Below are 144179 nucleotides of genomic sequence, written 5' to 3'. Positions count from 1 at the left end.
TTGTACACAAAACCCTAGTAACATCCAATTTATTCTCCATACTAGCACTAATTTCGGGTAGAGTCTTTCTAGCAAGTGCCAAAAAGAAGACAAATGAATGGCCTACGACCAAAACTACATTGGTTGCATAAGAAGCATGCAAAAATGCACTCCACAAACCACCATAACTCTAGATAGGGGTTGACAACGCTTCATCATACTTAAAGGGGTAAAGAGAGCTACTCGGGCTAACCTAAAATGTCAACCAATTCCTAGTCCAAGCAAGCTAATCTAAGACAATTCATTTTGATAATTTTGATTATAATATTAAGAATACAAAGGTAGTTGTATATCATGCCCACTCACAATGACGAAATAGAATGTCAAGTCCCTCAATTGATTCAACAATCACCTCACCATCAAACTGATAAAGGTTGGCATAGGAAATTACTATTCCTTGATTGGCTCAAGGAGCCCAACAACAATGTCGAAATCTTTGGGACAACTCAATTGACAATGGCCGTGAAAATGAAGTCTTACGTACCAAGAGGTTTGAAGGTAAAATCTCCCCAATTCACTTGTGTCTGCAAAAGGGGCATACGTAGGCACCTAGGGGTTAAAGTGGTAGTGGTAAGAATTAATCCCATCTCACAAAAGTACGAAATTGATCCCATGTCATGCAAGTATGAAATTGATCCTGTATCGGGCGAGTACGAAATTGACCCAATTATCGATTCCTCTAATCACAAAAAAATGAAATGAAATACACACATCACAATGATAACTAAAATCCAATTACTACCTATTTATCTTACTCCTAAATTTCAAGCCCATAATAAGTGTCTAGTAATGTAGCAATTATATATGCAGAAGGGGCATATGTCTCTGGCGGATATATTACATTCACAACCATTACACTACTTAAGTGTATAGTGTTCATAAAGATTTTATGCATTAATGTATATTGTTTATCGAGAATTTATGCTCACAGTGAGGCATGTGGTCAATGAACATAATTGTTTCCAATGATAATGGAATTTGTCTTCATCTTTACAAATGGCATAGTCTACTTGTGATACTTTTTGGAGATTAATGTGACATTGCTATGGATGGTCATACATTGAAAATATTAACAAGCTTCGTGCATGGTATTGTCATCATATAAAAACTTATAATGGTCATCATGTACCATGTATTTTTTGGCATCCAACAACTCCACAACTCTCCCGATTTTATGGTGACTACACAACTCTGACTCCTAGATGTGAAAGTAACTGGTGAATTAAACAGTCCCGCCATACACATTCAATGCCACCGAGAATTTCAAACACTACCTCGTGCCCAAGATTTCAAACTAAAGTTGCATACCAAATTCATGAAATGAAACCAAACTATGATAGGACTATCCCACCTCATGTACAATCTAACTATGATCAAGCTATAAACGTTGCTCTGGATGACTGGTTAGTATATTTCTTATCTCTTCAATGGATATATCCAATTATGTATACATTTGTGTGTAAGATTTTATGCTCTCTCTTTCACTTGTTACCTACACTGCTTTGTTTGATTTCTATGAACAGAGCCATCAAACTTGCTAGACCGATATGATCTTGCCATTATCAATGTTGCAATTCAGAGCCATCAAACTTTCTAGACCACTATGATTTTGCCATTAGTAGTGTTGCAACTCCAATTTTGGTAGTTACAAGCCTAGATGATATTCAACACATAACATTTCAAGAAAATTTTGCAAGTTGGAGATTCATGCATGTGGTGTGGTTCTATCATGCAAAGCTTTAAGTCATATTCTTTCTCGTGATCTCCTTGATCCTTGGTTCTTTCTACAAGTAGAATACACCTGAAAGAATAGGTTTGTAGTATGCCCTAAAACTATTTTTGCTTGGTTAAGAGTTTGCCTTCCATGAACTTAAACATGTTAAGAACTCAAGACTCAGAGGCAGGAGCAAAAACCTACCCCCTTACAAACCACCAGCAAGATAATTCTTTGAATAAAGATGATAAATTAGCCTTATATAGCAGGCAGTGATAATTGTCCCCAGTACTAATTTGACAAATAAATTATGTTTTTTCACTTTGAAAAAAAATAAAAACACATAAGTGAAATTATTTTATATCATAAAAAAAACTATTTTATTAATAAAAAATAAAATAATTTCTAATTCAAAATTTTAATTATATGACAAAATTAACCGACCATAATATTTTCATTATACTTTCGTTGCATTTTTTGAGCATAATTTCTAATTCAAAATTTTAATTGTATGCCAAAATTAACAATGAACCTAATATTTCCATCTCACTTTTTGAGTTTTCATTTTGATACGAGAGGTGCTTATGATATCACGGGAAATTAAAAATTATAGTTTCTATAAATTAACTAAAATCTATTTAGGCTAATAACATATACTTAAAAAAAGGAAGAAAGACAAAGTGCAGGTGAATTGCTAACTTAGCTTGCAGGGTGAAGGTGCTCAGCCAAAAGTTAAACACCCAAAGTTAAATATTGATGACAGTGATCTGATCCAAATATATGGGCATTGCTACCAAAGGGGACGGTAGTAAGTAAGCAAAATACCAACAGAATGGCTTGGTAGTTGAAAAAAAACACTGCATTTTAATTTGAAGTGCACATATTCAATTCAAGTATATATTTTACAGTCACAAATATATTTTTCAGTCCTATTTATCTCAAGACCATTTGTTAGCCTTCCAACTGGTTTTTTTTCTGCTAGGTCAATGGCGTGCTAAGTAGGCTAAAAGAACGAGGCCAGATCAAATATCCACTGCACAACACTAAATATCCACTGCACTGCACACCACTAAATATCCACTGCAAAGTAGCTACATTGTACAGCCTACAGCACTGAGCCAGCGCTCTCAATATAATTGAATTTTGTTTACCTACTCATTTATTCATTTCTCATCAATTTGCGACTATGTACAGTGGGGAATTGGAACATTGTTTAAACTGTATATAGAAAGTTGTACCTTGAATTGTGTATTAAATTACTGAGTCATCGCTCTCAATTTAGTTGAATTTTGTTTACCTACTAATTTATTCATTTCTTATCAATTTGTGACTATGTACAGGGGGGAGTTGGAACAGTGTTTAAACTGTATATAGAATAGAAATTTGTACCTTGAATTGTGAATTAAATTATAGTTTAATGTATATATATAATGTGTTTTGGTCATTTTAATTAGGTTAATATTTTTTCAAAGTGATATTAGTAAGTTATGGTATTGGTTCATGGTATTGCAACAAAAGTTATTTAGAGGTTAAAAATTTTCATGGTAGAGGGGTGAATCTCTATGGTTAAATCTTGGTGGTAAAGTGAGAGTGAATCTCCATACTAACGTGAGGCATCCCTATGGGCATGGCGGTGTAAGGTAAGCCAGGGCTTTGGTCCCACGAGGTCCGGGTTCAAATCCTCCTTGGGTGAACTATGTAAACATATGATAATAAAAAAGAGAGTGAATCTCCATAATAAAGTGAGAGTGAATGATTAAGAATATTGGTATTGTAACAAAGCCTATTTATAGGCTAAGAATCTTCATGGTAAAGTGGAGGTGAACTTCCATGGTTAAATCTTCATGGTAATGTGTGAATGAATCTCGTAATAAAGTAGTGAATCTTGTTACACATTTTTTAAAATTTGATATATGTTTAACTCATACTATTTTTTTTTTTATAATTAATAATAATAATAATAATAATAATAAAGTTATAATCTAGTTAATTTTATGTTTTATGTTTTTTCTTTTTTAATTTTAGTAATATGAGATATATTAAGTGTTTCAATGTCTATGGACATTTACCAACCATTTAATTTATATGGTTTTTCTAGTTGTATCATATTTGAGTCAAGAAAATTACCATGACATATTTTTGGCATGGCGTGTTAAGATTGATCACTAGGAATACTAGTTTGCTAGGAATATGAGTTCATTGAATAAATGGGATGACGTGCCATGCTTAAGGAGATCTAGTCGTGAATATTAAAAGTGTAGCCTAAAGGCCAACAATTTCACCCTTTTCGGCTCAACATGATTCTGACCATCCATTTTTTGTGACTCTTCCCTCAAATGGACAACCTAGCTTCCATCTCCACCTATGTCGAACTATTAGAATGACTTGGACATTCCTAGAGCTACACGAACATTTACCTTTGTGTTGATTTCAACATTTAGCTTTATTTGTCATGATGAACATTAAATGTTTGGTTATAAAGTATTAAATGTTTTTCAAGTTGACTAACATTTACTTCGATAGAGATTAATGCTTTGTAGTCTCTCGTTTACGTTCACCTGTTATAGGACAAAATGACCTCCTCATCAACTCAGAGGTGAAAGACAGGATGATTGAAGCAAAGACCACAATTGCAGGCCCTGACTCCACACTAACGCTCTCTGCACACTACTAACCTGCTTTATAAATCTTGTTACCAAGCATAGAGGAGCGATAGTCACCCTGCTAGCTCAAGTTGTTAGACTAGGGGGATCGTTAGTGAACCTAAGGGAAGTTCATAAGGTTAAGCCAACGAATCTGCTCATAAATATCTAGATATTAATCCCTAAATTTGCTCAAGAAAAGCAAGGAAACTCCAAAAATCAAGATATTTGGAGAAATTCCAATTTGAGAATGAAGGAAAATGGGAAAAAGCTTAAAAACAGAGCAGGTTCATGGCTTTTGCCCTAATGAACTCTAGGAGGAGCTTGGCAGCCCTAATTCGATTGCTACATAAGCAGCGAGAGGGCCATTGTGAAAGGGGTCAGAGCATTTGGAAGGATAGCCCATGAAGTTGTTGGAAGGATAGCACTTGAAGAAGTGAGCTGAAGGAGAGAGAGAGAGAGGAAGAAGGGGCAAAGGAAGGCTGATACAATGAATGGTTGTAATCACTCTTCCATTATAAATATAGAAGTACAGTTGTGTTCCCTACTCCATAGTGTCGGTAATGTTGTTCATTTATTTGTTCATTCTGATGCTTGTCGAGATGAGTAGTTAAGTTATACACTAATATATGTTTGTGCATTCTTACATTAGTTTTTAAGAGCATATGTTGTGATTGGTTTGCCTTGTCCTTTGTGCAGGAATTGTCTTGGAGCCGGCCTTGAAGGAGTTCTTCTTATCGCATAGAGATCTCCAAACAAATCTAGAAGGAACTAAAGGTGATCCTCTTTCCATACCTTGTCAATTTATGTTTGATAGCTCCTGCAGATAATCTTACAGTCTGTCGAAGGTCCCGGGAAGGCCTTTGAAGGTAGTTTTCATCTTACATACACCGTGCATTTTACCCCATAGTAGAATTGGTGACTCTGCTGGGGACTATACATCTAGTTCCCGGTCTACCTAGACTCCTCTCAGTTCTTATCTTTCTTCTAAGAGCTTCCTACTTCTTGAAATCCTTTTCTGATCCACCAACTATCTTGTTACATCCTACTAGTTTGCATTCTCTTCAGAAATTGATCCTAAAGGCCCTTTGTTTGAGCTATTTCCCTCACTAACACAGGTTGCTATGCTAAACAGAGCTTTATAAAGCTCTGTCACTGTACAAGGAGCGTTAGTGGCCCAACTAACTCTCTGTTTACACTGAAACAAAGCGTTAGTCTCCCCTTTCCATGATTTCTAGAAGAGTTTGTGGACCAAAAGGGGGGGAAACTTGTCTCAGGGGCTAAAGTAAGATCTGCAACTATATTATGTTAACAAATTTGGTGTCCTAAAAATTCATTTTTAGGAAAATGTTTTAGTTTTTCTCTATTAAAATACATTTCTTTTGAAAGAAAGACTGATAAATTGTATTCATCCTTCTATTGAAATAGTTGTAAGCTACTTCATTTTGGTTTTCAGTAGTTGTTAGGAAATATTGGGAGAAGAATCTTTTGGTTATGCAAGTTTTGAATGACTTTAGATGCACAGAAGAATCCATGAATATGAGAAAAGATGAATATGTAGAATAAGACTTGTTTGCATAAGAAATTGAAATTTTATTTCAGAGCATTGTTCTGCATGGTTTATTGAGTTGAGAGTCTCACCATATTCATACATCAACACCCCTACCGAAGACAAATAATCAAGTACACTAAAATTTACATTAAAATCAATCAGATACTCTTTTGAGCAAACCAACATTAGCTAGATTAGGACCTTTGGAGAAGCATGTGAGTGAACTACCCAAGGTTGAAAACCAAAACTAGTGTCATTAATGATTGAAAAATCCTTCTGCACTCATATTACCAGGACCACTCCACTAACAACGGAGCGAAATACGAGAAAACATCGGACTGTAATTGAAGGTAGCCCACCTTCTCTTACAAATCCTTTGGGAATTCTGTGTATTGGGGGTCCCTTCGGGGATTTTGGAACTGAGTCGGGGACTCAGGTTTCCTGCCCACACAGTATGTTGTCTACGACTATGTCCCCCCTGGTAATGTCTGTGATTTGAGGTATCTCTAGTGGCCAAAAATTCTAGGTACTTACACAAGGTGACTGGGACGGGCTGTCCTGGTACTTAAAACGGACGGATCTACTTTGTCTTCAGTTTTTGGGAGGGTGCTCATCTTCATGAGAGTACTTGGCCCCTCAATCTGAGGTTCAGGTGAAGCTCTAAAGTAACTGTAACCGTACATTTGGCTATCCTTCTCTGTTATTCATTGAGAGACTGGGTTTCATCTCCAGTGATCAGTGCTTATCACACGAGGTACTTTCCCTCTGTTTGTTGATTGATATATTTAGTGTATTTTTTTATTTTTAGGTACCTGAGTGCTATCATTTTTTAGAATTTAAATAATATCACATTAAAATCTATTTGATAAAACTTAACAGTCATTGTGGCTACATAAGGCCCTCGTCGTCACTCCAGAAGATTGTTAGGACTTCCTCCACTCATTGTGGAAGATCCACCGAGTTCCACTGACTCGGATTCCTCATCTTCGAGGAATCAGTCTCCTAAATCTCACACGGGATCTGTGTGGATGACCGATGATTCTAGTTTGCCGGAGGATTTCTTCACGAAAGGATTCCTTCCTCACTTTAACACTCTGCTCACAAATCTGTCGGATCCTATCGTGGTTCTTGTGGTACCTGTACTTCCTTCTTCAGTAGGTGGAACTTTCCCATCTATCCAGTCGACGACTCAAGGGTTGTGGAATTTTAGAGACACTGTTGGTCCTCTACCACTTCCCTAGTCGACGGTCATCACAACACCAGTAATGTGGAATCCCGCTATCCCGTTTGTCCCAGGTACGGCAACTCACATAACACCCTCTATAAGTGGAACCCAGCAGATGCCAGGTTCCACTCCTATGGTGCCACAATGCATACCTTCGACTAGTGCCACATATAGTGCTCCATATAACACTCAATGCGGCACTATGGGCGCGGTTCCCGTTTACCAACAACAAGGTTGGTCGCCAATGTACAGTTCCAACCCCTAGATTCAGATATCTGGGGGGTTCCCAATATGCACATGCCGGTGGGGAATGTCACAGTTCCCCCTCCGTTCTCAGGCATGCATGGACAGTCGCTGATTGACATGAGTGTTCCCTCTGTCAATCAAAGCCATATGGTTAGTTCTGTGTTGGTTGGGAATCCACAAGGGATTCCCAACCAATCCATGGGGGCACCCTACTCACAGACTCAAATGAGTTAAAGGGGAACTGCTTATATGGGGGGAATTTCATACCCTAGTATCAAAATCCTCATGGAAATCCACTCTACAACACCGTACCGCAAAGCAACTGTTACACCACGCAACCCATGTACACTATGGGGAACCAAATGATGGGAGGAGCACATAGCTCCTCAGGTCATCTGTCATCACCATGGTCCGAGCCGAGGGCACCTAACACTCTGCCTTTTTTGGCAACATTGGATATACCTGACTTATACAGGCTAACGAATGACCCCATATACCACAACTTACAATGGCTGCTGATCCCGCATAAAATACCGATGGACATTCCAAAGTTCGATGGAAAACAAGGGGAGGATTCAGGCACCCATATCACCACCTACCATCTATGGTGTGTTTCAAACTCTATGGTGGATGATAGTGTTCGGTTACGTCTTTTTCCCCACACCCTCACTGGCAATGCCGCGAAATGGTATATTGAGTTACCACGCATGTTAGTAATTACCTTTGATGCTTTAGCAATGGAGTTCATAAAGAACTTTCAGTTACCCATCCGCTATGAGACTGGGACAGAGCTCCTTACTTCATTTCATTAGGATATCTCCACCCACATCTCCGATCATATTCATGAATGGAGACGTAGGCGGAGGTTGGTCGAAGCTCCCATCCCTGATTTTCTCTTAATGAACTGGTTATGTAAGTCCTTACTCCCACAAATCGCTAGAGATGTTGCTCTAGGTGGTGCGGTCACAGAAGACCAATCCATACGTCGTGCCCAACACTTAGATTTGATTTATTCATAGTCTGGCACTCTTTATGACATCATCCCCAATGCTCCTGGTAACCCCAATGCTTCCACCACTCAGCACCCTGGAGCACATGCCAACAGGATTTTCAGCGCAACCTCTGGAGTTGCTGTAAAACAACTCGGTGGTTCCATTACCAAGCTAGCAGTGGACCCCTCTACCAAAGCGACGACTCTTCCTGCCACTACGATAAACTTTGTGCAGTCTACACAAAAATCTGATGGCAAGAACAAGAAGAATAAGAACAAGATCGCTCCTTCTGAAGAGCAGTCATCCAAGCAGCCCAACCCGAAACAGAAGGTCGCTGCACCTACTGATGAGGAAAAGGATAAAGGCACTAGATATCCATGCAAACTCTGTCTTGAAGACCACATAACCTGGTGTTGTCCACGTCTTCAAGAATGCATAGATTACCTTGCCAAAAGGGATTCTGGTAAGGCACCTACCGTCCTTAGAAATCCTTTTCCTACTGAACAGCAACAAAATCTCGTTGCCAACCAACCGCAACCCACGCCAAGGGGCAGCGGCGGTTCGCAACATCCTTCAGCTGGTGAAGGAAATTCTACCGTTTACACAATTGAAACAGTAGAACTCGCCACAAGAGCCAAATCTTATGGAGCTCCTGTCACTCCAGCAGCAGAACCATCCTCGGGTCAAAACCCATCGCCGCCCAACGATCTGCATATCGAAAGGCCGGTTGAGGACTTTGTAATTTGACCCCCCAAGGGGGCACTTCGACACACAATGCATAATACATCTGCATGTGTTGCCCAACACTACAACATCATAGAGGATTTGGTGCAAGCGCCGTTGGCTATGTCGACGCTCGAAGTATTACAAACATGCCCCAACCAACGAAAAGCTTTGCTTTCAGCTATCGGAGGTATTGAACCTATGGATTCCATGCTTGTTATTTTCAACATGGACAAGTGTAAACCTTCCCTTTCCCACCAGCTTGCATTTCAAGTGCATATCACTTTGAAAGGTAAAGGTATACACCGAACTGTCATCGACGAAGGTGCTTCAACCTGTGTCATGCCAGCTTCATGTTGGCTCGCCCTGGGTTCCCCAACCCTATCCCTGATGTCAAAATCCCTTAAAGCTTTCGACGGCCACACCTTTATCCCAAAAGGATACCTAGCTAGTTTTCCCATCATGTTGTATTGGAAAACAGTAACGGTGTACGTAGAATTCGTGGACAAGAAACTCGACTATAATCTGTTGCTGGGTCACAGTTGGACATATGCCATGATGGTTGTTGTATCCACTGTATTTCATATCATCCTATTTCCATTGGATGGAAAGGTCATTACAGTGGATCAGTTGTCTTTCTGCACCCTCGATTATTCACCATTACCAAGTGGCTCCGTACCCCTAGTAGGAGGTGGAACTGATACTTATGTCAGTATTGGTACCGGTCTATTGAAGGCTTCTTCCCTTATCAGTTGTTTTCCTCTTTAGCCGCCCCAAGTTTCACAATCAGTCAATATGCTTTCATCAATTCCTCATGAACTGACCAATCCCTGGATCCTAACGGCGCCTTCAAACCTTGACACATTCAGAGACCAGATGCCGTTGTCACCATCTGAATTGGCCTACCAAGGCATTCAATCCGCATCCACATCTCTGGTCATGTTGTCGATCGCCGACGGTACCACCGCCCTTCCCATAACTGCTCCTCCTTTAGATCCGCTTGATCAACTCCCATCTACGGACGAAGCTATTCGAGAAATCATGAGTTTTGGAGAGCAACATTGGGAGGATTGGCATCTTTTGGTTCCAACATCTGATTCGAACAAGATGCCTCTTCAAGTCCTGTCCTCTGACATAAACGAAATAATTTCCCCACCCTATACAATCATCCAAACTTTTGGGGCGGAAGGAAATATGGGCGACACTTCCAGGTCATTGCCGATAGATATTTCAGTCACGACAGGCATCGTGGAAGACACTCAGATGTGAGTAGATTGCAGTCCTGAGGAAATTACAAGCTCCACCTGCCTACATGAGGAATTCCATGATGAATACGTTTGGTCTCACGAGGAAATTCTTGACTTTAATATGTCGTTTGTCGTGCATGAGATCTAACGTTACGACGAGGCAAAACAAAATGGGTGGCCAATCCCTTCCCTAGAATAGCCGTTGAACCCATGCCCGACCCTACTGTAGAAGAAGAATGCCTACTATACCTTAAACAATTGGATAAAACCTGTCGAGATGTTGATTTAGCACTCACAGCTCACAAGGAGCAGGTACAAACCCAATTTGCAAAAGAGCTTAGGTTTTGTTCTTTCCAAGCGGGCGACTTCGTATTGATCTATCATCCAAAAGATAACCTCTTGGAGGCATGCACGCTTCGACCCATTTGGCTAGGTCCCTATGTCATAACGAAAGTCCTCCCCACGGGGGCATATGAACTGCAGGACTGGGATGGAATCCCACTCAAGGAGCCCAAATATGGGCTCTATCTGAAAAAAGTATTGTGCCTAGTATTGCACTAGGTATGTGCTTTGTAATTTTATGTATTCATAAGTTTTACTTACCCTTTTTGATGTAATTGGATTGTTTTGTTATTTAGTGGAGTACTTGTCTCATGCATTCTTCTCGCAATGCAGATGTCGTCATTGCCCTTAGCATATGTAGGATATGCGGATGGTGCCAGTCGTCACACACGACACATTGCATCAGCTGCTTGGGTCATCTACACACCCGAGTCAGAACTATTTTTCTCTGGGGGGGTCTTTCTTGGTACCGCCACCAACAATATTGCCGAGTACATGTATGTCGTTTTTCTTCTCACGGAAGCGTCATCAAGGGGCATCTCCAATTTGGTGGTCAAGTTAGACTCCCAGCTAGTCGTTATGCAATTGACAAACCATTATCACGTCCGTAATCCAGCCTTGTTACGTAACTATCTAAGGGTGCGACTCTTGGAACGTCAATTTGAAATAATCACATATGAGCATGTTCCTCGAGAATTAAATACAGTCGCTGATTCGTTAGCTAACTATGTATTGGATTGGAATTTGTCTCATTTGTTATAGTAGCATGCATGAGAAGTAAAACATTTACTAAAGTTAAAAATTTGTTACAAAAAACATTTAAAAACACATTTACACCACCAAAATACCAAAAATATCTGTATATATATAGATCGAAATCCAATATTTTACATCAAAATATTCCAAAACTTGGATGATTTAAGTACAAAATGGCTCAAAGCCCAGCTACAAGCACTCATATGGATACACCAGAACACCTGCTAAAATGAGCCTATTGCTCCAGAAAATCTAAAACAACTCTAGCTACCCTTTGAAGAGGAACCAGAAACCACTTAGGTACGCCAACGGTGTGCCACTACATATGAGTGGGAATCTCCCTCATAGGAAGGGGGGGACACCCATAGTTAAACCCTCTAGGTTCCTCAGAACCTCGTGGAGACTGTTGGCATCGCCCCCTCCAGCAAGGCGTTGGTCGCCTCGTCGCACATAGCAAGGTTCGCCTACAGGTCGTACTAGCACCACATTTGTGTTAAGCATAAAAGATTCATGTCAGTGCTTATTTCACCTTTAAAAAACATTATATATACATTCAGAAGCGCAAAAATACTTAAGTACTATCAAAATTATTCTCACCTTGAGGACCCTAGTTGGTCCCGGGTGGTAACATCAAGTCTGGTTCACCGGTAAAGTCCATGCCTTCATAGGCATAGTCATCAACAATCATAATCTGGCTACGGAGCCACTGGAAGAAGTCTTCATCAAAGAAGTGTTGGAGTGGTCCTCCTCTTGTGCGAGAATCGAGTGATGACCAGTGACCCTACCTTGGCTCCCTCGGATCAAAGGGATCTAGGCTCATCTGTGGGTGCATGACAGGTACCCTCTCAAGGAAAAATGAGACTATGATAGTACTGTACCCAAAACTGCGTTGGATACGGGTCTTGCATGCTGTTAATTCTGCCTTCAACTGGCGAAGCATTGCTTCACACCAGTTGAACATCTGTGGCTGGACACAGTCAATCACAAGCAACAGTTGGGCCATTGTCACTACGTGGGGACTTTTTGACCCCGCCAACCATACAATCAACCATAAAACTGCCCTCATAGACCGAGATCGAATCCTCTCTATAGGGACTCTGTTGCTGACTAGTCCACTCTCAGGGATGCAGTAGATCTATACTAGCTCTAAAGTAGATCGTGGATCTGACCTGCCACCGGTGAGGTTTGCTTGTGCCCCACGACACGATAAACCAATCAAAAATTAAATGTCATCCCGGTCAATCGCCAGCACTTGATCTCCAATCCTGAACACTTGCTCGTGTTCATCCCAGTGCTGTATGATCCATCTCAGTAAATCCTCTTGTCCTTTCATCAGCTCTAGCTTTGCATACTTCAACAAACCGCAACGACGCAATGCAAGTATGCATGATGGATCATTTCGCATCAGCAATTCCTCATTATCATGGGCCCGTTCTCTCCATAGGTGAGTCATTTCAGCCTAAAACCTGCACAAAATAACCCTATAAATAGTTAAAATGGGGAAAAATCACTTAAGGAATCCATGCATGAGGGTTTTAAATGCACCCTACAGCCCTAACGCTACCCCCAGTGCTGCACAAGGAGGATTAACGTCCTACAGTGGATCGTACAGAGCGTTTAACGCTCCCTATTGGCCATTTGGAGGCTGTTAGTGTGCAAATAAAGCTCTAGGGAACCTCAGATCTACAAAATTCCACCCATAAAATTGTTAAGAAGGTTTAGTAAGGCATAGAGCAAGGTTTTAGCTCTCACCCAGGACTGACGGCATGTCGAATGGTTGCCCGGATCTCTTGCAATGGTCCGTGGAAAATTTGCTCCTCTTTAGCTCCAACAAGCTCTCACAAACTTCAAAATAATGAAAATCATGCACGTGAAAGCTCAAAGCATCTCCTTATATAAATTTGAGAGACATGATTTTTTGAAAATCATTAAAGAGGAAGTAGTCCATTCTCCATGATTTCTTATCGTGCATGAACCCAAATAATAGGAATTGCTGCTTTTTTATACTTTTTACCACTTTTTATGAAAGTACTTTCAGGAATGAAAAGCAGTAAAAGTTGCATGCAGTTCTCAATAGAGCACTTTTGGAGATATTTTATTGCTCTTTAAAAAATATAAACATCTCCAAGTTTTTTATCGTGGGGCTCATTAAACATATACCGTGATCAATAGAGCACTTTTAGGGATATTTTATTGCTCTTTAAAAAATATAAACATCTCCGAGTTTTCATCGTTAAGCTCGTTAAATCTTTGCGACGATGGTCAGAGCACTTTTTGTGATATTTTATTTCTCTTTCAAAAATAATAAACATCTCCAAGTTTTCATCATAACGCTCGTTAAATACATGTAACAATGCTCTGAGCAACTCTTTTCTGATCTTTTTCCAGCTCATAAACTGAAAAAAACTAAAGGAGCATTCTTTTTAGGCGCTTTTTTCTCGCTCTTTAAATTGAAAAAATCCTGAGCTATGTCTTGCTGTTCGTTAAACTTGCTAAATATGACCCTCGCATTCTTTTAGGTACTTTTCTCGCTTGTTAAAACTGAAAAATCCTGAGTTTTTGTTATTGGGCTCATTAAAAATTCATGACAAAACACGAGGTTAGTCTGTTGCCTCGTACTCGTAACAAAATGAGGTCGACATCTATTGGAAAAAGGTTTCTCTTTATCCGAGTTCAATAGATTAAAAAGATGGAAAAGTAATCGATCTGGGTATACTATTAACCTTTTGTCGCACCCGATTAACAACTATGACAAAGGGACCACCATGGAGTCTCTCTTTACGATCTTTTCAGACTCTCTAAACATGAAAAGACCACTGAGTTGTCTAGTTTGGACTCTTTAAAATACACAGACAAGATATAGAGTCATTCTTTTTACGATACTTTTCAGACTCTTAAAACATGAAAAAATCGACGAGTTTGCCTGTCTGGACTTATTAAACTAATCAGATAGGGCAAAGAGTCGTTCTTTTTGTGATCCTTTTCAGACTCTTTAAACATGAAAAGATCGATGACTTTACCCGTCTAGACTCATTAAAAAATCAGACGGGGAAAGTGGACAATACAACTGTATTCTGTATTTGAAAGCGTGGTTTGGCAGCAATCGTTCCCTTGAACATGGAATTCCCTCAGATAAACCTTCATTTTGATGGCCTCTCAGTATGAACCCTACCAACCTATGAGTTTTAGCCTATATACCATGATGTAATTACATCTCTGTATCTTAAACACTCTGTAGTGTTCATGAGTCTAGTGCTATCTAGTTAAAACCGTTGTCGTGCCTTCTATTGTTCAAGGGTCCCCATTTGTTTCCTCTATCAACCGATCATACATATCCTTTCATCATGCCCTCTATTGTTTAGACCCAAATGCTCAAAAGATTCCTCAAAAAACAAAATCATTCTTGTCCGGTTTCGTGTTGACTGATGTAGGACACGTCATTGCCTACCTTTTGATAGGTTTCTTCCTATCGACTTCAACACTCTATCTAGGAAGATAACCCAGAAACACATTTAGTGCCTTGGTACTTGCAGACATTAGTGGCAGGTTACCTTGTGTTTGATCACGGGTTTTCATTATTGGTTCCTGGTTAAGAGATTCTACGAGTGTTTGACGCCAAAGAAATCTTTCACACTCGCTAATTTGCACTGTGCATCTTGGAGACCATCACCATTATCGGTGGCCTTCCTCGCATATGTTAACGGTCTCCATTATTGATTGGTAATCAAATGATTTTGTGCATGTTCGACATCAACACATCTTATCAGATGTACTGATCTATGCTATTCGGTGAAGCAGAAATCAAGACCTTGGGTAGAGGCTCACATCATTCAGCCTTGTTTCCTCTCCCAAGCTGCAGATATTGTTCTTTGGAGACAGCTATTTCAGGATGATCTATTATGACACTGAATCCACTCTGTGCTTATTGGAGGCCAGCATTGTTATCTCTCAGAAGAGAAAATTGCTCTGACATAGCTACTGAGCATGGGAATGCCCGACTCAGGACATTATTTTAGCAGTTTATATATATGTATGTGTTGTATCAGGTTTTCCTTGCCGCCAAAAACTTCTCTCTCTCTCTACAAAAATTTTGACTAAAAATTATAGTTTTTTCTAAAGTATTTCGGCCATCGTCTCCGCCTATGATCTCATACTTTAGGGGGCATCTGTTATAGGAAAAAATGACCTCCTCATCAACTCAGAGGTGAAAGACACGATGACTGAAGCAAAGACCACAATTGCAGGCCTTGACTCCACACTAACGCTCTCTGCACATTACTAAACTACTTTATAAAGCTTGTTATCAAACATAGAGGAGCGTTAGTCACCCTGCTAACTCAAGTTCTTAGACCAGGGGGAGCATTAGTGAAACTAAAGGAAGTTCAGAAGGTCAAGCCAACGAATCTGCTCATACATATCTAGATATTAATCCCTAAATTTGCTCAAGAAAAGCAAGGAAACTCCAAAAATCAAGATATTTGGAGAAATTCTAATCTGAGAATGAAGGCAAATGGGAAAAAGCTTGAAAACAGGGTAGGTTCATGGCTTTTGCCCTAATGAACTCTAGGAGGAGCTTGGCAGCCCTAATTCCATTGCTACATAAGCAGCGAGAGGGCCATTGTGAAAGGGGTCAGAGCATTTGGAAGGATAGCCCATTAAGCTATTGTGAAATTGTCATACACTTGAAGAAGTGAGCTGAAGGAGAGAGAGAGAGAGAGGAAGAAGGGGCAAAGGAAGGCTGATACAATGGATGGTTGTAATCACTCTTCCATTATAAATATAGGATTGCAGTTGTGTTCCCTACTCCATAGTGTCAGTAATGTTGTTCATTTATTTGTTCATTCTAGTTCTTGTCGAGATGAGTAGTTAAGTTATACACTAATATATGTTTATTGTGCATTCTTACATTAGTTTTCAAGAGCATATGCTGTGTTTGGTTTGCCTTGTCCTTTGTGCATGAATTGTCTTAGAGCTGGCCTTGAAGGATTTCTTCTTGCCGCATAGAGATCTCCAAACAAATCTAGAAGGAACTAAAGGTGACCCTCTTTCCATACCTTGTCAATTTATGTTTGATAGATGAACACGTGCATAACTTGGTAGCTCCTGCATATAATCTTACAGTCTGTCGAAGGTCCCGGGAAGGCCTTTGATGGTGGTTTTCATCTTACATACACTGTGCATTTTACACCATAGCATCACCCATCAACGAGAATAAAAAAACATTAAATATTTTATAAGTGGAGAGAAGTTTCATTGAATTCAAAGTATTCAAGCACACTCTCTTCCATATAGAAATTATTTAATACTTTGTAGTCAAGTCTTTACTACTCACCTATTAATTAAAATGAAGGACTATTAAATGTTTTATAGATATAAATGGATATTGTTGAATTCAAAGTATTCAACAACATTAATATCAATATAGAAACTATTTAATGTTTTGCAAACATATGCTTAATGCTCACCCATCAACTAGAATAAAGAACCACATGGCAATCAATGTTCTAGGTGGATAAATGGACCATAAGCAACATAAACCCCTTGTCAAGAAATAGGAGGGATAATACTCATTTAATAAAAATATTTAAGAGGTAACTTAATATGGAGCAACCCATGCAGTGTAGATGAATTAATTTATGCAAGGTTTGGGTTCAAATCTCATGAGGATAAATTGAGAGAGGGGATGACATTGTCACAAAGGATGTCCAGGTTAAATGGATGCTCATGATGAGGATCACTTATAACATTTTGACTTTATGAGTTTTCCATATTAGGTAATGGTGGTGTATTGAGGTCTTCTTATATCCTTTTAGTCCCTGTCGCAGGCACGACTGGGACTATAGTAATCGAAAGGGCGGTGTTAACATTAGTTTAAGCTGCTTAAGCTGGTTATTATTCCGTGTTGTCTTTAAATGAGCATAGCTTGCCACTTCATAGTCTTATTTGGCCTCTTCCCGAGGTGGACCATATATTATATGCATTTTTTTGGTCGTATATGTTCACAAGTGTAGACTAATGCTAACATTAATTTACAGTATTAAATGCTATGTTATTTGGCCTTGCTTATTTATCTCTTAAGCATGATGTAAGCTTGTTGTGTTTTGGTTTTCTTGGTTTTGAAATTTATATTTCACTTGGTATGCCACCACATGGTTCTTGCATGTGCTCTGCATTGCTTGACACCTATCACTACCTCTATCTCTGCATCACTACCATTGGATTACAATACATGTGATTCACCTAATGCAAGATGAAAAGCGCCCGAGGCCTCTCTCTGTTCACTGAGCCGTAAGCACAGGCAGTTCCGCCATTTCTCCTCATAGGGGAAATTGTGTAGCCAATGCCATGTCTAGTAGTTAGGGCATGTAGCTAGGGCATGTTCAATAGAAACAATGGATCAAAGAAGCAGTAGGTCAAAGAAGCACTAGGGCATGGCTTCATGGCTAGGCATCTATCTCTTGTATATCTCTTGTTGTTTCCCACTTGCCCCTAAGAAGGAGTAGCTTGACAATTTGATGGGCTAGTGATATTCTTTGTCGCACCTAGAGACATCCACTTAACAGAGGCTACTGCAAGCATTGAAACCAAAGAAATTTTTTTGTTGTGTTCTAGAGGCAAGGGCGTTGCTTCCCCTACAGTCAAAATCCCCTGGGTAGTAGCATTACAATATTCATTTGTAGTTCCTACCAATGTATGTACATGTGTAGGAGTAAAAACTCCATTATCCCAACCAATTTGTGTTCCAGAGTGAAATCTCCATACCTTCCAATCAATCTATGTGCAGGTGTAGAAGCACAATTATTTTCAATAAATTTATGAGCAAGAGCAACATGAGAATAATCCTAATGTACCTTGTCTACAGAAGTTGCTTGGAATTTGTGGAATGTCGCAACCGTTCTTTCCCTGGGCGAACCAATTGCGATCAAATTAGCCTTCATCTCTTGAGCTCTTCTTTGGCAACTAGGATTTGAGGGACATCTTGAATTATAGAGGCTGTCACTCGCATGCTTTTGACGTCTCCAATTTTAAACCCCCTCTGAAATTTTCTCAACAAGCCCATATTCACCATGTTTTGGATGTGTTTTACCCAGATCTCAGCTTAGTACTTACTCAATTTGTCCACTACCTTAATTATTCACAAAATCTGTTCTAGTTAATGTAACATAATCAAATGCAGATTCTTTTGGTGAAATTTGAAATACGAATCGAACCTGGGGGTGTTGCTGAGGCTTTTTTCTCTGCCTTGACGTTTTGCCTTAGCTTCAGTTGGCACCTTATTGGGAGAATTTTTGTTATATTCTCTATATTTCCATTCTTCATAGGCAACATGGTGTTTTCATCCTTGATTTTGCATTAAGAAAACTATAGAAGCACAAATTGAAAGTACCTCTCCATGCTAAGGGAAGGAAAAGCCACAAGTGGTGACCATGTAATGTAAGTGTTATTGTGTCCTACTTCCTTTTTTCGATAGCAAGGAACAAACACATGTCAATCAATGTCATCATCTAGGAAATTTAGAAAATGTGTTAACTTTTATGAACTGTGCATGGAATATTTTATTAAAGCTCTAGAGCCTAACCCGTTCAGTTTATATACAACTTATAAGGTGTGTCAGCTACTTTGAAGCATCATGTGTTTACAAACATGTACCTATCTTTCCTAGGAACCGAACCTGTTAGATGTGTAATCAAACAAATGTAATTGAACTAGTGTGAAAAGAGTACTTTTCGAGAAATGTAAAGTAGTATGATTTTTCCTTATATAGTTGTCCAAAAAAAATGATCACTGGATTCAAGGTTCTAATTATTTTTTGTTCTTTTTTTTATGATTATTGGCATGGTTAATGTCCTTAGGCTTGCCCAATTGACTAGCTTTTATTTCACAAGTTTTTGGTAGCAGATTCACTTAAGATTTACTGCTTGACACAAATATATACTATCTGGATGTCAAACATTTTGCAATATATTTAATACAATACTATGAAACGTTACTTTATTCAAGGGATTTTTTAATTAACGATATTCACTGAACATATTTTGTGAAATGATTTGTTTTGAGGTTTTTCTAGTTTTTCATTTGAAGAGAAAATTCATGAAAATTTTGTTGTGCAATTTGTGTTACAGTGAACTTTGATTCATTAATAGAATATTTGATCATGTCTGAATGCTGCATATTATGTAGAAATTCCCACCTGTAGATCACCTGGTAATGCAATATACTAAAGCAAAACACTTGATCTACTTCTACAAACAATTTAGCGAAAGCTTAATCAAACATGAGCAACATCAATAAGAAAACATATAACTGATAATAAGGAATCAATCACACATAACACAGAAGATATAACCCAGGGAAAGCCTCAGCCTAAAACCCCAACACTGTATTATCATACAAGTGGAAATATAGCCAGTATTACAAAAAGAATCAGCTCAAAAGATATCTTGCTCTCTCTACAATACCTCTGCTGCTCATAGACAATCAAAGGCCTCTATCCAACCTCTGGTCTGCCCTCCAAGCCTCCTATTTCTTTGCGCAATTTTTATTGGGGTCCAGTGCCGCAACTTGTGTGAATTGGCCTCTTCACACACTCACTAACCTCTGATCCAACTACACAGTCCTGAAGGAGATAAATCCTCATCATGGATGAGCTTCCTTTATAGGAAAAATATTCATCCAACTAATTGTACATTGTCCCTTCTCTGATCTCAACTGGGTCTATGTCTGAACTGACATGCATGAGTTATTCATGAGAGAATCTTCAGTTATCTGAAGTGCAACAGTTATATGCAAGCATGCATTAACTAACTGAACTTACTTAATTTAAACAAACTATTTAAGTCAATTATAACTGGACTTGACTCAGTTAAATGAGTCAGCTAATTACTACTCAAATTAGAACTCATCCTTATCTCTTTAACTGATGGATAAATTCCTCAATTAATAGATAAATTGTTGCATATCCTCACATAGACTTCATGTTTGATTTTTCACAACTAATTAATTCGTGGTGAATTAATTAATTTATTTTCAAACAACTGTTAAGTTCAAATTCGAATTTTACTTCCTATTTTTAGTCCAGGGACTGACTAAAATAGGAATCCATCCTGAACTGCTAAAAATAGAATGCTATTTTTAGCACTTCCATTTTTCATTCCCTGTTGCTAAATCCATCACTGGTACCCAAACTGCTATTTATAGCATTGCTATTTTTAGCACTTCTATTTTTAGCATTTCTTGTTGCCATTTTCAACACCCCCTCTCAACAAGAAAGGCTTCCTCTCGATCCCGATCCTATACCTTTGGAATGTTCTGCATGCAACACTTCTACCAAGTGTGGTTGCTCCAACAACTCTAGAAACAAAAAAAACTCCCAACTAACCTCTCTGTTGGGCTAGAAACATACTCTGATGCTGAAGCTCTACTTGCTGATGACAAGTGCTCCCTATTTGACCTCTGCGCTATTGCAACACTCCATGCATCTCACACCGTTGCACACCTCTCTGTGCCATCTTGCACTGGTGCAACACTCCTGTGCCTCTCGCATCGTTGCAACCTACTAGCTCTACACAGTCCTGGGACTCCTGCACTGTAGCTCTACCTACCGCTCCATCCACATCTGTCTCTACCCAATCAGTCAGTCCTGCTACTCCTCATCGGGGCTCCTGTAACAAAGTCGAATCAAAGAGGTTGGGTACCTCAAGGATCCTACCCCTCCTCCTTAGGACGATCACTCCACATCACCCCACCTCCTACCTGGAGGTATGGCTGCATGTGATCCCTCTGCCCACCTAGCTCGAAGTTCCCCCCTACTGGAGGTCTCTGCATGAGTAGATGTCTCTACTTGATCTCCTCTCGGCTTCTCTAGTTGTGGCTGATCCACAACCTCTTGAAGCTGCTTCACCAATCGGGGCTCCTCCACAATCGTCTAAGACTTCTTCTGGCACTGCATGTTGAGAGTTAATGTACTCTCCCTCTTAACCACCAAGTCTCCATCAGTTGCCTTGCTCCTCAAGGCTTTGCATGCATCTTGAACCTCAAGAGCATACAGGTTCTTGACCCGTGAACTGATTTTCTTTACCTGTCTAGTGATGATGTGTCTAAGGAAAAAATTTCCCTCACTGAAGACTACATCATAGCCTCTGTCTTCCAGCATCGCGATCGACACCAAGTTTCTCTTCAGTCCTGGTACATACTTGACATCGGTCAAGATAAGGTGAGTTCCATGCTACCTCTAAAAAATAACCATGCCTACACCCAAGACACTATACTTTTCATCATTACCCATCGCTATGAGTATCTGGAGATCTTTCTCCTGCAAAGTACTGAACAAACTCTTGTCGCCGGTATGTGGAAAGAAGCTCCACTGTCAAGAAACCAACCACTTCCCACCATGGATGAAACCATGCATGCGAATAGTGTGAAATCCAACTCGAACTGTGAGGCCGGTGCCTCACCTTTTGATCCTTCCACGGATCCCTTCTTGGATTTCCTCAGTGGACAATTTGTAGAAAAATGGCCCACCTCATGACAATGAAAGCATCACACTTTCGATTTGTCAAACTTCTTCCCACCATGGGAAGAACTGGATTCGGAATGAGAAACCTTCTCCTTCCCCTTCTTCGCCTTACTCACTAAGGCACAGTTTTCTTCATCCTCCATGGATGAAGAACCATCTCTGGTGCTTCTTCTTATCTCCTCCTGCATCAAATCCGACCAAAGTCATTCCCAATCTGGAAGTTTCTCTCTTCCATTAACTAAGTCCTGGTAGCTATGCCAGTTCTTAGGAAGACCGAGGAGCGCAAGACTCACCATGTGATCATCAGTTGTCGTGATCCCTACACTTCCAAGATCATCCCTGGATGTGGTGAGCTTGTTCAGATACATAGAGATCGTGTCGCCATTTTCACACTTGATCTTCCGAAGCTTGTATTTCAGTTCCAACTTCCTCTGATCACTGCTATTCTAATATAAATCTTTCAATGTTTTCCACATTGAAAACAATGTCTCCTTCCCACGGAGACTCAAGACTATGTGATCTCGAACTCCCTCCAGAAGGATTCTCCTTGCTCTAGCCACACATTTATTCAATTCAACCAATTCAACAACGCCAGTTGGCTTGAGGACTTCTTAATCAATGAAGTCCTTGAGACCGTTATCCTCTAGTACTGTTATAGCTCTTATACCACTTGTTATAGCTTTGATACCACAGATCTAACCCGGAAATACTATAGATCTGATATGAAAATATGAGATCATGCAAATAAACCCAGAAAGTATATGAAATGATTCTTTATTGATATCAAACCCTTAAGGTAGGGCAACACCATACATTCACTTCTTAAGGAACGAGAGCACTCCACAAGCCATGTGCCTGTTCATACAATAATCCTTGACAATCTCCATGTGGAGTCTCTAGCCTCTATATAGGCCTCATACATACAATACCATGGGTCATTACCATGGTTCCCTCATACCATCAAACTAATACCATGGGCCCATTACTTTATTACTAACTACTTGTGGTCCCTTACATGATATGGGTTAACCACCTTATTTATTACTATGGCCCATCCCATTATTACATTATTACCTTGGGTACCTCCCTTGGTACCACATATTATCCCCCCTAGGTATATAAAATTCCACCCCCCTTAGCATGTTTCGTCCTCGAAACATGGGAAGAACACAAATAATAAGATCTACTTAAAAGAGTAGTCCACTGGTACCATGCACGTGCATCTAGCCATCCAAGAGAAAGGTGAACCCTCGATCTCGCTGGTGCCTCGCTTGCTTGAGATGGAAGTTGACCATGGCAGCTCTTTTGTGTTGATGTGTAGTAGGTGGATCTTTGCTCCTCGCTATCCGTCATACGGGGGTTGTTGTCCTTGTGGCTAATTGGTTGCCATCTTGTTGGTTGTTTTCTTGCGGGGTGATGTGGGTGATGATATGTTGAAGTTTTAACCCACGGTGTCTTTTTCTTTAATTCACCCTGCTGTGGTGTCTTCTTTTCCAATATGGCTTCAACCACTGAGCCCTCATCTGATGTACCTGTAACCTTTTCTACTTCAGCCTCTGTTTGTGTTTGATTGTCGATCATCAAAGGCTCATCATCTGATATGTCAGTCCCTGGAACATCTTATGCTTCAGCCTCCATGTACTCTACCTGTTTATTGATGGAAATATCCTGTAATGTAATTTTCTTCTTTTTATACCAGAGCTTCAGGAATTTCTTCTGCACATTAATATTGATAGTACCCGCTGTTAGCCTCCTATTGCAATAGGTTTCATATTTCATGATTGACTGTTTTACATGCCAAATATGTCATCTTTTCATGCTGCAAGGTTCCATATTTCTAAGAAGTTCCATTTTGAAGAATCATACCATTTTTGAAGAGTTTTATAGTTAAGGGAAAGCCAAACAGCTTAATCTTGGCTTCCCTAGGTTTAAATTGCTTGTTTTAGAAGATAGAGAATGAATATCTGTCCAAACAGCTTAAGCTTGGTAGATGAGTAGCTAGGTAGAGAAATGAAGGAGCCCAACTGCTTAATCTAGGCCCTTGGAAGAGATAAGGGTACACCTAGCTAGGAGGGCAGTCAAAAGAAAAGAAGATAATCAGGGTCTGCAAGTCTAAGTGCACCCATTCAGAAGGATGAAAAAATGTTAGGTGTATTAGGCTGGGTAGGTAGTTAAGGTTACAGAAACAAGGTTTTGATCACCTCATGTATTGTCAATCAGAGCTCCTCTCATCAATGACAGAAGTGGCAAAGCAGTTGTTTTGATGGCAGAACTTTGGAAGAATGTCTAATTCCCCTTCTATTCCCCCATAAATCACTCACTAACATCCCCTTGAGGACCTTGGGATCTGCCCAACCAGTCCTGTTATCACTTCATTTTTGTAAAATACTAAGTCAAGTTGTGACTCTCATCAATGAAAAGAAGCCACATTTCTTGTGTAAAGATCATTTCTCCATATTCCATTCAGTACTGTGCCTAAGTTCCATTTTGTAAACTTAGCTTCATGCCCCTACACTTTCACTTCACAAGGTCATATTAACTCCTAACTCTATTATCTAGCTCCCTAGATAATTTCCTTATCCCCTATTATACAAAAAATTATATAAAAACCCAAAAATAATACATATTCCCATCCCCTGGCACTATAGCCCTATAACATCAGTTTGGGGAAATACTAAGTTCATTTGGGGCTTGGCATTAGCCTTTCCGCGTTCAAACCTAGGATTGATTTAGCATTTGGTTAAATTAATAACCATCGGCACCCACTTACAAACCCATAAAACCCATATTACCCAAAGTCTAAACCCTCGCAGCATTGTATAAATATTCGAATATTCGGGCGGGTTTTGTATGTTAACAGCCCACCAGCTCGCAGTTTCGTCCACCGTCAGATCGGTCCCTCCCAATCCGATGGCCCTCGGCGATTTTGGAGCCACCTCGACGTTCTACAGTTAGCTTCCAATAGCGTAGCGGTTTCTCCGCCGTACAGAAGACAGGTGTCCCGTTTTGATTGTATCGGGCGGGCTCTGACAAATACCGCCCTCGTACAGAAGGCGGTTCGATAAAACCACAAACCACCTTCTGTCTCTCTGCCACTGACGTCAGCGCCATGTCGCCGCTCATGTCACCTCCGTGTCAACCCGCCACTGCTCCGTGTCACCGCCAGCTCATCTGTCAACGTCCCTCCACCGCCTTCTATCCTGCGCCACCTGTCCTCCGCTGATGTCACTGCCACATCACCTTGTCGTACCCGGGACCCGCCGATGATGTCATGCTGACGTCATCACAGAAAAGGCGCAAAGGGCGAGAATCACGTCAAAGGATGCCTGAATCAAGAAACAAAGGCAGTAATCGCGCATCGCTAAGAAAAATTGCTCAAAAAGGAGAGCTTCCTATTGCTCAGCTACCTGCAAAACCCAAAAATTCGCAAGAGGCAACGCTGGAAACAGAAATCTAAAGAAAAGACAGCAGGCAGAGGGAGTCAAGATATGACTACGGCAATTTTATAAGAAGGTCAAGTATGCATACCAAGAGTAGGATAACAAAGCAGTGACTCAGCAAAGCACCAGGGCAGCAGGCCCAAAAAACGCAAATTAAAAGCACAGCCTCAGCCGACTCAGTTGATCCCAAAAGTCTAAATTCTCTGACAGAACAGATAGCTAGTACCCTAAATATCTACTGCATCATTTACTCTTTCATCTACTATTCCTCAAGAGTTGGTGAAGAAGTTATGAGTTATTAACTCATCAACTAGATATTTAGTAACTCATTTTTTGTATATATACTTCCCCACAGAGCATATTTGTGGTGGGTCGTTGGTTGATAATCCTCATTCTAGACTTGCGTTGTATACTTTGAGAGCTCTATAATCAAAGACTGCTGGAATGCTTTGGATGAAGAACTGTTTGTTGTGTTATTTAATGGCCAAAGAGTGACTGTGGAATTCCTGTGTTACTACATGGCCCAATAAGTGTTTTCTTACCTCCGTTTACAGTTTATATATGTTTACGCCACCATTGTGTTACCATCTAAATAGCAAGAAAGAAGAATAGCTTAGGCTTTACTTGACTGCACTCTATGCTTAGTTCTTGTTATTTCTATATGTTTTCTTCAAAAATGGCTATGAATATGCATACTTAAATAATCACGTTTACCCTGTTTCTTTCACATATGACTGTTATTTAGGAATTCTTGACTGCTCCTAGACAAACTTTCATTCACCTTCCCTCTCTGTTAGCTAATGAAAGATTCTTAGTTGCCTTTCATCTCTGACCTTCATTCCATCTTTATTCCAGCTTGATATTGTTCTATGTGTAGCTATCCTGCTCTGTATTCCTCTTGTGACCAAGAAAACGCAACAAAAAGCCCTAATCCATGACTCCATGCCCAATGGTTTGAACTTCTCACTCTATGCATCCCAACTCTGCTTGAAAACATCATCCTTCCCACCAAAATCAAAACAAAACCCATGTACACCATAACTAGCCTAAAATCAACCCAAAACAAAGCTAAATTTTAAAGAGAGAGCCCTCTTTGACTGCAGGTAGGCTAGGACCTACAGCCCAAAGATTGGTTTGTGGTTACCTCGGCCATATCCCTTAAGGAGCCAAGGGACAACCTGAGTGATAACATCATTGGCGACTCCGCTGGGGAACTATTCAGAAAATTCCAAAAAACAAGTTAGAAGTTGGCTCCCAAGAAGAAAACATGTAATACTAGGTCAAATCCAGACCCAAATCCACCAGCTGTTTTTGAAAATCCCAATTTAATCTCTAGAAACCTTAGCAAACAAAAATAAGAAGAATTTGTTGATTCTAGTCCTGAAACAGTTCAGCCAAGCTGTTTTCCAACCCCTGCTAAAGTTTTGCTTCGTTCAACCCCTACTTCCCCTTGTTCGTCATCCACCTCTCCAAGCACCTTTTCCACACCTCCATTCACTACGCATACTACCACCACCACCACTGTTATTACAACTGTTCCAGCTATTCCAATCGTTCCACTTATCCCTGTAAAATATGGCTAACAGATATGCACCTTTATAGTTACCTGCAAATCTAGGGGCTATGCCTCAGGATTATCAAACCAAAATCACATATTTTGATGGTACTGGTTCTGGCACAACCCTACAACATACCAAGAAAATGCAGGACTATTTTGAGAGTTATGAAATAGATGATGATAGTGTAAGAATGAAGATTTTTGTCCAAAGTTTAACAGGAGATGTAAGGTCCTGGTTTAGAGCTTTTCCTGCAAATTCCATAGTTGAACCAGAGGCTCTTTACCAAACATTTCTTAACAGATGGGAGAAGAAGAAGGACCCTCTGCACATATTATCCGAGTATGACACTATCAAAAGAGGCCCTCAAGAAGCTGTCTTAGACTATTGTGCCAGGTTTAACAATGTTTACAACGCTATTCCACAAAACCTTAGACCTCCACCTGATCTTGCTTTATACAAATTCCCTGATGGATTTGATTCAGACATGGCTTATCAGTTAAGGGAAAGAGCCCCTCAAACCTTAGCAGACATGCAGAATGTAGCTGTTAGTGTGGAGGCAAATCTGATGGCCAAGCGAAATAGAGCAAGAGTTGAGAGAAGAACCACTTTTAAAGATGAACCTTCAACCTTTGAGCAAAAATTGGACACAATCATCAAAGGTATGGACAGCTTTGAAAATAGAATGGGAACTATTGAAAGAAAAGCCTCATGGGAAGGACAACAAAACAATCCTATCAGAAATCCAAACTTTAGAAAAAATCAAAACCCAAACGTTGGAAGGGCAAGTCTTGACCATGATATAAGACCTCCTTTTCATGAAAACTATGCTGAAGCATCCACATCTAGTGAGCAGATAGAGGACACTCACATAAACTTGATGGGTTTGAAGAGTAAACAACAAGTATTTCTAACCCAAGAAGACCAAGATGACGATGATATAAATCAATTTCAGACCAATTCTGGAGAGTCATTTGACTTCAAACAAGGCTATGATTCAGCTGTCTACGAAGTCCATAAACAATACAAATTGAGAACAAGAACCATTGATGTATCTGATCCCATCAAGCCAAAGGATGCCAAGTAGCCTAAGAAATTAAAAGACAAGGCCACTATCACAGAACCTGCTGATAAAACAGACCCAAAATTAAAAGAAGTGACCATAGAGGATGTATCTGACATGTAGCCCTCTAATAACCAGCCTTTTGTATCCTTTCCCTCAAAAGACAATGTAAATAGCACTCCTCAAAGCCTTCCCAAAACAGAACAATCTCAAGAAATCACTGATAACCAAGAGAAGATCACTGAAGATACAATTGAAAAGGGAAAATTTGCCAGTCACAATACTAAAACACAGTCAGAAAAACCTTTTGATTTAGAAGCAGAAATTGGTAAATTAAAGATATCTATTCCTCTCTCTGAGCTTGCCAAACATGATGTGTACAGACAGCAAATCAAAAGATCACTGCAAATGCCAGAGAACAGGGATGATGTTAATGTCTTAGATGATCAACCTGAATTGCTTTTTGGTCCTAAAGTCAATGGTAAATCAGGACATGGAGCTATTCTACCCTTTTATTTCAGTTTGCACATTCATGATAAAGTGTTGCACAATGCTATGTTTGATTCAGGTGCTTCACACAATCTAATGCCCAAATTTGTAATGGAGAAGCTAAACCTTGATGTCACTAGACCCTACAAAGACTTATTCTCATTTGATTCTAGTCAGGTCAAGTGTTTAGGCTTAATCAAAGACCTTTGTGTGTCTTTAGTCCAATTTCCCAACAAAACGATCATAATGTACGTGGTGGTTGCTGATGTTATAGACATTTTTGTGCCTTGCATCACTGAGCATGAAATGTCAATAATCAAGGGACCCAAAGTCCCTAAACATGTTGTTCCTACCCCTAGAGGAACAAGGCCAAGTAACCACAGCATTCACAAAAGTTCTCCACCTGAAAACATTCAAAAACAAGGCAATTCTGGATCATGTCAACTGCTCCACTGAGCATCTGCGCTGAATGTCAACTGCTCCACTATCTACCTGCGTTGAATGTCAACTGCAAAGAAGGCTACCTGCGCTGGGCGAGTTTGGACATGTGGTAGAGTCATTCCTCAAGGTGTCAATGCCCAGGAAGCTTCCAAAATGACACTTGGATCAGGGAATTCGACTGGTGATGAGTAAGAGGTTCCAAATCTCCAAGTGGAAGCAAGAACCTCCAAGTGGACTCAAGAACTCAAGTGGGAGAGGACACTAGTCAGCTTCATACCAGCCTCAAGCTGACTCATCCTTTCTCCAAAACTCCTATATATAGATCTCTCTCATGAGGTCTAGGGAGGCTGGAATTTAGTATTTGCAAAGAATTGTTGTTGGTTTGTGGCTAGAAATATTGGGTGTGTTATGCTTTGAAAGGAGCTGAAGAGGGAATTCCATTCTGCTGGGAAGGAGATGCTGGGTTGGAGCCCTATGGGTTGTATCTCTTCCTGAACCCTGTTACTTTCAATAAAGCTATCTTGATTCTTTCCTATATGCTGGTGTATTTTGTGTAATTGCATTAGTATATTTGATTTACTTCTAATCCTGAATCATTTATGAATATGTATATTTGCCTTTGTATTGTGTTCTTCTCTTGTTGCAAGTAGCTGTTCTCTTGTCACAGGTAGTTGTTCTCTTGTGATCTCGTGGGATTCAAGTAGCTGTTCTCTTGATCAAGCGAGGAGGCAAGTAGCTGTGGACACACAAAGAGAAGAGGATCTAGTTTGAGGGACAGCCGGAAGATAACGGTAAGTCTGTCGATCTCCTCTCTTTCATATTTCATAAAGGAAGAAATCATGATAGCTGTATTCGTTTGTTGCTAAGGCGCTGTCACACCTTAGGTGGATAGGATCGTCCTAAATAGGCATTTTTCCCCACAACAAATTGGCGACTCCACTGGGGAAGAACTTGTTTATTCATTTCATTTGTGTTTCCGTCATTTGTTTACTTCATAGACTTGACAGCAACTCTTGAACTGCATCTTTCCCGGATGCAAAGTAAAAGTTGTTGCTTTGATCCAGTATGTTGGACTTGTCTACGATTTAAACTAGATCCACAAATGATTTGATTGATCCTTGTGATAGTCTTTAGTACCCTATCAAAGCATCCCTCTATTTATACCTTGCTTGTGTTTCTGATTTGGCCTGGAACAGTTGATTTTTGAGCATCTTGTGACCCAGAAACCAAGAGAAACGAGAGTTTCTCTCTTCAGCGCAGGCACTGTGAAGGCAGTCTGCATTTCAACGCAGGTCCCGAAGGGGCTACCTGCGCTGAATGTCAAACTGACAGTGTTGGACCTGCGCTGAACTAGTGTGGCCTTGTGCAGCTGGGGTTCTTTGTTCTTTTTTGCCCTGTTTTGATCTCTGTTTTTGCAGCCTTTAACCAAGTATAGGTGCTAGTCTGATAAACCTTTTCTTTGCCTGAATTCCGCCCCAAATTTTTGTACAAAAAGATTGTGAATGTTTTTATGTGTTTGTGGCGTCATTTACAGTCTTCCTTTGCATGAGTAAAGTAGTCTTTCTGTAGCCTTTGATTCAGATCTGACTGAGAGTGATCTTAGAAGAGAGTTCATTGGCTGTTTGTTAAGATTGATTATAGTTTTACTTTTGCTTATTGGTTTGAATTTTTTCTTTTCAAAGTATCAAAACGAGTCTTTATTTCGAAAATCGCAAAGTGATTGTAATCTCTTCTACCCTTGTTGATTTCGAAGAAAGTGAACTTGTTGATTTTGGTCATTGTAAAAGTGAATTCAAAGTTGTGCAAAAAGCTTTCTTTGTAGGCATTTATACTAAGAAAGTGAAAACAAACACCTGCATTGTGCATTTTGCATTTGATAAGTTTGCATGTTGGATTTAGGGAAAGTGCATTAGAGTGTGCTGATTGCTCTTTGAGAAAAGACAGTCGCTCTCTTTTCCCTTAGTAGCTAGGATTTTCAAAGTTGAAAGATTGTAAAGCTTGCTTATCATCTTAGACTGCATTTAGGAAGTTGTATCATACATCTCGTGGTGAACCTTGAAAGGCAAACTTTAAAAAGATCAACCTAAAACAAACTGAATGAACCTAACAACGCTTTGTAACATAACGCACAACATAGAGGTCTAGGCTAGAGACGTGTTCCGGCGTCGTTAAACATAGTGACTGTCGATCTCGAAGAAGGTGGGTGATTCCTCCTGAGAGTCGGTGGCGCTAATACGGATTGTGCTCCCACGTATCGTCGCGTATATATTGGGAGACCCCTATATGCATATATCTTTTATCCTTAGGAAGCCGTGTCGGCCGCCCTACTGATCGCAATGCAGTGAACACAGCATTCACAAAGATCGACCACCCGTACCGTAAAACGTATTCTGTGGTTTTGCGAAAAGTTTGGCACACCCTCTACCTAGATCTCCAGAGTAGTTTCTTTTGGCCTTTTTCAGACTCTATAACAGAAAAAGTCCATCCGAGCATTTGTCACTTCGGGCTCGTTAAAACATCGAAGGAGACTAGAGTCATCTTTAGCTTTTTCTCGACTCTTTAAAACTGAAAAAGCAAGTTGTGTCTAAAAGCGTCTAATAAAATTCATTCAGTTCGGAAACACAAATTTCCCCTTTTAATATTTTGGTTGATCGAGTAATCCGCAATCGTGGAAGAAAGTCAATTGAAACCCCGTCGTTCGCGGAGGCTTACGAGTCAACCGTCTTTGTCTCCGGAATCGAAAACAGTACGGATAAAGCGAACTCGTATAACCGGTTCAAAATCTCCTATAAAAGTTAGAACAAGTGTTCCAACTACATCTGAGATTCCGGTTACTCCAAACATTTCTGGAAACCCTGCCTCTATAGAAGAAGTTCAACAGCCACAGAGGGACAGTAATACTGATCCTAGTCTGGGGGCAAAAACTTGTGTAACGGAACCAGTTCCATCTGTAACCGGTCCAGAGAGTTTTGTTCCTCAAACAACTGTTGCTATCGAAACAACCCCTTCTTCGGCACCAGAAATATTTTACGGACCTGACGGTCTTCCTCTTCCACCGGGTTTGATTGCGATAGAGGAAATTGCAGAGGATCCGCAAGCAAATACTCCAACCCATTTTGGAGTCGGGGTCACTCTATTTCCTTTATCAGAAGTTAATCCACCACAAGTGGAGGTTCCTGTGGAATCGCTAGGCAATCTATTGGATAGACTTAAAATGTCTGAACAACCGTCATCATCTAGGACTGTGTCAAACGACATAGCGATAGCAGAAGCTCCTGCCGTCACTCCAACAATGTTTGCCGGCATACCAGCTGTCCCAACTAGCTCTCAACCGCTAGAAGGAGTCCACTAAGGGACTATTTCGACAGTGTGGTCTGTTCCAGTTTGTTCATCCAGAGTAATATCCGGCAACTCTTATGTTGAGACTCGCCAAATTGATCCATTTGGAGGTCAATTTGGGCAATCCAGTCCCCAAGGACAATCAATCCCCTTGAGTTCTGGATTGCTACCGTATGGGGGGCAGTATGCCCTTTCATTACCCCCTCCGGGAGGGTACCCATACGGGAGTTCGCAACAGTATTCAGGTTATACTGGAATTACATCAAGTGGTTGGGTACCTATGCTACCTCAACAACCAAGGGTTGTATATTCTATGCAACAGTGTGTACCTATGACGAACATCCCAACCACACCGGCTATTGTAACAATGTCACAAGTTCAAGCGATGCCTGTTGCATGTCAACCTCAGATTTCTCAGGTTGTAATGCAACAGCCACTTGACCATGGGTCACAACCACAATCGCCAACTGGTGGGGTGACACAGGTCCAAACGGGTACAATTACCCCACACCTTGGTCCAACGGTTAGCATAGCACAACAGAACATGGCTTCACAACCGTGGTTAGTGCAATACCAACAACCACAATTCCAGCAGGTATACCAAGGTTCTGAGCAGCAGATCTTTGCGAACAGTGGACAACCATATATCCAAAACGGTCAAAACCAACCACTTTACAGTGGTCAAGTCCACCAACCGTATCAGTCATACCAACATCAATTACATTATGCTGGTATGCAAAGGCCCACTGCTCAAGCGATTCCATCGTACCCTGGTTATGCTTCACCTAACCTGAATCAACAGTTACCATTCGTGGCGACTTTAGAGTTACCCGATTTACACCGGTTAACCAACGATCCGATTGCTTATGCCCCTTGGTGGCCAGCGATTCCTCACAAACTTCCATCTGACATTCCTAAATTCAATGGAAATCCAGGTGAAGACCCATCGAATCACGTGATGACTTTTCATCTGTGGTGTTCATCCAACACCCTAAACGATGATTCGATAAGGCTTCGCCTTTTTCAGAGGACATTGACAGGTCCAGTGGCTAAATGGTATATTGAATTACCTAGAGCCTCGTTCGACAATTTTAGTTCCCTAGCCACGACTTTCTTAACCCATTTTCAATTACCGATAAGGTATGAAACGGGAACAGAAATATTAACCAACTTCAAGCAGACAACTGCCACTCATATATCTGATCATATACATGAATGGCGTCGTCGTCGTAGAATGGTTAAAACATACATTCCCGATCAGCTGTTAGCTGAATGGTTTATAAATTCGTTACTTCCTGCTATAACGGAAGATGTGGCAAAGGGGGGAGTCGTAACAGAGGAGAAAGTTATCGCTCGTGCACAGTATCTGGACTTAGTTTATACTCAGTCTGGCACACTCTACGACAAAATACCTGACGCCCCTAGACCGGAATTTTCAATTCCTCCTCCTCCAAAATCCAATAGTGACTCTCATGCCGGTGATGGCGTGATTGGCACGGCAAACGCGAAATCGATAAAGGCTTCGTCTAAGAAAGCCCGTAAGAATTCGGATCAAAATGCAAAACAAGAAATTCTTGCTTCGGAAGTAAATGCCGTATCAGCAGATAAAGGCAAAGAAACCAGTCAACCAGGAAGCAAGAAGAAGCAAAACAAAGGGAAGAAGAAGAAACAGGGTGAGTCATCCCCTGGAAAAAATTCTTCAAACTCTCCTGGTAAAGGGAAACCAAATTATCCATGTCAAATATGTGACGATGAGGATCATTACACAAGGAATTGTCCATTCAAAGCTGAATTAAAGAGGTTCTTTAAAAGTTCCCAAACCTCAGCTGTGTTAACTGATCCGTTTCCCAACCCAGGTCAAAATATGGTTGATAGTGGAAATGCTTCCCCGTCTCAAGTGCTTATGTTGTCAGTTTCAAAACAACAGAATGATGCTTTGATTTCGACAAGGAACAAAGATTACGGGAATCCTCAGCTGTCGAACGACAAAGGTAAGGATCAACCAAGTAGTTCGACAACAACTTCGACAGAAGTTGTACCGCCCATCATTCCTGAATTAACAATAAAACCGCCAAAGGGAGTAATACACAAGTCGACGTTTAATCCTCGCGCCAGGGCGGCGCAGCATTATAACATAGTGGAAGATTTGGCCCAATCGCCATCCGCTATGTCGACTCTTGAAGTATTACAAAATTGCCCATCCCAAAGGCAGGCTTTGTTATCAGCTATTGGTGGGGTTGATCCTAAGGATTCCAATCTTGTATCTTTTGATCACAAAGGATACGATCCTCAGTTACCAGCTCAACTAGCTTTCCTTATTCAAGTGAAAGCCCTCAACAAAACTGTTCATAGAACAATTATTGATGAGGGAGCATCTACATGTATTATGTCGATGAGTTGCTGGAAAACTTTAGGATCTCCAACCTTGTCACGATCTTCGACGACATTGAAAGCTTTTGACGGAAGGACTTATACCCCATATGGTATCCTTAACAACTTGAAGGTTGAACTGGGAGGAAAAACAGTAGAAATTGATGTTGAGGTCATCGATGGAAATCTTGACTACAACATCCTACTGGGTAGACCATGGATTTATGCCATGGCAGCTGTTGTGTCGACTTATTTTAGGAAGATCGCATTCCCGTTTGAAGGAGGGATTACGGTCGTCGACCAACAGAACTTCCTCCCTAATAGTTCACAAGTTACAGGAAGCATTCCCATGATCCATGAGAGCAACCATTCGCTTCAAGATATCGGAGTAGGATTATTGAAAGACCCCACATTGATGGGAACTTTCGCGCTACCACCTCCCATTTACATAGGAAATATACCGTTTGTAGCAACCTACAACATGCTATCTTCCTCGAAGGTCGCAAAAGACAATGTCGACATGGATCGTGCAATTGTTTTGCCCCCAAGCCCTTTAAAAATATTGTAGCAATCAATGTTTCAAGCATGGGAGGCGAACCCAAATCAATGCTCGTCAAGCGTTTGGGTAGATAGGTCTAGAGAATATGGTACCTCATTAGATCCTTGGTCGAAAGTACATGGGACTGACAAAGGAATCTTACAATCAATGTTGATTGATGGGGCACCATGGAATGATCACCACCATCGTTCCCTTCTTCCGGAATATGAAGAAGATACTCAACGTGACCTTTATCACCCTTCAGTTTTTGAATTCCTAACAAATACTGTAAATACGGTGGATTCCGAGCGAAACTTATCCAATATTGAAGAGACTATAGCCATAAATATCTCGACTAAAACAAATGTTGTAGAGAATATTTATGTCGGCAAAGGTTGTTCCCCTTCAGAACTGGAAATATATAACGCTCTTTTTCGCGAATTCAGAGATGTCTTTGCTTGGTCATATGATGAAATGCCAGGCATTGACTCGAGTATCGTTGAACATGAAATTAAAATGTATCCTAATGTCAAACCAGTAAGACAACGGCTTCGGCAGGTGCACCCCAAGAAAGCCGCTGCCATTAAGGCGGAAGTTGAAAAACTTCTCCATGCTGGATTCATCTACTCGGTTCCTCTAACCGATTGGGTATCAAATATTGTCCCTGTTATGAAGAAACAAGGGACGATTAGAGTGTGTGTCGATTATAGGGATGTAAACCAAGCTTGTCCGAAGGACAACTACCCTACACCCTTCATCGACCAGATAATTGATGAATGCGCCGGATGTGAAATCTTTTCATTTATGGATGGATTTTCCGGGTATAATCAAATAAATATCCGCCCACAGGACCAGTCAAAGACTGCATTTATTTGTCCGTGGGGCACATTCGCTTATCGAAAATTACCCTTTGGTTTAAAGAACGCAGGGGCGACGTTTCAGAGGGCAATGAATTATGCCTTCCATGATATCAAGAACATTGTTCAACCTTATCTCGACGACCTTCCGGCTCATTCGCGAAAGCGGACTGATCATCCACAGCATTTAAGAGCGATATTTCTACGTTGCCGACACTACAAGATAAGACTCAATCCGCACAAATGTGTGTTTTGCGTCGGTTCTGGTCGTTTACTTGGCTTTGTAGTCTCTAAGGATGGGATTCGTCTCGACCCCTGCAAGGTTCAGGCAATCATTAATTTGCCTCCACCTTCAAATTTGCTTCAGATTCAGAAACTCCAAGGGAAAGCGAACTTTCTGAGGAGGTTCATTCCAAATTACGTAGAACTTGCTAAAGGTTATACTCGTCTTTTGAAAAAGGATGTACCTTTCGTCTGGGACCAGGTGGCGCAAGCTTCCTTTGATGCTCTGAAGGATTGTCTAGTAAAAGCATCATTAATGTACGCCCCGGACTATCAAAGAGATTTTAACCTGTATCTGGCTGCAGCAGATATGACCATTGCGATGGTTTTAGTTCAAGAAGTCAATGGAATCGAACATCCTATATATTATTTAAGTAAAAACTTAAATGATACAGAAAGCAAATATTCTTATTTTGAAAAACTAGCGCTTGCAGCTGTTCAAGCGATTCAAAGATTTCGACATTATGTCCTCTTTCAGAAAACTACCATTTTGTCAGATTGCAACCCCATGACTTATATACTGTCGCGTCAGTTGCTGGGGGGCAAATATTCAAAATGGATAGCGATCCTTCAAGAGTTTGATCTGGAATTTGTAAAATCCAAATCAAAAAAAGCTCTAGTTTTCGCAGAATTATTGTGCGATCTCCCATCATCGTCCAACGATGAAACATCAGAAGAGTCAATCGTGGACGAAAGTTTGTTTCTGATATCTACAAGCGATGAATGGTACGGAGATATCATAGTTTATCTCCAAACCCAAAAATTCAGGCCTAACACCTCTCACTCTGAACAGAAACGTATACACTACCAAGCAAAAGACTACATGATCATCGGTGATACACTTTACCGTCGTGGTATTGATACAGTTCTGAGGAGGTGCCTTACCCATGAGGAGGCCGAAAAAGCCCTGAATGAATGTCATTCAGGCACGTGTGGGGGGCATCAATCTGGATATGCAACAGCACAAAAAAATCTTACGAGCAGGTTACTTCTGGCCAACTATGTTCAAAGATTGCATAATCGCAGTCAGAAGTTGCCATGCTTGTCAAATTTTTGATAGCAAAACCAAAAGACCACCCACACCTTTACAGCCAATAGTTGCTGTAGGGCCTTTCGCCAAATGGGGCATCGATTTCATGCAATGTAACACCACCTCGACCGGGGGGCATGGGTATATTATAGTCGCTGTTGACTATTTTACCAAATGGGCCGAGGCGATGCCTACATTGGATAACACTGGTGAAACAGCTGCCCTTTTCTTTTTCAATCATGTAGTCGCCAGGTTCGGCGTACCACAGGCTATAGTTATAGATCATGGATCGCATTTTCGCAATCACATGATGGTCGAATTAGCTGCCAAGCTAGGGCTATCTCACGACAGCTCTACCCTGTATTATCCGCAAGCCAACGGACAAGTTGAAGCAATCAACAAGGTCCTGAAGCGTATGTTGCAAAGGATGATCGGGGTTCATAAAAGAAGGTGGCACCTAATCCTGTACTCAGCCTTGTGGGCTTACCGAACGTCGGTAAAGAACGCAACCGGGTTCACACCTTTTCAACTGGTGTATGGCATGGAAGCAGTCTTGCCAATCCAGTGCGAAATTTCGTCGCTTAAACTCGCAATTGATCTCCTCCCCGGAACTTCAGAAGAAGAGGCTCGTTTCTTGGAATTAATCCAATTGGATGAAACCTGTCGTGATGCCGCTTTGGCTAACGAAGCCCATAAGAAACGAGTCAAAGCGCAGTTCGACAAAAGTGTCAAACCCCGTGTCTTCTCAGAAGGTGATTTGGTCTTGCTTTATGACCAAGAATCCGATAAATTGGGAGCAGGTAAATTAAAATCCTTATGGATGGGCCCCTATATTGTTAAAAGGGTGTTAGCAAAAGGAGCCTACGAGTTAATGGATTATGACGGAATTTCACTGGCGCAGCCCCGCAACGGGTTGTACCTCAAGCGTTACTATGCTTAATAGTAACCTGCATGCTTTTGTTGTATTTTTTTTTCGCTAAAGTATTTGTTCTGGTCGAGTGATCCATTTTTCATTTGTTGCAGATGTCGAACCTTCTGGAGACATGTGTTGGATATGCCGACGGAGCGAGTCGTAGTTCGCGGAACCTATCCTCCGCAGCCTGGGCCATTTTTGATCCAAGCGGCAAGTTAGTAAGTTTCAGAGGAGTGTGTATTGGGCAATCAACGAATAACATCGCTGAGTATAGCACGTTGATAGAACTACTCTCTGATGCCATCACACGTGGCATATGCTGACTAATTGTCAGGCTAGACTCACAGCTCGTAATACTATAGCTCAACGGTATATATTCCGTTCGCAATCCAGCTATTTATCGCATGTTCCTAAGGGTTAAGATTTTGGAAAGACAGTTTGATTCAATTCAATACCAGCATATTTCTAGAAACTTAAACACATTAACCGATGCATTAGCAAATTATGTGTTAGATAGACATTTGCGACATTTGTAAAAAGGGATACATCATCAATGATTGTACATATGGATCATATAACTCAACCAGAATAAAACTCGAAAATCAAAATATATATAAGTTGTTTATCGTTCATACATAATGTTCTGTAACCAAGACAAAATCGGTCATATGACCCAAAAAATCAAAAGCGCTAGGGGGCACCCTAGCCTAGTGGTGCTCATGATAGCACGTCACGGCCTGTGCAATCATGCGCAAGAGACGAGTCCATCGTCTAGGCACACCAGTAGTATGTCGCTGCAACTGTAAAGGTAACTCATCGATCCGTACATCCGGAATACCGAGAGTAAGGCTCTCAACCTGCTCCTGCACAGCTGTAAGGGTCTCAGTGTCGTCAAGGTCGCGAAGAATAACTCTCCCAGTAGGCTCCACTGCCGGAGCAGCAACTAGCGGTCTCAGATGAACTGCTGGACGAACAGGACCAACACCTGCATGCACCCAAGAGTTTGATTAAAAGTCTTGATAGAATAAAGCACAGCAACATTATGAATAAAAACAGTAAACAGTGATATGGTCAAAGATTTTACCAATAGCGCCCCACTGTTCGCCATCCGGTAACACCAAATCCGGATCACCTCGGAAATCCATACCCACATATGGATACTTGGAAAAGACCATCTCCTGGCGCTCGAACCACCTGAAGAAGGCATCAGTGAAAGTAATCTGAGGTTGACCAGCATGCCTAGACATGTGATCGACCCACCTCTGCATGCGTGGCTCGGTCGGAGAAGACAAGTCGAGTATAATATACTGAGGCTGCATCAGTGGGATTTTCTCCAAGGCGAAGGCAGTGAGAATAGAACCAAATCCAAAGTTCTTCAGCTTCCCGTCCTTTACCTTGGTCAACTGACTTTTCATCTGAACAAGTACTGCATCACACCAGTTGAATACTTTCGGTTGGAGACACTCCAAGGCGTGCTGCACATAGGATCTGTTGGCAACATGTAGAGCTGCGCTACCGGCCATCCTACCAATGGTATACAGAATAGACCTGAGAGACCTGTCAGTAATCTCACGGATAACAACCTTGCCGTCTCTGCTCGGCTAGGAACCTTCCCTGCAATACTGGCGGACATAATCTCTCACGGAGTCAGTCCCCTGGGTCGAACCTGACAAAGAAATGGGGGCACCCCGCCTTGACAATCCGGTCAAGAAGTAAATGTCCTCTATGGTCAAGGGGATGGATTTTCCCCTAATCTGGAATACTTGGTTAATGGGATCCCAAGCATCAAGCATATACTGCAGTAGAGAGATCTGTGCTCTCATGCTAGAGATACGGAAAAACTTCAGCAGGCCACAGTTCCGCAACGCATTCACTGTGACAGGGTCATGGAGGAAAATCATGTCCTCCTCTTCATGTTCTCGTTCTCGCCATGTAAGGGACATCTTGTTCAAAGATCCCTGCAAAACAAACAAGAGAAGGAGTAAGTTCCTGAGTTTGATGAGAAACTGGCGAAAATTCATCAAAAAATGTGCTAAAAACTCAGTTTTCTGAGCCCAACGCAGGCAGAGAGTGTCCTACCTGCGTTGAAGGTCAGGCTGCCTTAAGGCAGCTTGACATTCAACGCAGGTTTCGAATGGGCAACCTGCGCTGAAGTTAGGGCGCCCTGGCAAAACCCCTGAGGCTCAGAAAGACTGGGAAACAGGCACAAAATGAAGAAAGGAAACCATGAAAAGAAAGAGCTAAGGTTTAGCTCCTACCTGGTCCAGACGGCGCCGAGAATCGTCCACAGAATCTCTCGAAATCAGCTGGTGAAAATCAAGGGGGAAGAGGCACCTCCAGAGCTCCAACAAACAAATTCAAATGAAATGGTAAAATGAGAGGTAAAAACACCTTTTAATGGCTTTTTACGTAGTTCAAAGCGAAATATTAGGGTTATAATCTCATTTTCATGCAAATATTATTCATTTCTAACAAAGTTTGTTGCAGCAATTGATAATGCAGTACTATCCTTGAAAAAAAGAAAAGCTATTTATTGTAAAAATCAAAATTTGACTATAGATTCGAGCAGTTTTAGCATAAAGTTCATGCTCGTTAAAACATAAACGCGAGATCCGAGCAGTTTTAACGCGGTCTTCATGCTCGTTAAAAAATAAATAAAAGCAGTGAGTAATGTTTCCTCCAGAGTTTAAGCTCATTTTTATCTAAAAAATGAACCTATCCCGGTAAATAACCATTGTGATCGTAAATTTATCAGCCATAAAAGCCTTGGTTGTGTTTGCACCTGCCACCTCCACTTTCATTTGGCCGATCGTTCACCTCCATATGATTGTTTACCCATTTTGAGGAACAGCTGCGAAGAGTGATTTCACCTAGCCATCCTTGTGACACTGCCGTGATTGGAAAATTCCAACCTGTACCTGGAATCAGTTGCTATCCCTGTTTATCACTCGTTCCTCAAAAGACGAGTCTTCTTTAAGCTCTTTTCAACTGACTCGTAAAATATGAAAAGATTGCCGAGTTTTGGCCTTCCAGCTCGTTAAAAGGACAGGAAGAGCTATCCCTCCTCTAGATTTTAATCTTTTTGGACCTGAGGGATTATTGCACAAAAAGATCGAGTGCTTGTTTTGTTCGGCTCGTTAAAGATATCGAAAACTCATCCCTTTTGTATTGTTTTATACTTTTTCGGACTTAAGGGATTAGATGACGAAAAAGGAATTTTGGAGTTAACTTTACGTACCTTTTCAGACTCTCTAAAAATGAAAAGGACCGAGTTATCCTTGTCGTTAGACTCGTTAAAATGATTAAATAGCGACAAATTTGTCTTTAGACGAGAACGAGTTTCACTATCGCTAAGCTCGTTAAAACATAGCGATGGGCTTGCCCGAAAGGCAGGTTATAGAACAAGCATATGTTATCCTCCTCAAGCTTGACAAAAATAAAGAGGTACTGGCCAGCAATGACTGGGGAAAAATTGGGAAAAATCAAGAAAACTTTGATGGTAGCAAGTCGCTCTTGAACATGACACTTTTCCTCCGTATCACATTCGAGTTGGGTTGTTTCATTCACCGGTCACATCACCATGGTCTTGCCATACCATCCATATTTGGGGTAATGCTACTGATCCATCGTATCAGTGTCGCCATATGTTCAAGAGAAGTTGTTCAGAAAGAGTCAACCGGGTCCCATCCACTGCCATACATTATCCTTCATCCATTCATGACCGCCACCCTGAATCATATGTCACAGATTGTTTTCACCTCCATTAAAATCATTAGCTCCGTTCCGTGTCACTGATGTGGGATTCATTAAGGCCCTCCTTTGACAGATCGCTCCTTGTCGACATCAGCTCATTATCCAAGGAGTTGATCTAGGAACAACCCCTTCAGTACTTTGAAGCTTGCATGCCTCAATGGCAAGTTTCTCACTTCCGGCGACAGGTATACATCAATGACCTTCGACCAGAATATTTTGCGTGGTGTTCGACGCCAAGTCCTTTATTCACACCACGTGAATTGTACTGCAGTACCTTGAGGGTCATTATCATTATCGGTGATTCCTCTCGCGCTTGTTAACGGTTTACATCATTGACCGGTAATCAAGCGATGTCTTTCCATGTTCGACTTCAGCGCAATTCTCACATGGATCGACTTGTACTTAGAGTGAATATCGAACGAGTTTGAAGACCCCGGATCTAGTTTCATCCATCCGGGCTGCGATATATATTCAGGAAAAATAAAGACATTTGACATGTACATCATTGCAGCAGATGATCATCCTACTCAAAGGATGATAATTTCACAAAAATTATCAGTCTACCATCAGACGATCGTCTGTTCTATGTACAAAAATGAATTTATAAAGCTGAGCATGGGAATGCCCGCCTCAGCTAGATCATGAAAGCAGTATGAATCATAATGTATTGTATTGTATTTTATTACAGGTCTCCTCCCAGCAGATGGATGAACTTCGGACCCTCCTGGATAAAGCATTTCACCCGATAAACGGCCTCATACTTTAGGGGGCAACTGTTATAGACATTTTTGTGCCTTGCATCACTGAGCATGAAATGTCAATAATCAAGGGACCCAAAGTCCCTAAACATGTTGTTCCTACCCCTAGAGGAACAAGGCCAAGTAACCACAGCATTCACAAAAGTTCTCCACCTGAAAACACTCAAAAACAAGGAAATTCTGGATCATGTCAACTGATCCACTGAGCATCTGCGCTGAATGTCAACTGCTCCACTGTCTACCTGCGTTGAATGTCAACTGCAAAGAAGGCTACCTGCGCTGGGCGAGTTTGGACATGTGGCAGAGTCATTCCTCAAGGTGTCAATGCCCAGGAAGCTTCCAAAATGACACTTGGATCAGGGAATTCGACTGGTGATGAGTAAGAGGTTCCAAATCTCCAAGTGGAAGCAAGAACCTCCAAGTGGACTCAAGAACTCAAGTGGGAGAGGACACTAGTCAGCTTCATACCAGCCTCAAGCTGACTCATCCTTTCTCCAAAACTCCTATATATAGATCTCTCTCATGAGGTCTAGGAAGGCTGGAATTTAGTATTTTCAAAGAATTGCTGTTGGTTTGTGGCTAGAAATATTGGGTGTGTTATGCTTTGAAAGGAGCTGAAGAGGGAATTCCATTCTGCTAGGAAGGAGATGATGGGTTGGAGCCCTATGGGTTGTATCTCTTCCTGAACCCTGTTACTTTCAATAAAGCTATCTTGATTCTTTCCTATATGCTGGTGTATTTTGTGTAATTGCATCAATATATTTGATTTACTTCTAATCCTGAATCATTTATGAATATGTATATTTGCCTTTGTATTGTGTTCTTCTCTTGTTGCAAGTAGCTGTTCTCTTGTCATAGGTAGCTGTTCTCTTGTGATCTCGTGGGATTCAAGTAGCTGTTCTCTTGATCAAGCGAGGAGGCAAGTAGCTGTGGACACACAAAGAGAAGAGGATCTAGTTCGAGGGACAACCGGAAGATAACGGTAAGTCTGCCGATCTCCTCTCTTTCATATTTCATAAAGGAAGAAATCATGATAGTTGTATTCGTTTGTTGCTAAGGCGCTGTCACACCTTAGGTGGATAGGATCGTCCTAAATAGGCATTTTTCCCCACAACAGCTGACATTCCACCAAAGTATGGCATGCTCTTATCAAGATCTTGGGGAGCAAAACTCCAAGGATCTCTCCAACTAGACCTCTCCTATGCCACTATTTCAGTCTTTGGGCAACCAAAGAGACTGTATAGAGAAACACTATGAAGTATGTGGTAAGTAGTGAGGAAAAACCCCAAAACTTTCCATTTACTCAATCCATTCTGATATGGATTCCTTTATATTGTTCAATGATGATAGCTGCCCTCCCACTGATGAGAAGCCTTTGCCTTTAGAACAAGAAACATGCATCAATCAAGAGTCAGTTGCCCATACCCGTGAAACTGTTAAAACAATTAGTGCAACCAGCATACAAAAAGAACCACGGGAAGCACAAAACCTAGGTCCGCCCAATCCTAAAATGACTGAAACTCTTAATACTAACCACAAGCAAGAAATCACATGGTATTTAGAGTTTGATGGTTCTGTTAATAAGCTAGGAGCAGGGGCAGGAATATGGATTCACAATACACATAACAGCCATGCAGAGGGTCATGCTTACAGGCTAAACTTCAAATGCACCAACAACATGGCGGAGTATGAGGCCTCCTTTTAGGCCTTAAACTACTCAAAGCTCTAGGAGCTGCAAAAGTGTCCATTCTAGGTGACTCCGATTTGATCATTCAACAGATGAAAGGTAACTTTGTTACTAATGACAATAGGCTAAGAGCTTATAGGTCTGCTGCCATAGAAATACTCAATTCCTTCACCGAATCCAAACTTGCTAAGATTTCTAGAAGCCATAACATGCATGCTCATATTCTAGCTACTTTTGTTAGCACTTGCAAGCTGCCCTTTGAGCCCAATCACCACTTTACTGCTGAGATAAAGCACAGGCCTGTTGTCCCTAACAATATCAAAGATTGGCAAGTGTTTGAGGATGATGCTCAAATCAACAATTTTCTTACCTTACAGCAAGAATTCTCAAGCTTAAACATTGATGAAGATGCCATGGATGACCCACAACAGCAAATGAGCCAAAATGAGCAAACTATAACAGCTGAAGCAGCAAATCAAATGCTGCACCCAACCATTTTTGATGAGAAAAACATGCAAGAGCTAAAGCAAATGCATTTAGATGAAATAGCTGAAGCAGAGGCCGAAGTGATTGATTTAAAAGAAAATTTTCTACTTGCTAGCCTCACTCCATTAGAAGACATATTTGATTCAAACGATGTCCCCAAAAAGCCAAAGATGCAGCCCTTAAACGCTGCTGTGGAAGACTGTAATATTGGGACAGCAGAGAAGCCCAAAATGATTAAACTGTCCAAGTCTTTGCCTCCCGATCAAAAACCAAAATATGTTGATTTATTTAAAGAGTTTCAAGATGTATTTGCCTGGAGTTATGAGGACCTTAAGTCCTATGACACCTCTGTTATTCAACATACCATTCCCTTAAAGCCAAATCAAAAACCCTTCAAACAGAAACTAAGGAGAATCAATCCTGTGCTTCTCCCTTTGATTGAGAAAGAAGTGAAAAGAATGTTTGAGGCTGGTATCATAGCACCCATTAGATTTTCAGAATGGGTATCCAATCTTGTTCCCACAAGGAAGAAAACAGGGGAGATTAGACTATGTGTGGACTTAAGAAATCTGAACCAAGTCTCCCTTAAAGATCACTACCCACTAACAAAAATGGACCACATTCTACAAAGAGTAGTGGGGTCTTCAAGAATTTCTTTGCTAGATGGATTTTCAGGTTTTACTCAAATACTTGTTCACCCGGATGACCAAGACAAGACAGCCTTTACAACACCGTGGGGAACCTTTAAATATGTGAAAATGCCTTTTGGACTAAAGAATGCAAGTGCTACCTTTCAAAGGGCCATGGACATTGCATTTGCCAAGGAAATCCGTGATTTCCTAGTGATTTACCTTGATGACCTTACTCCTTTCTCAAAATCTGATCAAGAGCACCTTAAACACCTAAGGCAAGTGTTCCTAACCTGTAGGAAATATGGCATTTCCTTAAATCCTAAGAAATCTCTCTTCGGCCTAGAAGAAGGCAAATTGCTAGGCCATATCATTTCAAAATATGGAATTAGAATAGATCCAGAAAGAATCCAAGCCATTTTGCAAATCCCTTATCCAAGAAACATCAAAGAATTGCAAGCATTCCTAGGAAAGATCAATTTCCTAAGGAGATTTATCCCAAACTTGGCCGAGCTGATAAGAATGCTAAATAACATGTTAAAGAAGGATTCCAAGGTAAAATGGACTTTAGAGGCCAAGCAAGCCTTTGAGGGCATAAAATCTGCCTTAACCCAAGCCCCAGTCCTCACAAGTCCTCAATTTGATAAGGATTTCATCATTTTTTCATTTGCATCTGAACACACCATTGCTGCTGTCCTTTTGTAGAAAGATGATCAGGGAAATGAAAAGCCAATTGCATTTTTCAGCCGAGCCCTTAGAGATGCACCCTTGAAGTACCAAATCATGGAGAAGCAAGCATATGCCCTTGTTAAAGCAATCAAAGATTTCAGAATTTACATTTTATATTCACATGTGATTGCTTATTTGCCAAATGCTGTTGTAAAAGACATATTAACTCAAGAGGGCATAGAAGTCAAAAGAGGCAAATGGATTGCCAATATCCTTGAGTATGACATTGAGATAAAACCCACCAAGCTGATAAAGGGACAAGGTTTAGCCAAACTGATGTCCGAAACCAATTTTCAAGCCTTAGACATTAATCAACTGGACAATGAACAAGCGCTGGTGACTCCACATATCAGTGAAGCTTTTTTGCAATACCCATGGTATGCTGATATATGTTTTATATTGTTAAACTTGTGTGCTCCTCCAGGGTTGTCCAGAACCAAAAGATATTTTTAAAGATGAAAGCATCAAAGTTTTGTGTCTTAGATAGTGCCCTGTTTTGGAAAAATCATGAAGGAATATTGCTTAATTGTCTAACTATGAGTGAAACTGACAGTGTCATGAAAGAATTTCATGCAGGGGATTGTGGAGGGCACTTATATTGGAAGTCCACTGCTGATAAGATACTAAGGGCTGGTTTCTATTGGCCCTCTTTGTTTGCTGATGTGAGAAAGTTTGCTGTTTCATGCCACAAATGCCAAATATTTGAAGGCAAAAGAAAGCTTCTGCCCTTGCCCCTTAAGCCCATTTCAACTGAGAAGCCTTTTCAACAATGGGGTCTTGACTTCATTGGAGAAATCCATCCATCCTCTTCTGGCCAGCATAAGTGGATTCTAACAGCCACAGATTACTTTACCAAGTGGATTGAAGCCATCCCATGTAGGCAAGCCAATGACTCCACCATCATCCAATTCCTTGAAACCAACATTTTGTCCAGATTTGGTTGTCCTGAGAAGATCATTACAGATAACACTGCTGCCTTCAAATCCAAGAAAATGATCAGTTTTTGCCACAAATTCCACATTACCTTAGGTCACTCCATAGCCTATTACCCTCAAGGTAATGGCTTGGCCGAATCATCCAACAAGAGTCTAATTAACATCATTAAGAAAGTCTTGGAGGAGAACAAGAAGAACTGGCACAAAAAGCTTGTAAATGCCCTATGGGCAGATAGATTGTCAACCAAGAGATCCATTGGGATGAGCCCATATGAGTTAGTCTATGGCATGGAGGCCAAGTTCCCCTCTTCTTTGGGAATCCCTGTTATCAAATTGCTGCAAGAGATTCAGGCAGAGCCAAATGATATCCAAAGAAGAATAAACCAAACCATCCATTTGCAGCAAACAAGAGAGCAAGTGTACGACAGAGCTCAGATTTTACAAGAGAAGCTCAAGAAAATGTTTGACAAAAGAACCAAGGCTAAAGATTTCTACATAGGCAACAAAGTCTTAAGATGGGATTCAAGAAGAGAGGACAAAGGAAAGCATGGCAAGTTTGATTTCCTGTGGAAAGGCCTCTTTATTATTTCTGTTGTTCAAAGCAACAACACATATTTTCTGAAGAGTTTGGATGGCAGCACAGCTGAAGAAGGCCTTGTCAATGGCCGAATGCTAAAGCACTATCATGATCCCTTTTGTTGAACGCAACACAGCTCTGTATACTATCTGTACATTAATATTTGTATTTTCAGCACTTTTTCTTATAGCAGGCCAATAAGAGGGAACAACGCAACAAATTTTGAAGGAAAGATCAAAGAAAGCTCTATTTCAGATCTCTGTTTTTTGAAATAATTCCAAAGAAGTGCTCAAGCAGATTTCAATATGTTTACAAGCACCCAAAAGGCAAGAAGCAGAGCTGTAATTTTTCTGCAATTCAGCTCAAAAGGATACTGCATATCAGCTTATAAGAATTCAGTCAAAGGCATTGAGAAGAAGGAGAATTTCAGTTTACAGCAACAATTGAAGATCAAGGCATTCTGACCTACTGTTCTTGGCTTTTCATCTTGAAAAACCATCCCCAAGTGGAGCCACTATTAGCCTCCTATTGCAATAGGTTTCATATTTCATGATTGACTGTTTTACATGCCAAATATGTCATCTTTTCATGCTGCAAGGTTCCATATTTCCAAGAAGTTCCATTTTGAAGAATCATACCATTTTTGAAGAGTTTTACAGTTAAGGGAAAGCCAAACAGCTTAATCTTGGCTTCCCTAGGTTTAAATTGCTTGTTTTAGAAGATAGAGAATGAATATCTGTCCAAACAACTTAAGCTTGGCAGATGAGTAGCTAGGTAGAGAAATGAAGGAGCCCAACTGCTTAATATGGGCCCTTGGAAGAGATAAGGGTACACTTAGATAGGAGGGCAGTAAAAGAAAAAAAGATAATCAGGGTCTGCAAGTCTAAGTGCACCCATTCAGAAGGATGAAAAAATGTTAGGTGTATTAGGCTGGGTAGGTAGTTAAGGTTGCAGAAGCAAGGTTTTGATCACCTCATGTATTGTCAATCAGAGCTCCTCTCATCAATGATAGAAGTGGAAAAGCAGTTGTTTTGATGGCAAAACTTTGGAAGAATGTCTAATTCCCCTTCTATTCCCCCATAAATCACTCACTAACATCCCCTTGAGGACCTTGGGATCTGCCCAACCAGTCCTGTTATCACTTCATTTTTGTAAAATACTAAGTCAAGCTATGACTCTCTTCAATGAAAAGAAGCCACATTTCTTGTGTAAAGATCATTTCTCCATATTCCATTAAGTACTGTGCCTAAGTTCCATTTCGTAAACTTAGCTTCATGCCCCTACACTTTCACTTCACAAGGTCATATTAACTCCTAACTCTATTATCTAGCTCCCTAGATCATTTCCTTATCCCCTATTATACAAAAAATTATATAAAAACCCAAAAATAATACATATTCCCATCCCCTGGCACTATAGCCCTATAACATCAGTTTGGGGAAATGCTAAGTTCATTTGGGGCTTGGCATTAGCCTTTCTGCGTTCAAACCTGGAATTGATTTAGCATTTGGTTAAATTAATAACCATCGACGCCCACTTACAAACCCATAAAACCCATATTACCCAAAGTCTAAACCCTCGCAGCATTGTATAAATATTCGAATATTCGGGCGGGTTCCGTATGTTAACAGCCCACCAGCTCGCAGTTCCGTCCACCGTCGGATCGGGCCCTCCCCATCCGACGGCCCTCGGTGATTTCGGAGCCACCCCGATGTTCTACAGTTAGCTTCCGATAGCATAGCGGTTTCTCCGCCGTACAGAAGACAGGTGTCCCATTTTGATTGTATCGGGCGGGCTCTGACAAATACCGCCCCCGTACAGAAGGCAGTCCGATAAAACCACAAACCGCCTTCTGTCTCTCCGCCCCTGACATCAGCGCCACGTCGCTGCTCACGTCACCTTCGCGTCAACCCGCCGCTGCTCCGTGTCACTGCTAGCTCATCTGTCAGCGTCCCACCACCACCTTCTATCCTGCGCCACCTGTCCTCCGCTGACATCACTGCCACATCACCCTGTCGTACTTGGGACCCGTTGATGACGTCATGCTGATATCATCACAGAAAAGGCGCAAAGGGCTAGAATCTCGTCAAAGGATGCCTGAATCAAGAAACAGAAGCAGTTTCGTGCATCGCTAAGAAACATTGCTCAAAAAGGAGAGCTTCCTATTACTTAGCTACCTGCAAAACCCAAAAATTCGCAAGAGGCAATGCTGGAAACAGAGAACTAAAGAAAAGACAGCAGGCAGAGGGAGTCAAGATATGACTACGACAATTTTATTTGAAGGTCAAGTATGCATACCAAGAGTAGGATAACAAAGCAGTGACTTAACAAAGCACCAGGGTAGCAGGCCCAAAAAACGCAAATTAAAAGCACAGCCTCAGCCGACTCAGTTGATCCCAAAAGTCTAAATTCTCTGACAGAATGGATATCTAGTACCCTAAATATCTACTGCATCATTTACTCTTTCATCTACTATTCCTCAAGAGTTGGTGAAGAAGTTACGAGTTATTAACTCATCAACTAGATATTTTGTAACTCATTTTTTGTATATATACTTCCCCACAGAGCATATTTGTGGTGGGTCGTTGGTTGATAATCCTCATTCTAGACTTGCGCTGTATACTTTGAGAGCTCTATAATCAAATACTGCTGGAATGCTTTGGATGAAGAACTGTCTGTTGTGTTATTTAATGGCCAAAGAGTGACTGTGGAATTCCTGTGTTACTACATGGCCCAATAAGTGTTTTCTTACCTCTGTTTACAGTTTATATATGTTTACGCCACCATTGTGTTACCATCTAAATAGCAAGAAAGAAGAATAGCTTAGGCTTTGCTTGACTGCACTCTATGCTCAATTCTTGTTATTTCTATATGTTTTCTTCAGAAATGGCTATGAATATGCATACTTAAATTATCATGTTTACCCTATTTCTTTCACATATGACTGTTATTTAGGAATTCTTGACTGCTCCTAGACAAACTTTCATTCACCTTCCCTCTCTGTTAGCTAATGAAAGATTCTTAGTTGCCTTTCATCTCTGACCTTCATTCCATCTTTATTCCAGCTTGATATTGTTCTATGTGTAGCTATCCTACTCTGTATTCCTCTTGTGACCAAGAAAACGCAACAACAAGCCTCAATCCATGACTCCATGCCCAATGGTTTGAACTTCTCACTCTATGCATCCCAACTCTGCTTGAAAACATCATCCTTCCCACCAAAATCAAAACAAAACCCATGTACACCATAACTAGCCTAAAATCAACCCAAAACAAAGCTAAATTTTAAAGAGAGAGCCCTCTCTGACTGCAGGTAGGCTAGGACCTGCAGCCCAAAGATTGGTTTGTGGTTACCTTGGCCGTATCCCTTAAGGAGCCAAGGGACAACCTGAGTGATAACACCCTCAGATTCCATCCAAGGATATCCCAAAATAACATCCATATTATCCATCTCTGAAGTATAAAAATCACCATGCAACACATACTTATCCATAGAAATCTTCAAATCCTTATACACTTGAACACCCTCATCATCCACCTGTGTGTTTTCAATGTGTTTTGCTGGAACTTGCAATTTTTTTGCCAAATTAACATTGATAAAATTATGCTTGCAACTAGGATTTATAGAAACAATGATCTTCTCCTTCTGAATCAATCCATGAACCTGCAATAAGGATATACCAGTATGAAATAGCCCCACATGTTGCTCCTTATCTTGTTTTCTGGCATGAGACCATCTGTCTAAAAGTAATTTTTCAAATTCTTCATCGGGCAGGTTGTAACACTTCGTTTTGTTAAGTAATCCCCACCATGTGGCTGCCTCCTCTCTAAATAGCTCCACTACCCACCATTTTCAATTTTTTTTCCATAATGATTTTTGTTCTTTTATGTATTCTTCAATAGTAGGACCATTATCTTTCCCTGTAAAAAATTCCTTGCTAGAAGCCATGAAGGTTTGGAAAAATTTCACTTACTTGGCGAAAATTTGAAATTGTCACAGTTTAGTCAATATTGCTCAGAATTCGTATTATGACCTGTTTTTGGAAATGGAACAATCATTCTGCATTTTCCCACGTGATATAAATCTTGATACAGGCACTAGAATTTCAGATCTGTGCTGCAACTCTCTCGCCGTCACCAAAATTTCTGCAAAAAGAGCTGATTTTAAATCAGCGATATCTCCTTCATCTGGACTCCGATTCGATTGATTGTTTTTTTGAAATTAGATATTTTTTCACAAAGATTCCAGATCTACCATTAGATTTGGCAGATATTGCATCAGGACGTCCAAATCTGCGCCGCAAACTCTCTGCCCTGAAAAATCGTCTGCAACCCCACTGATTTTTAGATCAGCGATATCTCCTTCATCCGGACTCCGATTCAACTGATTTTTTTTTGACATCAGCTATTTTTTCACAAAGAATCTAGATCTGCAATTTTATTTTACAGATCTTGGACCAAAACATACATATCTGATCTACAAATTCGCCGCCCCCGAAATCCTGCAAAAAAAAATAAATTCTCCACTGTTTGCCCAATAAAGTGCTCCGATTCCAATTGTTATAGATCTGATCCAAAAATATATGAGAATAGAAAATAACCCAAGAATAACAAGATAGAAATGATTCAATTTATTAATTTCAAACCCTTAAGGTAGGGCAACACCATACATTCACTCCTTAAGGGAGGAGAACACTCCACAAGCCATATGCCTGTTCATACAATAATCCTTGAGAATTCCTTGACATTTCTCAATGTGAAGTCTCTAGCCTCTATATAGGCCTCATACATAAAATACCATGGGTCATTACTATGGTTCCCTCATACCATCAAACTAATACCATGGGCCCATTACCTTATTACTAACTACTTGTGGTCCCTTACATGATATGGGTTAACCACCTTATTTATTACTATGGCCCATCCCATTATTACATTATTACCTTGGGTACCTCCCTTGGTACCCCATATTATCCCCCCTAGGTATATAACAAGTACTGCTTCCATGCGATCCTTCCAGGCTATATAATTTGAACTGCCATCAAGGGCATATTCGAGTCTCAAACCATAGAACGCCATAGGTGAAATAGAGATGTGACAAGAACTAGATTTATATATTCAGGAATCACAAACTTTAACTTCTCCCTTCTTGTATACTGTTCTTCCTTGATCACCTGTGCTTCGATACCATGTAGAAATTCCCACCTGTAGATCACCTGGTAATGTAATATACTAAAGCAAAACACTTGATCTACTTCTACAAACAATTTAGCGGAAGCTTAATCGAACATGAGCAACATCAATAAGAACACATATAATTGATAAGAAGGAATCAATCACACATAACACAGAAGATATAACCCGGGGAAAGCCTCAGCCTAAAACCCCAACACTGTATTATCATACAAGTAGAAATATAGCTAGTATTACAAAAAGAATTAGCTCAAAAGCTATCTTGTTCTCTCTGCAATACCTCTGCTGCTCATAGACAGTCAAAGGCCTCTATCCAACCTCTTGTCTGCCCTCCAAGCATCCTATTTCTTTACGCAATTTTGATTGGGGTCTAGTGCAACCACTTGTGTGAATTGGCCTCTTCACACACTCACTAACCTCTGATCCAACTACGTAGTCCTGAAGGAGATTAATCCTCATCATGGATGAGCTTCCTTTATAGGAAAAATATTCGTCCAACTGATAGTACACTGTCCCTTCTCTAATCTCAACTGAGTCTCTGTCTGAACTGACATGCATGAGTTATTCATGAGAGAATCTTCAGTTATCTGAAGTGCAGCAATTATATGCAAGCATGCATTAACTAACTGAACTTACTTAATTTAAACAAACTGTTTAAATCAATTATAACTGGACTTGACTCAGTTCACTGAGCCAACTAATTACTACTCAAATTAGAACTCATCCTTATCTCTTTAACTCATGGATAAATTCCTCAATTAATAGATAAACTGTTGCATGTCCTAACATAGATTTCATGTTTGATTTTTCACCACTAATTAAATCATGGTGAATTAATTAATTTATTTTCAAATAGCTGTTAAGTTCAAATTCGAATTTTACTTCCTATTTTTAGCCCAGAGACTGACTAAAATAAGAATCCATCCTGAACTGCTAAAAATGGAATGTTATTTTTAGCACTTCCATTTTTCATTCCCTGTTGCTCAATCCATCACTGGTACCCAAACTGCTATTTACAGCAGTGCTATTTTTAGTACTTCTATTTTTATCATTTCTTGTTGCCATTTTCAACATATTATGCCTATGAAATGTTGAATTAGTATTGGACACAAATTTGATTATGTATATGTTCCATGTGGCTTGAAAGAGTTCCCATCGAATGCTTTTAACAGTGTAGCCAAGGGGCAAGCCAACATTGCTAGGAGATTCATGGATCCCATTATTAGCATTGCTAGAATATGCAAACTCAGAATTATCTTCAAATATATTTGATGAACTTTATGAAGAATTCATAATAATGTGATCCATTTTAGTGTGATTCTTGGCATGGGTGGGGGTACCAAATTTCCTTTTATACCATGTTACATCAATGTATAACCTACATTTTCCACCATACAACTTTTGCACCCGTTAATATGTTGAATCCTCATTGTAGGATTAATTAGATTTATGATATCCAACATGGCCAATATTATGATACCTTTGCTTAAGAATTCATAGGAGCATCCTCGACATGGCCTATAATTCGTTAACATTATCACATCAATCATGACCTTTACCACATGCTAAATTTGTGGCATTTCACCTTCTTTTCTTGCATTACTTTCATCACTGATTGGGATTCCAAGACTATATGCTAGTGAAAAAATGATATTTGAGATATTCGTTCTTTCCTATTGCATTCCATTTTATTCCAAATAGAATAATAAATTTTCTCCACTCGAAGTCCACAATTTGATGTTGCTAGTGTTGCGTGCTCACTCAAATGATATGCATGCTAGTGGGGAAGCCCATATCGATTCAATCAACATATGCCCTATCGATTCCCTTCAAACTTTCTATAGAAGAATAACAACTCTAACGTCGTATTTCCTTCATAATTCCCTGTGAAGAAGTGAAAAGACTAGGTGCCGGGGGCATGTTTGGGGGGCCAACAATAACGTGCTTATTCACCCTGTCAAAACTAACTAGCTTGATAGTCTCTGGCTCCCATACATTGTTTTCTCTTCACTCAGTGGCAGGGACTTGCTGTTTCATAACATCCCTTGTTTAGTGTATAGACTATTACCAAGAGTTTAGGAAATTTCATGAGGAAGTCCTCTATCTTATTTTTATAGATTGAGTTAATAAATTTATATACAATTCTTTAACATTATTCTTTTTTCTTCTTTTTATATATGTCAAAGAAACTTGTTTAGGATTCTATTGATATAAATAGTCAAATTCATAATATTTATTAATGTAAAGATTTTAATAAAGGAAACGTGGAAACAATATTAAAGTCATCAAACATACAGAAATTTTGTAGAATCATTGCTAAAATAAAATATGTTGATGTCCAAACTATATTTAAAGGCAAGTTCAATTGTGAGTCCAATGGTCCTTATTATGTGATGAAGTATTTGTAAAGCCATGGTGAAAGTTGAAGTTAGTAAAGTCAACTAATGTATAATCACAACAATAATGTGCTAATTAAGTTCACTTATCCATTGTAAATGTTTATCTTCTTGGACATTGTGCAAATCAACAAGAAATATATTTTTATGCATGTAATTTAGAGTTGATAGAGAATATTGTAGTAGATAAAAGAAGATGATAAAGTAAGGTACAATCAAAACAAATAAAGAAGAATATGTTGACTCCATGACAAAAAATGATAATAGAGGAAAGTACAAGAAAGATGAAAGAATAAGATGGTGAACTCCTAGGCACAATCTAAAGAAGCAAGAGGCAAGGAAATATTGCAGAGCAAAGGAACAGGGAATAGGAGGAAAGTTTGATGCAACAAAAGCAAGGAGGAGGAAAAACAAGATAAGAATAAATAGTACCACATGTTCAACAATTGAGATACAACACTGAAGTGAAAATGAAATCCCTAATTATATTGATCATCCTCCTTTATAATATTGTTTTGGTGATGAAAAAGATGATGGTCATGGTCCTATGATTGTAAAAATGGATATATCAAATTCAAATGAAAATGTATTTGAAATTTATATTGTACCTAAGCCAAATGATGATTTTGGATGTAAGCAGTGAGAACGCAAGTGTACCCCCATAATTATGATTGTTGATGGCTCATGGTAAACCAAAAACCACTTGTCATGATAAATGAAGGGTTGTGGTTAGCTAGAAACCATTGATGTAATGTATGGTTTGTAGCAAGTTGAAAACACTTGAGTTGTAATGGTTAAGAGTAGACCAATGTGAAACCCTACATGATGTGATGGTTGAGGGTAATCCATTAAAACCTCTAGTGTCATTATGGGAAAGCCAAAGAAAACCCAAGATGATGATGCAAGGGGAGTGAAAAGGTTTGTGATGGATTTAATGGTTGAAGAACCATGTATAAGAAGAGGTATCCTAGAGAATTGATGGATGTAGTGGCTCGAAGCCCATGTATTCCAGTGGATGTTGACCTTTTTATATAAACGTAAAAAAAAAAAACAATGTTTATATATTTCAAGTTGATCCAGGTGGATATTGGTGGCCACCCACTAAGTCCACTTGGACCCCCACCATTGTTTCTTTCAAATTTTTAGTTCCCTTAATTGTAGCACAGTTTACTATTTTTAGTAGTTTTTCGGGTCTTGAACTTCCGAAGCCGTTTTGAGGCCCTAAACGACGTTTTTTGGGAAAAATGGGAGAAACATTGGTCCATGGACCGATGTTTCTCTTCCCAAAGTTGTAGTTCTCAGATATATCTTTCTAACGAGATATTGCGCGTGTCAAACAGAGATCGTATGCCAAAGTTACGACCCCAAGAAGTTTATGTACCAATTTACCCAAACGGGGCCCACAATTTGGCATTTCATCTTCTAGGGTTAGGTTTTTGGATGTTTAGGGTTTTTCGTTGTCTTTCAACAATAATTAGGCCTTCGAGCCTTATTGTAAGACAGTTCAGATGCATGTAGCCACCACATCTCTTCTCAGAGATAAGCTACCATCACCCTAGCTAGTTAATTTCCATCTCTATTTGTAAGCATATTTCAATATTTTACAGTAATGAAATGAAGTATTATTTCTATTGCATCTCTATATGTATGGTTATATCTATAATTTGTTGTGTTCCTGTTTAAATTTGGATCAGTGTTATCAGAGCAGTTTGCTCTTTCTTTGTCTTTCTTTGCATGTCCCCAACAAGTTCGGGATATAAGGAGTTAGGGCTTGAACTGGTCGAACCTTTGCAAGACTAGCCTTGTAAATCCCAACGGCCTCCCATGGTGGATGAAAAGAAAGACGAGGGGGCAGGAGATCCTGTCAAAATCTTGCTCGAACAGGCCCTCGAGCGACAAAGGAATGCGATGATGGACAACTTTGCCCAGATCCTTCAGCGGCTACTTAGGGGTGACACATCTACTTCCAGCAGCTACTTTGGAAGCGCCACACCCTTTAAGGTACAAGTTAACTTTGGCATTCCCACATTTGAGGGTCAAATAGATGCAGACGTCGTAGATAAATGGTTAAATCTGCTAGAAGGGTATTTTTTTGCTCATGATTTTTCTGATCGGGAAAAGATTACTTTCACTCTTCTCAAAGCCACCCCCCACGTTAAGGACTGGTGGGAAACCTACTCTGAGTAGAAGGATGAAAGTACGACCTCAATGTTTTCAGCCGCACCCACTTGGAATTCATTCCAGACTGCCATCAAGGAGCAGTACTACCCTGTCGGAAGCTATGAGGATCAATACATAAAGTGGACTACACTGCGGCAGGAAAGGGACCAAGACGTGTCGGAGTTTACCAATATTTTCCATACCCTTCGCACAAAGTTGGGTATCAAGGATTCAGAGCAGTATTTGGTACTCAAATACTGTAGCTTCCTGCACAGGTACATCTAGGAAGAAATAGAATGCCTGAACATCTCCTCGCTCAACACGACATATCGATATGCTGTCAAGATCGAGAAAATTTTTAAACATAAGAAGCGACATTTTGGATCTGCAAATCCGAAGTAAGGGAAAGGTGCCCCCAAACCGCAGAACAAAGGACAAAGCCAAGATGGGGCGGCCCAAGACAACCTGCCAAAGCTGCAATCAAAGAACAACACCGTGAAGCCGAAAAAGGACATAGGAAAGTGGTGTGAGTTCCATAAGAGCTCCACCCACAACACAAGTGAGTGTCGGGCCAAGCAGTCACTGGTGGCTGAGTTAAAGGTTTCAAAATTAGATGCATGTTCTGACTCTAAGTCAGAACCTTACAAGGAGAATGAAAAGGGGAAGCAGATTATCCATGCAGAGCCCAATGCCACTGTTGCCACCACGAAGATCCAGAAGGAGGAACCTGAAGATCTAGAGGATGAGGAGCCTCTCTTCCACTCCTAGATTTGGGTAAAGGGCTCCCCACTACAGTTCATTGTGGGAGCCAAAAGAACCTCATTTCGATAGAGGTTGTGAAGTGGCTGGACTTGCCGACCACAACACATCCACAACCGTACATCATCAGGTGGCTTCACCAAGGATGGGATCTTCGCATGAGCCAGCAGTGTCACTTTCCATACAACATCAAGCACTTCACGGATGAGGTATTTTGTGACATTTCTCCCCTTGATGTTTGTAATGTATTATTAGGACAACCATACTTGTGGAAGCGACATGCTATATATGAATCAAGGCCCCGTGCTATTATTGTTACTTTGGGAAATAAGTTGTATAGGATACCGAAGGTAGCACAACCTACTACCATCTCTTTGGTTACTGCAAAACAATGCAGTAAGCTCATTTCCAAAACCAGGAAATTTGCTTTTCTGATGATACACCCTCAAGGAAAGAAGAAGACGGTGGCCACGACCTCTAGACAAGGCCCCTCCGCACGATAACTACAGATAGACAAGGTCGTGGAGGAGTACGAGGACATATTCACCTCCCCTGTAGGCATTCCTTTACACTGTCAAGTCAAGCACTCCATCGATCTGACCCCAGGTACGACGCTGCACAATGGACCAATCTATCGGCGCTCTATTCTAGAGAACGATGAAATCAAGAGGTAGATTTAGGAGCTGTTGCAGAAAGGTCACATCCGTCCGAGTTCATCATCCAGTTGGTACAGAAGAAGGATGGGACTTGGAGACTCTGTATTGACTATCGTGCATTGAACAAGATCATTGTCCTTAATAGGTACTTGATCCCATAGATTGATGACCTCTTGGACCAACTGAAGGGGGCAAAATATTTCAGCAAGATTGATTTGAAGTCAGGATATCACCAGGTACCAATCGATCCCTCCGATGTGTGGAAGAATGCCTTCAAAGCCAAGGAGGGCCTTTTTGAATGGTTGGTTATGCCTTTCAGATTGGTGAATGCTCCTGCAACCTTCATGAGGCTAATGGATGACATCTTGCGGCCATTCACAAACTCATTTGTAGTGGTATAATTGGATGACATCTTGATCTTCAACCAGAGTTGGGAAGAGCACATCCACCACATTCGACAGGTTCTCCAAACACTGCAGTAACACAAGTTATGTTCCAATTTGGAGAAATGCACTTTTGGCATGACCCAGGTTTAGTATCCGGGATACATTATTCATGAATGGGGGGTGCATGTGGATCCAGCCAAGATCCAAGTCATTTAGGATTGGCCATCTCTAACCACTCTGACAGAGCTCCACAACTTTCCAGGTCTTGCCAGTTTCTACTGTAGGTTCATGTTGGGATTTTCTCATATCACTTGGCCCTTGAGTCAAGTCACCAAGGGAGGAGCGAAAGAAAAATTATTTTGGTCTGAATCTCAACAGAAGGCATTCACAAAGTTGAAATATCGCGTCTGCTCGGCACCAGTGCTCGCATTACCAGACTTGCAACAACCATTTAAGGTTGATACAAATGCCTCTGACTATGCTATTGGGGTAGTCTTTACTCAAAACGGGCACCCAGTGGCATATCACAGTGAGACACTCTCAGACATAGTCCAGAAGTATCCCACTTATGACAAAGAGATGTATTCCATTGTGTAGGCCTGCTGACAATGGAAAAATCACATTTTGGGGAAGGAAATGGTCATCCACATAGACCACTGACCCCTATAGTTCATACAGACCCAAGGGAAATTGGAGAATGATCACCATCAGAAGTGGTCCACATACCCATAATAGTTCCATTTGAATATCAAGTATAAGAAGGGAAACACCAATAATGTTGCAGATTGCCTCAGTTGACCACCAATCATGGCATTAACCACCGTGCTCAACTCGTGTGGGCACGAGACTTCTGATTGGCCACTTCTATACAAAAGCGACCCAGAATTCGGCCACACATACTAGACACTCTTGGAAGGTCAGCATGTTCCAGATTTTCACCTCCAAGATGCCCTGTTATTCCACCTAGGTCACCTTTGTGTTCCTTCAAGCGAATGTGCCAAGATGATTTGGGAAGCACACTATAGTCGGGCTTCTAGGCATTTCGGGGTCGAGAAAACGGTGGCAATACTGCAGAAGTATTTCTATTGGGCGAATCTTCGATAGGATGTCGAGAAGTACATCAGATCATGCACTGCCTGTGCCATTTCCAAACAGACCATCAAAAAGCAAGGCCTCTATACCCTACTGCTTACCCCTAGTCGACCTTGGGAATCCATCTCCATGGATTACTTGTCGGGCCTTCCTTATACTAAGCATGGAAATGATTGTGTTTATGTGGTCGTCAACAAGTTCTCGAAGATGGTCATTATGGCGGCCTGCAAGAAGAATATAACAGCAGAAGCCACTGCTAAACTCTTCTTTGAACGAGTGTGGGTACACTTTGGGATCCCATAGTCTATCATCTTAGATTGGGACAGCAGGTTCCTCAGTACATTTTGGTCCAGTCTCTGGTTGATGCTGGACACCAAACTCACTAAGTCCACAACCTTCCATCCTCAAATTGATGGCTAGACAGAGGTTGTCGACAGGATGATCGTACACATTCTGCGCATGTACAACTCAAAGCATCCACACACATGGGATGAGAGCCTCCCCTATGTTCAGCACAGCTACAACCGGGCTCTCCATAGCTCGACTGGACACAACCCTTTTCAGGTGGGCTTGGTATTCCATCCACTATTTCCCATTGATGTGGCCATGCCATTTGCAGGTACTCACGTAGATTCAGCTCATATCCAGTCTGAAACAGATAAGGCAAACAACTTCATTGAGCACATCCAATATATTCGCCAACAGGTCCATGAAATTCTGGAGAAATCAAAAGCCAAGTACAAGCAGCGACATGATCAACATTGGGTGCCACACAAGTTTCAGGTGGGTGACAAAGTCTGGTTGCATTTGCAAAAGGAACGCCTTACCAGAGCCTATCAGAAACTCAAACCACTCCAATATGGTCCTTAAACCATTACCAAGGTTGTGGGAGACAATGCATTTGAGCTCAACATTCCCCCATTCCTTGGCCTGCACTTAGTGTTCAATGTGGACTGCCTTCGGCCATACTTTCCACCATTACTAGACACATCCAGCATTGCAGAACAACTCACACCCACAAAGTTAAATTCTGATTGCATGGAACAAGGTGCAACTGATCAGATCATGGACACACAGATCAAGCACACTCGCCAGCATAATATCCAATTGTATTGAGTTGCAAAGCAGGTCAACTCCTTTGCGAGGGCAAGTGGCTCACCAGGGACCAAGTTCAGCAAAATTTTCCTCATCTCATGGAGGAACTAAACGTAATGGGGACCATTGCTTCCTAACGTGGGAGGAATGATCCAAGTGGATATTGGTGGCCACCCACCCAGTCCACTTAGATCCCCACCATTGTTTCTTTCAGCTTTTCAGTTTCCTTAATTGTAGCATAGTTTACTATTTTTAGCAGTTTTTCGGGTCCTGAACTTCTGGAGCCGTTTTGAGGCCCTAAACGATGTCTTTTGGGAAAACTTACTGATAATTCTAGAAATAATTTAAATCTGTTAGGACAAGGTGATATTTCTCAGCAAACTTTTGAACAAATTTGTGAATTATGCAGGAAATTTTCAAGAAATCAGTGTAGATCCGGTAGAGGAACTCGAAATAGAAATAGAAAAACTAAATCTACTGATGCTATGATTATTGGACTAGAAAATAAAATGGAAAACATGAAAATTGATATAATGAATACTGTTACCAAACAGTTGGACTCTTTAAAATTTCAGCAAAAACTCATGAAGGAACACGAGTCATTATGTATTTTCTGTCCTGAATGTAGAGACAAGCATCCTCCTAAAGAGTGTCCTCTTAATTTGAAAGAAACTAATAAGTGTGCTATTTGTGCAAAAGACCATGTCACAGAAAAATGTCCCTCTATACCAAGACTTAAAACTGTATTTACAAGGTGGCATCTTGAAGCTGAATACTTGTATGCTATGGGAGCAATAAGGAATTGGCCTCAGGTAGGTGCAGGTATGTGTCCTGAATTTTCTCCAAACTATTTTGATTATAATTCACATGCATCTTCTTATCCTAACACTAATCAGCAGTGGCAGTATGGGAATCAATATCAGCATGGGCAACCTTCTCAACCATGGTAACAAGGTTGTAGAGGGCCAACTCATTCTCCATATTCCTACCAGCCACCTATGCAGTCATATTCATCTACACATACACCTTATTCAATGCCTAAACTTCCGAGTCAGTCTACTCCACCGTTGCCTTTACCCCCACCTTTTCGACCTCCTCAGTTACCTGCTCAACCTATGCCTAGTCCTAACGATAATAAAGTAGTGCAAATGATGTATGTAACAAACCCACCTTTACCATTCCAGTACCAATCTATTCCAGTTGGGGTTCATGATATTCAATTAAGATTGGGAAGGAGTGTAACATCAGAAAATTAGAAGCAACCTATAGTGATAGTTGAAAAGAAAGGAGAAGAGGAAACTCTTAACCGTTCTTCGAAGTTGTCACTAAGCAGCCCTTACCCTCTGAATCCTTTCCATCTTCTTCCAACCATCCTCCCTTCCTAGAGAGGCTAGTAATGGAAAGAAGTGAGCCTATTTCTGAGACTAGCTTGGCATCAGAGCTTCAAAATCTTTTCATTAAGATACCTTTGCTTCAAGCCATCAAAGAGATCCCCATTTGTACCAAGATTATTAAGGAACTCTATCTCAAGAAACCTGGGAGGAAGATATTGGAAGCCCAAACCATTCAATTTGTTGGTAGGGAAGCAGAGTTGATGACGGGATGTGTGTCTATGGAAAAATATACTGATCCAGGAAACCCTGTTGTCTCAATTCAAATTGGTAATGTCCTTGTCTCTAATGTTCTTATAGACCTGGGGGCAGCCATTAATGTCATGACTAAGCAAACCATGGATCAACTTCGGTTATCTCATCTTCGCCCTACTCCCACTGTGCTTGAATTAGCAGATAGATCTAAAATTAAGCCAAAAGGATTATTAGATGATGTGACCATCTCATTAGATTCTTGGGAATATCCTACTCATTTCATTGTGCTTCAGCCAAAGAACCTATTAGGAGGACATCCCTTGATCTTGGGTCGACCATGGCTTGCTACAGCTGATGCATATATTGGATGTCATTTCGGTGATATGTATATTTCATATGGAGATTCTAGGAAGAAAGTTACCTTATACCCCCCTGCCAGATCCATTCAGGACCTTCGAGATACTTTATGGTTGGATCAAAGCAGTGATGAGGAGACTCAGCCCATTTCCCTTATCCATCATTATACTAGGTCTTCACAAGAAGATGAGATTCAAGATTTCCTGAATAATCTAGACACTATGCCTAATTTTGAGCCATTGAGCCAGATTTTCAACCTAGATTTTCAAGATAATCATGATTCTCATTCTTTTGTACCGCTGCATTTGACCACTCCCTTGAGTACTCCTGAGCCTGATACTACTCTTGTTGAGATTAGCCCTAGTAAATCCTTGCATATTAGTTCAGATTTGGACTCATCTCAGCAGGAGCAACTTGTGAATTTGTTGCAAAACCATCTTAGTGCCTTTGCTTGGGGCTATGAAGATATGAAGGGTATTCCTCCTGAAACTTGTACACATCATATCTATATTCAGGAAGGAACCCGACTTGTCCGACAACCCCAAAGGCAAATGAATCCAGCTCTAAGAGATATTGTGAAGGAAGAAGTACATAAACTCTTGGATGATAGTTTTATCTATCCTATTTCCGACAGTCAGTGGGTCTCTCCATTGGTGCTAGTACCTAAGAAAGATGGAAGATGGCGTATCTATATTGATTATCGAGAATTAAACAAAGCCACTCTCAAAGATTATTTCCCTCTCCCTTTAATTGACTAGGTGCTTGATACCCTTGCAGGAAAGAAATATTTTTCCTTTTTGGATGGATTTAGTGGTTATAACTAGATACAGATTGCACCCAAAGATTAGAATAAAACTACTTTTACATGTCCATGGGGTACATTTTCTTATAAAGTGCTTCCCTTTGGTTTATGTAATGCCCCGGCTACCTTTCAAAGGGCAGTCCTAGCCATTTTTGCTGATCTAGAATTTGTAGAAATTTATATGGATGACTTTTCTGTGCTTGGTGATTCTTTTCAGGAAGCTCTCAAAAATCTGGAGAAAGTACTTCTTCGTTGTCAGGAAGCCCATCTCGCCTTGAGTGACAATAAATGTAGATTAATGTGCAAAGAGGGAGTGGTACTTGGCCATTTGATTTCTAGTAAAGGTATCCACGTTGATCCAACAAAGATTGAAATCACTCTGCATCTTCTTGAACCCAAAACTCAAAGGGAAGTAAGAGGTTTTTTAGGACATGCTGGTTACTATAGAAGATTCATTGAAATTTTTTCTAAGATAGTTGCCCCTCTTTTCCAACTTCTAGCTAAGGATAGTGAATTTTCTTGGACCACATCTTGCCAACAGTCTTTTGAAACATTGAAGGAAAAGTTAGTACATGCACCAGTTTTGAGAGGTCCTAACTGGTCCCTGCCTTTTCAAATTTCCTTTGATGCTTCAAATTTGGCTATTAGCGCAACTTTAGGACAAGAGGAAAATAAGCAATCCTATGCTATTTATTATATTAGTAAGAATTTGTCTTCTGTTGAATTAAATTATACAGTTACACAGAAAGCGTTTTTAGCTGTAACGTTTTCAATTAATAAGTTCAGGCACTATATTACAGGATATGAAGTATTTGTACATATTGATCATTCCGCGATTAAATATTTGATGAACATACCATTAACTAGCGGTAGAGTGACTAGGTGGTTACTATTATTGCAGGAATTTAATATTACTATTGTTGATAGATTAGGAAAATCTAATGTTGTAGTAGAGTTTCTTTCTAGGTTAGATAATCCTAGTGAGGCAACTCCTGTTAATGATGATTTTCCGGATGAATATATTTTTGCTATGTTAACAGATTCTCCGTGGTTTGCTGACATTGCTAATTACTTGGTTACTGGGAAAACACCACCCCACTTGTCCGCTCGTGAAAAGTGGAATATTATTCAAAAAAGTGCTGCATACTCCTGGATTCAGGGAGTTCTCTTTTACACTGGTCCAGACCTGATTATCCGTAGGTGTGTAAGAGAGGAGGAAGTGTTTGACATATTGAAAACTGCTCATGATGAACCTTGTGGAGGCCACTTCGTTGATAAGCAGACTACATATAAAGTATTGCCTGTTGGTTACTTTTGGTCTTCCTTGTTTAAGGATGCCAAACAATATGTCAGGCAATGTGATCATTGTCAACGAGTGGGACAACCTAATCAAACCAATGAAATGAATTTATGCCCCCAAGTTATGATTGAGCCGTTTGAAAAATTGGCTATTGATTTTATAGGGCCAATAAATACAAGGTCATTAACTAAAAAGCATATTTTGGTTTGTACAGATTTTGTTACATAATGGGTAGAAGCTAAAGTTGTTTCCTTTTCTATAGAAAATGTTGTTGTTGATTTTCTTTTTACTGAAATATTTACTATATTTGGTGTGCTTAGAGAAATTGTTTCTGAAAATGGTCCATAGTTTATTTCTAATATGGTACAGGGTGTGATGGAGCAATACAAGATCCGGCATAGGAAATCTGCGCCGTATCACCCACAAGAAAATGGCCAGGTGGAATCCACAAACAAAGTGATCGATTCCATTCTTACAAAGATAGTAAATATGCATCGGAAAGACTGGGCTAAAAGATTACCAGAATCTTTGTGGGCATACAAAACCACTTGGAGAAATAGCACGAGACATACACCATATGAGCTGGTATATGGCAAACAGGTTTTGTTACCAATTGAATTCCAGATCAAAACTTTCAAAATTGTAGTTCAGTTAGGACTAGATCTCTCTAAGGCACAACAACAACGTCTTCTCCAATTAAATGAGTTAGATGAATTTCGTAGGGATGTTGTTCAGCAGAACATACTAATTCAGCAGCAATGCAAAAGGTGGCATGGCAAGTCTATTTAGAAAAAGCAATTCCAACCAAGTGATTGGGTGCTCCTTTATGATTCTAGATTTAAAAAATTTAAAGGGAAATTCCATACACATTGGATGGGACCTTATGAAGTGATTCAAGTATTCGAGAACGAAGCAGTAGAAGTTAAAACTATTGATGGAAAAAATTCAATATTCTTGGTAAATGGACACAAATTAAAGAAGTATTTTTAGCCACTTGCCAAGAAATATTTTACACAGCAAGTTTGGGATGGTAATGGTGAATGGTAATACCAACCTTTTGAAAACATGAATTCTTCTTCTTCTTAAAAATAAAAATAATACCATTTTTTTTAAGTAAAGAAAAAACTTTTTCCTGTAATTATGAAAATCAGTTCATTGACATGATTGCAGAAGGATCAACCTAAAAACTAGCTTGCTGGCAGGAAGATAAAAAATTTCTACTAAAAAGAGAATGTTGCTTGATCTTTAGATATGATAGCGACCACCAAGTAAAAGCAGGTTCAGCAGAACCAACCTTTATACAATTGGGGTAATTAGCATGGATATTTTTATTTAAGTAATGCTTAATTTTCACTACAGTTATTTTTCTTGCACCAATGTAGGAAGACTTTCTAGAAAATTTTCTGCCTTTCTTCATATTCCACTTTCGTAATATTCCCTCATTTTTCTTCTTCAATCCCATAATGATTAACCTTCCCATATTCTTCTAAATTTACCCTGTTTGTTTTGTAAAAACCCCACTTTACCCTTGAATTTTTTTCCCTATCCCACTTATGTTTATCTCCTCTTGTGGGACTATTCCTGGAATCCCTGTAACAGAATTCCTTCCCATTTTGAAATTTCCCTTTTCCCACTTCTTTGTTCCCTCATGAATTCATTATAGGATCTCACGCACAAAAAGCAAAAGGATATGCTCTGAAGCATCAAGAAAGGGCGAAGCAAATTTCCAGTATAAATTGAGGAAGCCATGTTAGAAGTCCAACCTATATTTTAATTAAATTCCCTGTTCTCTATTTCAGATATTGTGCTTGCACTAGTGCAAGCATGTCATCCTATATAATAATGCAAGCAGAATGGTACCAACAGAATAGCATAGTTTAAGCAGTGCAAGCAAACCGGTGCAAGCATGCACCTTGTCAGAAACATAGTACAATTTGTTCTTTTCATAGCATAAGTTATATAAAAGTGGTCGTCATGAAAGTTTATAAGAATTCCTTTCACTTAGTCGATGAGTACTTGTGCTATCATATTAACTAGGAGAAAATTATTTAAAGTACAAGGTGTTTTTAAGTTAAGAATCATGATCATTTTGTAATGAATGCTAAGTTCTTTTTTTTGAATTATGAAGGAGTGCAGAAGTGTTTAATTGTTGCTTGGATATAATTGCCCCTTTCCGAAATAATCCTAGATGTCCTTCACTCGTAATGATTACCTCACCTAGCCGTTAAAACGCCGCCGCAAGTACCAATCCGGCATGATCTCAAAGATGTTGCACATCCACGGCTATTTCAGTGGAATGAATGGGTGATAAGATGGAAGGGATGGTGGACGGTTGGATCCCTATCTATAAGAACCAATTTTCCCGGTGCTACATGTAAATTCTTAACTGTTCATAACCGTTAAGCAGCGATGCCGCCTGTTTGAAGCGAACCTTTGTCTCTCAGTAGGGTATAACAAACTATTGAGTATCGAAATAGTCTTGCACTATTGCGAGACTTGGGCTTTCTTCAATTCTTGCAAAAGTTTGACGGGCACAACAGTGAAGTGGCCTTACAATTTGCCAGAAATTTCAAAAATGACTGAGTAAAAATTGGGCCTCTAAAATTTGAGGTTCTAAAAGAGTTTATAGCAGCAGCGACAGGCTTGGAAAATACTGGTGAGCAGTGGTTTAAGAATCAGAAACTAGAAAGGAAGTGATGGCAGTGTTTCATCATCGACAAGAAGATGAAGGTATATTGGAAGGAAGGAATTCCACGCAGTGCCCTGCAGGGACAGTGGCAGGACCTCCTTTTCATCCTACCTAAATTCATAACCTGTGAGGGAAGGTACTCCCGCACTTTTTTGTACCATTTTAGGATGTTGCAGCATTTCGAAGCCACCCAGCGCATCTGGTGGAGGATGAATTTCCCCTATTTTTTGCTTAAGAGCTTGGAAAAGATGGCCAAGGATGTGCGGGATGGACGGGAAAGCCAGGCCAACAAGAAATTATATCACCATGGCCTGATAAAGATTTTGGTCTAGAAACAGTTAGAAGTTAAAGGCATGACCTGGGAGGCGTTGTTAAAACAACTACATAAAAAGACAACTGTTGGAAAGGAGACATAGGACCCTGCCAACACAAGCAAGGGTCCGAGTAAGAATGTAAAGGGGAGTCCTTCTTACACCAGTGCAAAAAGGAAATGACCTAAAAAATCAATAGAAGAAAGGGCCCCATCTCCAAATAAGAAGATAGCTAGTGCACCTGTTGAAGACACTCCTTCTACGCCAGCAGTACAGGCACAGACCCCGAAGAAGACAACCTATCAGTCCTTGCGGACGCAGCAAAATTTTTGGATGTCGAAGATGACACTCTGTTGGCTGATTTCATTAAAAGGCCTCGGAAAAAGAATTACGAATCTGGTGCAGGCAAAGAACCACAGTCCCCACAGGGCTTTGAATCCCCTTCTGCACCAGTGCAAGAAGAAGAACCAGAAGAAGAAGAATTTCTTAATGTAACCATGAGGGATACTGAGGTCCCTAAGGAAGACACAACCCCTATTGAGACAGTAGAAGAAGAAGATTTGGTAACTCCTGCTACTCAAATAGTTGAGCTAGAGCTTCAAGTGCAGAACTTAGAACAACTCATAGCTAAAGTGAAGGAGGCTAAAGAACAGAGTAAAGAAGAATTAACTGCGAAGATCCAGAAAAAGAAAGGAGAAGTTAGAGTTTGGAGGTACCGAGCTGCGCAATGTTTCAAGCGACTTAAAAAGGTGACAAAGAAACTAAAGACCATCAGAAAGAAGAAGTCTGAAACATTGTAGGCTGATGTCAGTAGGTCAGAGCAGGATTGAGCTAGAATTCTCAAAGTTTTGAAGGTTTTTTGCAAAGGTAAAGAGTTGTGTGAGGACACACAACAGCTTAGGGATGGGAGGATGTTAGCCCCCTAGTTTTCTCTCTTTTTTCCATTTTCCCCTTCCTAAATCATAACCATTTACCATTGTTTTACCTCTTTTATAACCCTCATCTTGCACCAGTCCAAGCACGGTGACATATTTGGTATAAACTTTGTTTTTAATACTTTTAATTTAACTTAGCATTAGTTAACCATTTATTACATGATTTCTTACTTTTAATCACTCTTTTTAACTTATCGATATCTCCAATGTTGATTTGGTAGTTAGAGTACTTACCATGACCGCTGATCCTAGTGCAGGATTGGATCTTGCACCATTGACAACACAACAAATCCTTGCAGCAGGTCTGAACCTCCTTGATCACCGCCTCATTTTGAGCAGCTTCAACCACGATAGCAAGATCGATCCAAAGGCAGTCGAGATCGAATCTGTGAAGGACGAAAGCTGGAGATTGGCTACAGCCAGTTTTGCTAACTGTCTAATTTTGAAGGCCAAAAAGCTAAATTCTGCGTTTGGTTATGTAATCGGTTGAATGATCTATTTTGGCCTTTGGCCAAAGATCTATATAATGTAGAATGTAAATAGGACTAAGAGGAAGTTTTTGATAGTAGAAAAGAATAGAGACACATATAGAGAGGCGGTAACAGGTTGTTGTATTTTGTTATCACGCAAATCTGGGCTGGATGATGTATTAGTGTATGTACTTGCCTCAGTGAATTAATAAAAGGGAGCTCCGCCTCATGTTTCACAAATTGTGTTTCTGTATTTGAGCTGATGAATCGATTAAGGTATTGAGCAATGTTTTTATTTAAAGGGGAAACACATTAGTTGGCTAGGGCCTAGCCAACCCAGCACATTTACCCCATTTCCCGTTTTCCTATAATTTTTGTTTACATTGTCAAGTGTGATTTAATTTTAAGCACATGCATTCCTGTCTGAGTGAAAGTGGATCCGTTGTGTGAAGTAGATAAATTCCCTTTCTTGCACTTGATTTTATATTGGTTTTCCTCCACTTGGTCCAAGCAGGAGAAATAACCCTGCACCAGTGCACGTTGGTGTGATATATCCTTTTCTGCAGTTCTGTTTGACTGGTTTTCCCCACCTAGTCCAAGCAGGAGAAATGAACCTGCACCAGTGCACGTTGTTGTGATGCAACAAGCCTTCTTAGTCTACTTCCCACAATCTTCTTTCTTTCATTAAATTCTCATGACAGGATGAATGTATATTGATTGTTTCTTTATTCTTGCACTCTGTTAAGATCAGAAACATTCACTTTTTATGTGTACAATTTGATTTAACAATATAATAGCACTTGCAATAATTAAGCACTCATTTTAAGATAAATGCTAAGTGCAGGAAGCTCTGATCTGGTGCAAGAACTAGTTTCTTGCCACGAGATCTGAGTACTTTGAACATGGAAAAGTTCAATCCCTTACAGGAAGCAAAAATCCTTTAATAAAGATGCTATTTATACCTTCTGCATAAATCTCTGTTCTTGCACTAGTGCAAGCAGACTGCGATAGTACATGACATATTAGTGCAAGAAGGAAATCTCTAAAGGAGCAGGTTTAAGGGCCCATCTGATGAGACTGTTAAGTGTCTCTGCTAGAGAAAAACACACACTCAGTAGTTAAACAATAATTAGCTAGAGTGATTGCCCTTTATCTTTAATTCCCTCTTGCAAATGCATTCTTTGTTGTTCTAGTCTTAGATTATTTTGATGGTTCAAGTTTCCCTTTTTCTCTTTTTGATTTGATTCTGCAATCTTTCCTTTAAAGAAAGTAGGGATTTATATTAGGAAGATTCATACCATCTCTGGCATTGCCTGTGCTTCATCTCTAAGTTTATGGATCCCCCGGGTTGACAAATTAACTGTTGAGGAGTTTGCTTAAGTGTAATTCCTGCACCCCACAATAAACGTCAACAAATTCATTGTCAAAATCATTCACAACTTTCATATCAAGCCATAACTCAACCTCCTTGCTTGTCTAGATTAATTGGGATATAGATAAAAATATCATTCAAACTTGATATGTAGTAAATATTAGTGATCATGCCATTTTGACATTATATCCTGCCACAATTGGAATATTTAGTGCAAATCATTTGCAACTAGTACTTATTCTTTCGTAGCCTTATTCAATGAAGAAAAGAGAGATGTATCTTTAATAATACAATGGATATTGCCAGAATGAACTGTCCACTCACTTTGTAAGTGTGATCACATGATTTGTACGAAGTACAAATAGAAAAACTATAATTATCTCTCTTAGCTACCGAGAGTAGATTTTCTAGGATAGTTATTCGATTAGTCAACACTTCACCTTCAATATTTTTGACCTCTTCCTCAAGATCACTAGTATTCCTCCCATAAGTCTTCTTGACATGTATTCATAGCTCTTCTTATTTTTACCTTTATTACTCAATGGTTAATATTTTTGCTTCGTCTTATCATTCTATGAAAAACAATCTGTATCATAGTAACTTCCATGATATTTCTCTCAATTGCATCCCTAACCTATTTCTCTATAGTTTTTTCAGCATTTTCCCTTAAGGACATGACCCCTTTTCTTATTCTCATGTTTACCCTCATCAAGCAACTTTTCCTATAACTTAATTAGCAAACCATGGAAGCAATTAAAGGTATAGTCCTTATTATGTTTTTTTTGGAATCTTGGCTAGCACAAAATGTCAAACATAAATTATCATAGGGTGTCTTTGCATTATCAATATCAATTCTATAAGCTAACTATCTATCTTTGAAAAGTCATTTTCACATTCACCCAACTTCAGTTGTTGCTCCTACGTGTGAGCCAAATAATTTTCAATCCTATCAAAGGAAGGATAATTAAGGGATATCAATTCTTTCTCAATCTACAAAACTTGAATTTTGTTGGTCTTACCAAATACATCCTTCAACTTCTGCGAAACTTGATTGAAACAATCAATATTCATGGTATGGAAGTATTTTTTTCTAGAGATGTGGGTCATGATAACCCCAATAACCTCATCCTTCTTCTCATTTAAACTAATGAACATATCCTATTCATTCTTATGGTTTGGAATTGAAGAAATTGAATGTTTTCAAAGAGTTTACTCTTTAACACTATTTCCATATTTTTTTGTCATGTTTTTTCCATTTAAAAATAATGGCTTTTACTTAGAACTCATAATAAATTTGAAAACCCTAAACTGGTCTACAATTCTAAAAGTGAGTCAATCTATCTTCGAGATCCAACTCAAATAGGAGGGCATACACTAGTAGTATCCTCCAGAGAAAGAAATAAGAATAAATATCAAACCACTAGTTTTTATGCCATGTTGGAGAAAGGGGGAATTGTAAAAGAGTTTTACTATGAATTCAAAGAGGGTGGGAGGTGGTGCCAAAATACACCCTTACACCACTAAAGCACAAGTGAAAATAGCTCAACATATGGAATGCATAACAATAAATTAACTTAATAGACCAATCCATAGGCACATCTTTATATAAACAAAAGTGTAATTAACTACCATAAAATAAGTAAGGCATTGTACAATTTGATTGCCTTAAGAAAACCCCCAAGATTCAAATTTTATGTCTCAACCTATGCACCAGTCAACTTCGGTGGAACCATTTTTGGTTGGTTTGATTAAGAAACTGACCACTCTATCAACCTTTCAGTCAACCTTTGAAAATCTCTAGATTGACATTGATTAACTCCATAACATCATAATTTGGAAGATAAAGATTGTAAATGAAGATGAGAATCTACAACATCAGCATGAGGACATTCTTTTTAATCATGTAGGGTGTTTGATGCATTGGCATTCCTATTCAAATTAAGATATCCCCTGTAGAGAAGCAATACATGAGAATAAGTATAACTTAAATGAGAAAGAATATAGAACCATGTAAGTTGAGTTGATATGTGTTAGGAGTGGAACACTTAGGGAACAATGGATAAGGGTTTCATTGAGAATGATGCATTGTAGGTGGAGATTAAATGGTAAAGAGGGTCCAAATACCAAATCTATCCAAGCCTTAGACACACATTCATTATTCCAAGTTTTGGTTGAAGTTGTAATGCAAAGGAAAATAAGTACATAAAGTTGAGAAATCCATAACATTTCATCCCCACAATATAGTACATTATGAAATGTGGGGTTGATCAGGTGCATTATGAATACTTTGTGAGAGGCCAGTGTTTAGGTCCATCATCACTTAAAATGTGGGCCGGAGAGATGTGAGTTATATCCACAAGTGGAATGCATAGTGTTAGGTGGTGCAAAGGAGGATGTGAATTAAGATGGTAAATGACCTCCCATTCCTTGTATCCATATTATGTGTGTAGGGAGGGATATAATAAAACATTAATGTATCCATTGTCGAAAATAATGAGAGCGGGTGAATCAATATTTCTCTTCAATTAGTATATTTTTAACTTCTCAAAGCATTCATTATCATTACATTAGATCAAATCATAAATCAACATCACATCACATGAAAGACACAATTTTTTTAGGTGGAAGCCCTTTTGGGATGAAAACCACCGAACGCTTCTTAATATTTGTCTTCAATAATTTTACATCAATATGAAGCTCAAACTTCTAATATTTTCAGCTCCAACTGAAGGAGTCTCCAACCCCCTGGTTTACCAAATCCAACTAGAAGAATCCTGCAATGTCTTGGTTTATAGGCTCCAACACCCTATTTACCAACTCTAATTGGAAGGATGCTCCAACACCCTTTGCAGGCTCCAACTTTCCCTAGCACCAACCTACCACCCTGAAGTGTTCTCAGGATCCAACTTGAAGTATAATCCACTCTCCTCCACCCTATTACCCTTTCAACAAGTGCATCATGTTTCACAATTTCTAGATTGGATCCCTTATGCTCAATAAAATGAATAAAATAATGTGTTGGATTATGTCAATATATAATACTGCCACAATGTTTTCAGCAACAACAACAACTTCTTCAGTTCAAACAATCAAATCGTAGCTTTCAATATCAATAGTCATAAAAAATTCTTCATCTACCCAAGCCCATCATCTTAATTATAAAACAGACTGTGATAAAACCCTAGCTGTATCATAAACATCAATACCTTAAGTATTCAAACTTATAAAATTAAATTACATTCACATGACTATGCATGGCACAAACAAATGTCCTTTGTTGCATACAATTCCTAGCTAGACAACATATTCAAAACATCCTAGCAACAACGTGAGACCTTAGCATTGATGAAGCAATATAAAATTTCCTTTCTCAAGTGATCAAACACTAGCTCCACAACATACTCTCTCTTCCAAAACCTGCATAAATAATTATGCCGATAATCCTATCTCGATCTATATATGGCAGTATCATACACCGCTGACAAACCTTGAATGCAAATGTTAAATCTAGGTTTTTGGATATTATAACCTCTTCTCAACATATATTATCAAACAATATAATGTTTTCACTATAATAACCCTAGAATCTCAGCAGTTCAAAAACCTGCTCAAAATCAAACCTTAGTCAACATAAATCTTCATTGTCAATCTCACTGTCAGCAAGCAACAATTTCAAACCTTACTTAACTATCCAAAAGGGTATTATGCATCCATGTACTAATATATCAAATCAAACCCTAGCAATAGTTTCCTAACACTTTAGAGGTGACACAATGTCATATGCTAGTATTACATTAGTACAACATCATCATCAACACTCTCCTAAGTCATAAACACTTTCCAATCACATACATTATCCTTTTAAATGTCCTCAAACCAACAAAAAATTGTACTATTAGTAACAACTTAGAAATATTATGGAGTAATCAAGCACAAAACAAACAATAGTACAATCACAAATATTGTCTCACTCCTAGGTGCCAAAATGACTATCATAATCAAAGGCTAATCCAAAAACATAGAGAACTCAACTGAAAATTAACACTTGGCTCAAATTTTGGATTTGATCTTGCATCCGACCTCTACCATGTACAATATACCCTTGCCTTAACCCTTGACCAAAGCATTAATCTCCGCACAACTAGGTCAATACAAGTATTCCTCTAATAGTGGTGAGACAAATGATAAGACAACATTTTCAAAAATTTTGCCAAACTTAGACAATGCAAGTGCTCTGTCGCATACATAACTATGACGAATCCTCTATCAATCATGCCGGAATATTACATAGCCATTATGATCAAATCTCATGATCTCTACTCAATTTACATGTATAATTTTGGCCTGATTTATCACACTGTACAAAGGCTGCCAATGTAGAGGGATTTCATTCACACTTTAGACACAAGTTGCCAACACATTTTGATACATAATGTTATCCATGATAACCACTAGAAATAATTTTTATTTTTATTAGTAAAGGTTTTCCATCACTGATCTTTGTGTCTTTTTGTTGTTTTTTTGAAAGCAGTTGTTGTGCTTTGCATTTGGAGATTAAAGAAGGAAGGATAGGTCTATTCTAATTGTTTTGGATAAATTTCCATATTCTCTGAAACCAATTTCTTTCACAAACCCCATTTTACTCATTTTTTTCTAAAAACTATAGCCGTGGTGACCCTATTTCAACTCTAGCCGTGTTTCCCCATATTCCAACTCTAGTCATGTTTCACCCATTTCCAACTCTAGCCGTGTTTTCCATTTCCCCTTTGAAATAATTTTAAAACATTAATAAAACATATCGTAAGCCTTTTAAAAGGCTGGTACCGAAAGTCTATATCGCAATCGACCTTTTCCCTTTTGTGAAACCATATCTGCCCATGTCCCTCCTCTGCTTGCGATTACAATATCACAAATCGAAAAGTCTCTCCTCCACCAATATTGCAAGTCCTCCCTGCCGATTGCGATATCGCATAAACCCATCACCACTCCGCTGGTTTTACAATTCCTCCCTGCTGATTGTGATATCGCAAGTATCTCCTCCCCTGCCAATTGCGATAAAGACCTGCCCGCCGATTACGATAAAGACCTTCTCGCTGATCGCAATATTTCCTCCTCCCCCTGATTGCGATGTCGAAATCGGGGATCGCACAGACATAACTCCCTCTTCTACCGAACTTCCTTTCGACTTACGATTGTGATGGACCTCATCAGTTAATTTTTATGGTTTTTAAAATTTCAGGTCTGGCATATGTTGAGAATGCAATAAGATGATGGAGCTTAGTGGAAAGAAGTCGCCTTCACTAAGTGGGCCCGCAGGCTACTTTTGGCGCAAAGTCTATTTTTAGACTATGTCTATTTTTAGACATATGGATCATGGTCTATGAGTTGCAGGATGCGATTTGTGGATGATTGGTCATGTTGGTAAAAATAGATGGACTTCTCTTTTTAGACATATGGGCGGTTTCTATTTTTAGACTGCCAGGATAAAAATAGAACAGTCGAATATTATTGGCTCATAATACTATTTGGACTATAAACATTATCTTATCCTCTTGGAGCACTTCAGTTTGAGCTACAGATGTGGCACATGTAGCTGTCAGAAGGAAATACGCTTTTGTTATGAGTCAGTTGAGCTATTGCATGGTGGACTTCAGTTAGAACTCATGTGGTTGAGTTTGGTGGAGTTGATGGAGTTGTGTTCAGTTTGACTTGGTTGAACTAGTTGTATTTAGTCTAACTGCAGAATACACTAGTGATGAGTGATGTGAATTAATTGTTAATTAATTCACTAATTATTAACTCATAAAGCAACTAAAGAATACATCAGTTAACTCAGTGCATGGACAGTTCAGTGGAGACAGGTGTTAGAGGTTGAGATTGCTATCAGTTGTGACTATAGTTGTGCATGAGATTTTGCACAATCAATGGATTGAGTATTGCCAATGAGGATTTCGTGGTTCAGCCAAGGAAATACGAGTTTGGATCAGCCATTCTCATCTATTCTCATGCAGGATTGCACAATGGAGGCAGGCAAGCAACAAAGGAGATTTGAACCTGTGATTGATTCAGATCTAAGCTAGTTTGTGTGTAACAGGTGGAGATAGTACTGAGTACTTGTGAGGAGTATTGTACTATGTATTGTTACATGTTCTCAATCAATATAATATACAGATAGTGTGGGGTTTTCAGCTGTATGCTTTCCCCGGGTTACATACTGTGTTAATGTGCGCATGCAATTGATGTTTCATTATTTTTAATTCTGCAAATTTGATGATCAACGTAGAGGAGGTTATGTATTGAGCATGTATTCCAAAATAGCGTATAATCGGGATAATCTCTGTGAATAAGTGTCATATTATTCAAAATTTCTACATGGTATCGGAGCTGTTGATCATCAGATCTATTATTCAGAAAGTGTTTACATTTTATTTCTTCAGGCAGAGTCTGTAATGTTGGAAATAATACTGAGGGGGGGGTGAATCAGTATTATCTAGTTCTTTTTAATAAATCTTCCTTATTTATACTTTGAATTATTCTTGTATGTCAGTACCATAAAACAATGATCATGAACAAGAAAAATAGACAGTCACACCAAAGAACACCAGATGTAAGGTGGAAACCCAATGTGGGTGAAAACCACCTGCTGCAATATGTCTCTATCTTTTTTTTTTAATTAGAAACTCCTTTTACAATGATTTTGTACTGGTGCAGTCCTTTACCAGTATGCAGGCTGCAACCTGCAGAGAGCTACAACTCTCTCTCGTTTTCCAGTCTCTCCTAGAAGGGAGCTACAACCCCCTACTTCTTTTCTTTCAAGGACCACTTTTCATAAATTTTCAAACTGGATCCATGAACATCAAATGATTATCAAGTACAAGTAAATCACCCAGTCAACTGCAGTAACCAGATCAATAGTAATAGTAAACTAAACCCAGAATACCTTATCAACAGAGAAAAGTCAGTCAAATAAATTCCTTAAGATAGGTACGCAATTTTTCTTTATCTGGCATGCGTTGCTACGCACTTCGCCTTCTACACCTCTGCGTATCCCCGCAGAGAGCCTTGAGCTGCACTGCGTATCCACGCACTGTTCCTTTAAACACACCATGTACCTTCACTGTGCCCACGCACCCACTAATTCTATCGCGCCGCGTACTACTACTGTGGCCATGCACTCTGAGATGCTATCGCGCCGCGTATCTACACACCTGCGGCTTCTGTAGCGCCGCGTAATTTCGCTGTGCCTACGCACCTGAACCTCTGTCGCGCTGCGTACCCACGCACTGCGCCTTCTTCTGCTCTGCGTACCTACGCACTGCGCCTTCTTCTGCTTTGCGTACCCACGCACTTGCACTGTTAATCACCTGCGTACCTCTGATTAGGGCCGAATTGGTAGTCCCCCAGTGTGCCACTGATAGTCAGATGCCCAAATCTGATCATGCGCCCGAGAGATCACACTTCATAGATTCACTTTCAACTTCACTTTTATATAGATCAAGCTTTTAAATCGATAACCCAATATTTCAGATCTTAAGATATTCAATTTGCAAAAGATACCTTAGCCAAGAGATCTCCTTCCCTATTTATAGTCAAGCCCTTATTCACACCATGGGACAAAACCATCAATAACCAATACAAGGGATCCAAACCGGGGCAAAATTAGATCCTATACCATGGGCCAAAACCATAGAATCAAGAATGGCAGGCTAAATACCACGGGCCAAACATAAGAAACCCCACATGAGCGCGCTTCTCTGCCTTGAAGTGAGTGAACTGGGGGTACGCACCTCATGAACGGGAAACCTGCGGGTATGAACGCACTTCCTGGTCGGCGTACTTGCGGGTACGCACCTTTTGAACCATTCACCTACGTACCTCTTAATTTCCAACATTTTGAGAGCCTGATCAGAGCATTGCCACTTGAGGGTGTTGCCATCAAGTACAACATCTGTAACATAGAGCCATACCAGAATCATAATGCCAACAATCTCCCCCTTTGGGCTTGATGGCACTCAAGATCCTCAACGTCATTCTCCTCCTTTGACATCAAGGGCAAAGGGTTATGCTCCCCCTAAGAACATGCTCCCCTTGACTATAAACCAGATCTGCAAAGAAGAACCATAATCCACAAACACCATGAATGACCATGAAAGAGATAGAGACATATTTCAGCAATATTCAGACTAGCATCCATGATCTCCTTCAGTACTTCCTCCATAATGCCAACAATGCATTATATGCTCCCCCTGAACCTGTGCCATTTGATCTTTGACCAATCCGCAACCCAGCACATGTACGCATATACCCCAGATGAGCCTTGCGTACAACCAACCATTAGAAGAGATTCAACAACGAGATGATGCATCAACAACCCCCAGCTTTTGCCTGAGGTATTCAAAGGTCTCCCTGGGCAATGGTTTGGTGAGTATATCAGCAACTTGCTCCTTAGAAGGAACATATTCCAACTTGACCTTTTGTTCAAGTACTTGTTCCCGAAGAAAATGATACTTGATCGGTATGTGCTTGGTCTTTGAATGCATGACTGGGTTCTTTGAAATGCTGATTGCACTTGTATTATCACATAAGATGGAGATGGGTGGTATACAAGTGATTTGAAAATCCTGCAAGGTCTGCATCATCCAAAGAAGTTGAGTGCAGCAAGATGCCGCAGCAACATATTCCGCTTCAGCTGTAGACAAGGCAATCGAACTCTGTTTCTTGCTGAACCAAGATACTAATCTGGAACCCATAAAGAATGCACCACCACTTGTGCTCTTCCTGTCATCCACGCTTCCGGCCCAATCTGCATCTGTATAAGCATGAAGTGTGAGATCTGTATCTCTAGGATACCATAAGCCATAGTTTTGAGTTCCTTGAAGATATTTGAAGATTCTCTTTACTGCCTGAAGATGAGTTTCCTTTGGATTTGCCTGAAATCTTCCAACTATTCCTACTGCATGCATTATGTTTGGTCGGGTACCTGTCAAATAAAGTAGACTTCCAATCATAGATCTGTAGGTTGGTTGATGCACTGCTACTGATTCATCATTTGCACTGAGGCTACATCCTGTGACCATGGGTGTACATACTGGTTTTGCATCTTCCATGCCATATTTCTTCAAAATCTGCTTGAGATACTTGGTTTGAGACAAAAAGATCCCTCCTTCTTTTTGTTGGATTTGCAAACCAAGAAAATATGTCAGTTCTCCCAGCAAGGACATTTCGAATTCTTTCTGCATTACCAAGGCAAAGCTTTGACTCATAGCTTCTTCATTGCTGCCAAAGATAATGTCATCTACATACACAACAAGTATTAGCAATTTGTCGTTTTCAACTTTTATATAAAGATTGCTATCTACTGATCCTTTTGAAAAACCTTGTTGATGAAGATATTTGTCCAAACGATAGTACCAAGCCCTTGGAGCTTGTTTGAGACCATAGAGAGCCTTTTTCAATCTGCATACAATGTTTGGATCATTTCCAAGAATGAAACCATCTAGCTGCTCAATGTATACTTCTTCTTCCAAGTCTCCATTCAGAAAGGCTGATTTCACGTCCATTTGAAATACTTTGAAGTTTTGAAAGCTTGAGAGAGCAAGGAACATTCGGATGGCCTCAAGTCTTGCAACAGGAGCAAAAGTTTCTTCAAAATCTATTCCTTCTTGCTGTGCATACCCTTTACAAACAAGTCTGGCCTTGTTTCTAATTACTTCTCCATTTTCATTCAATTTATTTTTGAAGACCCATTTTGTCCCTATAACATTCTTATCCTTTGGTCTAGGAACCAACTCCCAAGTGTTGTTCTTTTCGATCTGCTCAAGTTCTTCATCCATTGCTTTGACCCAACATTCATCTTTGCATGCCTCTTTCACATTTTGTGGTTCAGTGGAAGAGAGTAATGCCAAATAGCTTGAAGCTTCTGCAATTGTTCTTCTTGTTTGTACACCTGCTTCTTTCTGCCCCAAAATCTGAGATTCTGGATGATTCTTCTGAACATATCTGGATGGAGTCTTCTCTTCTATCCTTATCTGCTCCTCTGGTTCTTCTTGAGGTTCTTCTTCTTCATCATTCTGTCTTTGAGGGTAGTCTTCATCTTCTTCGATATCTTCATGATTTACTTGCCTAGGAATGTATCCCTTTTCATCAACCACTACATCAATGCTGTCAACAATTCTTCCAAGTCTTTTATTGTAGCACTTGTATGCTTTGTTGTGTGGAGAATAACCAAGAAGAATGCCTTCATCTACTCTAGGTTTAAGTTTTCCAAGTTGCTCATCAGTATTCTTAATATAGCAATTGCTCCCAAAGATTTTGAAGTGCTTTACCGAAGGAGTCTCACCATACCAGAGCTCATGAGGAGTTTGAGTGCTGTTCACCCAAACATTTGTTTTGTTGAGAATGACAACCGCAGCATATGCAGCTTCACCCTAGAAAGTTGCGGGAGTTCCAGACTCATCAAGCATAGCACGAGCCATTTGTTGAACTGTTCTGTTCATTCTTTCCACTACTCCATTTTGCTGAGGAGTTCTAGCTATAGAGAATTCTCTTCTTATCCCATGTTCTTCACAGAAATCGAAAAATTCATTTGAGGTAAACTCCCCACCTCTGTCAGATCTGAGGCACTTAATTTTGTATCCTGATTCATTTTCAACCAAGGCTTTAAAGGATTTGAATTTTTCGAATGCTTCATCTTTGTGCTTCATAAGTCCTAACCAGACAAACCTGGAGAAATCTTCAATGAATAATATCAAGTATTCTTCTCCTCGAGGTGTCCTTTTCCTGAATGGTCCACATACATCTGTATGTACAATCTCAAGAGGCATGCTAGCTGATCCTTCCTTCTCTAGAAAGTTAGTTCTGGTTTGCTTTCCAAACTGACATGATTTGCATATGGTGTTGTCTAGAATTTTGATATCTGGAAGACCGCGAACTGCCTGATATTTGCATTCTTTTCTTATTTGTGAAAAGATTAGATGCCCCAACCTCGGGTGCCATAACCAGTGTTCATCATCCTTGCTTAGATAGCATTGTTGTTGTCCTTCTTCAAATATGTATAGATTATTTGGAGTTCTTTCACCTTTGATCACCGTTTTACCTGTATCAAGATCACGAAAAAGACATCCATTTGATCTAAATATCACCTCAGTTCCTTGATCACACATCTGGCTGACACTCAGAAGATTATGCTTCAATCCATCAACATACAAAACATTTCTAGCTTTGACCTTTTCTTTTAACTGAGCAGTGCCTTTTCCTTTTATAGCTGCAGGAGTTTCATTTCCAAAAGAAACTTTCTTTCCCTTTTCTAAAGCAGAATATGATTCAAGTTTTTCTTTATCACCTGTCATATGCTTCGAACATCCACTGTCAATGTACCATAGATTTTCTTGTCCCTCTGCATAAAATGCTATCCCACATCTTTCTGTTTGTGGTTCCTTTATTCTCCATGTTTTGGCGCTTGAGGCTTGTTCCTTTGTCTGCTGAAACCTGCTCCTGCATTCAGAATCTTCATGACCAAAGTTATTGCAAATAGAACATTCAACTTCATTTTCAAGAGCCAAAAAGTTGTTATAGGTCCCTTTTGTAATCCCGGTCATACTTCTTTGTTTTTGAGCTTCTCTAGTCATGATTGTTTTATATGCAACACATTGAGCTGCTTTGTGACCAAAGTTATAGCAAGAGAAGCATTGTCCATTGAAGAAACTTCTGTGGTTATTAAATCTTCCGGCCAAATGATTGTAATTTCTATTGTCATCCATTCTTGAAGCAAATTGAGAGGATTTTACCTGTGGCTGGTTGTAGCTTTTGTTCATCCTTAGGATGGATTGCCCCTGGTTCACCTGATAATCTTTGTTTGATGTAATTCGTCCTTGATTTACCTGGTGATCTTCATTGTGCTTTTGCTCATTCCTTCTTGCTGCATCAAGATAACTCTTTGAGGTGGATGGTTGAGAAGTTTCTCCATTATAGCCCAGACCTGTCTTGTTTAGAGGAGAACGCTGTACATTGATGATCTCATCCAGAGTTTCAGATCCTTTGACAAACTTAATATTAATAGCCTTTGTTTTCTCAATCTCTTTTCTAAGACCAACAATTTCACCTTCTAACTTTTCAAAATATTTTTCTTTTTCATCAATTTGAGATTGTAGGGTATCAATGATCATATTTTTTTCTTCTATACATGTCTTGAGTCTAGAAATTTCTTCATAAAAACTATCCACATCTATAGCATCCATGTAATCATCATCTTCAAATGCCATTAAAAGTTTATAGTCATTACCTCGTTCATCTTCATCACTATTTGATAGACCATCACTATCTTCATGAGTGTAGTAGCTTTTCTTATTTGCATTATGTTTCTTGTTCCATCTAGCAGGTTCCTTTCCTTTCTCAATCTTATCCTTATGCGGACATTTTGCAGCATAATGACCTACTCTTCCACAAGCAAAACATTTAAAAGGTAACTTACCTCTGAACCTTCCAGTACCCCGTTGAAGATTTCTGACAAAATTTGATTCTTCTTCTTCTTCTGGCACGTGACTTGCTTCATAGTAGTCTCCTTTGCCTGAAGCCTTGAAAGCAGCTTCTCTCCTGTCTGATGGACCTCCCTTTCTCATTTCATAAGTAGTTAGAATTCCGTGTAGTTGAGACATAGTAAGAATTCGTAGATTTTCCTTTTCTTCTATTGCAGACACTTTAGATTCAAACTTGGGGGACAATGATCTTAAAACTTTTTCAACCACAATAGCCTCTTTTATTTCTTCACCCAAGTTTTTCATGTAATTAAAAATCTCGTCTACCCAAAGAAAATAGTTAGCCACACTTTCATCATTATACATTCTGAGATTCTCATACTGAATCCTGAGGGTTTGAAGTTTAGCACGCTTTACCTGTTCATCTCCTTCGTAGCTCAAGACAATCTTGTCCCATATTTCCTTTGCGGATTTATATTGCATAACCTTTACGAATTCTGTTTGAGATAAGAATCCCAGCAGAGTATTGACTGCTTTAGCATTTGTTTCATATTTCTTCTTCTCGGCCGAATCTGTAGGAGTAGCTGAAGGAAAAGTGTAGCCTGTATCTATGATATCCCAAACTTCTGTACCAAGAGATTGAAGATAGGCAGTAACTCTTACCTTCCAATAATTGAAGTTTGTCCCATCAAAAATTGGTGGCCTGATTGATGCTTCCCTCTCGTAATTGCTCATGATGAATGATCTTCCTTCAAGCGATCTTCTCAGAAGGACCTACTCTGATACCAATTGTTGGAAATAATACTGAGAGGGGGGGTGAATCAGTATTATCTAGTTCTTTTTAATAAATATTCCTTATTTATACTTTGAATTATTCTTGTATGTCAGTACCATAAAACAATTATCATGAACAAGAAAAATAGTCAGTCACACCAAAGAACACCAGATGTAAGGTGGAAACCCAATGTGGGTGAAAACCACCTGCTGCAATATGTCTCTATCTTTTTTTTTTAATTAGAAACTCCTTTTACAATGATTTTGTACTGGTGCAGTCCTTTACCAGTACGTAGGCTGCAACCTGCAGAGAGCTACAACTCTCTCTCGTTTTCCTGTCTCTCCTGGAAGGGAGCTACAACCCCCTACTTCTTTTCTTTCAAGGACCACTTTTCATAAATTTTCAAACTGGATCCATGAACATCAAATGATTATCAAGTACAAGTAAATCACCCAGTCAACTGCAGTAACCAGATCAATAGTAATAGTAAACTAAACCCAGAACACCTTATCAACAGAGAAAAGTCAAGTAAAATAAATGCCTTAAGACAGGTATGCAATTTTTCTTTATCTGGCATGCGTTGCTACGCACTTCGCCTTCTGCACCTCTGCGTATCCCCGCAGAGAGCCTTGAGCTGCACTACGTATCCACGCACTATTCCTTTAAACACGCCGCGTACCTTCACTGTGCCCACGCACCCACTAATTCTATCGCGCCGCGTACTACTACTGTGACCATGCACTCTGAGATGCTATCGCACCGCGTATCTACGCACCTGCGGCTTCTGTAGCGCCGCGTAATTTCGCTGTGCCTACGCACCTAAACCTCTGTCGCGCTGTGTACCCACACACTGCGCCTTCTTCTGCTCTGCATACCTATGCACTGCGCCTTCTTTTGCTCTGCGTACCCACGCACTTGCACTGTTAATCACCTGCGTACCTCTGATTAGGGCCAAATTGGCAGTCCCCCAGTGTGCCACTGATAGTCAGATGCCCAGATCTGATCATGCGCTCGAGAGATCACACTTCATAGATTCACTTTCAACTTCACTTTTATATAGATCAAGCTTTTAAATCGATAACCCAATATTTCAGATCTTAATATATTCAATTTGCAAAAGATACCTTAGCCAAGAGATCTCCTTCCCTATTTATAGTCAAACCCTTATTCACACCATGGGACAAAACCATCAATAACCAATACAAGGGATCCAAACCGGGGCAAAATTAGATCCTATACCACGGGCCAAAACCATAGAATCAAGAATGGCGGGCTAAATACCACGGGCCAAACATAAGAAACCCCACGTGAGCGCGCTTCGCTGCCTTGAAGTGAGTGAACTGGGGGTACGCACCTCATGAACGGGAAACCTGCGGGTATGAACGCACTTCCTGGCCGGCGTACCTGCGGGTACGCACCTTTTGAACCATTCACCTGCGTACCTCTTAATTTCCAACATTTTGAGAGCCTGATTAGAGCATTGCCACTTGAGGGTGTTGCCATCAAGTACAACATCTGTAACATAGAGCCATACCAGAATCATAATGCCAACATGTAATCGGGCTAGGTAGCCTCTGGATTCATCCTTCCTTTGGAAGGCGAGAAATCCGGTAAAAGCCCATACAGTCAATCTCTGTACGAGAAATACTTTGTTCTCACAAATTTTAGATCAGAAGCAGTTGAGTTTTGAGCTGGTGGAATTCGAATTTACAACAGTGTTTTCTTGGTGTCAAAGTTGAAATGTATTTCAACGGATTGCGATTGGAGTATGCTCTTGAGGGCAGCTTGAATTATATTGCATGGAAAGACAGGATGGAGGCAGTGTTAGATGATAATGGGTTGAAGGAGTTCATAGAGGCTGAGGTCCCAAAGCCTACTGATACTGCTCAAGTTGATGCTTGGCAAAAGAAGACAGCAAAGTGTCGAAGGATTCTGTTGGAGGGCGTGAAGGATCACATTGTGTCCAGCCTGCATGGAAAGGCTTCTCCATACTTGATGTGGAAAGCGTTGACAGATCTATTCCAAAGAAAGAGCGACCAGAGGAAGTTGGCGCTCAAGGATAAACTTAGAAACATTAAGTGTGAGAAAGGAGACAGTATGCCCAAGTATTTCACGAAGTTCACTCAATGTCGGGATGAGTTGGGAAGTGTGGGGGTAACTGTCGATGATGAGGACTTGGTGAGCTTGGCTCTTCTTGGTCTTCCAAAGAGTTGGAATTCCTATCAGGACTCTATCAATGGTCGGGAGAAATTTCCAGGGTGGGAGAGACTTTGGTCAGATCTTGCGCAAGAGGAGATCAGGCGGAATACCAGGGACAGATCTTCATCAAAAGCAACTGATGAAGAAAATTTGCGCTTTGGCTGCCAAAGCAAAGAAGGGGAAGAACAAGAAAGCTTCTCATTCTGGTGTGAAAGGAAAGAAGTAAGACATGTCCAAGGTGAAGTGCTTTCACTGTCACCAGCACGGACATTATGCTACAAATTTTCTACAGAAGAAGAAAAATAAGCAAGCTGCTGGATCTGCAGCAGGAGAGGCCTTAGCCTCGCAGTTTGAGCTTGATTTTTCATTGATCGCATGCTTGGTATCAAGTGTGATGGGATCGGTATGGTTCTTGGACAGTGGTGCATCTTTTCACATGACAGGAGATCGAGATTTATTTTCTGATTTGGAGGAGAAAGATCTTGGAGTGCACATTGAGATGGGGGATGATGGTAGATACAGTGCGACCGATATCGGTACCATTTCCTTTAAGAGGGAGTCTGGTAAACCCTTCATATTGAAGGAAGTGATGCATGTTCCAGGATTGAAGAAGAATCTTATCTCTATGGCGATGTTAGAAGACAATGGATATGATGTTGTTTTCAGTGAGGGAAAGGCTTTCTTGTGCAGTAAGACAACTGGAGAAACCTGGAAGATAGGGGTTCGAGTCAGGAACCTTTATCAGTTGCATGTAGATGGCTGCGCATCAATGGCATGCAAGGCAGAAGGATTGGTGAGCCGGGATGATGGCGAGCTGTGGGACAAGAGATTGGGCCACTTTTACCATGGATCCTTGAAGATACTGCAACAGATTACTACAGGGCTTCTTAAAGGAACTCTTGTGCAGTCAGATGAGTGCAAGGGGTGTACTTTGGGAAAATTTGTGAAAGCCACCTTTCACGAGAAGGATAGTCGCGCCACTATGATCCTTGAGAGAATTCACATAGACGTGTGTGGACCTTTCTCAGTAGCTTCGACAGCAAAGCACAGGTACTATGTGATCTTTGTTGATGATTTCTCTCGAAAGTGTTGGATCTTCTTCATGCAGAAGAAGAGCGAGACATACTCAAAGTTCTGTGAGTTCAAAGCACTAGTCGAGAAGGAGTCGGGGAAGAAGGTGAAGGCTCTTAGGAGCGACAATGGTGGTGAATTCATCTTTGGCGAGTTCAAGGACTTCTGCAGTGCAGAAGGGATTCGAAGAGAGCTCATAGCTCCCCATAACCCACAGCAGAACGGGGTTTCTGAGCGGAAGAACATAACGATCATGGGTGCTGCACAGGCGATGTTTCATGATTAGAGCCTACCCCTTCACTTGTGGGCAGAAGCATGCAATACTGCAGTATATGTACAGAACCATTGTCCTCATAGGATACTTGGCATGAGTACACCCGAGGAGGCTTATTCTGGTAAGAGGCCTGATATTTCTCATTTGAGGATTTTTGGTTCTAACTTTTACATGTATGTGACGAAGGATGCGAGGAAGAAGTTGGAGCCGACCACAGAGGTTGGGATATTTGTGGGGTACACTGATATGCCCCACAACTATCGTGTGTATTTGCCAGACAGTCGCAAGATTGTTGTGCGACGGGATATAAAATTTCAGGAGGAGAAAGCCATGAAGTGTTCGCTTGAGAGGTGTTATAGACATTTTTTTGCCCTACAACAACAAGCATGAGATTTCCATAAACCAAGGGCTCATAAGTCCCTAAAAGTGTTGTTCTAACCCCTAAAGGAACAAGGTCAACAGATTACTACTTCTCCCAGAAGTTCTCCACCAGAAACTACTCAGAATTGGTCAAAACAGGATCATTTCAGCTGCTCCACTGGATAAGTGCGTTGCATTGCACCTAAATACACTGTGAGGGTGCGTTGCATTTCAAAACTCCCTTCTGTAGGGTGCGATGGGTGAGAAATGACAAATGGCAGTGTCATTCCGCGAGGTGGAGAGGCAATGGAAGCTTCCAGAATCTTCTCCTATGACACTTGCCTCACTGAATTCGACCAAGGATGAGTAAGAGGCCCTCAGTCTCCAAGTGGAAGCAAGAATTGACAGAGAGAAGATACTAATCAAATCACAAGCTGACTCATCCTCCTTACACATATCTATATATGGATCCCTCATCCCAGAGATCCGCAGGCTGGAATTTTGCATATTGTAAGGAATTGTTGTTGGTTTCTAGAGACAAACATCATATTGTTGGGTGATTTATACTTTGTTTGAGGTGAAGAGGGGCTTTTTTGCTGGGAGGTTGATGCTGGGTCGGAACCACTAGTTGTAACTCCTCCTGGATCTTTTCTTGTTTATCAATAAAAACTATTTGAGTTTTCCTCCATGTTTTTATATCATTGATGCTAGTTACATTTGTATGGTTAACTTAAATCTGATCCTAAGTTGTTTATGAATATAGATCCATGTCTTTGTATAGTGCTCTGCTTCTGTGATCTTACAGGTACTTTGTGAAGCTGGGCATGCAAGGGAGCAGGTAGCTGGAGACCATCAAAGAAGAGAGGGATTGGATCAAAGGATTAGCGCAAGACACAGGTTGGTTCTTTCTATTCCTCTCTATTTATAAGTCATAAAGGAAATACAAAAGTAGTTTTTCTCTGTTTGTTTCTAAGGTAGCTGTCACACCTTAGTGGGATAGAGTAGTTCTAAATATACATTTTTCCCTGTAACAAAATGGTGACTCCACTGGGGAGATAATTAGTTTGTTTGTTTATCATTTTTTGTTGTTTGTTTCATAAAATTATAAGTAGCATTCGAACTGCATTTGCCATAACAAATGCAAAGTCGATAACTGCTGCTTCAATCCATTCACTGGATCTGTTTATGATTTAAACAGCTGATTCACAAACTATCTGATTGCCCTTGTGATAGCTCTTAGATCCTCCTTAGATCTACCCCTGATTGTTGCATTACTGATTGCTTTTTACCTGGCCAAAAACCAAGGACTGAACTGCAAACTGTGACCCAGAACCCGGACAGAGTCTCGTTTCTGGCCCAGCGCAGGTACTGTTCAGAGATCTTGAATTTCAGCGCACTTCCCGAAGGGGCAACCTGCGTTGCATTTCAGATTCTCTGTGTTACAGGTGCGCTGATCAGACTAGCTCTGTGCAGCTGTGGTTCCTGTGCTTCATTCTTTCCAGTTCTATCCCTGAATTTTGCTGCCTGTGATCAGTATATGTCTGTTTGAAACCTCTTTTCCTTGTTGTTATTCTGCCTCCTTGTACAAAAGAACTGTAGATGTTTTTGTGTGTTTGTTAAGTCGTTTACAGTTTTCCTTTGCAAAAGTAGCATAGTCGTACTGTCGTCCTTTGATTTGAATCTGTCGCAAGTGTCGGTTTCGATCATAGGAGAAAGTTTGATAGCTGTTGATGGTCGATTATCCTGTTACTATTGCCTTTGGTCTGAATTTGTAATTTTCTAGTGTCAAGAACAAGTGTTCATTTCAAAATCGTAAGGTGTCGTAATCATCTCTGTTTTTGATTTCGAAAAAGAGCTTGTTTATATTTGTCGCTTGAAAAGAAATTCAGATTTGTACATCAACTTTCTTTTTAGCATCAATACTAAGAAAGTCGAAAACAAATACATGCATGTGCATTTGCATATAGACAGTCTGTTTGGCTTGATTTAGGAAAGTGCATTTACAGTGTGCTCTTTGCTCTTTGTGAAAAGATTCTGTCTTTCTTTTCCCCTAATAGCTAGGATTTTCATTGCACAAAAGAGATAAAATTTTGTTTATCATCTTTAGATTGCATTTTAGGAATTACATCTACATCTCGTGGTGAACCTGAAAGGCAAACTTCATAAACAAGATCAACTGAAAATAAATTCAATGAATCTAACAACGCTTTGGAACTTAACGCACAACATTTAGAGGTCTAAGCTAGAGACGTATTCTGGCGTCGTAAAGCCTGGTAACTGTTGTCCTCATTGATGGTTGGGTGATTCCTCCACTTTGAGATGATAAGTGCCAGTACGGACTTGTGCTCCCACGTACCGTTGAGTATATTTTGGGAGACCCCTATAGGCTTAAATCCTTTATCCTTAGGAAGCCGTGTCTGCCTCCCTATCGATCGCAATGCACTGAACACAGCATTCGGGAAGATTGACTGCCGTACCGTAAAAAGTATTCTGCAGTTTTGCGATTGGTTTGGTACTCCCTCTACCTAGATCTCCAGAGCAGTCCCTTTCATTCCTTTTTAGACTCCTTAATGGAAAAGGTCCATCTGAGCACTTGTCACTTCAGGCTCATTAAAAATCGAAGGAGACTAGAGTCATCTTTTGTTTTTTCTCGACTCTTAAAAACTGAAAAAACAAGTTGTGTCAAAGCGTCTAAAAATTTATTTTAAACGGAATATTCATTACCCCTTTCCTACGTTGATCTTGGGTTGAGAAAATGGAGTCAACCAACCAAGGAATTCCCCTTGGAGGAAATCGTAGTCCCTTCTCCTCTTGGGGAGATGTTGGTGCACCCCATATGGCCACATTGTCTCTTCCAGGACTGACAATTGGTTTGCCTGTATGGCTCTTCTCAACCTCTCTCGTTCAGAACACCACTATTCCTGAACAATTGAATCAGCAATTAGACGAGTCCAGAGTTACCCACCAGCCTTCTACTTCCTCTAATTCTTCCTCTCCTCCTTCCTCTTCGCTTGATAGGGCTGGTAAAGCCAAAAGTCAAGTTCCTAAGGAGAAGAAGGAAAAGAAGAAGAAAGAGAAGAAGAAGAAGGAGCCAAAAGCGAATGGGGGCAAACGAGTGTCGTCTAATGAAAATCCACACACTGCACCGACTAGGCCTAAATCGCCATGTGTCATTTGCAAAGGAGACCACTTTCACGGAGATTGTCCTTGCATCCCTCGGATCTTAAGGGACTGGTCTCCTCGTTTGCACAACCCGGTGTCGTCAACCTCCGATGATCATGTTGAAAACACACCGTCAACTAGTGAAAGTGAAGCCCCAGGACAAAAAGGAAAATGTAGATTTCCTTGTAAACTGTGCGAAGGCGATCATGCCGTCCACCGTTGTCCCTTCTTAGACGAAGCTAAAAGAGTTTTGGATGATCGTCTGGTTTCACCGTTACGACTTCCTCTTGGATATAAAAAACTCTTACCGAGTCTGTCACTAGTTGAAAATCCAGCTGACCCGCTCAGGTGGTCGGCCGAAGCATCTGTCATTGAAGATGAACCCTCTGAATCCATACTAGACGAAAGTCAAAAGGTCAAGGCGGCAGTTGACCCGGTCTTGCCTTCAGAGGTTCCATCTTCAAATGATACAATCACTGAAGAGAACAAGGATGACACCGTCCAAATTCTTTTCATAAGCACAGACTCCAACAAACATGGGGGCAATTTACCCGTTCCTTTACCGCAGGAAGGAAGTTCGTCAGAGTTGTACCCGGCCGTCTATTCGGTCCCACCTCCAAGCAACCTAGTTGTCTCCTTCTACTGGAATCAACTAGGCAGACCCCGTTTACCAGCTAGCGTACCATTCCAAATTATTGTTCAAATATATAGAATGGTTATGGCTGGTACCATCATAGATGAGGGGGCTTCTGTGAGTATCCTTTCCTCAACTGCTTGGAAAGCGCTTGGTTCGCCATCGCTTTTGCCTAAGATGAGAAATCTGACAGGCTTTGATAAAGGAACCAGTCGACCGTTAGGGATCCTTCCCAAAGTGCCCATAACGTTGAGAGGGAAAACCGTTCACATGAACGTGATGGTAGTTCGAGGACCCCTGGATTACAATCTACTCCTGGGACGAGACTATATTTATTGCATGAGAGCCATCGTCTCATCACTCTTTAGAGTGATGTGTTTTCCGCACGAAGGAAGAGTGGTCAAGCTCGTAGACCAGCTTTCATTTCCCAGATCACACATAGCAAATAGTCATATACCATCCCTGAATGGTCTTTTCACGCAAGAAATGTCTCAATCTCCAGTCCGTCCTCCCGATGAGCGCGAGTGATTCAGAGGGATATGACTGAAACCCAGGGGGCATGCACCCTGGCCTGCTTCGGCAGGAAAACTTCGGGTATAGGGTAGGTTTCCGCGAGAGAATATGACCTCTGTACTCCCGTCCGTGATTGGAAGAGGGAGTTGGACTGGAACAAGATTCTCTTGTCAAAGTTATGAGAGTTGGCGAGCACCGCCGCTCACCTTTGTTTATCTCGGTAGACATCGCCGAAGAAGTGTTTTGTTTGCACTATGAATAGAACAATCTTTGGGTAACCTGTAAGAGGTAGGCCTCTCTCGGTAAAACAAATGTTTTAACGGACTAAAGAAGGGGTAACCTTGAAACTCTGTTTTATACCTGGGGGCATGCAAACCTTTTGGAATGCAAGCGAAGAGCGACTATTTATTTTTTAAATTTTTAGGACCTCTAACCCTTTAAACTCGTAGGATTGGTCATTTCCTAACTTGCATAAAGAAAGGATGTGGGGCAAATCTCTAAAAGTTGTCGTTTTTATATGAGACATTCTTATCATAAGACTGGATTAATCGAGCAGTTTTAGCACATAGTTCAAGCTCGTTAAAAAATAAACATAATACATGAGCAAGTGTTTCCACCCGCGTTTAAGCTCGTTAAAAAATGAACTATTCCCCCGGTAAATAACCATCGTGAATGTAGTACTTCAGCCGTTAAAGCCTTGGTTGTGTTTGCACCGTCACCTCCACTTTTTCATTGGCCGATCATTCACCTCCATCGGATTGTTTAGCCATTTTTAGGAACAGCTGCGAAGAGTGATTTCACTAGCCATCCTTGTGACACTGCCGTGATTGGAAAATTCCAAACCTTACCTGGAATCAGTTGCTACCCGTTTTATCACTCGTTCCTCAAAAGACGAGTCTCCTTTAAGCTCTTTTCAACTGACTCGTAAAATATGAAACGATTGCCGAGCCATTGGCCTCTCCAGCTCGTTAAAGGGACAGGAAGTGCTATCCCTCATCTAGATTTTAATCTTTTTGGACCTGAGGGATTATTACACAAAAAGATCGAGCGCTTGTTTTGTTCGGCTCGTTAAAACTATCGAAAATTCATCCCTTCTGTATTGTTTTATACTTTTTCAGACTTAAGGGATTAGACGAAAAAGGAATTTTGGAGTTACCTTTACGTTCCTTTTCAGACTCTCTAAAATTGAAAAGGACCGAGTTATCTTTGTCGTTAAACTCGTTAAAAAGATTAATAGCGACAAACTTGTCTTTAGACGAGAACGAGTTTCACTATCGCTAGGCTCGTTAAAACATAGCGATGGGTTTGCCCAAAGGGAAAATTATAGAACAAGCATATGTTATCCTCCTCAAGCTTGACAAAAATAAAGAGGTACTGGTCAGCAATGACTGGGGAAAAATTGGGAAGAAAACTCAAAGAAACTTTGTTGGTAGCAAGTCGCTCTTGAACATGACACTTCCACTCCGTGTCCGAGTCGGGTTGGGTTGTTTCATTCACCGGTCACATCACCATGGTCACGCCATACCATCCACATTTGGGGTTAATGCTACCAATCCATCACATCAGTGTCACCGATATGTTCAAGAGAAGTCATCCAGAGAAGTCACCCGTGTCTCACCCACTACCATACATTATACTCCATTCTTTCATGACCGCCACCCTGAACCTTATATCATCAGATCGTTTTCACCTCCATCAAAATGATTTGCTCCGTTCCGTGTCATTGATGTGGGATTCATTAAGGCCCTCCTGTGACGGATCACTTCTTGTCGACATCAGCTCATTATCCAAGAAGTTGATCTAGGAACACCCCATTCAGTACTTTGAAGCTTGCATGCCTCAATGGCAAGTTTATCACTTCCGACGATAGGTTTACATCAATGGCCTTCGACTGAAAGATTTTGCGTGGTGTTCGACGCCAAGTCCTCTATTTACACCACGTGAATTGTACTGCAGTACCTTGAGGATCATTATCATTATCGGTGATTCCTCTCGCGCTTGTTAACTGTTTACATCATTGACTGGTAATCAAGTGATGTCTTTCCATGTTCGACTTCAGAACATTTCTCACATGGATCGACTTGTACTTCTAGTGAAGATTAGACGAGAATGAAGACCCCAGATCTAGTTTCATCCATCCGGGCTGCGATATATATTCAGGGAAATAAAGACATTAAATGTACAGCATTGCAGCACAGATAATCATCCTACCAAAAGGATGATGGCTCTATTGGAATCATCAGTCTACACTCAGACGATTGTCTGTCCTATGTACATGAAAATGAATTTATAAAGCTGAGCATGGGAATGCCTGCCTCAGCTAGATCATGAAAATATTATGAAGATAATGTATTGTATTGTATCTTATTACAGGTCTCCTCCCAGCATTGAAAGAACTTCGGATTCTCATAATAAAGCATTTCACCCAACACCAAAAGGTTAACGGCCTCATACTTTAGGGGGCAACTGTTATAGACATTTTTGCCTACAACAACAAGCATGAAATGTCCATAAACCAAGGGCTCCTAAGTCCCTAAAAGTGTTGTTCTAACCCCTAAAAGAACAAGGTCAACAGATTACTACTTCTCCCAGAAGTTCTCCACCAGAAACTACTCAGAATTGGTCAAAACAAGATCATTTCAGCTGCTCCACTGGCTAAGTGCGTTGCATTGCACCTAAATACACTGTGGGGGTGCGTTGCATTTCAAAACTCCTTTCTGTAGGGTGCAATGGGCGAGAAATGACAAATGGCAGTGTCATTCCGCGAGGTGGAGAGGCAATGGAAGCTTCCAGAATCTTCTCCTATGACACTTGCCTCACTGAATTCGACCAAGGATGAGTAAGAGGCCCTCAGTCTCCAAGTGGAAGCAAGAACTGACAGAGAGAAGACACTAATCAAATCACAAGCTGACTCATCCTCCTTACACATATCTATATATGGATCCCTCATCCCAGAGATCCAGAGGTTGGAATTTTGCATATTGTAAGGAATTGTTGTTGGTTTCTAGAGACAAACATCAGATTGTTGGGTGATTTATGCTTTGTTGAGGTGAAGAGGGGCTTCTTTGCTGGGAGGTTGATGCTGGGTCGGAACCACTGGTTGTAACTCCTCCTGGATCTTTTCTTGTTTATCAATAAAAACTATTTGAGTTTTCCTCCATGCTTTTGTATCATTGATGCTAGTTACATTTGTATGGTTAACTTAAATCTGATCCTAAGTTGTTTATGAATATAGATCCATGTATTTGTATAGTTCTTTGCTTCTGTGATCTTACAGGTACTTTGTGAAGCTGGGCATGCAAGGGAGCAGGTAGCTGGAGACCATCAAAGAAGAGAGGGATTGGATCAAAGGATTAGTGCAAGACACGGGTTGTTTCTTTCTATTCCTCTCTATCTATAATTCATAAAGGAAATACAAAAGTAGTTTTTCTCTGTTTGTTTCTAAGGTAGCTGTCACACCTTAGTGGGATAGAGTAGTTCTAAATAGACACATTTCCCTGTAACAAGAGGGAGCCACACTTGCATGTAGATGAGGAGCTATTAGTTCCTAAGGATGAGCTTCAGGACGTGGATCAGCCACAGGACGAAGTTCATGGAGTGGAAGAGACCACTCATGCAGCGCCAACCATCAGAGGGCGAAAGCGCATTACAGAAACTAAGTGACTGGCTCAAGATGCAGATAAGGTTGTAGGACCACCTACAGGTCAACGTAGACACAGACAGTCACCTGATCGGTACACTGGATACATGGCTCTTGTGAGCAAATGTGTTGTGACTGAGCCATTCTCTTTCGAGGAAGCTGTGGAGGATCCCGCATGGGTAGATGCCATGGTGGAAGAGTATGATTCGATTGTCAGAAACAGTGCATGGGAGATTGTCCCAAGACCGGAAGGGAAATCAGTGGTGGGTTCGAGATGGATCTACAAAGTGAAGCAGGCAGCTGACGGGAGTGTGGAGAAGTACAAGGCTAGATTTGTTACCCAAGGCTTCTCACAGATAGAGGGGATCGATTATGAGGAGACCTTTGCACCTGTCGCAAGGTATTCTTCCATAAAGATGATTCTTTCTCTCTCAGCGCAGATGGGGTGGCACATTCATCAGATGGATGTGAAGACTGCATTCCTCAATAGAGTCATTGAGGAGGAGGTGTACATAGAGCAGCCCGAAGTTTTCGAGATATTCAGCAGCGAGTCGCATGTGTGCAGGCTCAAGAGAGCGCTGTATGGGTTGAAATAAACACCACGTGCTTGGTACACACAGATAGACAGTTATTTCACTGGACTTGGATTCTCCAAGAGTGAGGCGGATCCTAACCTATACCAGATTGTGGTGGAGGGTAAGTTGCTTATCATTGTACTTTATGTAGATGATTTGATTCTAACAGGTGATGAGCTGTTGATACTTTCATGCAAGGATGATCTTGCTAAGGAGTTTGAGATGAAGGACTTGGGCCTCCTTCATTATTTCCTGGGATTGGAAATTTGGCAGCGCAGTGATGGACTATTTGTTTCTCAGGGTAAGTATGCTCGGGAGATATTGGAGAAGTTCAACATGCATGGCTGCAAGCCTATTGATACTCCTCTTCCTGGAGGTTGGAGGAAGGAGGATACTACTTTGGCAGAGGTATTGGATGCCACTGTTTATCGACAGTTGGTGGGGTCGCTTATGTATCTGGTCAATACATGACCCGATATATGCTATGCTGTTAACCAGCTTTCACAAGCTATGGTTAAGCCAACCAAGCTCTTCTGGAAGGCAGGCAAGCATGTATTGCATTATCTTAGAGGCACATCGAGATATGGATTGTGGTACAGACAGGAGGATGAGGTGAAGCTATGTGGCTTCACGGATGCAGATTGGGCAGGGAGCCCAACGGACAGAAAGAGCACATCTGGAGGGGTCTTCAGTATTGGGTCAACAACAGTTTCTTGGTACAACAGGAAGCAGAGATCCATGGCACTCAGTTCAGTAGAGGCCGAGTATATGGCAGCAAGTTTGGCTGCATGCGAGGCTATATGGATGAGGAAGATCATGGTCGGGTTGTTCGGTTCATACTTAGAGCCTACTGTGATTTATTGTGATAAATAGAGTTGCATTAAACTCTCGACTAATCCAGTATTTCATGATAGATCTAAGCACATTGACATCAGGTACCATCATATCAGAGATTGTGTGCAGCGGATAATCATGTTACTTTCATACATTCCAACGGAGGATCAGGATGCTGATATCTTGACGAAGGCGCTCACCAAGATAAAATTGGAATACCACCGAGGCAGGATAGGGGTTGCTGATAATCCATATCTTGTTGAAAGGGAGTGTTGAGAATGCAACAAGATGATGGAGCTTAGTGGAAATAAGTCGCCTTCACTAAGTGGGCCCGCAGGCTATTTTTGGCGCAAAGTCTATTTTTAGACTATGTCTATTTTTAGACATATGGATCATGGTCTATGAGTTGCAGGATGCTATTTGTGGATGATTGGTCATGTTGGTAAAAATAGATGGGCTTCTATTTTTAGACAAATGGGCGGTTTCTATTTTTAGACTGCCAGGATAAAAATAGAACAATCGAATATTATTAGCTCATAATAATATTTGGACTATAAAAATTATCTTATCCTCTTGGAGCACTTCAGTTTGAGCTACAGATGTGGCACATGTAGCTGTCAGAAGGAAATACGCTTTTGTTATGAGTCAGTTGAGCTATTGCATGGTGGACTGCAGTTAGAACTCATGTGGTTGAGTTTGGTGGAGTTGATTGAGGAGTTGATGGAGTTGTGTTCAGTTTGACTTGGTTGAAATAGTTGTATTTAGTCTAACTGCAGAATACACTAGTGACAAGTGATGTGAATTAATTGTTAATTAATTCACTAATTATTAACTCATAAAGCAACTAAAGAATACATCAGTTAACTCAGTGCATGGACAGTTCAGTGGAGACAGGTGTTAGAGGTTGAGATTGCTATTAATTGTGACTATAGTTGTGCATGAGATTTTGCACAATCAATGTATTGACTATTTCCAATAAGGATTGCGTGGTTCAGCCAAGGAAATACAAGTTTGGATCAGCCATTCTCATCTATTCTCATGCAGGATTGCACAGTGGAGGCAGGCAAGCAGCAGAGGAGATTTGAACCTGTGATTGATTCAGATCTGAGCTAGTTTGTGTGTAACGGGTGGAGATAGTACTGAGTACTTGTGAGGAGTATTGTACTATGTATTGTTACATGTTCTCAATTAATATAATATATAGATAGTGTGGGGTTTTTAGCTGTATGCTTTCCCTGGGTTACATATTGTGTTAATGTGCGCATGCGATTGATGTTTCATTATTTTTAATTCCTTAGAATTGATGACCAACGTAGAGGAGGTTATGTATTGTGCATGTATTACGCAATAGTGTATAATATGGATAATCTCTGTGAATAAGTGTCATATTATTCAAAATTTCTACATCATATTGAGAAATCACCGTAAGTCAGTGTTAATGCCCCTTTTCTCTTTCCGACGGCGATATGCAAGTTTTGGTTCCAGATGTGATATTATATCACACTTTATTAAAAGTTTCGCATCCAGACAGTTGCAAAAACATTATCGAATATGGTAAAATGTTCCCCTCCTGCATTATGATTGTGATAACAACAAGCCTAGGTCAACAAGCATTAAAGTATGCATTTTGCTTCCGCTCCGTGAGACAGAGAGGCTGTTTTTCCGGCGTTTCTTCAATAGAATGGTCATTAAACAAAATGCGAGAAAAGAGGGCAGCAAGACATAAAGGGTAGCAAAACACAGAAGAAAGCGAGGCACTCTCAATACGTTTTGCTAGAAACAACACAATAAGATTTCGAAGAGCTAGATGTTTGAGTTTCCACAAATACAATGCCACACTACAAAAGTTTGATTTTCCTAAATAATTGTAACTGTTAGATAGGTTTTGTTTATACTACTCCCATTTGTATTCGAACTCTATTGTAACATTAATTCCTATGAAGGCTCAAATTTTTATTAATCAAATAGGATTTGATCTCATACATATCGATGGAATCTAGCCCAGGTGTCAGATTTTGTAAAATAGATCTTTCTTTATAAATAATGAGATTTTCGACTCTAGTAAGCGAATCGATGATGTGCGGAAGACCATTTTGTATATTTTTTTATTTAATAGAAATACAATTTGCAGCAGTCCTCTATTTTTAACCTGAGATTCCTTTTTTTGTTTCAGTTCCATCCTATCATGCTTGTATGTTGTTATTAGTTTTCATAGCTTATTTGATTACCGGGAATTCAATGTTACATTGCTCCAACTTCCTTCAATTTGTTGTGATTAATGTGCATGTCCATATCCACATTAGTAAACCAAAAATGCCTCAGCTTCCATACAACAATGTTGTTTCTAGTTGATTTTATTTAATTGACTCTATGCCCAATGGTGGCTATCCTCACAATCTTTCACCTGCAAAAATCACATAGAAAACCAGAGTTAGCCATTTGTATTTTTAATTATATTGAGAGAGCCCTCTCAGACTGTAAGGGCTAACTTCCAATTGAAAGTTGGTTTGAAATAGTTACACTAGGTTGAGGGTTGATACAACCCAACCTGTCCCAGCCTGGTGATAACATTTTGGTGCATCTGTCGGGAGTCAAAAAGATCATTTCCCATATTTTACTTGATTCTCTTCATTCTAATTCTTGAGGGTATCAGGTAATCAAAGTTTTCTAAAGGTTGTGATATTACCTTGGCGACTCCAATTTATAAAAATCTAGAAGATTGAAGCTTCATGGTTACTCCACTACTTACATATCAGTAGCTTGAAGAAGTTTGAAGATCAGTTCTACTGCAAGAATAAATGTTAGGTATGCTCCTATGGATCTATCTCATATCTATGGTTTTCCGAATCCTATGCCCTGCGTTGATTGGTCAACCCATTCTCCCATGTTTAGAAATGAAAAGGAAAATGATGTTGGTCTACATTTGGTTAAATTCCATATACATGTATGTAGATTGAGTGTTGAGTTCCCTAAGGATTGTCTCATGAAAATGTTTATGGATACCCTTTAAGACAAAGCTAGAGTATGGTATGAAGTGTTGCCATCAGGATGCTTGTGTTCTCTTAAAGATTTTCATAGAACATTTTTTGGACATTATGGGAAGTCTCATCCTTCATCACCACTGTTTCAAAACTATTGTAATTTTTGGAAAGTTTTCATTCAACATCTCAAAAGTATTGATGATGATGTAGAATGTATGGATGATGAGGAGATGTTAGAGGCACTTTATGAATTTTCTTCTCAAGCTATTTTTCATGATGATCAAGAAGTTTTCCAACAAGCAGATGTCTCTTCTTTACTTGAAGATGAAATGGATTAGCAATTTGACAGTCAAGTCATATTACATGAAATACATGAAGATTTGCAACCCTATCAATCTATATGCAGTCAAAGGTATGAGTCCTTTTTTGAGATTTTATGTCAAGAAGAAATTCCTCAAGATCGGGTTGTTTAAAATACATGCATGAAAATTATAGACAGTGAGGTAACATGTGATGAAAATTGTCTACCTAGACAAGATCTTTTTTCTATTGAATATCATAATAATGTTGTCCCAGTTAAAGTGCATGAAAGTTCACTGTTAGGTAAACTTGAGATACATGAAGAGCTGAATATACAGGTTTTACCTATTCCATTTGAGGATCATAAAAAATGACATGGATGATATGCATAAAGTTATTTATATAGGAGTTGTTAGTGTTCAGACTCAAGATGACATTCCTCAAGCAAAACTACCAAAGGTTATATCTAATTTGTTTGATAAGAAAAAGATTAGTTTTGATACACACAATATGGATGTCATGTTTGAAGATGTTCAAGGATGCATGGATGGTTTTGTTGATTTACATGGAAGGGAAGACAAATATGTTGTTGCCTTTTTATTTGATGATGTTCTTGGAATTGAAGACATAGGACAACAAAGGCCATCAGTTATGAATGAATTCAACCCTCATGGTTTTACTCATCAAGAAAAGGTGATTTTTCATGATTATCAAGATCGTTTGGTAAGTCTATTCCAGTCATCAATGAAGGTGAAGTTTCTTTCATTTACAAGCTCAAGTGATGGATTCAATTTTTATTCTGAGTTGCTAATAGATGATCCACTACTGATTTTGTTCAAGCATAGTCAAGGAGCCCATGCGTTGGATCAACCCTTTGACTGGTTATACTTGAGGTTTCATATCACTTGAATCAAGCAGGTGGATTTTCAAATATTAGAGTAAGATTATTGGTAATTAAATAAGCTTGTTGGGCAAGCATTTCCTTCAGCTTTAGGTTACATTTTACAGTTGTCAATTTCAGTTTGTACAACAGTTTGATATCATATTACAACAATAGTAGTTGGTTTTGAGTTGTATTGTAGTTTACTTTTCAGTTTAGTGAAGTTGGTTTGGATGTAGTCTTTAAATTTGGGATCAACCCAATGGTCAGGCAACTAGTCTGCTGGTTCTTTGCTGCACCACAGGGGCATAGCATCCCCATTGGAGCCAATGTTATCCATGATAACCACTAGAAATAATTTTTAGTTTTATTAGTCAAGGTTTTCCATCACTGATCTTTGCATCTATCTGTTGTTTTTTTGAAAGAGGTTGTTGTGCTTCGCATTTGGAGATTAGAGAAGGAAGGATAGGTCTATTCTAATTGTTTTGGAGAAATTCCAATATTCTCCAAAACCCATTTCTTTCACAAACCCCATTTTACTCCTTTGTTTTCTAAAAGCTCTAGCTGCAGTGACCCTATTTCAACTCTAGCCGTGTTTCCTCATATTCCAACTCTAACCGTGTTTCACCCATTTCCAACTCTAGCCATGTTTTTCCTTTCACCTTTTAAATACTTTTAAAACATTAATAAAACATGCCGTAAGCCTTTTAAAACGTAGAGACTCGCAGTATATATTTCAATCAGCCTTTTCCCTTTTGCAAAACCATATTCTTTGCTTGCGATTGTGATATCAAAAATTGAAAAGTCTCTCCTCTGTTGATATCTCAAGTCCTCCTCGTCGATTGCGATATTGCATAAACCCGTCACCACTCCTCTGCCGATATCGCAATTCCTCCCTGCCGATTGTGATACCTCATGTATCTCCTCCCCTACCAATTGCGATAAAGACCCGCCCGCTGATTGCGATATCGCAAGTATCTCCTCCCCTACCGATTGCAATAAAGACCCGCCTGCCGATTGCGATAAATACCTTCTCACTGATCGCAATATTTCTTCCTTCCCATTGATCACATAAAGTTTCGTCCCCCCGTCAATTGCGATGTCGCAATCGGGGATCACACAGACATAAATCCCTCCTCCGCTGAACTCCCTTTTGACTTGCAATTGTGATGGACCCGATAAGTTATGTTTTATGGTTTTTAAAATTTCAGGTCTAGCATATCGAGAAATCATTGTAAATCAGCATTAACGCTCCTTTTCACTTTTTGATGGCGATATGAAAGTTTTGGTTCCAGATGTGATATTATATCATGCTTTATTAAAAAATTTGCATTCGAACAGTCGGAAAAACATTATGGAATATGGTAAAAGGTTCCCCTCTTGTATTCTGATTGCGATAACAAGAAGCTCAGGTCAATGAGCATTAAAGTATCCATTTCACTTTTGCTCCGTGAGACAGCGAGGGTGTTTTTCGGCATTTCTTCAACAACGTGGTCATTAAATGGAATCATATAGGATTTGATCTCATAGATATCGATGGAATCTAGCCCAGGAGGGAGATTTTGTAAAAAAGATATTTCTCTGTAAATAATGAGATTTTTTACTCTAGTAAGGGAATCGATGATGCGAGGAAGACCATTTTGTATGTATATATATATATATATATAGATATATATATATATATATATATATATATATATATATATATATATATATATATATATATATATATATATATATATATATATATATATATATATATATATATATATTCAGTTAATAGAAATACAATTTGCAGCAATCCTCTGTTTTTAACCTGAGATTCATTTTTGGTTTCAGTTCCATCCTATCATGCTTCTATGTTGTTATTAGTTTTCATAGCTTATTTGATTACTTGGAATTCAATGTTACATTACTCCAACTTCCTTCAATTTGCTGTGATTATTGTGAATGTCCATATCCACGTTAGTAAACCAAAAATGTCTCAACTTCCACAAAACAATGTTGTTTGTAATTACTTTTCTTTAATTGACTCTATGCCCAATGGTGGTTGTCCTCACACTATTCACTTGCAAAATTCACATAGAAAACCAAAGTTAGCCATTTGTATTTTTAAATATATTGAGAAAGCCCTCTCAGATTGTAAGGGCTAACTTCCAATCAAAAGTTGGTTTGAAATAGTTACACTGAGTTGAGGGTTGACACAGCCCAACCTGTCCTAGCCCAATAATAACACAAGAAGACACTCATATTACTATATGTTTAACAACAACCAAAAATCACATTCCACACAGTTATTTTTATCACACAATATTACAATGGCTGGTAAATGCATTGACATTTTTTATCCAAATAAAATTCTCAACGTTCCATTAGTTTAATAGGTTCACACACAACTCATGCAAATACAGCCTCAACGTGCTCTGCTACAAATGCCTTTTTATTATTGACACTCTAATCGTTCTAAAACTATTATTGCACCAATGCACAGGGTACAGGGCTTCAAATCACACTTTCCATAGGAAATTTCTCTTTTAATTACATTACATAAGTGCCAACAATCAAATTGCACTTCACAGATGTAGCCATTTGAAATGGTAAACTTTGCAGGTGTATATTAGTCCTTTTGTCGTATCCATAGTATGTATATAAATGTGACTACGTCAACCAAGACAATGTCAAATGACTGAACACCAAATAATTCTTCCATTCAAGTATTTACTAATTTAGTCATGATGAGACAAACTTTCATTCATCATACATTATATCATCATCATGTCATTGTTGTGTTATACCAAAAAAATCATGTATGCTGCATGCATCGTCAGTCCTCTATGCTGGATTTTAAACATTTATATGAATAGTTGTCATAATTGACTCAACACACTCAAACAAACGATATTAATTGGATTTGATTATGAACAAAACTATTTCTACCAAATGAGATCTCTTCAACTAGTTGAAACTAAGATATTTGCAAAGAGTGAGTCTGGGGATTTGATCCCACGTCAATTTACTAATTAATATAATGAGCCAGTGTTATGATTCCATTCACCATTTAGTTTGGTGACACAACCCTATATCCATGATGTGGAAATAACATCTCTACATGAATTCCTCAACAAAATAACCTCAACATTTTTGGGTAATAAAATTAATTGGCGTTTAAGTTCAGCCCTAGTGTGAACAATGTTCCAAGCTTCAGGTTCCCACAAAAATTAATTTACCATATACCAAACTTAGATCCAATTTCATGAAATCCTTATGAAACTCTTATTGCTCAGATAAGATGTGAGATATCCCACAGAAAGTTTCTCTATGCAAACACTAGTAGACCAAAAAAAAAATTAGATGCACAACAAAACTTGATCTATAACTCTAGATAGGCATTACTATAATTGGTCGTAGAGAAAAAGAATTCCTTGCCTCAGATTAGCATTGGATACTTGAATTTTTTTTTAGAAGAAGGGAGTTTTTTATAAATTTTGAAGGGGTTACTTTAGGAGAGCCGACTTGTACATAATGGAGGAAAAATTAGAATATTTTTTTTTTGTTTTTTTTGGAGAAAAAAACTAAAATGAGGTCGACTTGTAACATTTTCTTCCTTGACTTTCCCATCTTGATTCACCTGATATCTACCTTCCAATTGTTAAGTTGCAACTGAAGGAACTTACTTTGATTCCAATTGTTGGAAACACTGAGCAGGGGGTGAATCAATATTTATGTTCAATTAGAATATTTCTAACTTCTCATAAAGTTAATTATCAGTATCATTATATCAAGCATAAACCAACATCATATCACATGAACAATAAACAAAACCATTCAAAAATGCATGAAAATGAAGACAATAGACACAAAATTTTTAGGTAGAAAGCCTTCCTAGAGAAAAACAACCAAATGCTTCTTAATATTTGTCTTCAATAATTTTACATCAACAGGAAGCTCCAACTTCCAATCTTTTCAGCACCAACTGAAGGAGGCTCCAACCCCTTGGTTAACAATAACTTATAGATGTTTAACAACAAACAAGAAGCCCACACCACACAAGTCTTCTTTTTTGTGCAACATTACAGTTGTTGTGAAATGCATTGTTATTTTGATCAATACAAAATTCTCAATGTGCCATTAGTTTCAGATGTTCATACACAACTCAAGCAAATATGCCCTCAACATGTTGCGCTACAAGTGTTTTTTTTATTGACACATTAATCAATCTAAAACTGCCATTGCACTAATGCACAAGGTATAGGGCTTCAAATCACACTCTCCATAGGAAGTTCCCTTTTAATTACATTACATAAGTTCCATCAATTAAATTGCACTTCACACAGGTAGCCATTTGAAATGGTAAACTTTGGAGTTATACATTAGTCCTTCTGTTGTATCTGCAATATGTATATAAATGTGACTATGTCAACCAAGACCATGTCAAATGACTAGACACCAAATAATTCTTCCTTACAAGTCTTTGCTAATTTATTCATGACCGGACAAACTTTCAATCATCGTACATCAGATCGTCGACATGTCATAGTTGTGTTATACCACAAAAATCATTTATGCTACGTGCATCATTAGTCCTCAATGTTGGTTTTTAAATATTGATATGAAAATTTGTCATAATTGACCAAGCACAATCAAACAAATGATCTTTATCATATTTCAATATGAACAAAAGTGTTTCGGCCAAACCAGATCTCTTCAATTGGTCAAAACGAGGATCTCTACAAAGAGTAAGCCCGGGGATTTGATCCCACATCAATTTACTAATTAATCCAATGAGTCACTGTTATGACCTCGCTGACCATTTAGTTTGGTGACACAACCATGTATCCATCATGTGGAAGTAACATCACTACATGAACTCCTCAACAAAACGACCTTAGCATTTTCAAGTAACAAAATTAATCGACATTCAATTTTAGCCCTATTGTGAACAATGTTGCAAGCTTTAGTTTCTCATAAAAAAATAATTTACCATCTACCAAACTTAGAACCAATTCATGAAACCCTTATTGATCAGATAAGATATGAGATAGACCTTAGAATGTTTCCCTATGCCTAACAAAACACCACTAGACCCAAAAAAAAATTAGTTTCCCAACAAAACTCAATCTATGTCTCCACATAGACATGACTATAATTGTCCATAGAGAAAAATAATTCCTTGCCTCAGATTAGCGTTGGATACTTACATTTGTGGAGAAGAAGGGTGCCTTTTTATAGAGGTTGAATGGGTTATTTTAAGAGAGTTGATTTCTACATAAGGGAGGGAAAATAAAAAAATTCAAGTTTTTTTTTAGGAGCCAAAAATTAAAATGAGTCTAACTTGTAACATTTTCTTTGAATTTAAATTTTTAATGCCCTCAATGAATTACTTTAGCCAAAAAAAAAAATCATTAAAAGTCCTTTTGACTTCTTGAGTTTCCAACTAATGACATATTGCCATGTCATCACCTTTTGGGGATATGGACCACAAGAAGTGGGCTTTAACCGTCCAGAGGGCATATCTTGCAAATCGTGAGGATCCACGATGTGTGCCATATACCGTTGGAATTAGAACGATAAGGAATATCCAATGAAGATGGTCTTGTGAGAAAATATTCTTACCCTCATCCTCAGAATATTCAGTAAGTGTGGGGCTTCTAGGGTTTCTTTCCATCCTTCTAGGGCTTCTTTTCTATTGAAGTTTCCACTGATGCAATCAATGATGTATATTAAGAGCATTCAAGAACTGATGTTTACTTCAATGATAACACCATTTAACTTCCACATCCATGTAATAAAATAAATAAATGTATGAAGACATGAAAAGGTTTGAGTTAGGGGTTGTGTGACTGTTACAAACCCAACCCCCTAAGTGGCATTAAGGAGATGGATTATTTAAATTTTTCCTCTTAAAAACTAATATAAGGTCAATTTTGAGATCATAAAGGCATTTTCCTCATTGATATCTTTCTAATTATTTTACTCATACTCAATTCTAAGCTTTTAGCACAAAGTTATGCCCTTTCAAATTTTGAAAATGGATTTCTCTCCCCTACCATGTCATTGTATATACAAGGACACACACAAAAATGTACGATAAAACATCACCTACTATATGGGAATGACACAAGTTTCACGAATATAAAAGAATTTTGGTCTTAATTAGCTTATTGCATGATAGAAAATTTCCCCCAACATGTTGTATCACATCCCTTGCAAACTTCTTATCGCACAATGAAGCTTTAAAATATGTGACACACCACAAGTTGTTAAAAGTTCTATCATGCAATGTTTTTCATCACCAGAAAACATCTCATAACATTCAAAACTTTTATCTTGTGCAACACATCACAAACAACAAAGATTTCTATCATGTGACATATTTATCACACCAGGAAAAACCTTCTACCTTGTAATGTGTCACCTTGTTTTCTTTTTTAGTTGTGTGAAAAATTATTTCCTTGAGATGAGTCTTTTTTTGAATCTCAGAATTTTCAAGGACATTATCTCTTTTCCAACTTATCCACTTAGAAAAAAAATCCCCTACAAATATGATGTCCAATAAAACTTTTTATCATTACAAATAAATCTTCACATAGTGATATGTCGAATCCCAAAATATTTCCCTTTGAGAGATGTGTCATGCCTCAAAGATATTCTTTGTGTGATAAAACTTGGCACACTTTATCAGGTCATAAAATTGCAACAAATCTTCACCACTTGTAGTGTATCACATACATGGAAGAGGAAAGTGATTGACCTAGGCAAGTTTAGATATGATCACACCCTGAAAAGAATACTGGAGAACAAGCATAAAACCTTGTCAACTCCCATTAGAATCTAGTATTTAGTCACTAAAGAAAGGATCATTACATTAGAAACCAAAAATGATCCACTTTCCATGGCCTCATTAGGAATAACATTCTCTTAAACTATTGAGAGAATGTGAAAGACCACCTTGAATAGTTGAAGCAGAAGGATAACCGCATAGCAAAGTTGGTGCAACAGAGCAATCTATTAAATGCTAACAACAAAAATATGAAACATGAGGGAACTAACATGGAATATTACAAGTATTTTGAATCTAAAGTGCATGAATCTTATAAGAAGGTGGTCAGATATAAGGTCTATCCATGCTTCCAACAAATCCAGAAGATATTCACCAAGCTACAAGGAGTACAAAATGTTGTGCACTAGCTAGAGAAATTGTTATACCAAATATCACATTGAGATGGGGGGTGAATCAGTGTGGTGGAAAACTTATCATTTCAATGTTTTCATCAATAATCAAACATGTAACAATGTATCATAACAATAAATGAAGTAGTGCATCAAGAAGCCATCATTGCATCAACACAAGAGGACACAAGATTTTATGTGGAAACATTTACAAGAGAAAACCACAAATTCTTCTTCTTCTTCTTCTTTAATTCATTACATAGATTTGTAACCACCGAACTAGTGAAGGCAGCCACCCCCAAGATGTGCAAGAAACTACTTTTGGTAGGCTACAACCTGATTAAGGCACCAACAATGAAAAGTGTGCAATCAACGACTTGTCACAAGCTACAAATTAATTGAGGCACCAACCTCATACATGAATAAGCTTCAACTTGTTGTAGGGTTCAACCTAATTGAGTCACCAACCTCGGTGGAGGCACCCACCTTGATGGGCCTCCAAATTAGATACAAATTAAGGCCCATCTCAACTTTCTTAGGCACACAAAGGCTATGTTAAATCTCTCCTTTTGCACTTAATAATGCTTTTTTTTAGCTTTAATATGTTCATTACGAAGGTTTAGAGATAATTGCATATTATGTGCCTAATATTATTTAATTTTGTAGAATATTGTGAGAATATTGGGCAGATTCCGAAGATTTGGAATATGAGATAATATAGGGAATTTCTCACTGCTACATGATGGACCATTAAATGAATAAAATAACATAAAATAATTGACAAGTTCTAGAGCTCCACTAGTTGAGAAAATCTATGGATGTGTACCCTACTACAGGAGAAGTCGAAACTTAGTATTTAATGAAGATTCCTATGATTGGGAACCATATATGCTTTTTGAAGGATTTTTGAGGGGAAAGATACCTCCTTTCAAGGAGGATGCTTCCTCATCAATTTTTATAAGTACCAATTCGAATTAGCCTCTTGGGGCATGTATTTCTTAGTCTTCTTATGAAGAAAACTTGTTATTTAGCTTCTCTACTTTCATTTCTAGCAGGGATGTACTTGGATTGACTCTAATAATGAAGTTTGGTTTCATTTTCATATTCTAAGGTTTGGTTTCCTTCATAGGTCTCTAAGTATCCTTGGGATTGGACATCCCAGGAGCCTCAAAGACCTAATGCATGATTTCTTTATCTTGTTTGAATGATTTGTTCACTTGCATCTCTTATTCTTGCTTTTCCCATTTCTTCATTTATTATTCTTGCTTCATTTATTGTAGGTTTGTTTGTTTGTTTGTTTTTTTTTTTTTTTTTTTTTTTTTTTTTCAGGTCATTTATATAGGTACGATTATGATTCATCCTTATAACAACTTTGAAAATTCATATTCATCATTGAGCTACTTGGATTGGTTTACTAGTTCACAATTTTGGAATTTCTGGAATATCTTGTAGAACAATAGTAATAATTTTTTGTTGAATTTTAGCATGTGTTGATGAGATTATTACAAGTTTATTCCAATTGTATTGAAGCCTGAAAACATGAAAATTAATAACAAAATTTACCCCGTATAATTTTCACTTTATCAGGTTATGCATTTGGTAGGTTAACTAGCTCATTGATTCTTGAATTTCCACTTTTTAGAGTAGTAATTTTCTGTTAATTTTAGCACATGTTTTCAAGGGAAATTTTGAGTGATTCCACTTGGATTGGAGTCCTAGGATATCCTACTTAACAAAAAGTTTCACCCCATCTCATTTGTGTTTGATTTGCTTGGTCATTTTGTAGAAATTCCTTATAGATTCAAACCTCTTATGTAATAAGCTAAAACAAACGACTTGAATCTACTCTACTCATTAGCGGAAAGAACTAAGAAATCGAGAAATCACAAAATAAACATGATACGAGATTCAATCACATATTCTCATAGATTTATCTTAGGGGAAAGAAACTACTCAAAACCCCTTTCTATATGTATTTCATTAGTCAGAAAATAGAGAATAAATACAATGCTTGCTAAAGCCTAAGCAACCTTTGCACTAGTATAATATATCTCATTGCTTCCTAGACAAGCTCTGCCCAATACTTAACCAATTCCAAGCCTTCCCAAGTCCGTATTTCCATGTGTTTTTCCTCAATGAATTATCCCCCTATTAATTAGGGAAATTCCCAATTAGAATTGTGCAACCCCTGTAGGCCCTTATCTGACTGCATGCACCACCTGTACAATTTGAAATTTTATGATAGTACACTACCCTTGAACTCCAATCTCAATTGGGTAACTCAAGTTATCTACATGCATCAATTATTCTGGGTTGATTGATGAGTTAACTGAAAGATTAGCTGAAGTTACACCCCTCTACTGGACCCTCCACTAGTTCTTTATCAGTTAGAACTAGTTAAATTTGTGGTAACTCAAATTAACTGAACTTGATTGCTAGAAATTAGCAATCAATCTTAACTAAACATAACTCAAGTGTCTCCAAATCGAATTAATTGAGTTAACTGAGTGAAAATGCCATGTCACCTCAGTTAACTACCTCCAAGTATTTTTATGAAATTAGAATTCAAATTTCTCCTAATTAATTTTGGAAAAAATTAAATTAGGAATTTCTTGCTACATTTTCAACACTCCCTCTTAGTAAGAAAGGGATTATCTACTGACCTAATCCTACCTCTATGGAACTTGAATTTGCATCTTGATAATGCCTTTGTCAAAATATTTGCATCTTTTTTCCTTTGGAGGAATGTACTCCATCAACATGATTCTCCTCTGCACACAATCTCGTAGATGGTGATATCAGATGTTGACATGCTTGGACCGATCATGAAAAATTGGACCCTGAAAAACAGATCATGAAAAACACTGGTTTTCACAATAAATACTATAGGATCCATCACCTGACCAAATAGCCCAATAAGGATCTTTCTCATCCAGATAGCCTCACATTTTTCTTGACTGACAGCCACGTACTCTGTGTCTTCTAAGCTAACTGCAACATATTGTTGCTTCATGTTGTACCAAGAAACCAATGTTGACCCAACATTGAAAATTCCTCCTAATGTGCTCTTTTTGTCGAATGGACTACCCACCCAATCTGCATCTGTGAAGCCTTGTAGCTTCACTCCTTTTTCCTCCTATACCAAAGACCAAACTGAGTGGTGCCTCTGAGGTATCTCAACCCATGCTTTGATGCCTTCCAATACAGTTTGGTTTGCTTAACCATAGCTTGACTAAGTTGGTTAATTGCATAACACATGTTCAGTCGTGTGTTCATAAAATACATAAGTGAACCCACAAGCTACTTGTAGATGTCAGCCTACACTACTTCACCTAAAGTAGAATTTTCCTTCCTCCAATTCCATGCTAGAGGAGTCTCCATGGGTTTGCTTCTCTCTACGTGGAACTTCTTCAATATCTCATTGGCATACTTACCTTGAGAGACAAACAATTTCGCATATCCTTTCCATACTTCCATATCGAAGAAATAATGCATGAGCCTGAGGTCCTTCATCTCGAATTCTCTTGCAAAATCCTCTTTGCAAGACTTGATCAACTTCTTATTAGCGGTTAAAATTAAATCATCAACATAGAATAATACAATCAATAATTTACCTTTAACAATAATATGGTAAAGGTTTGCATCTACTTCACTTTTTTTGAATCCCAACCCAGTGAGATAATTTTCGTCCTGGTGTACCAAGCACAAGGTGCTTGTTTCAATCCATATAGTGCTTTCTTAATTCTACACACATGTGAATCTCCATAGAAGGTCTCAAATTGTTCCGGATTCTCAATGTACACCTCTTCCTCGATTAATCAATTGAGGAATGTTTTCTTCACATCCATCTAGTGGATCTTCCACCCCATCTGCACAGCAAGAGCTAGAATTGATTTGACTGAAGAGTCTCCTCATAGTTAATTCCCTCCACCTGAGAGAACCCCTTGGCCACAAATCTGGCCTTGTGTTTCTTGATGCTTCCATATTCCACTTGCTTCACCTTGTAGATCCACCTGGAAGCTACCACTGACTTGTCCTCTAGTCTAGAGACCTCTTCCCAAACACTTTTTCTAATAATCGAGTCATACTCCTCTACCATGGCATCAACCCATACTGCTTTCTAAATTGCTTCCTCGAACGAGGATGGCTCGGTATCCACAAGCTCACTCATCAGATACATGTAGCTAGTGTACCGATATGGTGACCTCCTTTTCCTGCACTGTGATGTGGGTGCTCCCACATTCTCTCTAGCATCATGAAATAATCTATTAGCTTTGTCGGCGCACTTCCTTCCATCTCTTGATGTTTATGCTTGAGTGGAAGTATCCACTCTCTCTACCTCTACTTATGGCTTCTCCCCAACTTCCTGAGGTTCCTCCTTTGGAGCTAAGAGCATCTACTCTGAATGCAAATGAAGCTCCATCTAAAGGGAATGCCTCATTCCCTTCTCCTCATCAAATTTTTCATCTCTTTTGACCACCATTATCTTGAGAGATGGAGAGTTGTGAGGCGTTTTTGTATATCCCACAAATATGCCCAACTCAGTTGTAGGCTCTAGCTTTTTCCTTGCATCCTTGGAAACATGATAGTAAACTGATGATCAAATGATCTTGAAGTGTGACACGTCTGGTTTCTTCCATGAAAAATCTTCCTCTGGTGTACTCATGCCAATAATCCTATGAGGACTCTTGTTCTAAAAATAAACAGTTGTGTTGAATGCTTCAACCCACAAGTGCAACGATAGCCTCTGATCATGCAACATGGCCTATGCAACTCCCAAAGTACTTTTGTTCTTCCTCTCAGCCACCTCATTCTGCAGTGAGTTATGAGGTGTTGTTAGCTCCCGTCGAATGCCTTCTTTTGCACAAAATTTATTAAATTCATTTGACACATTCTCCATCGTTGTCGTTCTTGAGAGCCTTCACTTTCCTACCAGACTCTTTCTCAACAACTTCTTTAAACTCAAAAAATTTGGAGAATTTATGATATTTCTTCTGCATGAAGAAGATCCATCACTTCTATGAGAAATCATCTACAAATCTTACATAATACCTGTACTTGGCCATGGAGGCTGTCGAGAAAGGTCCACACACATCCAAGTGAGATATTTCAAGGATTGCATTGAAGGTGGCTTTTGTGTATTTCCCTAATGTACACCTGTTTCATGTATCTCGTTGCTCTGGTTCACCCTTGGGAAATCCTGTAGAATTATGCTACATGATCTTCAAAGCTCCATGGTGCAAGTGGCCCAATATTCAATGCCATAATTCACCAATGTCTCAGCTCTATACCTTCTCTGCTTTTATGCTCAATGTTGCACAATATTCTACATCCAATTTGTAGAGATTCTCCACTTGAACCCCGATTGATTCACCTGTCCTGTGGCAATGTGTCTAAGGAAATCCTTTCCTTTCTTAAATATCACATCGTAGCCACAGTCTTCCAACGTAGCTGCAACTAACATGAGATTCTTCTTCAGACTCGGAACACACATCACATATTTTAATTTGAGGGGAGAGCCAAAATCCCTCTGAAAAGTAACTGTACCGATATCAGTCCTTTTCCTCCAATTCACTGAAGAATTCTCCCATTTCGATGTGCATCTGGAGGTCCTTCTCCTCCAAGTCACTGAAGAATTCTTAGTTTCCTGTCATATGGAATGAGGCTCCACTATCTAGATACCACACACTACCCATCATGGTGCTCACCATACAAGTGATGAGGGTGAAATCAAGTTCGAATTGTGAAGCAAGAGCTTCACCTGCCACTCCTCTTAAGGGCTTCTTACCCACCTTCTTGTGTGGACACTTCATGGCATAGTGTCCTAGTTCATGACAATGAAAGCACTTGATCTTCGACAAGTATTTCTTCTTTCCACCCTGACTAGAATCCCCTTTGGATTGGGATTTCTTCCCTTTCCCTTTCTTTTCCTTTCTAGCCAAGGCACAATTATCCTCATCATCAAGCTTGGATGAGGTACCATCTCAGGTGTTCTACCTTAAATATTCTTGCACCAAGTTGGACCACAATCTCTCCAAATTTGGTAGCTTCTCCCTCCCATTTACCATATCTTGGTAGTTGTGCCAACTCTTGGGAAGGCCTAGAAGTGCTAAGCTTACTAGATCATCATCAATAACTATAATACCAATGCTCCTAGGTTCATCCCAATATTGGGTGAAATTTCTCAGGTCTTGTGGTATTGTGTCTCCCTTCTCCATCTTGATCTTCTGAAGCTTGTCCTTTAGTGCCATCTTCCTATGGTCATTGTTGTTCTAAAATAGGTCTATCAAGGCTTGCCACATTACATATGGGGTGTCCTTCTTGTGGAGATTCAAGACAATATGATCTCAAACTCCTTCTAGCATGATCCTCCTCTCCTTTACCACACATTTCTTCCACTCTGCCAGATCTTTAGCATCAATTGATGGGGCTTAGGAATATCATTGTCTATGAATTCCTTCAGCCCATTATCTTCCAACACTTCCTCCATCCTATCCTTCCAAGAAATATAATTCGAGCTACCCTCAAGGGAATATTCGAGTCTCAATCCATAGAATGACATTTTTGTTGGCTCTAAATAATGATACTGCAAATTTGATTCACCTGTAAAGACAAACTCAAATTATTTTTCTTCTATTGTGATTCTAGCTCTAATACCATGTATAAATTCATTATAGACTCAAACTGATTATGTAATATTCTAAAACAAAAGACTTGAATCTACTCTACTCATACGCAGAAACAATTAAAGACTTGAATCTACTCTACTCATTCAACTTGTCCTGACGATGAACCACAATGGTTGGTTCGAAACACGTCGACAAAAATTTCTCCATGTGATTTTCGCCGAAGAATTCTTCAAAAATTTGATATGGATCACAGAAGTCTCAATTAAACAATTAAACAATTAAGAAATCACAACATAAACATAAGACAAGATTCAATCACATATGCTCATAGATATATCTAAGGGTAAAGAAACTACTCAAAACACCTTCCTATCTATATTGCATTAGTCAAAAAAGAGAGAAGAAATACAATTCTTGCTCAAGCCTGAGCAACCTCTACACTAGTATAATATATCTCACTGCTTCCTAGACAAGCTCTGGTCAATACTTAACCAAATCCAAGCCTGCCCAAGTCTCTATTTCCTTGTGTTGTTCCTCAAGAAATTAGCCCCTATTAATTAGGGAAATTTCCAATTAGAATTGCGCAATCCCTTTAGGTCCTTCTCTGACTGCATGCATCACCTGTACAATTTGGAATTGTCTACAACTAATAGTACACTACCCTTGAACTCCAATCTCAACTGGGTAACTCAAGTTATCTGCATGCATCAATTATTCTGGGCTGATTGATGAGTTAACTGAAATATTAGCTGAAGTTACACCCCACTACTAGACCCTCCACTAGTTCTTAATTAGTTAGAACTAGTTAAACTCATAATAACTCAAATTAATTGAACCTGATTTCTAGAAATTAGCAATCAATCATAACTAAACATAACTCAAGTGTCTCCAACTTGAATTAACTGAGTTAACTGAGTGACAAGACTACGTCACCTCAGTTAACTACCTCCAAGTATTTTTATGAAATTAGAATTAAAATTTCTCCTAATTAATTTTGGGCAAAATTAAATTAGGAATTTCTTGGTGCATTTTCAACACATTCAGTGAGATAACTTAGAGGATAGACTAGCTAGTAGGCTAGTTATTTTATTATTTTCAGGTATAAAAATAATAATCTTTCTTGTGTGCAGGTGATACTTTGGGTTTGTAGGGATGGGAATTTCCATTCACACTCCTTATCCTACCACTAACTCCCTTCTTTATACCTCAACAACTCCAAAACACTATTCATCCAAAGTACATTTTTGGGTTGTTTAAGTCCACTGTGTGCATTGGTTTTGTGAAAGATGGGTCCCTTGAGGGTACTAATCTTGGCGAGGGCCTCAGAAAACCTTCATTTAACCTCCATTACCATCTCATACCTTTAGGTTTCCTTTCTCGTCCTAAAAATTATCACGGATTCAATCTTACAACTAAATAGGGCAATCATGTAGCATCATGTAAAATCCCTCCAAACTTGACCAAACTTGTACTTGAAGCTTGATTTTTTCCTCTTAGCCTTGAATAATGTGTCTTAGGCTCTGAAATCATGGTTGAGGAAAACCAATGACCACTTAGGGCTTGCCTTTCTACCACTGCACCTTACATCAGAAATTAGGGTTAGCAGATAGGTTCATGAATTGAATATCATAATGATGATTTACACGATTAATTTTTGAAATTCTTAATGAATGTTGTCACTAACATATGGTCTCTTTGAATGTAGTGATGGTTCATGCTCTATGATTTATGCAATTACCATAGGTTTGTTTGATTTCATGATCTTCACTTCATTTCATTAGCTCAACGAAAGAATGAAACATTTCATGTTACACATATAGTGTTAACACCTTTTAAGTTTGTACAAACCCCAAGTTGATAATTTAAGTTGGTAGCATTGGGAGTTGCAACATTCTTGCTGCAATACTGGGGCTAATCACACCTCCTTCTTCAACTTCATGTGGATTCTGAAGTATGTGTTGTTTCCTTCCGTAGTTGATTCATTTATTTTACTTTATGCAAAAAAAAAGGCATATTTCATAGCAAAAACAAAAAATTGCATTGCATTAGCATTCTTATTCAATTTTTTTTATTAAAATGGAAAAAATACTTCTCCAACAAAAAACCCCCCCAAGTTTACCACATGGTGAAGTAAGAACTACATCACCTTCCACTTTTGTAGGTAGAAGAAGAAGAGGTGGCAAAGAAAGTAGAAGATATAGATGGAGATGATGACAATGAGGAAGATTCTCTAGGATTTCCCATTCAAGATACTAATATCAATGTTCATATGAAGAACATCCCTCCATCTTTCCTTCCCAACTTCCATGGTATGAGGTTAGAGGATTCAAAAACCTTTCTCTATGAATTTGAAATACTTTGTCGATCTTATGGTTACTTATTAAACACTCAAAAATTGAGTGATTCGAATTGGATCATTATATTTTTTGTCATCTAGCTCGATGCATTTGGAGTGGAAAAAGTGGAGGAATAAGCTCATGGGATCGTTTTTACTGGCAGGACCCAGTTTGGCGAAACAGGGTTTGAAACCTTCCGAGAGTGTTTTGAGGCATCAAACGATATTTTTTGGGGGTAAAACTTTGCCTTGTTATCGCTACACCTTTTCATGATATTATACACATAGATACCTTTCCAACGACACAAGAAATGGGTCAAGCAGAGTCTGTATGCAAAATATATGCCACTCAGAAATTGGCATTCCTTTTTCACACCTATAGTTAAGGAGGATGTCGCATCAACCCCCATTATTCATGGAAAATGGTCTAGCCATGTGTTTGTGATGTAAAATACTCTATAATAGTCTATTTTGTCACTCTAGTTAAGAGTTGATGTAGTCGAACTTAACCACTAGTAGGCAATCAGGTTATGTTATAATCGGGCCACTAGGAGGAAGAGGCATTCCAATCTTTCCAGAGAATTTTGTTCCATAGCTGATAAAAGATAGCCAGGAGAGATAGGAGGTAGAGAAAACAGAGAAGATTCATGCACTATAGTAGCCCACGGGGTGCAGACATTAATTCTTTGTACCTACAACCATATTTACAGATAAAGAAAGAGAGTGAAGCAGCCTCACCTTCCAGATGGGGTTTCTCTCGAAAGTATTTCCCAGAGATAATATCTTGTGTCTTATGTGTGTGAGATTATTTTGTTATTCTCTACTTTTCTGCATAATTTATATTCACATGCATGCACCAATTACAATTAAATCCAAAGATCTTAAAGTTTAATAAACTTTAATAGTGTAAAATTTCAGTATTTTAATATATTATTATCAGATTTGTTGTGACGAACTATCCAATGGAATATCCACGACAATTTATAGATCATTTGGTATCAAAGCAGGTTTCTTTGGGTATTTTATGGATATTTGTAGGGGATCTAGGTCGGAGGGGTCAAAAATCGTAAAACCCTAATCATGGTCGATGAATCTATAAATGAACCTCGTGATCCTGTTGAGGTAAGGTTTTCATGGCTTGAACAACACGTCACGGATATAAACCACAATTTAAACCTCCTCATGGTGTCCCTAAGAAATAAGATGTGGATATTTGGAGAATATGGGGTTTCGAATGCAAAGGAAAAATCAAAATGGGGATTAGAAGATCGGGGAGAAACAAAGAACCAATCGACGAAAGGACGCAAAAAATGTCAAGCTAGTTCGAGTGTCGTGAACCAATCACAGCCTCTGTTTAAAATGGAAGAAAATTTTGATATCAATTCGTACCACAGTGAGACTGACACTCTGAAGCTAAACCACTAGTTGCAGAAGCTAGAATTTTATTTCAATGTCCATCAGATTGAGGAAGGGAAAAATATATCATTTGCACGGCTTAAATTAGAGGGCCATGCACCGAATTTGTGGGAGAGCCACACAAAAACCCTGAGGTTGGAGGGAGAACCTCCATTGACTAAGAGGGATGATTTCAAAACCCTCATTAAGTCACAATTTTATCCCAATGGGTGCATGGAGGACCAATGGATCTAGTGGCATTACTTCAGGCAAACGTCAGGCCAAAGCGTGTAGGAGTACACCACAGAATTCAAAAAGATGGATATAATGCTAGGTATCTCTCCAAAGAACCCAAATGTACTCCTCAAGTATTTGGGGGGTCTACACCAACATTTGCATGAGAAAGTGATGTTGTTAAAGCCCAAATTGGTGGATGAGGCTTGTGTATAGGCACAATACCTAGAGAACATATGCTTGAAAAGAGCGCAATCAAGTGGATCGAAGCAGAAGGAGCAACCAGAAGCTTCTAAGGAGTGGAAGAAGAAGAAAAAAGGGGAAAAGATAAAAATACGGCAGCCACAACACAACAGTGCAAAGATCCTAGCAACCACTGCAACATTGATGACCATACAAAGGAGAAGTGTTGGAAGTTACATCTGTAGCTAAACCCGAAGAACAAGAAGAAAGAAAATAAGAAGAAGAATCTCTTGGCCACTGATTCCAGCAACCAAGTTGAAATAAGCTCAGACGTGGATGACAAGATTATCTGTACATCAGTGCAAAAGGAAGCGAATCTGAGTAGCCTTCAATAATAGAAAGAGAAAGAAATGACCAAACTCTTCCATATAAAGATATAGTTCAAGAAGACAAAGATTAATGCTCTGTTTGACTCAGGATCGCAGGCGAATCTCATTGTAGCAGAGTTGGTCAAGAAGTTGGGGCTGGAAGTTTGTGACCATCCAAACTCATATCCACTGGGATGGATAAATAAGGATGCAGAGTTGAAGGTAACAAAATAGCGCAAAATTATATTTGTTATCAGTGTTGATTTTATTAATGAAGTAGATCTGGATGTGGTTCCTCTTGATGTATGTGGAGTCATGCTTGAGAGTCCATACATGTACATGTGTGATGCAATATTCATGAGGAGAGATAACTAGTACTGGCTCATCATGGATGGAAAATCGTTCATCATGAATGCGCACAAAGGAAAGTCAAAACTTTCACTGATAAGTGCCAACCAAGCCAAGAAATTGATCAATTCCATCAAAAAGTATGTTTTATTGTTTTGAAGAGAAATTGAGTCTGAAGAGGAGTCAATAAGAGGCAAGGAATCTCTGAGGTGTGTACTAAGAAACATGAACAACAATTGGCATATAAGGATGTGTTCCAAGAGCCTAAAGGGTTACCACCTAAGAGAGAAGTGGACCACGAGATCCAACTATTGCCAGATTCCCCATTGCCAAATATTGGGATGTACAGATAATTTATTATAGAAGCAAGTGAGGTGAAGAAACAATTGCAACAACTTCTATAACATGGTGTCATTCAACCAAGTACATCACCATGTGGATAACCCATCATCATTATGGTGAAGAAGGATGGGACTTGGCGGATATGTATAGTTACAGGGAATTGAATAAAATCACGCCCAAGAATAGATACCCCTTGACAAAGATATATGATCTGCTAGATCAGTTGCAACAAGCAAAGTATTTCACCAAGTGGACTTGAAGTCTGCATATCACCAGTTTCGAGTCAAAGAAGAATATACATGGAAGACTACTTTCAAAACCATGTAAGGTTTGTATGAGCGGTTAGTTATGTCATTTGGCATATGTAATGCACCAACTATGCTTATGAGATTAATGAATGATATACTACGCCTTTTTACAGATTCATTTGTTATTTTTTGTCTAGATGATATACTAATATATAGTGCTACTTGGGAGGAGCATATTTGAGATTTGACATAGGTGCTGGAAACATTGAAGAAACACCACTTGCTAGCAAATCTCAATAAATGTGAGTTTGTGCAACATTCTTTGGTGGAGGAGAGCTGAAGATAGATCCTTCCAATATGGATGCCATCATGAAATTGTCGATGACTACTAATTTTTTTGAGGTCAAGAGTTTCACTCGAGCAACACAGTGCCTGAGGAAATTCATAGCTTGATTTTTAGTGGTAGTAGCACCACTCCACACCATAAAAACAATTGTCAAGAGTTTCTAATGGGGAAAAGGTCAACAAAAAGATTTTGAGGAGCTAAAGAAGAAGATTAGTCAAGCACGAGTTCTAGCATTACCAAACTTGTTGTGACCCTTTGAAGTAGAAATAGATGTGATTGGGTATGTTATGGGAGTTGTCTTGATGCAAGGAGGAAGGCCTATTTGCTATCATTTTGAAATATTTCATGGGGTAGTTCTTAATTACCCTACCTATGATAAGGAGCTCTATGTCATGGTGAAAGTTGTGAATAAGTGGAAGCACTATATGATGGGAAAGGAGACATTAATCCACATAGATCACCAGTCGTTACAATACTTGCAGGCCCATAATAAGCTACAATAGACTAGGCATTACAAGTGTATGGGGTTTTTACATAGTTTCATTTGGTGATCAAGTATAAGAAGGGTAGCACAAACAAGTTGGCCGATATGCTTTCAAGGCCACCCACATCAAAGATTATAGCTTTGGGGACTCTTATGCACATGGAGCCATTCACACATGATGCATACAGAGAAGCATATTTAAAAGATGAGGCATTCAAAGAGGTGTATCAACAATTGTGGAGTCAAAGCCATATGTCGGATGACGACAACACTATTGGCTATCATCTCTAGGATGGGTTGCTCTACAGGTTGGTTAAGCTATGAGTTCCTAAAGGTGAGCATTTGCATCCGATTAGAGAGGCTCACACCTCCAAAGTTGTAGGGCACTTTGGTGTAGGGAAGACTATGGCTAACTCGCAGAGGTATGTGTATTGGCCCAAGATGCAAGAGAAGGTAGCTAGGTTCATAAGAGGATGCATGCTTTGTTGTACCAGCAAGCCTAGCAATAGGAAACAGGGTTTGTATCTACTCTTCTTGAGAAAGAAGACTATGGCTAACTCGCAGAGGTATGTGTATTGGCCCAAGATGCAAGAGAAGGTAGCTAGGTTCATAAGAGGATGCATGCTTTGTTGTACCAGCAAGCCTAGCAATAGGAAACAGGGTTTGTATCTACTCTTCTTGAGAAAGAAGACTATGGCTAACTCGCAGAGGTATGTGTATTGGCCCAAGATGCAAGAGAAGGTAGCTAGGTTCATAAGAGGATGCATGCTTTGTTGTACCAACAAGCCTAGCAATAGGAAACAGGGTTTGTACCTACTCTTCTTGGGAAATAATTTCCATGGAATTTGTGGGAGGCTTACAGACAACCAGGATGGGACATGACTACCTATTCATGGTAGTTGACAGGTTTATCAAGATGAGTGCTCTAATGTAAAAAGACCATCAATGGACAAGAAGAAACAAACTTGTTCTTTGGATAGGTTTGGGTGCACTTTGGGATACTAAGGAGCATCATTTCAGACAAGGACACAATATTTCTCAATGCATTCTGGACTACATTGTGGGAGAATATGGACACAAAGTTGAAGAGATATACGGCATTCCATCCATAGACATATGGGAAGAATGAAGTAGTAAACATGAGTTTGGTGTAGCTTCTGAGGGGATACAACTAGAAGTATCCGAAGACCTAGGATGAAAATTTGGTATACATACATCATTATTATAATAGAGCAATCCAAACTTCTACAGGAAAGTCCCCATTTGAGACTTGTTTTGGATATTTTCTACCTTCACCTTTGCATATTGCATATGCACAGCAAGGAGGAGTGAGGGAAGATATTACAGGAGATGCTTTGAGGGATGAAAAATTTATAGAGAAGATCAGGAAGATCCATCTACAGGTACAAGAAATACTGTAGAAGTCGCAGGAGAAGTATAAGGCCAGGCATGATCATAGAACAGAACAAAGAAATAATTCAAAGTGGGAGATAGAGTATGGCTATAGATGAACAAGGAGAGGTTGCAGGGACCTGGTAAGAAAATAAAGGCTCTAATAAATGGTCCCTTTGAGATACTGGAAAAGGTGGGTGATAATTCATATCAACTCAGTTTACCACCATATATGCGCAGCTACTCAGTTGTGAATGTAGAGAATGTGAAACTCTATGAGCCTTCCATGCTAGATCAGGAACATGAACATATCCTACATTTTGTGCAGGATTTGCCACCAAACACTAAGGCAGAGTTGACAAAAGATACAGTTTTGCAGAAGAGGCCCAAAACTACAAGACATGGGAAACATGACCTTTGGAAGATTGGGTTGAAGGGACAACTTGCAGGAAAAGCTAAATGGTACACGAGAGAGAAGGTGGAGGAAACATTATCTCACCTCATTTAGTAAAATATTTTGGGGACCAAAAGCCTCCCAAAATGGGGAGGTGTGATCCGAATTGGATCATTATATTTTTTTTCATCCATCTCAATGCATTTGGAGTGGAAAAAGTGGGGGAATCAACTCACGGGACCATTTTTACTCGCAGGAACCAGTTTGGCGAAACAAGGTCTGAAACTTTCTAGGAGTGTTTTGAGGCATCTAACGATATTTTTTGGGGGTAAAATGTTTCCTCTTTAGCGCCACACCTTTTCATGATATTCTACACACAAAGACCTTTCCAACGATGCAAGAAGTGTGTCAATCAAAGTCTATGCAAAAGTTATGCCAATTAGAAGTTGACCTTCTTGTTTTCACACCTATAGTTCAGGAGGATGCCACTTCGGCCCCCGTTATTCGTGGAAAAGGGGCTAGCCACATGTTTGTGATGTAAAAGACTCTAGAAGAGTCTATTTTTTAACTCTAGTTAAGAGTTGATGTAGTCAAACTTAACCACTAGTAGGCTATCGAGCCGTGTTATAACTAGGCCACTAGGAGGAAGAGGCATTCCATTCTTTCGAGAGAATTTTGTTCCATAGTTGAGCAAAGATAGCCAGGAGAGATAGGAGTTAGAGAACACAGAGAGGATCTGTGCACTGTAGCAGCCCACAAGCCACAAGCATTACTTCTTTGTACCTGCAACCATATTTCCAGGAAGAGAAAGAGAGCGAAGTGGCCTCACCTTTCAGCATGGGTTTTCTCCTGAAAGGGTTTCCCGGAGAGAATATCTTGTGTCTTATGTGTGTCTAAGATTATTTTTTTGTTCTATACTTTTCTTCATAATTTATATTCACATGCATGCACTAATTATAGTTAAATCCACATATCTGAAAGTTTAATAAACTGTAATTGTGTAAAATTTTAGTATTTTAATATATTATTATCAGATCTGTTGTGAAAACCTGTCCAGTGGAATATCCATGATAGTTTATGGATCATTGAGACTGTTTCCAGAAACAGTGAAGGATAGATACCTTAAATGGTTCATGAGTTTATGTACTAATTCAATAAGATCATGGAATGATACGCAAAAGATATTTCTAGAAAAATACAAAGATGATGTTCTTAAAGAAGAATGTTTTAGAATGACTTAAACAGATTATGAGATCCTCAAGGATCTAATACAGAGATTTATGTGTAATGTTAAGAGGGAAAAATTACATCATATAGGATTTGACACACTAAAAACCCTCTTATCTAGAACAATTAGGGATGAGTGGATTAATCTCCTTTATATCATGAGTAGAGGTGATGCCAATACCAATTATCATTTGAAGAAATTTGTCAAAATGAAAGCACATATCAAGAGGAAAGGAAAGAGTAAGTAAATTAGCATTAAGATCAATAAGTCAAGCTAAACTTGGAAATTTACTTAACAACTTTAAAACAAAAATTCTTAGCAATCTAAGTGAAGCAAGTAGAAATGTTAAGAATGCAAAGTGAACAAAAAGAGGATGTTGATGTTTGTGTTATCCATGAAAAATCACATGCTAAAAAATATTTCCCATCATTACCAAGGTTGAAGGAAGTTTACTAGGAGGAGAGTGGAGCATGTCAATCACCAAAGAAACTCTATTATGTAGCTCCAAGAATACCATAACAGCCTAGTCAATCTGGTATGATGCAAGAACCTAATTCACAATTTCAAGGTTATGCATAAACATCTCAAAGTAATTGGAACACATCATTTCCTTGGAAACCGTGGTCATCTCAACCCCAAAACCAATCTTGGGAACAAGGTTGGAAATGACCTTATGGGAGAAATCCACAATATCCTCAATATTTTGCTTGATATCCTCCATACCCAACTCCATGTGTCTCGACCATCCACCTCCACCACAATCACAACCACAACCTCAACTACATCCATCTCAGGGATCCACTCCCACTCAACTACCTGTACAACCATTTATGAACCCAAACAATAAAGTAACTCAACCCACTTACAATGTTGAGGTACAACACTTCCAAACAACTCCTCTTGATCTAAATGCTATTCATCTTAGATAAGGAGGTATAATATTGCAAAAAATATATTCTCTTGATACCATTGAAGGAAAACATTCAAAAAATGAAAATTCAAATGAGGAAGCCAAAGAATCATCGACTACACTTGTTGAAGAGCAAAAGTTAGAATTAAAGATTGAGAAAGTTCCATTACGCTTACCATCAGATCCTCTATGTGTTCAAGAGAGTAATCAATAAAAAGAAGAATATTTGAATTTCACGGAAGAAGAAGACATACAGGATTATCTATATGAGCAAGAGAACCAAGGGCATCATAGCTATATTGAGCTTTGGTTCGAGAAAGTCATTTAGCTGGAGCACCACTCTCTTCTTCAATAGTTCTTGACATCATCAAAACATCTAGTCTCTCATTTCCAGGTACATGTTAAAGCATATCTTTCAAGCCTACACATGAGTTTATCTATCATCTTGATGTGCAAATGGCTCCATTGGAAGTATTCTTATACTTGAAAGAGTTTTTTTTTTTTTAATTTTTAATTTTTAGGATAGAAAAAAAAAGAGTAGAAAGAAAAGAAGAGTGAAAAAAAAATAAAATCTTAGGTGAAAACCTCCATGAGGTGGTCAATAGGTTGGAAAAAAGAGAAAAACAAAATAAGATCTTAGGTGAAAACCTCTTTTGAATCACCTAGGTAGACTTGTTGGTTGAAAAACTCATTGAGGAAGCTAGTCGGTCTAGGGAAAAAAGAGAAAATAAAATAAAATAAGAAAAAATACACATAATAAATGTCCTTCTTACCATGATGAATGTGCAGGAAAATCAATTAAACAAAATAAACAGGCCAACTTGGATGTTTGGCTCCAAGCCAATGCATGATTCTTCAGAGGAACCAAGAAGCTTCTCCACATCACACTCATCCATTTCCTAACCATCCACAACCTTCACCTATCATTCCCAAACTTTTCCCATTCATTTTCCTCATTGTCCTAAAGTGCTACATGAAAGTTTTATGCTGCTACACAATTGATAAAACACACAGGTCATAAATTGTTTTGACCATATCTCAAAAACCATGCATCATTTGACCGATTTGTTTTATGGGGAGATGCATAAGTATGATGGTAACATTCTTAAAAACATTCAGAAAAATCTAGTGCATATTTTTCAAGATATTAGCCACCATCACCTACAAGAATTTTTCATTTTTCTCGAGATTCATGCATGCATTGACTAATATTTTCTATGTGGAGATGCATAAGGATGATGGAAATGTGCTAAAAAAAAATCAAGTGAATTCAATTGCGCTGTATTGCTATAGGATTGTCCCATATATGCTACAGGATCATGATCGATATATAAAGAGGGTTTAGATCTTGCGTTTACCATATAGGAACAAGAGGAGGGGTCCACCACACCCTCATCATCCATCCTCCACACCATTTAACCTCTTTTCCACCTAAATATCCACCTTTGTCCATAAAAAATACCCATTTTCACCCCTTCTTTCATCACTTCCACCTTAAAAAAAGGCTTATGATCCTTGTCCATAGATTGATCATGAATTATCAATGTTTTTGGAAGAATTATCTGAAGGATATTGTGGTCATAGAGGGGTTTGTGTGACTGCTACAAGAAGAAATACAATCTTGTAGCAGTCTGCACAAACCCTACAAGATCACAGTTGAGAGCACCAAATTGAAGAACCAATCATCATAAAGACATTAGAGAGTCATTTCTTAAATTTTGGGAAGCTATAGGACCTATGAAAGGTTGTTAAAATATCACTGTTCACCTTCAACAACAACATTTGATCCACTTCTTGAAGAAAATGTATTGTCAAGCTTCAACTAGTTAAGCACATCTCAAGAGATTTTTTTTTATTTATTTTTTTATAGATAAAATCCAATTCATGGAGAAACGAGCATAAGAATATGACAGCTCAAGAATCTAGCAAATCATCCATTATATCTATTCAGAAACAACATGCAAACATCAAGTAATCAACACATCAACTTTAGAACCACCAAAAGCAGCTTCAACAGTCATATGAGCAGTCTTAATATCACCTGTAAAACACATCAATGTAAATCCCAGGTATGCAATCCTAAAAACCTCTCTTACATACTTATTTTAGCTCAAAAAATTGTTGCAAGTGTATGAAGGAAACAATTTTTTATAGCCAAAATTAATAGCAGAGCAACCTTGGCTTTATCTAGTAGTTAACTTCACTTTCCCACCAAGACACCCACATGTGTGGGAGAAGAAGAAGACAAAAGTGAAAATGACTTGAGAAAGTGGGTTGTAATCATTTAGTCATGATAGAGGACAAGGAGTGCAAAGAGGTAGGTGGGGGCTAGATCAATTAACTCAAAGAACTTTGATTTTGTTTTGCATGCATTGAAAAAAAAGAGAAAAAAGAAAATAAAAAGGAATAAAAAAATAAATTAAAAAGGTGGACCCACCACCTCTTGGCATGCAAACCAATTGCTACATGATCCTACAAGTGTTGTTACATGATATAGGCTACTATAGTATCCTATAGGTTGCTACAGGAAGTGGATAAAGTGCTACAGGAAGGCCAATTTCATCCAGAGCAACCATCAAAACCTTGATATGCAAGGAAATATTTAGAGGAAATGTAAGTAAAAATTCCCCCTCTCCAACATTTAGCATAAGTATTCCAAAAAGACCTTATGCTTAAGAAAATCACTGTGCAAATTTACAGTTTTAATTCTAGTAAGAAAAAATTTTGGACTCGATGAGCATGGTGTGTTGAATAGGGCAAGGGTGCATGTTGAAATTTTTCTTTCCTCAACTTGGACACTAGGCTAACAAAAAATTCTGCTAGATGGGATTCCTTGAAAAATTAAAGGGGTATGATGATGAATTTGCATTGGAATTTACAGTCAACCTAAGGAACCCAAATCACCAAGAGTTTGTGACAACGATGGGAGGATTGGAAATACATTTGAATGAAAGTGGTATCAACATGATCACCATTTTACCTAAAAGAGTGCATTGAGACAAAGAATCTAGACATGAGGAAATGAGTGCTAAGAATTCCTTCATTTTTCAAGGTGAAACGCTAATGGAAGACTGAGATGGTAGAAGGGATGTGCAAATGTTATAGCAACATGTAGAACAACACTTAGAGAAACATGAGGAGCGGGAAATGAAGATGCATGCAAAAATATAGAGTAAGGAATAAGAGTAGGTCCCTCAGAGGATGAGCAACAATTTCAGTAGGGGGGAATGATGGGTCTTCAAATTAGATACAAATTAAGGCCCATCTCACCTCTCTGATGCAAAAAATGTTATATTAAATCTCTCCTTCTGCACTTAATAAATTTTTTTAGATTTAATATGTTCATTATCAAGGTTTATATATAATTGCATATTATGTGCCTACTATATCTATATATATATATATATATATATATATATATATATATATATATATATATATATATATATATATATATATATATATATATATATATATATATATATATATATATATATATATATATATATATATATATATATATATATATATATATATATATATATATATATATATATATATATATATATATATATATATATATCTATATATATATATATATATATTGTGAGAATATTGGGAAGATTCTGAAGATTTGGAAGATGAGATAATCTAGGGACTTTCTTCCTACTACATGATGGACCATTAAATGAATAAAATATCATAAAATCATTGACAGATTTTGGAGCTCCACTGATTAAGAAAATCTAGGGATGTGTTCCTTGCTACAGGAGAAGCCAGAACTCAATATTTAATGAAGATTCCTATTGTTGGAAACCAGATCCATGTTTTGAGGGATTTTGGAGGGAATTATACCTCTTTTCAAGATGGATGCTTCCTCATCAATTTTTATATGTATCAATTTGAATTAGCCTCTCGGGGCATGTATTTATTAGTCTTTTTGTGAATGAAACTTGTTATTTACCGGCTCTACTTTCATTTCCAACAAGGATGTACTTCGATTAACTCTAATAATGAAAGTTGACGTCATTTTCATCTTCTAAGGATTGGTTTACTTCATATGACTTTGAGTATCCTTGGGATTTTCCATCCTAGGAGCCTCAAAGCCCTACTGTATGATTTCCTTATCTTCTTTGAATGTTTTGTTTGCTTGCATATCTTATTCTTGCTTTTCCTATTTCTGCATTTAGTATTGATGCTTCGTTTGGTGTAGGTTATATTGGTTAAATGATTTAAGTAAGTTGTTTTGTAGGTAATTCATACATGTACAAGAATGATGCATCCTTATAACAACTTTTAAAAATCATATTCATCATTGAGCTACTTGGATGGTTTTACTAGTTCACAATTTTGGAATTTCTAGAAGTATCCTGTAGCAAAATTGTAATAAATTTATGTTAAATTTTAGTACGTGTTAATGAGATTCTTTAAAATTGATTCCAATTTGATTTAAGCCTAAGAACTTCTAAATTAATAACAAAATTTACCGCATATCATTTTCACTTGATGAAGTTAGGCATTTGGTAGGTTAACTAGGTCACTGATTCTTGAGTTTCTAGTTTTTAAAGTAGTAATTTCCTGCTAATTTTAGCACATGGTAACAAGAGTATTTTTGAGTTATTCCACTTGTATTGGAGCCCTAGGAAATCCTTCTTAATAATTTTTTTTACCTCATCTCATTTGCATTTAATTTGCTCGGTCATTCGATGAGATAACTTGGAGGACACACTGGCTGGAAAACTAGGTATTTTAGCCTTTTCAAGTATAAAAATCATAATAGTTCTTGCATGCAAGTGAGACTATAGGTTTCTAGCTCTGAGAATTTTCATTCACACCCTTCATCCTACCACCATCTCCTTTCTTCATACTTCAACAAATCCTTCAAATTGTTTTTCCATCGAGAGTACATTTCTGGGTTGTTGAAGGCCACAGTGTGCATTGGTCTTTGTGCAAGATGGGCCCATGAAGGGTAATATGATGGAATAAGGCCTCATACAAACTTCATGTACCATCCATTACCCTCTTCTACCTTCATATCAACTCTCTCACCATCAGAATTCTCATGGATTTAATCATGTAGCAAAACAGAGAAATCTTGTAGCAATCATGTAGCATCTTGTAGCATAGTGTAGAAGCACTCCAAACTTTACTAGAATTGTACTTGAAGCTTGATTGTTTCCTCTTAGCCCTGACTAATGTCTCCTAGGCTCTTAAACCGTGATTGAGGAAGACCAAATACCACTCAGGACTTGTCTTTCTACCACTACAACTCACTTCAAGAATTAGGGTTAGTAGACAGGTTCATGAATTGAATAACATAATGATGATTTACATGATTACATTTTGAAATTATTAATGAACGTTGTTACTAGAATATGGTATCTTTGAATGCAGTGATGGTTTATGATCTTTACTTTATGCAATTAGAATAATTTGTATTTCCTCGTCTTTTGTTTCCTGCAATAGGTTAAGGTTTCCATTTCTGCAATTCGTTTAGCCTTGATTTCATGATATTCACTTCATTGCATCAAATTAATGAAAGAAGGATACATTTCATGTTACACTTATAGTTCTGACACCTCTTAATTTTTCACGAACCCCACGTTGATAATTTAAATTTGTAGCCTTGGGAGTTTGAGCATTATGTTGTAATACCAAGACACCCACACGTGTGGGAGAGGAACACGACAAAAGTGAAAAGGATTTGAGAAAGTGGTTCTTAATATTTTATTCATGATAGATGACATGGAGTACAAAGGAGTAGGTGGGTTCTAGCTCAATGAACTCAAAGAACTCCGATTTTATTTTGCACGCAATGAAAAAAAAGAGAAAAAAATATTAATAATAAAATTAAATAAACTGGTTGACCCACCACCTCTTGGCATGCAAACTGGCTGCTATGGGATCCTACAAGCGCTGATATAAAATAGAAACATGTCGCTGCAAGATCCTACAAGTTGCTATAGGAAGCAGAAAAAGTGCCACAAGAAGGCCAATTTCTCCTAGAACAACAATCAAAGCCTCAACATGCAAGGAAATAGTTAGAGGAAATGTAAGTAAAAAGTCCTCCTCTCCAACATTTGGCATAAGTATTCCAAAAACACCTTATTCATCAAAAAAAGCACTCTACGAATTTACAGTTTGAATTCTGGTAAGAGACACATTTGAATTGGATGAGCGTGGTGTGTTGAATAGGGCAGGGGTGCATGTTGAAATTTTTCTTTCCTCAACTTGGACACAAAATTGTCAAAAATTTCTTTTGCTAGATGGGGTCTCTTGAAAAATTAAAGAGGTATGATGATGAACTTACATTGGAATTTACAATCAAGCTAAGGAATCCAAATGACCAAGAGTTTGTGACAACAGTGAGAGGATTGGAAATACATTTGAATGAAAGTGATATCAACATGATCACCATTTTACCTAAAAGAGTGCATTGAGACAAACAATATAGACATGAGGAAATGAGTGCTAATAAGTCCTTCATTTTTCAAGGTGGAAGCCATTGGAAGACTGAGATGGTAGAAGGGATGTGAAAATGTTATAGCAACATGTAGAACAACAATTAGAGAAGCATGAGGAGCAGGAAATGGAGTTGCATGAAAAACAACAGAGCAAGGAATATGAGTAGGTTCCTCAGAGGATGAACAACAATTTCAGTAGGGGGAATGATGGGTCTTCAAATTAGATAAAATTAAGGCCCATATGACCTCTCTTAGGCAAAAAAAGTTATATTAAATCTCTCCTTCTGCACTTAATATTTTTTTTAGCTTTAATATGGTCATTATGAAGGTTTAGATATAATTGCATATTATGTGCCTAATATATATATATCTATATATATATAGTGAGAATATTGGGCAGATTCTGAAGATTTGGAAGATGAGATAATCTAGGGACTTCCTCCCTGCTACATGATGGACCATTAAATGAATAAAATATTATAAAATCATTGACGGATTCTAGATCTCCACTGATTAAGAAAATCTACGGGTGTGTTCCGTGTTACAGGAGAAGCCAGAACTCAATATTTAATGACAATTCCTATTGTTGGGAACCAGATCCACTTTTTGAGGGATTTTGAAGGGGAATGCTACCTCCTTTCAAGGAGGATGCTTCCTCATCAATTTTTATATGTACCAATTCGAATTAGCCTCTTGGGGCATGCATTTCTTAGTTTTTTTGTGAAGGAAACTTGTTATTCAACAGTCTACTTTCATTTCCAACAGGGATGTACTTTGATTAACTCTAATAATGAAGTTTGATGTCATTTTCATCTTCTAAGGCCTGGTTCAAATCGTATGACTTTGAGTATCCTTGGGATTTTCCATCCTAGGAGCCTCAAATCCCTACTATATTATTTCTTTATCTTCTTTGAATGTTTTGTTCGCTTGCATCTCTTATTCTTGCTTTTCCTATTTCTACATTTCGTTTTCATGCTTTGTTTGATGTAGGGTATATTGGTTAAATGATTGAATTAAGTTGTTTTGTAGGTAATTTATACAAGTACAAGAATGATGCATCCTTATAACAACTTTGAAAATTCATATTCATCATTGAGTTACTTGGATGGTTTTACTAGTTCACAATTTTGGAATTTCTAGAAGTATCGAGTAGAAAAATAGTAATAAATTTATGTTGAATTTTAGCACGTGTTAATGAGATTCTTTCAAGTTGATTCCACTTAGGTTGAAGCCTAAGAAATTCCAAATTAATAAAAAAAATTACCGCATATCATTTTCACTCGATCAAGTTAGGCATTTGGTAGGTTAACTAACTTAGTGATTCTTGAGTTTCTGGTTTTTAAAGTAGTAATTTCCTGCTAATTTTTAGCACATGTTAACAAGAGTATTTTTGAGGTATTCCACTCGTATTGGAGCCCTAGTAAATCCCTCTTAATAAAAAAATTTACCCCCTTCTCATTTTCATTTAATTTTCTCGGTCATTAGGTGAGATAACTCGGACGGAAAACTGGCTGGAAAACTAGGTATATTAGTCTTTTCAAGTATAAAAATCTTAATCTTTCTTGTGTGCAAATGAGACTATAGGTTTCCATCTCTGAGCATTTTAATTCACATTCTTCATCCTACCACAATCTCCTTTATTTATACCTCAACAAATCCTTCAATTTTTTTCCATCGAGAGTACATTTATGGGTTGTTGATGGCCACATTGTGCATTGGTCTTTGTGCAATATGGGCCCCTCAAGGGTACTATGATTGAAGAAGGCCTCATACAACCTGCATGTACCCTCCATTACCCTCTTATACCATCATATCATATCTCTCACCATCAGAATTCTCATGGGTTTAATCATGTAGCAAAACAAAGTAATCTTGTAGCAATCATGTAGCATCCTGCAACACAGTGTAGAAGCACTCCAAACTTGACCAGAATTGTCCTTGAAGCTTGATTTTTTCCTCTTAATATTGAATAACATCTCTCAAGCTCTGAAACCGCGATTAAGGAAGACCAAATACCACTCAGACTTGTCTTTCTACCACTACAACTTACTTCAACAATTAGGGTTAGTAGACAGGTTCATGAATTGAATAACATAATAATGATTTACATGATTACATTTTGAAATGCTTAATGAACATTGTTACTAGCATATGGTCTCTTTGAATGAAATGATGGTTTATGCTCTTTAATTTATGCAATTAGAATCATTTTTCTTTCCTCATATTTTGTTTCCTGCAATAGGTTAAGGTTTCCATTTCAAGCATTTCCATTTCTGCAATTCGTTTAGCCTTGATTTCATGATATTCACTTCATTGCATCAAATTAATGAAAGAAGGACACATTTCATGTTACACATATATTTTTGACACCTCTTAAGTTTGTACGAACCCCAGGTTGATAATTTAAATTTGTAGCCTTGGGAGTTGGAGCATTATGTTGTAATACCAAGACACCCACACGCGTGGGAGAGGAACACGCGTGGGAGAGGAACAAGACAAAAGTGAAAAGGATTTGAGAAAGTGGTTTGTAATATTTTAGTCATTATAGAGGACATGGAGTGCAAAGGAGTAGGTGGGTTCTAGCTCAGTGAACTCAAAGAACTCCGATTTTATTTTGCATGCAATGAAAATAAAAAGAGAAAAAAATATTAATAATAAAATAAAATAAACTAGTGGACCCACCACCTCTTGACATGAAAACTTGCTGCTACGGGATCCTACAAGCACTGATATAAAATACAGACATGCGGCTACAAGATCTTACAAGTTGCTACAAGAAATAGAAAAAGTGCCACAAGAAGGCCAATTTCTCCTATAACAACAATCATAGCCTCAACATGCAAGGAAATATTTAGAGGAAATGTCAGTACAAAATCCTCCTCTCCAACATTTGGCATACGTATTCCAAAACCACCTTATTCATCAAGCAAAACACTCTACAAATTTACAGTTTGAATTTGGTAAGAAAGACATTTGGATTGGATGAGCATGGTGTGTTGAATAGTGTAGGGGTGCATGTTGAAATTTTTCTTTCCTCAACTTGGACACAAAATTGTAAAAAAAATATTTTTCTAGATGGGGTTTCTTGAAAAATTAAAGGGTTATGATGATGAACTTACAATGGAATTTACAATCAACCTAAGGAATCCAAATGAATAAGAGTTTGTGACAACAGTGAGAGGATTGGAAATACATTTGAATGAAAGTGATATCAACATGATCACCATTTTACCTAAAATGGTGCATTGAGACAAAGAATCTAGACATGGGGAAATGAGTGCTAAGAAGTCCTTCATTTTGCAAGGTGAAACGCCATTGGAAGAATGAGATGGTAGAAGGGATGTGCAAATGTTATAGCAACATGTAGAACAATAGTTAGAGAAGCATGAGGAGCAGGAAATGGAGCTGCATGAAAAATAATAGAGCTAGGAATATGAGTAGGTTCCTCAGAGGATGAGCAACAATTTCAATAGGGGGGAATGATGGGTCTTCAAATTAGATACAAATTAAGGCCCATCTCACCTCTCCCACGCAAAAAAGGTTATATTAAATCTCTCCTTTTGCACTTAATAATTTTTTTAGCTTTAATATGTTCATTATGAAGGTTTATATATAATTGCATATTATGTGCCTAATATATATATATATATATATATATATATATATATATATATATATATATATATATATATATAGTGTGAGAATATTTGGCAGATTCTGAAGATTTGGAAGATGAGATAATCTAGGGATGTGTTCCCTGCTACAAGAGAAGCCAGAAATCAGTATTTAATGAAGATTCCTATTGTTGGGAACCAGATCCAATTTTTGAGGGATTTTGGAGGGGAATGATACATCATTTCAAGGAGGAGGCTTCCTCATCAATTTTTGTATGTACCAATTCGAATTAACCTCTTGGGGCATATATTTCTTAGTATTTGTGTGAAGGAAACTTGTTATTTAACATTTCTACTTTCATTTCCAATAGGGATGTACTTCGATTAACTCTAATAAAGAAGTTTGATGTCATTTTCATCTTCTAAGGCTTGGTTTAATTCATATGACTTTGAGTATCCTTGGGATTTTCCATCCCACGAGCCTCAAATCCCTACTATATGATTTCTTTATCTTCTTTGAATGTTTTGTTTGCTTGCATCTCTTATTCTTGCTTTTCCTATTTCTGTATTTAGTATTCATGCTTCATTTGATGTAGGTAATATTGGTTAAATGATTGAAGTAAGTTGTTTTGTAGTTAATTTATATAGGAAAAAGCATGATGCATCCTTATAAAAACTTTGAAAAGTCATATTCATCATTGAGCTACTTGGATGGTTTTACTAGTTCACAATTTTGGAATTTCTAGAAGTATCCTGTAGAAAAATAGTAATAAATTTATGTTTAATTTTAGCACATGTTAGTGAGATTTTTTCACGTTGATTCCGCTTGGATTGAAGCCTAAGAACTTCCAAATTAATAAAAAAAATTACTGCATATCATTTTCACTTGATCAAGTTAGGCATTTGGTAGGTTAACTAGCTCACTGATTCTTGAGTTTTTGGTTTTTAAAGTAGTAATTTCTTGCTAATTTTTAGCACATGTTAACAACAATATTTTTGAGTTATTCCACTTGTATTGGAGACCTAAGAGGACAAATTGGCCGGAAAAATAGGTATTTTAGTCTTTTCAAGTATAAAAATCATAATATTTTTAGTGTGAAAGTGAGACTATAGGTTTCTAGCTCTGAGAATTTTCATTCACACTCTTCATCCTACCACCATCTCCTTTCTTTATACCTCAACAAATCCTTCAATTTTTTTTCCATCGAGAGTACATTTATGGGTTGTTGAACGCCACATTGTGCATTGGTCTTTCTGCAAGTGGGCCCCTGAAGGGTACTATGATTGAAGAAGGCCTATTAAAACCTTCATGTACCCTCCATTACCCTCTTCTACCTTCATATCAGTTCTCTCACCATCAAAATGCTCATGGATTTAATCATGTAGCAAAACACAACACTTTTGTAGCAATCATGTAGCATCTTGTAGCACCATGTAGAAGCACTCCAAACTTGATCAAAATTTTCCTTGAAGCTTGATTTTTTCCTCTTAGCCCTGAATAATGTCTCTTAGGCTCTGAAACTATGATTGAGGAAGACTAAATACCACTCAAGACTTGTCTTTCTACCACTACAACTTACTTCAACAATTAGGGTTAGTAGACATGTTCATGAATTGAATAACATAATGATGATTTACATTATTACATTTTTAAATGCTTAATGAACGTTGCTACTAGAATATGGTATCTTTGAATGAAGTGATGGTTTATGCACTTTACTTTATGAAATTAGAATAATTTTTCTTTCCTCGTCTTTTGTTTCCTGCAATAGGTTAAGGCTTCCATTTCAAGAATTTCCATTTCTGCAATTAGTTTAGTCTTGATTTCATGATATTCACTTCATTGCATAAAATTAATGAAAGAAGGACACATTTCATGTTACACATATAGTTCTGACACCTCTTGAGTTTGTACGAACCCTAGGTTGATAATTTAAATTTGTAGCAATGGGATTTGGAGCATTATGTTGTAATACGAAGACGCCCACACGTGTGGGAGAGGAACAAGACAAAAGTGAAAAGGATTTGAGAAAGTGGTTTGTAATATTTGAGTCATGATGGTGGACATGGAGTGCAAAGGAGTAGGTGGGTTCTAGCTCAGTGAACTCAAAGAACTACTATTTTATTTTACATGCAATGAAAAAAGAGTGAAAAAAATATTAGTAAGAAAATAAAATAAACTGATGGACCCACCACCTCTTGGCATGCAAACTTGCTACTACGGGATCCTACAAGCGCTGATATAAAATATAGACATGCCGCTACAAGATCCTACAAGTTGCTACAAGAAGCAGAAAAAGTGCCACATGAAGGCCAATTTCTCCTAGAACAACAATCAAAGCCTCAACATGCAAGGAAATATTCAGAGGAAATGTAAGTAAAATATCCTCCTCTCCAACATTTGGCATAAGTATTCCAAAAACACCTTATTCATCAAGAAAAGCACTCTACAAATTTATAGTTTGAATTCTGGTAAGAAAGACATTTGGATTGGATGAGCATGGGGTGTTGAATAGGGTAGGGCTGCATGTTGAAATTTTTCTTTCCTCAACTTGGACACAAAATTGTCAAAAATTTCTTTTGCTAGATGGGGTTCCTTGAAAAATTAAAGGGGTATGATGATGAAATTGCATTGGAATTTACAGTCAACCTAAGGAATCCAACTGACCAAGAGTTTGTGAGAACAGTGAGAGGATTGGAAATACATTTGAATGGAAGTGATATCAATAGGATCAACATTCTACCTACAAGAGTGCATTGGGACACATAATCTAGACATGAGGAAATGAGTGCCGAGTGCCAAGAATTCCTACTTTTTGCAAGGTGAAGCGCCATTGGAAGGCTGAGATGATAGAAGGGATGTGAAAATGTTAGAGCAACAAGTAGAAAAATAGCTAGAGAAGCACGAGGAGTAGGAAATGGAGTTGCAAGCAAAAAATAGAGCAAGGAAAATGAGTAGGTTGCTCAGAAGATGAGAAACATTTTCAGTAGGGGGTATGATGGGCCTCCAAATTAGATACAAATTAATGCCCATCTCACCTTTCTTAGGAACACAAAGGCTATATCAAATCTCCCCTTCTGCACTTAATAATATTTTTTTTAGCTTTAATATGTCCATTAGGCAGGTTTAGAGATAATTGTATATTATGTTCCTAATATTATTTAATTTTGTAGAATATTGTGAGAATATTGGGCAGATTCTGAAGATTTGGAACATGAGATAATATAGGTAATTTCTCCCTGCTACATGATGGACCATTAAATGAATAAAATATCATAAAATAATTGACAAGTTCTGGAGCTCCACTAGTTGAGAAAAGCTAGGGATGTGTTCCTTATTATAGGAGAAGCCATAACTTAGTATTTAATGAAGATTCCTATTATTGGGAACCATATCCACTTTTTGAGGGATTTTAGAGGGGAAATCTACCTCCTTTCAAGGAGGATGCTTCTTCATCAATTTTTATACGTACCAATTCGAATTACCCTCTTGGGGCATGTATTTCTTAGTCTTCTTGTGAAGAAAACTTGTTATTTAACTTCTCTACTTTCATTTCTAGTAGGGATGTACTTGGATTGAATCTAATAATGAACTTTGGTTTCATTTGCATATTCTAAGGCTTTGTTTCCTTCACAGGTCTCTGATTATCCTTGGGCTTGGCCATCCCAAGAGCCTTATAGGCCTAATGCATAATTTCTTTATCTTCTTTGAATTTTTTGTTCACTTGCATCTCTTATTTTTGCTTTTCCCATTGGTTAAATGATTGAAGTAAGTATTTTTTCCAGGTCATTTATATAGGTACAATCATGATTCATCCTTATAACAACTTTGAAAATTCATGTTCATCATTGAGCTACTTGGATTGGTTTACTATTTCACAATTTTGGAATTTTTGGAATATCTTGTAGAAAAATAGTAATAAATTTTTGTTGAATTTTAGCATGTGTTAATGATATTATTTCAATTTGATTCCACTTGTATTTAAGCCTAAAAACATGAAAATTAATAACAAAATTTACCGCATAAAATTTTAACTTTATCAGGTTATGCATTTGGTAGGTTAACTAGCTCATTGATTCTTGAATTTCTGCTTTTTAGAGTAGTAATTTTCTGTTAATTTTTAGAACATGTTTTCAAGAGTAATTTTGAGTGATTCCACTTGTATTGGAGTCCTATGAAATCCCACCTAATAAAAAAATTTACCCCATCTCATTTGTATTCGATTTTCTTAGTCATTCAATGAGATAACTCAAAGGACATACTAGCTCGAAGACTAGGTGTTTTAGATTTTTCAGGTATAAAAATCATAATATTTCTTGTGTGTAGGTGACACTATGGTTTTACAGGGTTGAGAATTTTCATTCACACCCATAATCCTACCAATATCTACCTTATTTATACCTCAAAAACTCCTTCAAAACACTATTCACCGAGAGTACAGTTTTGGGTTGTTGAAGGCCACCGTGTGCATTAGTCTTTGTGTAAGATGCCGCCCTGAAGGGTACTAAGCTTGGAAAGGGACTCATACAACCTTCATACCCTCCATTATCTTGTCCTACCTTCAGATAGTCTTTCTCACCCTCAGATTGCTCATGTATTCAATCTTGTAGAAAAACAAGGCAATCTTGTAGCATATTGTAGCAATCCTATAACATCCTATAGCACCACGTAAAAGCCCTCCAAACTTGACCCGAATTTTCCTTGAAGACTTATTTGTGCCTCTTAGACCTGAATAGTGTCTCTTAATCTTTGAAACCATGATTGAGGAAAGCCAAATACCACTTAGGACTTCCCTTTTTAGGCAATTAGGGTTAGTAGAAAGGTTCATGAATTGAATAAAATAATGATGATTTTCATGATTACGTTTTGAAATTCTTAATGAAAATTGTTACTATCATATGGTCTCTTTGAATGCAATGATGGTCCATGCTATTTACTTTATGCAATTAGAATAGGCTTTCTTTCCTTGTCTTTTGCTTCGTGTAATAGGTTAAGGTTTCCATTTCAATCATTTCCATTTCTGTAATTAGTTTAGGCTTGATTTCACGATATTAACTTCATTGCATCAGATCAATGAAAGAAGGACACATTGCATGCTTCACATATAGTGTTGACACCTCTTAATTTTGTATGAACCCTAGGTTGATAATTTAATTTGGCATCCTTGAGAGTTGTAACATTCTTGTTGCAATATTGGGGCTAATCATACTTCCTTCTTCAACTTCATGTGGACTAATTTTCATAATATTTCAAACTGGATCCACTAGCTCTTCAATATAGTTCTTCAAAATTGATCATGTTTGTTTTTCATAATGTTTTCATCAACCTTTCATATCCTATCCATACCTTGTTACCACCTATTCCTCGATCTGGTCACATTAAACACTTCTTAAAACTAGCTTTGGCCATATACACAACACTCAGTACAACCTGCTCATAACCCCCCAAAACATATAACACTAATTCTGAACATCAAAAATACATCATCAAGGGTTTTCATGATTGATCATGTTTCTTCTTTATCTTCCTTCTTCAATGTTTTTATTCTTTCCCCGTTTGACATCAATGGCAAAGGGACATGTTTTCCAACCAATCTGTCATGAATGTGTGAACTTGATCCTAATATAAGTGGAGTCTCCCATTGAAACTATGTTGTAAGTGCATTTTGATGCTTCTCTAATTATTCCTAGACTTCTCTGTGGACTTGGTAGAGTATCCCCTTGTTGACGGTGTTGGACCTGCCAACATGTCAGGGGATCTCCCCGGTAAGAAGTCCCAATTAGATCTCAGACTGTTTGGTGTAGGAGTCCCAGCAGTTGGTCATACGGTAATGCCTTGACCGTGATTTCACACGGAGGCAAGTAAGATGTCCCTATTGGTAGCAAGGGTGTGACAGCTACGACAAGACAAGGAAGGTGCATGAACAGTTCTAACACACGGAGAGTGGGATGAGTGTGCCCCTTGGAAACCTATGATAGCACACAACTTGGAAGGGTACACACAAGCAAAGGTGCATCACAAACTAGAAAGCAAGCTAGCTAACAATCCAAAGTGATGGTTAAACCAATCAACACATTTCAATAAGATTCATACATACTTATACATAATAGTCCATGTTAGCGCTTGGAATTCACCTAGGCTGAGATAGACAAACTCTCAAGGCTACATCAAACCATTTCACCTCGTAGCTAGCCCTACGAGGTATGAGAAGGCTCTCTCGGGTCAGATTCGGTAGATCTTTCAATATGATAAGCTGACCAATTAGGAGTAAAGATTTTAGGCTAGTAAATTGATAAGGGGGGTTGATTTAAAGATTTTTGGGGTTTTTGGTGGCAATTGGAGGGAGTGCAATTCAAGGTGCGGGGATTGGGCTCAGTTTTTGCAGGGGGATCTTTGGGGCAAGGTAGGAGTGAGTGTTGATGCCTTAATCTGAGATGGATGATCAGGAATGATAGAGGAGGAGCTAAAGAGGGCAAACAACAACTTTGAATCCTCTTTAGACAGTGGAAAACATAGATATTGAACAAAATTAAAAGCTGAGCATGGCATGCATGAATTCAAACTTTATCACTTCATCTGTTCAATTAGCAGCAAAGAAAGAGATGGAACACATAAACACACTTACAATAACATGTAGAGAACACACCATCAACACAACAATCCACAAGAATCCACAATGATGTCTGCAAAACCCTGGCCTTCCTTTTCCTCAAATTGCAGAGATACAAGTAAAATATACAATAGAGCTTCTCCCTCAAGAGTCCAACCATGAAAATGAGCAAGAGAAGGCATAATATAGACCATCTAACTCCTTTCCCCACCTCTAGGGGTCGAGCTCAGCTTCCTAGGAGCAGTTTGAACTAATTCTAAACTAAGCACTAGATAATAGGAAGTCAAAACAACTTGCCTCTAAAACTTAGCTAACTCATCCATGCATTAAATATTCACTATTTACATCAAGGAAGCTTCGAGAAGGGTTAATAGAGATTAAATCTATCAATGTGCCATGAAAATTATCCATACATCCATCATTTACAAGTACAAATGATTAACCAAGGTAAAAACTGAGTTTTGCAGGCCGAAAAGTCAAAACTGGCAATTTTCAGCTCGAGTCGTCGCGCCCCCTGCTCGAGTGGTCGCGCCCCTTTGCAGCACTTTTTGAGTGGGTTCCAGTTGTCCAAATCAAGTGCAAGATGGCTCATTGGAAAGCTCTGTGTGTCTACTTTCCATCCCAAGTGGAATTTCTGGAGTTGATTTGACCCCTCAAAAGTCAATTCTCCCAAGGTCACTTTCTGCAACTCAAAAAGTGGGCAGAAAGTCAAAATTTTGATGTATTTTGAGCTTTTGGAGGCCCAAATCTCAAAATCAAGTTGACCCCAAGTATAGGTAATTCTAGTTTTTGCATGCCCTTTCCAAAAATGTCAACTTTTTGTGATTCTGAGCAGTCCTCCCGAGTGGTCGCGCGGGGGGTGAGACCACTCCATAGGCAAAAACCTGTAAATTTCCAAAAAATTTCCAAAATGCTCCAAAACTCTCAAAGTTTTTTTATTTTGCTGCTGGATGAAAGCTAATGAGTACCATGGTGAGTGAGGGATGCCTCAGCCAAGATACGGAGTGGGTTTGTCCTTTTCTTCTTCTTCTGGGGCTCTGACAGCTTCCTTCGGAGAATTTTCATTTTAGCCTTGCAAACATGCAATCTTGCCCAATAGTGATTTTTCATGTTCTGTAGTAGCCTCTTGTCCTCGTTTGCCTTCTCTAACAGCCTCTGCAAGTGTGCATTCACACGGATAAGCATGAATTCCCTCTCCTTGGGCAGCAAGTCACCGGGCCTCCTACGGTTGATGACTTGGTCACTTCGAATCCTCCACATCTCATCCAACTCTTTCTCATCCTCAAGTTGCTTGTTGCGCTGCTCAAGATAGTTTATTGTCCATTGTTAGGGTTTTGGGTAGATTAGATGGAGGGCATTAGGGTTTAGGGAATGTATGTGAGGGAGGG

The sequence above is a fragment of the Pinus tabuliformis genome, chromosome 7 (genome assembly GCF_031772625.1).
Source record: "Pinus tabuliformis cultivar Carrire ecotype Pingquan chromosome 7, CPIR1, whole genome shotgun sequence".
NCBI classification, from domain to species: Eukaryota; Viridiplantae; Streptophyta; class Pinopsida; order Pinales; family Pinaceae; genus Pinus; species Pinus tabuliformis.
Note: the sequence above shows the minus strand (reverse complement) of the source record.